This window comes from Bufo gargarizans, chromosome 4 (genome assembly GCF_014858855.1).
Source record: "Bufo gargarizans isolate SCDJY-AF-19 chromosome 4, ASM1485885v1, whole genome shotgun sequence".
Taxonomy (NCBI): domain Eukaryota; kingdom Metazoa; phylum Chordata; class Amphibia; order Anura; family Bufonidae; genus Bufo; species Bufo gargarizans.
In genome coordinates, this window is record NC_058083.1 from 97,393,883 (window position 1) to 97,538,061 (window position 144,179).

The 144,179-nt window shown below is 45.2% G+C and overlaps 2 protein-coding genes across 3 annotated transcripts; one reads left to right on the plus strand and one right to left on the minus strand.

Moving 5' to 3' along the window:
• Positions 1 to 13,489: 13,489 nt before the first annotated feature.
• RNF168 (ring finger protein 168) lies at positions 13,490 to 32,468 on the minus strand. Of its 2 annotated transcripts, none has more exons than XM_044288636.1 (7): positions 32,350 to 32,468; positions 23,317 to 23,654; positions 23,136 to 23,212; positions 22,573 to 22,752; positions 22,184 to 22,308; positions 19,626 to 19,698; positions 13,490 to 15,949 (listed from the first exon to the last, which is right to left on the minus strand). In XM_044288636.1, exons 2-7 carry the CDS (start codon positions 23,627 to 23,629, stop codon positions 15,068 to 15,070), a joined length of 1,650 nt encoding a protein of 549 aa, XP_044144571.1. In that variant the 5' UTR covers positions 23,630 to 23,654; positions 32,350 to 32,468; the 3' UTR covers positions 13,490 to 15,067. The 2 variants fall into 2 exon arrangements, with proteins under 2 accessions (XP_044144571.1, XP_044144570.1); XM_044288635.1 differs by lacking the exon at positions 32,350 to 32,468 and adding an exon at positions 31,800 to 31,957.
• On the plus strand, positions 32,380 to 109,852 carry GK5 (glycerol kinase 5). The gene is made up of 16 exons (XM_044288637.1): positions 32,380 to 32,626; positions 53,415 to 53,508; positions 53,628 to 53,703; positions 78,570 to 78,663; positions 84,030 to 84,161; positions 86,106 to 86,181; positions 87,729 to 87,790; positions 90,342 to 90,415; positions 91,931 to 91,991; positions 92,092 to 92,218; positions 92,308 to 92,412; positions 92,850 to 92,944; positions 94,904 to 95,007; positions 106,528 to 106,587; positions 106,659 to 106,792; positions 107,257 to 109,852. Exons 1-16 carry the CDS (start codon positions 32,504 to 32,506, stop codon positions 107,403 to 107,405), a joined length of 1,566 nt encoding a protein of 521 aa, XP_044144572.1. The 5' UTR covers positions 32,380 to 32,503; the 3' UTR covers positions 107,406 to 109,852.
• The last annotated feature ends 34,327 nt before the right edge of the window (positions 109,853 to 144,179 follow it).

A 144,179-nucleotide genomic window follows, 5' to 3' on the forward strand; every position in this document is an offset into this window, starting at 1 on the left:
TAGCCAGGGGTATGAATAATTTTGGGCAGCACAGTTATATTATTTTATTTTTTTTGCCTATGAGAGGAAAGAAGTAGAAAACCCAGGGAGGGAATAAGGAAGGGTGCTGTTGTGGGGTCTGGAAAATCAGATTAATGGTAAGTGTTATCATCATTTTTCCCTTCCCCCACGACAGCACCACACAGAGAGAATTACAGAGAAGAGCATCCTTCCTTAGGGAGGGACCACCACTTGCAAGACCTTTCTACCAAAAGACAGATCAGAGGAAGAGTTGAGGTCTAAACGATAGTGACAGAAAAAGGTACAGGGAGATTACCATGTGGCAGCATTACAGATTTGTTCAATAGTTGCACCAGATCTTTCTGCCCAAGAGGTGGATACAGAACGAGTGGAATGAGCCTTCACCGAGATTGGAGGAGAAAGACCAGCCTCCAAGTAAGCCTGAGACATACCAAGTCTGATCCATCTAGATAAGGTACCTTTGGTAGCCTTCTTACCCTTATTTGGCCCAGAGAAGAGGACAAACAAGGCTTAAGACTTTCGCCACCCCTCCATGGATCTGAGATAATGTAACAAACAGTCTCACATCCAATGTATGACATTCTTCTCCCTTTGGGGGTTTTAGGATTAGCACAAAAAGAGGGAAGCACAATTTCCTGTAATCTAGGAAATTTTGAGGAAACTTTAGGTATGAGAGGCCGGGTCAGGTTGTATAATGACTCTATCCTCTAGAATAATAGTGAAGGGAGGATTTTTAGAAATAGCATGCAACTCGCTTACTCTCCTGGCCATGATAAGTGCTACTAGTAAAATAATTTTATAGGTAAGATGCTTGATATTGGATGATTCAAGGGGCTCAAAAGGAGGCTGCGTCAGAACCTCTAGGACTATATTCAGATCCCATGAGGGACCTGTCGGGGAAGAAACCAGGGGCCATCCTATTTACTGCTCTAAAGAATCTAATTACCCAAGGATTAGAGGCAGAATTTTCTTCAAAAAGTACCGAAAGGGCAGAAACCTGTACCTTTAATGTATTTTTAGCTAACCCCAAAGTCAGCCCTTTTTCAAGAAATTCCAAAAAATAGGAACTGAATCAGGGAGATTATCAGGATTGATTTTACAAAATCCTATAAATTTCCTCCATGTCCTGCCATATATAGAGATCGTCACTGGTTTTCTACCATTAAGAAGTAGAACCGACAATAAATTCTCAACCAGTGAGAAAACCATATGTGAGAATTAACTCATGAATCCGAAAGACAAGAACACATATGCAAAAATAGTATATTTTATTAAATCATCACATAAGGACAACAATAAAGACAGTAATGGATAAAATTGATGAACAAAATTGCAGTAATAAAATGGCACTGTGGGCCGGCGCAACACCAAGGTTCCAGATGGTGGATTTATCCCCCAAGCATATATCCACTCTTGGTCTAATTAAGCCTAATGGCTAAAATAACTGAGATAAACCATCTCATAAACCAGACCATAGAGTGGCATCAGCTTGAAATATAAGTAACACCATGTTAGTCTAGTTCTCAGCATAAATGGGTGCAATGTGCAGCAGAGTACTCAACACCAGTGGTATAATAAATCACAAGTAACACCTAGCACCCAGATACGCTACCAGCATGAGAACATACATACATGTATAATAACATTCACAGGGGAACCAACCTGGAGACCTGAGTGAGCGCACCCCTGACGCGCGTTTCGCACAGCTTCCTCAAAAGGGGCGTGTCCATTCGGTCAATGCAGATACACTTAAATACTATCGCAGCTGAGAGAAGTGTGCCCCGAACCTATCACAACATCCCTGGCTAATTCTCGGCATTCAATCACCTGTGCCCTGGCTGGACTACCTCAGATCCGAGCTCTGACGTTTCCACTCCGCTTGATCACATAGCGCTACGTCACTTCCGCCCAAACTCTAGGTATTGAGCAGTGCGTCACTACCGCCCATACTCCAGCAGCACTTCCGCACCTATTCATCAGCTATATCAACGTCATCGTCAGGGATGAGCTCAACTCAAGGTCCGTCACTCCAATAGAGATATCGCACATAGATTAAATACATAATAACGATTGGGAATATTGGACAGGCACAAAATTAATTTCACTACAATACGCAGTGTAATATCACTACAATATCAATATATACCATATGACATGATTGAATATAAAGGATAATGGTTAAAAAAGGGGTTTAATTATGAATATAAAAAGTGGAATTATATATAATTTGTGACGGTAGTATGTGGTTCGGATAGCAGAAAAATCTGTCACCTCCGCAATTCCTCAACCAAATGAAAAAATGATAAAAAAGTATTTTTATATTTTTTAAAAAATATATATTTTTAAAAAATTACTATAATTAATAATGTGAATTAATTCATCATACACCTAAAAGATTTTAACAGGGTATTCGTAATATATCGGCAGCATCAATAACATGATAAATAGGTACATACAATTATTAAGATAACAACTAGTATATATATATACCAATAAATGCAATACATCAATATCCAAATGTATGTCATCCATACTATTAAATAATTTATAAGTTATTATCATAAGATATATACAAATCCCTAAATAAAAAGTGCTAAAAGTGATAAAGTGCTCAGTGCGCATGCAGTGCAAAGTGAAAACCTATAGGGCTTATATTAATGCCCTGCCTAATTTCAGACGTATTAAACCAAAATTGAACAAGTGACAAAAGAATATATGACAAAAGAATATAAATAGTGACAATTACCCCTATATACCAAAAAACCTTAATTGTCAATCAATAATAATAAGAGAAAAATAGGAAAAAGGAGAAGATATAAGATATAAATTTCGCCACATGTTTCCAAGGTCTCGACCACCCCATATGGTATATCCAGCATCTCCACATGGATCCTTCCAAGCGAGACCTCACTGTTAGCAGACATAGGGCGCACATCTCCCAGCTCGTAACACACACAGTCACATCATGCATCCCGAATATGACACAAAACAAATCACGACCTGTTAAAATACAAAGAATATATCAAAATTAAAATAATGACAGTTAAAACCAAACAAGTCCTGGGCCTTGGACCCGGACCAGGAGCAGATGAAACACAAGAGCACCTATAGGTCTGAACCAAGGGCACAAAGGAGCACACCAACAGAGCATGATTAATCAGACTAAAAGAGGAGAGGATTTCTAGGGGATGGTCAATGGAAGTTGCACCCTCTACAAAAATGGCGCAAAACTGTTCCCCTCGTTCAGCCCAAACGGTACAACTGTGTTTAGCAGGAATATCCACTTAGTCTCTTTTTGGGCTAAGGTTTTCTTCCAATCTCCTCCTCTTGGGGAGATCAGCACCCGATCCACACCCCTAATTCTCAATAAAGTACTGTCCGAATTATGTTTTTCTTTAAAATGTCGTGGCAGGGTCTTTAATTGTGTGACATCTTTTTCTTCTCTTGAAGCTTCAATGGCCAGTACATGTTCCCTAACCCTTCTTTTCAATTGCCGTGATGTAAGTCCAACATAAATGAGGTTGCATGGGCATATAGCCCAATATACAACCCCAATTGTTGAACATGTGATGGTATGTGTAATTTTATACACTTTATCACCTGCCGCGTTGTGAAAATGAGTTGCCCTGTCCATGTTAGTACAGGCAACGCATTTCCCACATTCCTTACTCCCCCATGGTGGTCCTTTGCTACCAAACAGCCTCTCTTCCTTTCGGACATAAAAACTGCGGACTAATTGGTCACGCAAATTCTTAGCCCTCCGGAACGTAGTTGAGGCACGCGGGGGTATCACTTCCTGTAACTGGGGATCAGAGGTCAGTATATTCCAGTATTTACTTAATGCTGTATTCACCTCTTTCCACTTACTGGTATATCCCGTGATGAACCTAATCTGTTGTGAATCTTGTCGGATGTATTTTCTATGTAGTAGATCGCTTCTCCTTGACAGTCGTGCACGCTTGTAAGCCGTCTCCATACATCGGTTTCCATATCCTCTCTCTTCGAACCTTCTTCTTAGGTCCTCTGCCTGTACTTCAAACAAACTGTCAGATGAGCAAATCCTACGCGCACGCAGGAATTGTCCCACCGGGATGCTCTTAATCAAATTACCTGGGTGTGACGAGTCTGCGTGTAATAAGGCATTCACTGAGGTACCCTTGCGATATAGGTTGGTACCCAACTGTCCATTAGCATCCACCTGAAACATCACGTCCAGGAACTCAATATCCGTGCGGGCCACCTTAAATGTAAGTTTGATGTTTTTGGAGTTATTATTCAGCACCCGGATATAGTTCTTAAATTCCTCCTCCGTCCCCTGCCAGATAATCAATATATCATCGATATATCTACCCCAGTATTGAACTTTACTGGACTCCGGCAGGGGACTGGATTGGAGGATGTCCCTCTCCCACAGCCCCAGGAACAAATTTGCATATGAGGGAGCACATGCCGCCCCCATTGCAGTGCCCTGGAGCTGTAGGTAGAAGGACCCCCCAAAAAGGAAGAAATTATGGGTAAGGACATAATTGAGAAGGATTAGAATAAAATCACACTTCTCCTTACCCATAGCTGTGGTCCTCAGAAAGAATTGCGTTGCTTCCAACCCATCGTGATGTTTAATTGAAGTATAGAGGGACTCCACGTCGCACGTAGCGATCAACATATCAGGTTCCAAGTGTATACCCTCCATTTTCCTTAGGATGTCTGTCGTGTCCTTTAAGTGAGTAGGTAACCCCTCCACCAGTGGCTGTAAAAAATGGTCAATATATTTACAAACGGCATCATTTAGGCCATTCACCCCCGATACGATGGGCCTGCCAGGGGGTTTCATCGCATCCTTGTGTATCTTAGGCAAAAGATATAGGGTTGGGATCACAGGGTGATCAGGCAACAAGTGGGAAATCTGTTTCCTGGAAATGACCCCTTGTTCAAACCCGGACTGCAGAATAACCTCCAAGTCCTGCTTGAACTTTATTAGGGGATTAAATGTTAATTTCTTATAGCAGTCGGCATTTTGTAGCTGTCTCTGCACCTCTCTCTCATACATGCGTGTGGGCCATATCACGATGTTACCGCCTTTGTCAGCCTGTTTTAGGACCACATCATCCCACTTCCCAATCTGTTTTAGTGCTTCTCTTTCACCAAATGTACAATTATCTCTCCCTTTTTGGTCAGAGATGTGTGAAAGTTCGTTTTCAACTAGTTTCACAAAATAATTCACATTGGAGTATAACGACAGTGCTGGGAAGTTTTTTGACTTTGGAATCAGGGATTTGGGGAACTCACCAGATTTTTCAGCAGATTCTTGTTCCTCCAAAAGTGCAATTAAATTATTTAGTGCTTCCTGTTCCATTTGTGTAGCAAACTTGGGATCCTGTCTCTGAAAATAAATCTTTTTGAAAATCAGGCGTCTGGCAAACAGATGTAAATCCTTCACTGTGGAGAAGTAGTCAAATATACAGGTAGGTGAGTACGATAATCCTTTCGCCAAAAGTGACATTTGATCATTAGTCAACACATGATCAGATAAATTGATTACCTGTAATTGGCGTCCGCCATCTTGACCCCTCCTCCCGGCAGGCTGCTTTACTGACCCGGGCTTACGTTTATTATCCCTCCTCGGGTATCTACGTGTGTCCTGACCAGATGTACTGCCGTCCTCACTTCTTGATGTTCGTGAAGACAGTGAGACAGACCGTGATCTACCCTCATGCGTCTTATACTTCCATTTGTAAATTCTATTGCTTGCCATGTCTTGTTGATCGCGCTGAAATTTTCTAGTTTTCACAGCTTTAATTTGTTTTTCCCAAACAAGGAAGGCCTCATCCATTTCTTTCTTGAAGCTTTCCAGTTCAACGCCATTTATTTTCTGGGAAAGCTCTTCCTCAAGTCTAGTGATCTCACCATCCAAAATTAGCATATTCTTACCATTAGATTCTGTAATCAGACGCATCAGTGTAACTGAACATGTACCGCATGCCGACTCCCACTTTGTGCAAAATTCCTCATCTTCTTGTCCGTAGGACGGAAACATTTGTACCCTTAAACCTCTAGGGATAAGTCCTCTTTCAATATATTTATCTAAAGTGGCTTTGTTCCACCACAATTTCATGCGTCTGTGTAGTGCATTCCTTAATTAGAAGTGTAGCAACCAGTTCCTGTGAAAACCCAATTTTTACGAATAGACCTCCGGAAGTATCAGAGGATCCGATTGTGACATTATCCTGAGAGGAGTGAACCATGCTCTCTTCGGCCAGAATGGAGCAATCAGAATTACTCTCACCCTGTCCTTTCTGATTTTCTTCAGAAATAATGGAAGTAACTGGAAGGGGGGGGGGGGGGGGAAGAGACTGTACTTTCTGATTTTCTTCAGAAATAATGGAAGTAACTGGAGGGGGGGGGGGGGGGGGGAGAGAGAGAGGAGGCATAGGCTAGTGTGAAGTCCCATTTCAGGAGAAGAGCATCCACCCTATAAGGGGATTCCCTTGGATCCAAGGAAAAGAAGAGATCCACTTTTTTGTTCTGACGTGAGGCAAACAGGTCTATCACTGGCATGCCCCATAACTTTGTGATCATGGAGAAGATCGAATTGTTCAAGGACCATTCTCCCTGTTTTAAAGGATACCTGCTCAGGAAGTCCGCTTGAATATTTTATTTTCCTTTTATATGTAGGGCTGAAATGTAATAGACCTGCCCCTCTAGTTTTTCAACAACTGACTTTGGAACTGCTGGAGCTGGCCTTCCATAAAAACTGCCACTCTGAGAAACTTCTGGAACGCTAGGTGCATTGGAATGTGGAAATAGGCATCTTTCAGATCTATCACTGCCATGAAACAATGTGGAAGCAAAAGCTGTATCGTAGTTTCCATTTTGAACTTTTTGACCACTAGATACTTGTTTAAATCCCTTAAATTGTTGATGGTTATGAAAGAGCAGTCTGGCTTTGGGACTAGAAAAAGAGAGGGACGCAACATCCTGCCTCCAAACCTGGAAGCCTGTAACAGCTGCTTTAAACACGATGAGCCGTTCCTCTGTCACGGTAAGCCGCCTGTCAGAGCCTCGGCATCCCAGCGGTAAGACACCTCCATTTGAATATCGCGGGCCGGACGTACCTCCCCACATACTTCCAGAAGTGCATCACCACTCCGGCTAGTGGAAGTAGCCATGCTATTCCATAGCCTCTCGTCTATTCTGAAGCAGCGTAGCATTACCTGATCAAAGGAGCCACTTCCTGATCCAGCGTGGCAATGCTTCACCCAAGCGGATGCTCACGCACCTGCTGCTCAGTTACCGGGAGCAATGTCTTGACACTGCGTGGCAATACTTCTTTCAAAAATATTCCCACGCGCCTGCCGCAAGAGCCAGAGAAGCCCCCCCGGAGCCTAGAGTCCTGTCAGCCTGCAACCGCAGCGCGATGGACCCTGGCAGGATACCGCTAGTCCTCTAGGGACCCCCTAGAATAAACAAGTCAGCAGTAAGTACCTGGAAAAAACCTAAAGAAAAACTGTAGGTCTACTACTCGGGGGACTGAAAACCACTGAAGGGGTAGAGAGGCCCCACCTCTTCATTCTGTAGGTTTCCTGTCCTTAGGGGCGGATACTCTCTCTGTGTGGTGCCGTCATGGGGGAAGGGAAAATAAATAAATATATATGCGTGTTTTTATTTTAAGCTTTTTAAAAGTTCCCATAGGGAACCAACAAGCAGTCATTAGCTTGCTTCTCTCATAGACACCAATGCAATTACTCTATGTTCCTCTGGAGCTCTGTGTCCAATGGAACCAAATTGGTAAAAATATAAAAAGTTTGCCCCACAAAACAATTAGCAGCCAGTAAAAAAATATTTGCCGGTGTTTTGTGTTGATTAGCCGATTAGACCATAAGTCTACTATATTGAACTTTTACACAATATTCTAATTTTCTGGATATATAAACTTTTGGGTTTCCATTAGCTATAAGCCATAATCATCTAAATTATAAGCAACACACACTTGAAATAGATCACTCTGTGTGTAATGAATGTATAGAATATATGGGTTTTAATTTTGAAATTGAATTACTGAAAAAACGGAATTAGACTTACCGCCGGTAATTCAGTTTCCATGAAATCACCATGACGGCCACAAGGAGATTGACCCATGACCTCTGTGGGGTCAGGAACAGAGAAGAGGTTAAATTGCCCCCTCCCACCACCACACCTCAGTGTTCCAAAGACAAAGTGCCAGAAGTGTATTAGTATTTCCCAGTATTAACATCATACCAGAAAATACCGGTGAAAAAACTTCAACAAAAGAAGGGGAGGGAATATATGGGCCGTCATGGTGATTTCATGGAAACTGAATTACCGGTAAGTCTAATTCCGGTTTTCCCATATCATCACCATGACGGCCACAAGGAGAGTTATAAAATTATTTTTTATGGGTGGGGGCAACCGCCTGAAGAACTTTCCGACCGAAGGAGAGGCCAGAGGTTCCAGATAAGTCTAAGCGGTAGTGTTTCACAAACGTGTGAATACTAGACCAGGAGGCGGCCCTGCATATATCCTCCAGGGAGGCCCCTGCTCTTTCAGCAAAAGTAGTGGAGACAGCTCTGGTAGAATGTGCTCTAATATTGGAAGGAGGATTCAGATTTTGATTCTTATAGCATAGGGCAATGGTGTCTTTTATCCATCTTGCAATGGAGGATTTTGAGACTCTGGATCTCTTATTTCTTCCAGCAAATTGGACAAGCAGGCTGTCAGACTACCTGAAGTCCCCAGTGGCTTCTAAGAACTTTACGCCTAACATCAAGGGAATGAAAATTCTCTTCCTCCTGATCCTTGGGATTGTTGAAAAAGGATGGAAGGAGGATCTCCTGGCCTCTGTTGCGGTCTGAGGCTACCTTTGGCAGGAAACCTGGGTCTAATTTAAGCACAATCTTATTGTCAGTGATGGTAAGGTATGGTTCCCTAATAGAGAGGGCATGAATCTCTCCTAGTCTCTTGGCAGAGGCAATTGCTATAAGAAAGACAGTTTTGAATGAAAGCAATTTAATTGAACAGCTCTCCAATGGCTCAAATGGGGAACACATAAGGTTCTTGAGTACTAAATTTAAGTCCCAGGTTGAGGTGCGGGATCTTAGTATGGATCTTAGTCTACGGGCAGCTCTTATGAATCGTTTGATCCATCTATGGTCTGCCAGGTCGGCATCAAAGAAGGCGCTTAATGCCGAAATTTGAACCTTTAAGGTGGATGGAGAGAGGCCTATCCAGACCTTTATGTAGAAATTCCAGAATTTTCTGAATGTTAGGCCCTTCAAGATTTGGATTCTTTTCACCTGACCATGAACAGAACCTTTTCCAGATCTTCAGGTATATCGCAGATGTTACTTTTTTCCTAGAACATCTCAAGGTGGCTATAACCTTGTCCGACAGACCCTGAGACTTTAGGAGGGAGACCTCAGGATCCAAGCCGTGAGTTTCAGGAACTCCGGATGAGGATGTAGCAAAGGACCCTGGTATAGGATGTCCCCTCTGAGTGGGAGTCTCACTGGTTCGTCTATTGCCAGTTTCAAGAGAGGAGCAAACCAACTTCTCTTCGGCCAGAACGGGGCGATCAATATTACTGTGGTTCTTCCCTCCTGAATCTTCTGAATGACCCTCGGGATGAGAGGCAATGGAGGGAATGCGTACCCTAGATTCCAGCACCATTTTAGGGAGAAGGCATCTATTCTCCAGGGATGATCTCCGGCATTTAGGGAGCAGAATGTTTGTACTTTTGTGTTTTTCCTTGATGCGAACAGGTCTATTGTAGGAAGCCCCCATTTCTGGGTTAGCATATTGAAGACCGATTCCGTGCCCCCTCTGTATGATCTACTACTTGTCTGCTCAAAAAGTCCGCTTCTAGATTCTGGGATCCCTTCAGGTGCATTGCTGAGATGGATTTTAGTTCTTTCTCTGCAAAGGAGAACATTTCCTAAGATACTCTGGAGTCTCCTTGATAGAGTACCTCCCTGATGTTTCAATAGGAGACCACGGTCATGTTGTCCAATAGGACTTTCATGTGCTGATCACTTATCAGCTGTCTGGCGGAAAGTAGCGCTTCTCTTACCGCATACAGCTCCCTGAAATTTGAAGATTGGACAGATGTTTCCACGTTCCCTGGAAATAAGCTCTGTCGATTTTCGCTTGCCCAACCAGATTGGCTGGCATCCATGAAGATGGTAATTGAAGGTGATTTGATCCATGGAACTCCCTGGGAAAGATTCCTCTCCTTCATCCACCATGAGAGAGATCTCTTTACTGATCCTGGGATCGGAAGCTTGGAGTCCAGAGAACCCATCTTCTTGCTCCAGTGGGACAATAGCCAATTCTGTATTACTCGACAGTAGGCCTGCGCCCACTCAACAGAAGGTATACAGGAGGTTAGGAGGCCGAGCAGGCTCATTGCTTCCCTCAATGAGCATCTCTTCCGGTGTTGGAAGTGCCTCACCTTGTTTACCAGGGACTGGATCTTGCTCTGTGGTAGGAAGGTTGACTGAGTTACGGAGTCTAGTGTAACTCCCAGGAACCTCACCTTCCTGGATGGAACTAACATTGACTTGGGTTCGTTAACTATTCATCCCAGCTGAGACAGACGGGACAGAAATATTTCCAAGTCCGAAAGCAGTTCTTTGGAGTCTGCTATAATTAGAAAGTCGTCCAGATACAGCACTATATTTAACCCTTCCTGTCTGAGTGGGGCTATCATTTCTATCACCAATTTGGTGAAAAGCCTTGGAGCGGCTGAAATCCCGAAGGGTAGCGCTATGAATTGGAAATGGAGAATCCGATTGGAAGGGTCTAGGATCTCAAATCTTAGATACCTCTGGTGATCTGGGTGAATGGGGACATGCAGATAAGCGTCTTTTAGGTCGACCGAGCACATAAATGCTCCTAGCTTTATCAGAGGTACTATGGATTTGAGAGACTCCATCTTGAACTTCCTATAAAGAATAAACTTGTTCAGTTGTTTCAAGTTTATAATGGTCCGGAAGTCTCCTTCCTTCTTGCTTACTAAAAATAGGGTTGAATAGTACCCTCGACCTCTTTGAAACGCGGGAATTGGGATTACTGCTCCCTTCTTCACCAAGTACTGGACTCCCTGGAAAATATTCAGGTTGGAGGATCTGGCAGGAATCTTTGTGACAACGAATCTTGGAGGGGGGAGAGGTGAACTCGATCCTGTAACCTTGCTGAATGATATCCAAGCCCCAAGGATTTTTTGATGTTAGTGCCCATGGACCTAGGAAATCCTTCAGTCTCCCCCCTACAATGGCGTCACCGTTTATCTTCGAATTTAGATTGGGGCTTAAGAAGGAAGCCTCTTCCTTTACCCCCTTTGGGATAAGACCAGCGGCCTGACTTGCCTTTCCCCCTAACAGCCTTGTTTTGTCCACTGTAAGACCGAAAGGACTGGTTCCTTCTAAAGGAATCCCTTTTTCTGGTCGGCCGCTTTCTCGAGAATCTTGTCTAGGACCGGTCCGAATACATACTCTCCTGAAAAGGGGATAGATACTAACGTCGGTTTAGAAATTCTATCGCCCGACCAAGACATCATCCATAAAAGCCAGACGAGCTGCATTGGAAAGCCCCGCCTCCTTAGCACAGAATCTAATAGATTCACCCGATGCATCTGCCAGGAATCCCGTAGCTGATTTAAGTAGTAGGATGGACTGCAGGATTTCTTCCCTAGATGTCTTACTGCTTAGATGGTTCTCAAGCTCTCCTAACCATAAGTACATAGACCTAGCAACAGACATTGCTGCGATGTTGGTCTTAATGTTAAACATGGAGGCCTCCCAAGATTTTCTTAAAAGGGCGTCTGCCTTCCGCTCCATAGCATCTTTCAATTGAGTGGCAGGGCAGTTTTTTTTGTTAACTTTCGCCACCTGCACGTCTATTTTAGGGGTCTCGTTAAACAATTTAGACTGAGAGGGGGTCGAACAATAGTCGATTTTTGAATTCCTTGGAAATTCCAAGTAGTTTTTCTGGTTCCAACCACTCTTCCAAAATCATTTCTCTAATATGTTCATTTATGGGGAAGATCTTGGATCTCTTTACCCTGAGTCCCCCCCCCCCCCCCCCCCCCAAACAATTCAAGGACCTAGGGGTTTCTTCAATCCCCATTGTCGCTCTGACTGCCTTTAATAAGTCACCCATCTCTTCTGAGGAAAAATTAAATTTCCTATTACTTTCATAGATTTCTCCTTCAGAGAGAGAGAGAGATCATCCTCCCACTGCACGGAAGTTGAAGCTTTATCGTCAGCGTCCTCAGATCCAGAGGTAATGATCTTAGAATGGGGACGCTAGCGAGAGGGCTCGCCCTGGGAATCAGACGGAGCAACTCTAGCGGCCCTAAGTTCTTCCTGAACTACAGATCTGATATTCTCTATAAGAGACTATTGTTCCTGCTGGATCACATCAGAAATACACTCCTTACAAAGCTTCTTTCCATATTCGTCGGGCAGTCTTTTAGCACAACAGATGCAGCGAGGAGGTTTTTTAACCTTTTTTTGAGCCTCTTTAGCCTGAAAATAAATATGGAATAGAGGCATCAGAAAATATGCCTAGCAGAAAAATCTGTGCCATTAAAAAGGGGACCCCCAGAGGGATATTTACAGGAGGCAGAGAGGGAGCATCAAGCTCCATAACAGTTTGCAATTCAGGACCTGACATATTCTGAAAGTTAACGGCAATCACAGTACTCACAGACCTCAGATCAGCGTTCCATGGCCGTCCCGCCTTTTATTCAAACTGCTCTGTCCTCCTGCGCTTTACTTCCGGGTTGCATCACATGACCGAACCCAGAAGTGACGTCACCGACGTCGGCGTGCGCACACGCAGGCCGCTACCAGCCTGACCCACAGGGGAGGAGGAAGATTGCGGCCCGGGAGCAGGCTCCCAACCAGCCGGAGCGAGTCCTCCCGATACCCCCCCCAGCCAAGCATAAGCACACAGCCGCCGGCAGACTGGGGGAGCTCCAATGAGCTTCAGGTAACCAGGAGACCGTCCTCGAGAAGGAAAAAATAAAAAAGACGATTTCCCAGGGACGACCGCAGGGAGACTCTTCTGACCCTGGCCACAGTGGGGACAGGAACACTGAGGTGTGGTGGTGGGAGGGGCAATTTAACCTCTTTTCAGGAGGTCATGGGTCAATCTCCTTGTGGCCGTTATGGTGATGATATGGGAAATTTCACTTTTTTGATGATATTCAAATTTTTAAGATGCACTAGTCTATGTGCATTACATAGCGCAGGTCAGCTTCACAACATATGATCCGAAGCAGTCACATCAGCAGGAAGACCCCCCCCCCCGTTCATGTCTGCTGGACAGAGGTTGATCAGTGACCAACTCCATGCTGTACAGCCCTGTTCAAGTTTACAGCCAACTACAAATAAATTAAGCAAAAAAAAAAAAAAAATCCTTTAATAATATTCCACTTTAAGACTGAGAATTATTGCTTGCAAATATCCAAAATGAACCACGTGGAACGGTTTAATGAAGCTACCGAGATACATCCATTACATCATGTCTTATAACCGGTACAATTAATAAACAGTAATGAAATATGGAAATTGAACAGAATAGATTAAATAAAAATCCTGAAGGCAACATGCATTACAAGGTCATGAACAGAACTTGTCGTCAAGAATGCAGTACAATCTGTAGGCAGCATGTTATAGAACAGGAGGATACCATTCTTTGTGTAAGGCCAGTTTCACACCAGAGCGTTCAGTCTGGGAAACCAGCCCCGTGTGATGGCTGCATTTCCCGGCATCTTCTGTTAGAAGCTGTTGCAGTTACAGGGAAAGAGCTGCAGCAGAAAGGACACACCCCAGAGCTGTCAGCGTGAAATAAATCTAGCAATCTAACAATTGGAGCAATGAATGGGGAAATCTCTGGATCCATGTGAGATGGTGACAGTTGAAGATTTAAACTGAGAACGTGCGACCACCCCAGTGGACACGAAATAAAGAAAAGAACAAATAGATGACATTGTACAGATATCTTTTATAATATTTTTTAACTTACACTGAATCTTTTTCCCATAAAACTATATATAAATCTTCCCAGCTTCTCCTGCTCCGCCTGTTTATCACACAGCATTTTGTGGTGACGGATTTGCTTTTAATAGGTCATCTCAGCAAAACAACCCCTATTTATATGGTCTATTGGACATTATAGAGGAGGGGTTCCTCTTCCGAACCCAAAGACAAACTGTAGGAGAAACTCCTAAACTCGAGCTGTCCTTGTATTACATGGGGATGGACATTTATCTGAATAGCCACCCTGTAATCCCACATTTGCCTACAGCATCAGTGTCTTTCTACAGGACCTGGGGTGATCATCTGATGGGACAACCTCTTTAAACAGTGAGAACGTTAAGGTCTCGGAGTTCAACCTATTTCTACTCTTCTCACATACAAAACCACTCTGATCCCCACAGGTGATAACATTATGGCTCTGGTTGGTGCCAAGAATCACAAGGGCATCAGTTGCCATATATGTGAATTAAAACCCAATACAAAAACAGGAACAGAAAGTAATTTCAATGCTATGAAATCCTTAAAGGAATATTCCCATCACATACAATGGGGGCATATCTCCATGATATGCCCCTCATTGTCCCAGAGGAGGGACCCGCACCTACAAAGAGAAAAGAGTAGGGGGAGCTGTGGTTGGAGGACTCCATCCACCACCAAGCGCTGCTCCCATACAAGTGAATGGTAGCGCACCCCGCACGTGCTGCCCCTGCTACCAGTCATTTCTATGGGGCAGACAAATAGCTGAGCCAGTGCAGTGCACCCTCCATTAATTTCCCCGCTCAGTTCTCGTTGCAGGTGCGGGTCCCAGAGGTGGGGCCCAGACCTGCACCTATCAGACCATGGGGGCATATCCTAGCAATTTGCCCCCATTGTATGTGATGGCAAAATCCCTTTAACGTTATAACCAGAGGCAACAATCTGAATGCAGCAACCTGAGAGAGAAATCAGCAGTATCCATAAAACGAATATAACAGGCACTTATGGCTTCACTTTCCAGCCGACTTTTGAAACATGTCCAGTATTGTTTGCTGCTTATTACTTGGCCTCAAGACTTTGAGGCCTTCAGATAGTTGTGTTCTTGACGAGTGTCCTACTCTATTCCGCTGCACAGATTTTTTTGGGGGTTTTTTATTTTCATCTGAGGTGTCCTCACTTCCAGGGCTCTCCGCTTTGCCGTCATTAAATTGTGACTTTTTCTGAGGCGTAGTGTCTGATGTTTCTTGTTGCTGGCTTGTTCTCTTTGGCCGCAGCTTGTACTCATCCGGGGATCCTTTGTGCCTGCTCACCCTGCTTTCTTCTTTGTCTAACAGCTTCTGCAGCTTCAGTGCCATCATCCTGTCCTGTTCTTCCTGAAGCTTCCTTTGAATAAGCGCCTCTTCCTGTTCCTTTATTCTCTCTGTATATAACTCTGCAACAGAGTTGTTCTCCAAGCAAGAAACCTTCTGTCGCTTTTCGGTTACATGGCTGTCGCCATCTACAGGGGACTCTAGGGTTCGTTTAGCTGTTTTAATCCACTGGTCAGGAGTACTGGTAACATTGCTGGATTCTGAAGAGCTCCACCACCCACCGTCACCTTGATCACTGGAAGACATTGGTGGAGAGATGTTTACAGCAGCCATGTCTGATGGGGTCTTATTTCTTGAACTGAGTTTAGCAGTCAAACCCTCAGAGGAACTTGCCAAATGCAGGTCGCTTTGGGCTGCATCAATAGGTGAGTATTTCGATAGACAAGGTATAGGCAGCTCTGTGTCAGAAGCGTGCATTTTTCTGCCATTTACAGAAAAACTGAATTGAGGAGATAGAGATGGCATGGAGTCTTCATCCGAGTCCAACACACTTCCATTACTTCGCAAGGTGGAATTAAGATGCTGAAAAGACAGGAACAGATGAGTGAAAATTGCAAACACAAACCTGACGATCACACAACACATCAGGATCTTCATTCTGTACTAGCCAGATTAAAAAACTACTTCCTGGTCCAGTCTTCACACACAGGAAAACTTGAGCTAACATGGGCCCCTGCTACAACCAGTGACAGGTTGAGTGGACATTAAAGGGGTATTTCCCCCTCCCCCCGAGCTGTGATGGGGAGAGCTGAGACACGCCCCCCCCCCCCCCCCCGAGCTGTGATGGGGAGAGCTGAGACACGCCCCCCCCCCAGCTGTGATGGGGAGAGCTGAGACACGCCCCCCCCCCCCCCCCCCGAGTTGTGATGGGGAGAGCTGAGACACGCCCCCCGAGCTGTCAGCTTGATATAAATCTAGCAGAGCAATGAATGAGGAGATCTCTGGATCCATGTGAGGTACAGGGCTGGTTCTAGCTTTGTTATAAAGAGATTGTCATCTCCTATATAATGTCCGATTTCATTTATTACATTAATCATGGGATAACCCCTTTAACCCCTTAGAGACCGGACTCATTTTCACCTTAAGGACCAGGCCATTTTTTGCAAATCTGACCAGTGTCACTTTATGTGGTGATAACTTTAAAACACTTTGACTTATCCAGACCATTCTGAAATTGTTTTTTCGTCACATATTGTGCTTCATGACACTGGCAAAATAGAGTAAAAAAATAAATTATTTATAAAAAAAATACCAGATTTACCAATTTTTTTAAAAACTTGCACATTTTTAAGTATTAATTTCTCTACTTTTATAATAGATAGTAATACCTCAAAAAATAGTTATTACTTTACATTCCCCATATGTCTACTTCATGTTTGGATAATTTGGGGAATTACATTTAATTTTTTGGGGATGTTACAAGGCTTAGAAGCAAATCTTGAAATTTTTCTGACATTTTCAAAAACTCACTTTTCAAGGACCAGTTCAGGTCTGAAGTCACTTTGTGAGGCTTACATAAAAGAAACCACCCAAATGACCCCATTCTAGAAACTACACCCCTCAAGGTTCTCAAAACGGATTTTACAAACGTTGTTAACCCTTTAGGTGTTCCACAAGAATTAATGGAAAATAGAGATCCAATTTCAAAATTTCACTTTTTTGTCCCATTTTAATATTTTTTTTTCCAGTTACAAAGCAAGGGTTAACAGCCAAACAAAACTCAATATTTATGGCCCTGATACTGTAGTTTACAGAAACACACCATATGTGGTCGTAAACCGCTGTACGGGCACATGGCAGGGCGCAGAACGAAAGGAATGCCATACGGTTTTTGGAAGGCAGATTTTGCTGGACTGGTTTTTTGACACCATGTCCCATTTAATTATTTATGATGAATTAGTCTAAAACATAAGTTATATTTATAGTAACCGGAATACCCCTTTAACCTTTGTTCGGAGCTCAAATATTGTTTCATAAAGACTGAAAATAATTGAAACATTCTATCACGGTAAAAATAGAAGCCAGGCAGACTATAAGCCCATCACTGTCTAGCCCACTATTGCACCAGAAAGAACTAAATACGTACGCCTCTAACTTTTAACGCAGGACAATGTGTTAGTTTTGGTAAACACGTTCAGGACATTAACAATTAGAATGAGAAAAACAGAAACACTTGTTTTATTCGCAGTCATTGAAACCATTACTCCTAAAAGGCCCAATTACACCTGCAAATTATTGTTAAGATGATCGCTAATGAGCGTTCGTAAGAACACTCATTAGCGATCATCTTGTAGTGTAATACTGCAGCCGAACGAGCTCATTCATCGGGTAATCGGGATCTCTTAACATGTAAAATAATCCTGGTTTGCCAGCGGCTGATTAGGCTGTGTAATAGGCACTGTGCTGCAGGCAAACAGTGAGACAGTATAGGGATGAGAGATAGTCAGGTCCATAAATATTGGGAAATCGACACAATCCTAACATTTTGGGCTCTATACACCACCACAATGGATTTTAAATGAAACAAACAAGATGTGCTTTACCTGCAGACTGTCAGCTTTAATTTGATGGTATTTACATCAAAATCAGGTGAGCGGTGTAGGAATTACAACAGTTTGCATATGTCCCTCCCACTTGTTAAGTGACCAAAAGTAATGGGACAGAATAATAATCATAAATCAAACTTTCACTTTTTAATACTTGGTTGCAAATCCTTTGCAGTCAATTACAGTCTGAAGTCTGGAACGCATAGACATCTCCAGGCGCTGGGTTTCATCCCTGGTGATGCTCTGCCAGGCCTCTACTGCAACTGTCTTCTGTTCCTGCTTGTTCTTGGGGCATTTTCCCTTCAGTTTTGTCTTCAGCAAGTGAAATGCTCAATCAGATTCAGGGCAGGTGGTTGACTTGGCCATTGCATAACATTCCACTTCTTTCCCTTAAAAAAAACTCTTTGGTTTCTTTTGGGTCATTGTCCATCTGCACTGTGAAGCGCCGCCCAATGAGTTCTGAAGCATTTGGCTGAATATGAGCAGATAATATTGCCTGAAACACTTCAGAATTCATCCTGCTGCTTTTGTCAGCAGTCACATCATCAATAAATACAAGAGAACCAGTTCCATTGGCAGCCATACATGCCCATGCCATGACACTACCACAACCATGCTTCACTGATGAGGTGGTATGCTTAGGATCATGAGAAGTTCCTTTCCTTCTCCATACTCTTCTCATCACTCTGGTACAAGTTGATCTTGGTCTCATCTGTCTATAGGATGTTGTTCCAGAACTGTGAAGGCTTTTTTAGATGTCGTTTGGCAAACTCTAATCTGACCTTCCTGTTTTTGAGGCTCACCAATGGTTTACATCTTGTGGTGAACCCTCTGTATTCACTGGTGAAGTCTTCTCTTGATTGTTGACTTTGACACACATGCACCTACCTCCTGGAGAGTGTTCTTGATCTGGCCAACTGTTGTGAAGGGTGTTTTGTTCACCAGGGAAAGAATTCTTCGGTCATCCACCACAGTTGTTTTCCGTGGTCTTCTGGGTCTTTTGGTGTTGCTGAGCTCACCGGTGCATTCCTTCTTTACAAGAATGTTCAAAACAGTTGTTTCGGTCACGTCTAATGTTTTTGCTATATCTATGATGGGTTTGTTTAGTTTTTCAGCCTAATGATGGCTTGCTTCACTGATAGTGACAGCTCTTTGGATCTCTTCTTGAGAGTTGACAGCAACAGATTCCAAATGCAAATAGCACACTTGAAATTAACTCTGGACCTTTTATCTGCTCATTGTAATTGGGATAATGAGGGAATAACACACACCTGGCCATGGAACAGCTGAGAAGCCGATTGTCCTATTACTTTTGGTCCCTTAACAAGTGGGAGGCACATATGCAAACTGTTGTAATTCCTACACCGTTCACCTGGTTTGGATGTAAATACCCTCAAATTAAAGCTGACAGTCAAAGCACATCTTGTTTGTTTCAAATCCATTGTGGTGGTAAATAGAGCCAAAAATGTTAGAATTGTGTCAATGTCCGAATATTTATGGACCTGACTGTACATTAGCAATTGCTCATCCCTATACTGGGGAGTACGCTGCATGTAATCACAGCAGTCTCCTCCTCCAGCAAGCAGGGCCGCTTCCCTCCTGACAATTGTCTGCTCTGCCTGTGTAATAGGGCCCTACCAAAATGTGTTTACCTTTAAATCTTCGCTCCTGATTTGAGCAGAGCTTCTAATATGAATGCTTTCATTAACTTTAGGGGATAGAAATCTGTAGAGGCAAGGCAACGCAACAAGGTTATAAACAGGTCACTGTAGAATACAAAGTTAATTAATTAACCTTAAAGGCTACGAACACCTTTGGGGCCATTTTTTAATGAATTTTAGCAGTTTTTGTGATATAGGGGTAAAATTTTAATCTTTTTGCAGACTGTCACTTTCTGCTTAGTCCCATCAGGTGCCGGCTCCTTTAGAGCTCTTATCACTGATCTCATGACTTCAAACACTCATTAGGCTACTTTCACATTAGTGTTGTTGCAGGATCAGTCATGGATCAGTAAAAACGCTTCCGTTCTGATAATACAACCCCCTGCATCCGTTATGAATGGATCCGGTTGTATTAGGTCTTATACAGCCAAGACTGATATAAACTGAACTCCACTGAAAGTCAATGGGGAATGGATCAGTTTTCTATTGTACCAGAGAAAACTGATCTGTCCACATTGACTTACGTTGTGTGTTAGGACGGATCCGTTTTGCTCTGCACCACTTCAGACAAAAAAACGCTGCTTGCAGCAGTATTCTGTCAGCGATGGGGACGCAACTAAACGGGAGGCATTCTGTTTTGTTTAGTTTTGTCCCTATTGACAATGAATGGGGACAAAGCAGAAGCGTTTTTCCCCGCTATTTAGATCTTATGATGGATCTCAATAGCAGAAAGGCAAAGCATAAGTGTGAAAGTAGCCGTAAACGGTTATCAAACTGGTAAGAATATGGCTTAAACTAGTGTTTATGAGGTCAGGAGATTAGAGATAATAGCCATACATGAGCCTTCAATCTGACTGAACTCAGACTAAACAGAAATCAACATTCTGCAAATAGACCGAAGTTCAGCACACCAACTGCTGAAATTATTTTAAAAAAAGACTAATTGAAAAAAAGATTTTCTAATATGAGTAGAATGTAATAAACTAAAAACAATTGCCAAAGATGTTCATAGCCTTTAAATAAATGACACCATACATCTGCTTAGGATGGAGTCATAAGTAGTGCGATTTTATGACAAGTACAGGTCCACCCTGAATTGTAAAGGGTGAAATGATTTTGCAGTGGATTGGTCCATGGTATAAAAATATATCCCACTTAAATGGGGGCTGATCTGCAGTCATTTGGCACAGTCACTACACTATGAATGGAGCAGTGCTTCCGGATCAGTAAAGCTAGTTCCGAAGGCTGCAGGGAACAGCCGATCCTAGATTCTGAGGATAGGTCATAGCCACAGACAGTACATGGATGGATGGGACCTCATGCAGTCTGCATCTTCAACGTGTATCGAATGCTGATCGAAAATACAGTCAAGTGAATGAGACCTGAATAACAAAGTTAATGGTTATCTGTAAGCAGCCGAAATGTTGCACGGACACTCGTGTGGAATAACTCAGTTTTAGGCCTCATGCACACGACCGTTGTCCGGGTCCGCATCCGAGCCGCAGTTTTTGCGTCTCAGGTGTGGACCCATTCACTTCAATGGGGCCGCAAAAGATGCGGACAGCACACCGGAGTGCACACCGGACCTGTTGCTCCGTTCCGTTACCCCGCAAAAAAAATATAGACCATGTCCTATTCTTGTCCGTTTTGCGGACAAGAATAGGCATTTCTACAATGGGCCGCCCGTTCCGTCTTTTGCGGGTCCGCGGACCACAAAAATAGGCACGGTCGTGTGCATGAGGCCTTAGGTTGCTGCCACACATCTTTTTCTGGGCTTTTTGGCTTGTTAAAAAAATGCCATGAAATTCTGACTTCTTTGAAAGGATATTTTGAGGTGGGATTTTAGTAAAACTTTTTTCTTCACACTCACCAGTTTTTTGTTAGTTTGTTTTTTACAAAAAAATAAATAAAGTGAAAACACCCTTATTTTATGAAGATTGTGCTGCTGTCTTCAAAACTAACTAGCTCAAAAAAAGGTACAGAAAGGGTGACAACCAATAGTCAATTCATTCATAAATATTGAGGAGGAATTACAGGGAAACTGCAAGTAGCAAAGAAAGTTCTATGCCTGGGGTCAGCAACATTCGGCACTCCAGCTGCTGTGAAACTACAATATCCAGCATGCTCCATTCATTTTTATAGGAGTTTAGAAATTAGCAGAGTAAGTATGCATGCTGGGAGTTGTAGTTCTACAACATCTGGAGTGCCAGAGGTTGCCTACCCCTGTTCTATGCTCTAGAATTGTTATTTTGTGGGGATTTAAGTACTTAATAAAACAGACATGTCAGGAGAGCTTCTAAAGGAATCACTACTTTCTACGTATACTGTTGTAGTGATCACAACACCATTCCTTTAAATGTAGAACTGCACATCCCCTGCTCAATATCTATAGCGTGTTCCACTAAAAAGAGAATCAGGCGGGGCGTGGGTGGATTTTAACCACTGCGGAGTGCCTAATGGGAGATATGGAAACATTCACCTGTTTATCAGGTTTTTTTTCTCCACATTTTGAGGTTAGCCAAGTGTCATTAGTAACTAGCAGTCCTCACCTTTCAATGTCTCCAGATGGTTTTGGTTTGGCCTTCACATTTTTGGATGACTTTGAGCTAGGAGTCTGCTTGGAAGCTACGGGTACCTCAATAATGGATGACTGGTCAGATGTAAAGGACTCATTCTAGAAGATGAAAAAAAAATGCAAAACTTGTATTATTGCATCGTTACCCATTTCCTTCCAACAGCTCACGTTCCCTTCCGCTTTACATTCTAATTAGAAACTCAACTTTTCAAGTTGGACTACACTCTCATCATGAGCTCCACTATATCAGAGGGCATTGTTAGTCTGGTGCTACAGTTCCTGATGCTGATTGCATATTTTGGTAGAGATTTGGCCACTAGATCATAAACGTCACCAAGTCAAAAGGCGGAACATTTAACTTACCATATTAGTGTTTAGCATCCGAGCCAACTCTTCATCTCGCTTTAGCTGATCTTCCAACTGCCTCTGCGCACGTTCCTGATGTAACCGTTGTTCCTCCTCTTCCTCAGCTAACAGTCTACGAATATACTCTTCACTTTTCTTACGTTCTTCCTCTTCTCTGCTAAGTCGCTCAGCTTCAATCTAAGAAGATATGTGCAAATGAAAAAGATTACATTGAAAAGGGTGTTCCTTCAAATACACTTATGGCATACCTATGATGATGCACTATATGGAGAAAACTATTGTGAGACACCTCTAAATCACTGGATTCAGGTTTCATTCAGTCCTATTACCACAGGTGTATAAAATCCAGCCTCTAGCCATGCAGTCTGCCTTACACATTATCCTGAGGATAGGTCATGAATACATATGGCAGGACAACCCATTTAAACACATATAACATTTAGGACAGCTGCAGTATAAGTTACTGAACTCATATGACTGAATAATTGCTTCAAGTACAGAATACAACAGGTTGGTGACGGGCTCCCTTTAAACCAGCTCCCTTGTTAGGAAATCCTTACCTTTGTAATTTCAGCCTCATATTCCTGTCGGATTTCTCCAGGTTTGCATATAAGAGGTGCTGGATAGGAGATAAAACCTAAAGTGGGGAAACAAGTTTGATAAAAATGGGATCCGGCTTCACAGTGAAGAGCCAGCAGACATTAGACACATATACATACATAAATGTTCTACTGGTCTTACCATCTTCAAAGTCATCTTCTACAGAGTCCAGTCCACGGGCGCGGCGCTCACACTCCTCTGGGTACTGACGCTGGATGATTTCCCACAGCTCCTTATCCACCAGAGTCCCGGAGCGGGCATTTTTACGTGCCCAGTTGGAAACTCTATGCCGACAATAAGGACAACACAAGCTAGCTTTTTCTACAGTTTGCCGGAAGCATGGGTGGCACAAGGTGTGATCGCATGGCAGCGTCACTGGCTCCAGAAGTATCTCCCGACAGATGCCACAGATGCATTCAGGGCGTGACAGGGGATATTTTCTTTTCTTCGACATGCTGGCCTTAAAGAGTGATCATCATCTGCGGATAGATGGCATGAATCAGGAAACGCACCTACAAGCCGAACACGAAGGCTACTGTAATTTTGTGCAGAAAATCTGCAGTGTAATACTGTCCTAGCGCAGTGAGCGAGATTTGCCAGATGTCATGTACACAGTGCGTATTGTGCAAATGCTGACGTTGACCTGCGGTGCAGTTTTTAAAATCTGAAGAATGTTTTTTTGTGTGGATCTGTGGCTAATATAATGTAGATTACCCGTTTTGTGTGCAGACAGCCTAAAAACTATGACCACAGGTCTCTGAAAATACAGCGAAAAGCTCTCCACTGCACAGGGTTAAATTTGGAGCAGAAATGGACATGTTACAGATCTGAAATCCACACTGCGGGTCAACACACACTCGTTTAGTATGCAGCACGTGGATGACATTTCTTAAAATCCTCATCCACTTTGCTGGTACCGTACAAATGAAAATCCCAAATGGGAAATTCATAGCATTTCAGTCACTCCTGGACGTAGCCTTTGGCTGGAAAAAAAACTCTTCCTCCAGGTCTAGCAGCAATTTGGTCCTAGCAACTCAGTCCTCTGTTCCTGTGTTAGGGCTCATGCACATCAGCGCGTGTGCCCTCTGCCAGTTTTGCAGACCGCAAATAGCGGTCCACAATGTACAGGTACCATCTGAGCGCACGCCGTTTTCGGACCCATTCACTTAAACGGGTCAGTGATCAGCAAGATACGTCTGCACCACATCTTGAGGATTGCATACGCAGTACAGCCTGCATATAGCAGGTGGCCCTATATTGCAGACTGCAGTACGGGCACGGGGCACACACACTTACGTGCATGGGCCCTTACAAGCATCTGACAGCTGGCTGCTTTCACCAGTGGCCAAATGCACAAAGCTGTATTCTGCGACAGCAGACCCGACCCAAACTCATAGATCCCTATAATGCTGACTGTTTGGGTCAATTAAACACTCAGTCAGACTGTAACACACAGGAGTAATACAGGAGGAAAACAGGACCATCTTATGCTTGTGTGAACCCAGCCTTATACTAGTTGAACGATTAGAGCCTGAAGAGCCAGATCACCCACCTATACTGTCAGGCCGCACACTTCACAGCTAAGGCTACTTTCACACTAGCGTTATTCTTTTCCGGCATTGAGTTCCGTCATAGGGGCTCAATACCGGAAAATAACTGATCAGTTTTATCCTAATGCATTCTGAATGGAGAGCAATCCGTTCAGGATTCATCAGTTCAGTCCCTCTTACGTTTTTTGGCTGGAGAAAATACCACACCATGCTGCAGTTTTACCTCCGGACAAAAATCCTGAACACTTGCCGGAATGCCGGATCCGGCATTAATTTCCATTGAAATGTATTAGTGCCGGCATTAAGTGTTCCGGCAAAACGGATCCGGTTTTCTGGTCTGCGCATGCACAGACCTTTAAAAATGCAAAAAATAAAAATACCAGATCCGTTTTTTTCTGGATGACACTGGAGAGAGACAGATCTGGTATTTCCATGCATTAGTCAGACGGATCTGCCATCAGTTTGCGTCCAGATTGCCGGCTCCGGCGGGCCTTTCCGGTGACGGAACTGCCTGTCAGAATCCTCTGACGCAAGTGTGAGAGTACCCTAACGCTGAGCAGCAAGAATAATGAACAACAGGCATTAAGGGCGAGCTCTGCGCCCAGCACCCGGCAGAGGGGGGGGGGGCTCTGACATGTTCCATAATAAAATAATAAGAGGATGTTGTAATACAATGCCGGAGAAGCCCCCCTGGACCAGTATAATAAATAATAGAACCCATTTAATGTGACCACTGTCACTGTATATTGATGTATAATGGAAAGTGAAACCCTGTGAAGGCCCACTGCGTACCCCAGCATTTCTGTAGAAGCCCCCCGTGTGCAGGATGTAAACAGATCAACAGGTCCAAGGTGGCAGTGCTCACATGATGTACCCACGTCATCGCCTTCCCAGTTGTGCCCCTACTGCGCAGGCGCAGATAAGGCAGCAGAATCTCAGGTATCTTAGTGACACACAGGGACCGGGGTTGGTTGGGTACATCATGTGGCCGCCGCCACCACCACCTTGCTGACGGTGCTCTGTTAATATGCCCCCCGTAGGTTCTCCAGGCCACTACACATCCGCACACAGCCTTTCTAAAATCTCTTTAGGCCATAACCGCACAGTGTTTGCTCAGTGATTTCCGTCAGTGACTGTCGGCCAAAACCAGGTGCTGGTCAAAACCCAGGACAGGAGCAGATCTTTCCAGCACATCTGATCTCTGTTTAGGTTCCACTAAGGCCACATTCACACCACTGCAGATTTTTGCATATGCGCAAAACACGGATACCACCTGTGTGCGTCCCGCAATTTGCGGACTGCACATGGCTGCAACTATAAGGCCCCTTTCACACGGGCGAGTTTTCCGCGCGGGTGCGATGCGTGCGGTGAACGTATTGCACTTGCACTGAATCCTGACCCATTCATTTCTATGGGGCTGTGCACATGAGCAGTGATTTTCACGCATCACTTGTGCGTTGAGTGAAAATCGCAGCATGCGCTATATTGTGCGATTTTCACGCGACGCAGGCCCCATAGAAGTGAATGGGGTGCGTGAAAATCGCATAGCATCCGCCAGCAAGTGCGGATGCTATGCAATTTTCACGCATGGTTGCTAGGTGACAGTCTATTCACTGTATTATTTTCCCTTATAACATGGTTATAAGGGAAAATAATAGCATTCTGAATACAGAATGCATAGTACAATAGTGCTGGAAGGGTAAAAAAAAAAAAAAAAAAAAAAAAAAAGTTAACTCACCTTCTCCTCTTGATCGCGTAGTTCCCGGTCAGTCTCTTCTTTAGCTGTGGGCTAAAGGACCTGTGGTGACGTCAGATCACATGCTCCATCTGACAGCACCACAGGTCCTTTAGCCCACAGCTAAAGAAGAGACCGACCGGGAACTACGCGATCAAGAGGAGAAGGTGAGTTAACTTTTTTTTATTTATTTTTAACCCCTCCAGCACTATTATACTATGCATTCTGTATTCAGAATGCTATTATTTTCCCTCATAACCATGTTATAAGGGAAAATAATAGCAATCTTCAGAACATCAATCCCAAGCGAAGTTCGGGTTTGGGTACCAAACATGCGAGATTTCTCTCACGCGAGTGCAAAACGCATGACAATGTTTTGCACTCGCGTGGAAAAATCGCGCATTTTCCCGCCTCTTATCCGGGCAAAAAAACTGACGCCCGTGTGAAAGAGGCCTAATAGAAAGCGTCAGGGTCTCTTCCCTTATCTGCAGATACTGACATACTTACATCAACTTGAAAGGAAAATATCCAGCACCTCGATTATTCGTGCTTAGCGATGTTTATTCCACAAACCAAGTGTACAGCAGTAAAAAATTCTCAAAGTACAACCAGTTTCGAACCAGGTGGTTCTTAATCATGACCTTCACAATAAATTTCTAAGGAAGTATATATATATATATATATATATATATATATATATATATATATATATATATATATATATATATATATGTGTGTGTGTGAACATAAAAAATCCCCCCCCCCCTTGAACTAGCTGGGCGGTGCAAACCATCCCAGGTGTTGTAATCAAAAAGTGCTAGCAGAAATTTTAATGCACCAAACAAGTTTAAAATCTGACATGAGCCGCTATGAACAGACATTTTATGACATTAGACCCAGCAAAAATGAGCAGTAACATAGCATTGATAATAAATATATAAATAAGTGAATAAACATAATTGTAAGTGAGCAGCAGAAAAAACGCTCCATCTGAACACTCCTCAATACTTGCTGACTGCAATCTAGTTCTGTTCATTCAGGCTATACAATACATTTTTTTGTTTTCTTAAAGTTGCAACATGGTGTAATTATTATTATTATTTCTCTATTAAGAAATATACATGAGTTATTTTCTCAAGTTTAGGGCTCTTTCACACCTGCGTTCTTGTCTTCTGGCATAGAGTTCCGTCGTCGGGGCTCTATGCCGGAAGAATCCTGATCAGGATTATCCTAATGCATTCTGAATGGAGAGAAATCCGTTCAGGATGCATCAGGATGTCTTCAGTTCCGGACCGGAACGTTTTTGGGCCGGAGAAAATACCGCAGCATGCTGCGCTTTTTGCTCCGGCCAAAAATCATGAACACTTGCCGCAAGGCCGGATCCGGAATTAATGCCCATTGAAAGGCATTGATCCGGATCCGGCCTTTAGCTAAACGTCGGTCGGCGCATTGCCGGATCCAACGTTTAGCTTTTTCTGAATGGTTACCATGGCTGCCAGGATGCTAAAGTCCTGGCAGCCATGGTAAAGTGTAGCGGGGAGCAGCATACTTACCGTCTGTGCGGCTCCCGGGGCGCTTCAGAGTGACGTCAGGGCGCCCCACGCACATGGATGACGTGATTGCATGGCACGTCATCCATGCGCATGGGGCGCTCTGACGTCATTCTGGAGCGCCCCGGGAGCCGCGCGGACGGTAAGTATACCGCTCCCCACTACTACTATGGCAACCAGGACTTTAATAGCGTCCTGGCTGCCATAGTAACACTGAACGCATTTTGAAGACGGATCTGTGTTCAAATGCTTTCAGTTCACTTGCGTTTTTCCGGATCCGGCGTGTAATTCCGGCAAGTGGAGTACACACTGGATCTGGACAACGCAAGTGTGAAAGAGGCCTAAATCCTGCAGGGCTTCTGGACTTCAGTTTTAGAATCCAGAAGGCTTCTCTTTGGTTTACAAGTTTTTTGAAGTCTCCACCTCTTGTGGGCAGAAACACTCGTTCTATGGCATAAGCTGTGAATGATGACAAGCTTCTATTATGGACCGTGATAAAGTGTTTTGCTGCACTTGAGATGTTTACATATGCAGGATTTATTATATAATTGATATGTTCCAGGATTCTTACTTTGAACTTTCTAGTTGAACATCCTACATATATTAACTGGCAATCTTTGCATTCAATGATGTAGACAATTCCTGATGTGTTGCAATTTATGTAAGTTTTGATCGGATATTTATTAGTACTATCAGAATCTTGAAAATATTTTTTGGGGGTTACATAACTGCAAGCTTTAGGCCTCTTTCACACTTGCGTTGTCCGGATCCGGCGTGTACTCCACTTGCCGGAATTACACGCCGGATCCGGAAAAACGCAAGTGTACTGAAAGCATTTGAAGACGGATCCGTCTTCAAAGTGCTTTCAGTGTTACTATGGCACCCAAGACGCTATTAAAGTCCTGGTTGCCATAGTAGGAGCGGGGAGCGGTATACTTACAGTCCGTGCGGCTCCCGGGGCGCTCCAGAATGACGTCAGAGCGCCCCATGCGCATGGATCATGTGATCCATGCGATCACGTCATCCATGCGCCTGGGGCGCCCTGACGTCACTCTGGAGCGCACCGGGAGCCGCACGGATGGTAAGTATGCTGCTCCCCGCTACACTTTACCATGGCTGCCAGGACTTTAGCGTCCCGGCAGCCATGGTAACCATTGAGAAAAAGCTAAACGTCACATCCGGCAATGCGCCGAAACAACGTTTAGCTTAAGGCCGGATCCGGATCAATGCCTTTCAATGGGCATTCATTCCGGATCCGGCCTTGCGGCGCTATTTGCTGCGGCCAAAAAACGTTCCGCTCCGGAACGGAAGACATCCTGATGCATCCTGAAGGACGGACTGTCCATTCAGAATGCATTAGGATAATCCTGATCAGTATTCTTCCGGCATAGAGCCCCGACGACGGAACTCTATGCCGGAAGACAATAACGCAGATGTGAAAGAGCCCTTACATGGGGAATTGCCACATCGTGTGAAGCCTATGTATCGCAACCAACATGTTCCCAATTGTCCCTCCGATTTTTGACTGAAAAGAGATGGAGATGGAGAGGCAGCCAGTGACATAGGTCTTTTGGATACCACTATGTCCTCCCCTCAGTATTTTGTATAGCTGCGGATCCTCATACAGGATGGGGATACATCTGGAAACCGCTTTCTCTATCAAAGGAAATTGATTGCTAAAAGTAAGCACAAGTGTTGGAATATTGGAGGATTGATCTTTATAACATGGTTTGATCTCATTTTCTTTTTCCTCCCCGTTTTCACTATATTTTTTCTTATCCATTTCTTTTCTATTAGATTTTTTATGAGTCAAGGGGGTTCCAAACAATAAATCATGCCTTTTTTTCTCTTTCTGCTATATTTTTTGCCCTTTGGGTCATCCATAGTGGGTATCTTCTCTCCTTTAATCTATCAATGATTATTCGTGTATCTTCGCTACAGTTACGCCTGGTTCTGATCATCTCACCCACTGGAATGGCCTTTATTGTATGGAGTGGATGATGACTGTTGGCTCTTAGTACCGTATTTCCAGATATGGGTTTGCGATAAGTCCGAGTGCATATTACCTGGCCTGGAGTACCAATCAAAGTCACATCCAAGAAGTTCATTTTGTGAGCATCATGAACTCCAACAAATCGCAATCCATATGGGTTAGGGCTCTTTCACACTTGCGTTGTCCGGATCCGGCGTGTACTCCACTTGCCGGAATTACACGCCGGATCCGGAAAAACGCAAGTGTACTGAAAGCATTTGAAGACGGATCCGTCTTCAAAATGCGTTCAGTGTTACTATGGCAGCCAGGACGCTATTAAAATCCTGGTTGCCATAGTAGTAGTGGGGAGCGGCATACTTACAGTCCGTGCGGCTCCCGGGGCGCTCCAGAATGACGTCAGAGCGCCCCATGCGATCACGTCATCCATGCGCGTGGGGCGCCCTGACGTCACTCTGGAGCGCCCCGGGAGCCGCACGGATGGTAAGTATACTGCTCCCCGCTACACTTTACCATGGCAAACAGGACTTTAGCGTCCCGGCAGCCATGGTAACCATTCAAAAAAAGCCAAACGTCGGATCCGGTAATGCGCCAAAACGACGTTTAGCTTAAGGCCGGATACGGATTAATGCCTTTCAATGGGCATTCATTCCGGATCCGGCCTTGCGGCAAGTGTTCAGGATTTTTGGCCGGAGCAAAAAGCGCAGCATGCTGTGGTATTTTCTCCGGCCAAAAAACGTTCCGGTCCGGAACTGAAGACATCCTGATGCATCCTGAACGAATTTCTCTCCATTCAGAATGCATTAGGATAAAACTGATCAGGATTCTTCCGGCATAGAGCCCCGACGACGGAACTCTATGCTGGAACAGAACAACGCAAGTGTGAAAGAGCCCTCAACCTGGACGGTATATTTTGTGGTGAAAAGCATTCATGTGGACTGGCGTTTTACGCCAATCTTTGGTTCCCTCCCCCGTGCTGGAGGATAAGGCACCGTATTTAGGCTACTTTCACACATCTGCGTTTTCCTTTCCGGTATTGAGATCTGGAAGAGGATCTCAAAACTGGAGGAAAACGCTTCAGTTTTGTCCCCATTGATTCTCAATGGGGACAAAACGGAACAAACGTTCTGCAAGCAGCGTTTTTGTGTCCGGCTTGGGAAACAAACAGGATCCGGCATGTTCATTTTTAGATAATACAACCGGATCCGTTCTGATCGGATGCAGCCGGTTGTATCATTTAAACAGATCCGTTTTGCTGTTGTCGGATCTCAATACAGACAGCAATAACGCCGATGTGAAAGTATCCTTACGATGAGGCTCAGGCCATGGCATAAATTAGGTGTACCACCAGCAGTCTGTGCCCCTCAAGGAAAAACTACCGCAACCCTGACTGGCGTGGTCTTCGCTCCGCTGCCAGGCTGTTTCCAGGTTAGTAAGTCGTGCCCAGTGTCCCATCCCAGTCACTCCTAAGGGACGAGTACGGTACAAAAACACCCGTGAGACAAAACGGGGTCTTGCAACTTTTTTTTAATGCCAAAAACTGGCGTAACACTGTAAGTAAATACCCCCTGACCACCGCGTTCCAGTGAGTGGCGCAGTGTAACATCTCCAGTATGATACTGGTGCAGGTACATAGGATCACACACTGGGGCCACATCCTCACCATCAGCCCCAAACCCCTCATATACTGAGGTGACTGATCCATCCATGTGTCAGTATACTGTCAGGATGGAGACGTGTCTATACATGCCCGGTGCTGCCAGTAACCAGCTCCCCCTGATGTCCTCGGCTATACTGACCGTCAGCTGACACCCGCTGGGGGCGCCCAGTACAGCCGCCTCACGATCACCAATCTGGCGCCAAACAAACCACCAGCCAAATCTCCTCACCACACACCCGCCAAATCCACGACAGGTAATGCTTCCGCTAGAGGACAAACTGCAGACCAAGGCGCCATTTTCCCGTAGACCATGGAAAGTACTCGACAATACCAGAGGCCGGTGTAGCGTTACATTACCCTACCTCGTGAGATTTCCCTACCTCCTGACTTCTACACCGGGTGTTCTGTCAGAAAACCTTACCTCGTCGTCACATTCCCTTACCCCACGTGACTTGAACTTGAATTCCTGGCTTGAAGCTAACACAGACAGGGACACGAGCGTGTCTCCTATTGCTGAGGAAACATGGTGGGCAACCAGTTAGGTTTCTGGTTTTATTTTCCATCCGTAACCTTATTGGCCAGAATAGGGAATGTATTCGGCATTATCGCTACGTATAATATCGTTTATTAATTCTTTATGACATGCACGCCCTGTCATATAATATACTTATTAGTGAAGCCTCCCGTACCTGCCAGTAGTAAAAATGGCCGACGTCTCCAGTAATCACCGCCTTCCTTCTTGTGTCAGCAAGCCCCGCCCACTGTAGACATGGTAACGCCTATGGCCGCTCCGCCCAGGAGATCTCTGCTGCCTCCGCTGAATGAGCGGCGGTGCGCCTGATCATGGGGTCTGTCAGGAACGGATGCCGGGAGCGGCTGGTGCTGGCCGTGGACGTCGGGAGCACGATTTTACGTTGTCACGTGTACAACGCGTCCGCAGAGACTTGTGGGAGCGCGGAGGACAAGGTATGCAGGGGAAGCAATGACCGAGCGGGGATCGGCAGTGCCCTACTGTCACAGATGACGTGCAGTGGTTGTGGTGCCCCATAAGTGAAGTGTAATGTATAGAGAATTGGCATTATCATGGCAGCTTGTTGGCTAATATAAGAAGACCGAGGGCTGGGCTCACAGGTACAGAGGGTATGTGATGCCACACAGACATGGGCTCACAGGTACAGAGGGTACGTGATGCCACACAGACATAGGCTCACAGGTACAGAGGGTACGCGATGCCACACAGACATGGGCTCACAGGTACAGAGGGTACACGATGCCACACAGACATAGGCTCACAGGTACAGAGGGTACGCGATGCCACACAGACATGGGCTCACAGGTACAGAGGGTACGCGATGCCGCACAGACATGGGCTCATAGGTACAGAGGGTACGCGATGCCGCACAGACATGGGCTCACAGGTACAGAGGGTACACGATGCCACACAGACATAGGCTCACAGGTACAGAGGGTACGCGATGCCGCACAGACATGGGCTCATAGGTACAGAGGGTACGCGATGCCGCACAGACATGGGCTCATAGGTACAGAGGGTACGCGATGCCGCACAGACATGGGCTCACAGGTACAGAGGGTACGCGATGCCGCACAGACATGGGCTCACAGGTACAGAGGGTACACGATGCCGCACAGACGTGGGCTCACAGGTACAGAGGGTACACGATGCCACACAGACGTGGGCTCACAGGTACAGAGGGTACACGATGCCACACAGACGTGGGCTCACAGGTACAGAGGGTACACGATGCCACACAGACGTGGGCTCACAGGTACAGAGGGTACACGATGCCACACAGACGTGGGCTCACAGGTACAGAGGGTACACGATGCCACACAGACATGGGCTCACAGGTACAGAGGGTACACGATGCCGCACAGACGTGGGCTCATAGGTACAGAGGGTACACGATGCCACACAGACGTGGGCTCACAGGTACAGAGGGTACACGATGCCACACAGACGTGGGCTCACAGGTACAGAGGGTACACGATGCCACACAGACGTGGGCTCACAGGTACAGAGGGTACACGATGCCACACAGACGTGGGCTCACAGGTACAGAGGGTACACGATGCCACACAGACATGGGCTCACAGGTACAGAGGGTACACGATGCCGCACAGACGTGGGCTCATAGGTACAGAGGGTACACGATGCCACACAGACGTGGGCTCACAGGTACAGAGGGTACACGATGCCACACAGACGTGGGCTCACAGGTACAGAGGGTACACGATGCCACACAGACGTGGGCTCACAGGTACAGAGGGTACACGATGCCACACAGACGTGGGCTCACAGGTACAGAGGGTACACGATGCCACACAGACGTGGGCTCACAGGTACAGAGGGTACACGATGCCACACAGACATGGGCTCACAGGTACAGAGGGTACGCGATGCTGCACAGACATGGGCTCACCGGTACAGAGGGTACGCGATGCCACACAGACATGGGCTCACCGGTACAGAGGGTACACGATGCCACACAGACGTGGGCTCACAGGTACAGAGGGTACGCGATGCCGCACAGACACGGGCTCACAGGTACAGAGGGTACACGATGCCACACACGTTTCTTTCCCAGCAGTTGAGTTTACTGAACAATGTAGCTGAGAATATATAAAACAGACTGGTAACAGAGAATAAACCAACAGTAAATGTAACACAGTCTAACAATAAACCAGTAACGGTGATGTTTTCCCCAAAGTCCATTAAGCAGTCTAGCTTTATTTCATGCATCAGTTCTACGTTGTGTGAAAATCGCAGCATGTTCTATATTCTGAGTTTTTCACGCAGCCCTGGCCCCATAGAAGTGAACGGGGCTTCAGTGAAAAACGCATTGCATCCGGAAGCAAGTGCGGGTGCGATGCGTTTTTCACAGATTGTTGCTAGGAGATGTTGTTTGTAAACCTTCAGTTTTTTTATCACGCGCGTGAAAAACGCATCAAAACGCATTGCACCCGCGCGAAAAAAACTGAACGTCTGAATGCAATCGCAGACAAAACTGACTATTTGGCAAACAAGTTATGTGAGTTTCACTGAACGCATCCGGACCTAATCCGTCACGCTGAAAGAGGCCTAAGTATGGCGCAATGCTATTTGTAATCCACAGAGAAATGATGTCTGTCTCTTGTAACTTTAATCCTTACTCCAGCTCCTAGCATTTAACACCCTACGAGCAGCCAGTGAGATAGGAAGGTGCCAGCGTAGGAGTCCCTTAGGGCTATGCATTAGTTTGCAGCCCGTACACCACAATGTAACTGTACTTGGAGCATTGTATGTCCAAATGCCACTTCAACAGTGTAGTGCAATGCCGCACTTAAAGTTCCTCGAGCAGGTTCTTGGTGCTTTATCTTATTTCCTGGTCCACTCCAGAACTGGATCCTACAGACATGACACTCCTGGGGTCATCGCTGCAAACCTCCCCTTCGTGCTGTCACCAGTCTCCACCTTGAGCCGTTCCATTCCCTTCCAGATTTTGCAGAGAAGATCTCTTCTGGTCTCCAGCAGCACCAAGCACAGCCTCCCTCTGCTCACTTCCTGCTTCTAGAGGAACCTCCTACACTTACACAGGGAGAATGTGATGCAATAAGTCATTTGCTAAGTGCAGTGTCAAACCTGCAGATTCAGTTTGGTATCACACTTGTAAGGGTCCAAAACAGCCCATAAATTAGCTATTTTCCAACTTTGCAAACTAAATAGGTTATAGTATTCTTCTAATAGGCAGCTCCAATGTAGACTTTTATCATCTCTGCTGCCATCTACTGACCAAAGTGAGATGTTGCAGTAATTATACAGTTTACAACATAGCAGAGTAATACATTTAGGGGTACTTTCACACAGGCAGGCCGGATCCGTTAAAATGCATGCAAACGGATGGCATTTGTCAGACTGATCAGGATCCTGATCCGTTTGACAAATGCATTGAAATGCCAGATCCGTCTCTCCGGTGTCATCCAGGAAAAATGGATCCGGCATTTATTTTTTTTCACATTTTTTGCAATGCTGGATCCGGCACTGATGCATGTCAATGGGAAAAAATGTGTTCCAGAATTTTGGACGGAGATAAAACCGCAGCATGCTGCGATATTATCTCCGTCCCTAAAAGTGAAAAAGACTGAACTGAAGACATCCTGATGCCTCCTGAACGGATTACTCTCCATTCAGAATGCATTAGGATAAAACTGATCAGTTCTTTTCTGGTATTGAGCCCCTAGGACGGAACTCAGTGCTGGAAAAGTATAATGCTAGTGTGAACGTACCCTAAGGTCCCTTGTAGAGATTTGTGAATTTCATATTTTGAAATTTTGTTCACACTTCGTTTGGTGGTAAAAGGTGAATTGCGTTATGGATTCCGTTTCCACAGACCACAACGCAATTCTATTGCCTTTAGAGGCATTCCCTTATTCATACCGTCATAATAGAAGTCTATGGCCTGCATAACGGATCCGTCCGGTTTACGTTATGCTGGAGTCCTCTCCGTTTTGCAGTCCATAGACTTCTATAATGACGAAATGCCTCTAAAGGCAATAGAATTGCGTTATGGTCTGTGGTAACGGAATCCATAACGCAATTCACCTTTTACCACCAAACGAAGTATAAATGAATTTCATAAGCGGAAATTCGCTCATCTCTAGTCCCTTGCCCCACATACTTACACAGGGGCAGTGTACCCAGGGAGCTGGCAGTGATATTTAATCCAGGGGTATAACTTGTAAGGAAAATTCTGTTTAATAATCTAGAAATTAGTTAGTTTTTTTTTAAAAGTTGTCCCTTTACAACAACTTATTTCCTGCCCACAGGATAGGGGATGTGCCTAATCAGAGGGGGTGCAGGGGCCCTGCCAGTTTTAAGAATGGGGGCCCACGTTTGAATGGAGCAGTAGACTTGTGTGTGTGTGTGTGTGTGTGTGGAACTGCAGGAGATAGCGCAGTACAAGAGCTGGACTGTCACCGGCAGCTCTACAGAGATCTATGGAGCAGCAGTGCATCCAAACAGAAGAGTTCTTGTGGGTGGCAGGGGCACCACCAGTCAGACCAGTGCTGATCAGACACTTAGAAGTGGATGTAAGGGGACAGTCCCTCTAGATTTTGTTTAGATAGTCCTTGTTATTTAGGCAGGGTTCCTACCTATCCAGCCGTACGTTGTGTTTTTTCCTCCTTTTTTGACTCTGCATGGCTCCTAGAACCAGACAGCAGAATGTAGCATGCAGCATTTGTCTGGCCAGTGGTTCAGGCTATGGGCACCGCACCATACATCATTTGTATCCAACTCCGGTATAAATTAGGTGCCTCCCGTAACTGTGCCATCCACGGTATGTTTGCTTTTGTATTAAGATTATTTTTAGGGGGGAATATATAGGGAATAGAGAGCTCAATCCTGGTCTAAAACATTCTAAATAACCTGATTTACCCTTTGTGGCAAATTTGGTGTAGCTTGGTCTAGTTGTTTGGCAACACAAAGACATACACATATATAAAAATATATATACACACACACACAGCCTGTTCCCCCCCCCCCCCCCCCCCCCCAAAAAATCCTGAATGATCGTGATCGGCGATCACTTAAACGTTTGGTGGAATCAAATCGAAGAAAAACAGTAGAACTCGGGGCTATGTTTAATAGTGAAAGAGCATTTCCACACACACAATGCTCAAGAGATTGGGACTGAACAGCTGTGTAGCTGTAAGAAAACCACTAATCATTGAGGAAAACCAGAAAAAAAGGCTTCAATTTGCTAGGGAGCTGTCACGGATGGTGTTGCAGAAATCTGGAACTTATAAATAAATATCAATTTGGGATGAAGCCAGTCGAAGGAGCATATGGGTGAGCCCTATAAAACCCCTAGAGCTCTCCCTGACTGCTATGCCCATGCAAAGGTCTTAATGGTAGACGATTGCATGCCCTCGTACCTTTTACTATGTGACACCTGAAAACCCTATAATAGTGAGGGGACACGACCACCGGCTCCCTGCACTTAATACGGACGGAGTCAGGGTCACCTACAATCAAGCCAGGAAGGAAACACAAATAAAGGAAACAGACTTATTTGAGGAATCAGGAGAAGCAGCATCCAGCAGTGAACACAGTCCAGGAAGAAGTATAAACCGCAAAGTGAGGCAGTATGAGAGGGAATATAAAGGGAGACAGTTTAAATAGGTGACAGCTGGGAGAAGGAAAAGAGATGAGAAAGTGAAACCAAAACAAAGAATATCATGCAACAGGTAGAGAAGAACGTCTGCCAGATCTTCTCACAGAGCTGGTGGTGACAGGAGCATAAAGATTGGACTCTGGAGCAATGGAAGAAGGTCATGTGGTCTGATAAGTCCAGATTTACCCTGTTCCAGAGTGATGGGCGCATCAGGGTAAGAAGAGAGGCAGATGAAGTGATGCCGCCTCATGCCCAGTGCCTACTGTACAAGCCTGTGGGGGCAGTGCTATGATCTGGGGTTGCTGCAATTGGTCAGGTCTAGGTTCAGCAACAGTATGTGCTCTAAGAATGAGGTCAGCTGACTACCTGAACATACTGAATGACCAGGTTATTCCATAATTGTGTTTTTATTCCCTGATGGCATGGGCATATTCCAAGATGACAATGCCAGGATTAATTGGGCTCAAATTGTGAAAGAGTGGTTCAAGGAGCATGAGACATCATTTTCACACATGGATTGGCCACCACAGAGTCCAGACCTTAAAGGGGTTGTCCGGGATTGGGGACATGGGTCTACATGTACAATGGTCCCCTAAATATTACATTCATGCCTGTCCTTCCCTTACCAGACATTTCTGATGGCCCTTTTTCACTTGACAAATTTTCAGCCGGAAGTGCAGTTTCTATCACAGTCAGTGACGTACCGGGTCCCTTTCTGCATAGTGAAGCCTCTCCTTCCGCTTCACAAGGAGCCCGGTGATGTCACCGTCAGCCTCTAATTATTCCAAGCGCATGGAGGGGCAGTAACTATGCGGCAACAGAAGCGCTAAGCCACGCCCCCTCACGCCGCGAAGCCACGCCCATCGCAGCGCTAAGCCACGCCCCTTGCCGAGCAGGGCGCATTCTTAGTAAGGAAGGAGGCGTTTAGCTGCGATGGGACCCAGAAAGCATTGAGGCAGGAAGTTGCTGCACATAAACAGAAAGGTAAACAATCAGTGGGGGACTGTAGGATCCCTGCTGAAGTGTAAAAATACCTAAAAACATCTGGGGGGACCTTCAAACCGCTATTAATAGTGATTTAACTGGTTTTTAAAAAAAATCTTGATCCCGGACAACCCCTTTAACCCCATTGAGAATTTGTATTTTTTGGGACAGGCAGTGTGTGTGCTTAGATAGATAGATAGATAGATAGATAGATATTCTAAACACACACAGAGCCAGGTTCATAAATATTGGGACATCAACACAATTCTAACATTTTTGGCTCTATACACCACCACAATGGATTAGAAATGAAACAAACAAGATGTGCTTTACCTGCAGACTGTCAGCTCTAATTTTGAGGGTATTTACATCCAAATCAGGTGAACGGTGTAGGAATTACAATAGTTTGCATATGTGCCTCCCACTTGTTAAGGGACCGAAAGTAATGGGACAGAATAATAATCATAAATCAAACTTTCACTTTTTAATACTTGGTTGCAAATCCTTTGCAGTCAATTACAGCCTGAAGTCTGGAACGCTTATACATCACCAGACGCTGGGTTTCATCCCTGGTGATGCTCTGCCAGGCCTCTACTGCAACTGTCTTCAGTTCCTGCTTGTTCTTGAGGCATTTTCCCTTCAGTTTTGTCTTCAGCAAGTGAAATGCATGCTCAATCGGATTCAGGTCAGGTGATTGACTTTGGCCATTGCATAACATTCCACTTCTTTCCCTTAAAAAACTCTTTGGTTGCTTTTGCAGTATGCTTTGGGTCATTGTCCATCTTCTCTGTGAAGCGCCGTCCAATTAGTTCTGAAGCATTTGGCTGAATATGAGCAGATAATATTGCCCGAAACACTTTCATTCATTCTGCTGCTTTTGTCAGCAGTCACATCATCAATAAATACAAGAGAACCAGTTCCATTGGCAGCCATACATGCACACACCGTGACACTACCACCATCATGCTTCACTGATGAGGTGGTATGCTTAGGATCATGAGCAGTTTCTTTCTTTCTCCATACTCTTCTCTTCCCATCACTCTGGTACAAGTTGATCTTGGTCTCATCTGTCCATAGGATGTTGTTCCAGAACTGTGAAGGCTTTTTTAGATGTCGTTTGGCAAACTCTATTCTGGCCCTCCTGTTTTTGAGGCTCACCAATGGTTTACATCTTGTGGTGAACCCTCTGTATTCACTCTGGTGAGGTCTTCTCTTGATTGTTGACTTTGACACACATACACCTACCTCCTGGAGAGTGTTCTTGATCTGGCCAACTGTTGTGAAGGGTGTTTTCTTCACCAGGGAAAGAATTCGTCATCCACCACAGTGGTTTCCGTGGTCTTCCAGGTCTTTTGGTGTTGCTGAGCTCACCGGTGCATTCCTTCTTTTTAAGAATGTTCCAAACAGTTGTTTTGGCCACGCCTAATGTTTCTGCTATCTCTCTGATGGGTTTGTTTTGTTTTTTTCAGCCTAATGATGGCTTGCTTTACTGATAGTGACAGCTCTTTGGATCTCATCTTGAGAGTTGACAGCAACAGATTCTAAATACAAATAGCCCACTTGACCTGGACCTTTTATCTGCTCATTGTAATTGGGATAATGAGGGACTAATACACACCTGGCCATTGAACAGCTAAGAAGCCAACTGTCCCATTACTTTTGGTCCCTTAACCTGTTCTGGACACATGACATACTGGTACGGCATGATGTCCCGATACTTAAGGACACATGACGTACCGGTACGTCATGTGTAGTTCCAATCGCCGCCGCAAATCATTGAGCAGGCACTCTGGGATAATGCGCGGGGGGGGGGGGGGGTCCTGTGACCCCCTCCCCCCATGTCAGCGATCGCCACAAACCGCAGCACAATTCAGACCTGTAGTTTGCGTCTTTCACATGTTGCGGCAGTGCCATCGGGGACCCGATAACATGGAAGGCAGCGCAGTGCCTTTCTTTAGGCATTGGCGCTGCCTTCCGGTGACGAGCCTGTGAGATCCAGCCCCCTGGATCTCACAGGCCAGAAGCTGTATGAGTAATACACACTGTATTACTCATACAGCCAATGCTTTTTTTTTTTTTTTTTTTTAAATCAAATCATTTTTATTGATCAAATAAAGTCAGCTTATTTTATGGCTGTACAATGCCTCTTTGTCATCACAAAAGCATAGTCAATAAGCAGCAGTGTCATATGGCATCATCACAAAAGAATCGCCGTGCAACGGCGTACAATGTACACAAACATAAGACAAAATTTAGATAGAAGATACCCGCAACATAGCACCCCCCCATGTACCCCCTCCCCCCTAGAACTAAGCGCGAACCCCTCCAAAATATCTTAGATGACCAAATGCGTATGAGATAACCACTCACTCCATAATTTCTCAAACTTCTGAGGACAGCCTCTCCTCACAAACACACCTCTTTCCATTGTCAACATGTCATGTACCTTTCACACAAACTCATCTAATGTGGGCGGACTCCCCTAGATCCACCGCTGCGCCACCAACTTCCTGGCTACATATAGCAGCCTACCCACCGCTACCTTTACCGATTCACTCCCGCCGATATCAGACACATACCCCAACACACATACCTTAGGGTCCTTTTGAAGCCTCAACGTCAGGTTACAATTAATCATACTCAACACTCCATCCCAGAAGTTACCTATCACTGGACAAGACCATAGCATATGCAACAGGTCCGCACCATCCTCCATACACTTTGGACATTTATCATCCATTCTAACCCCCACTTTCTTTAAAAACACCGGAGTTTTATACACTCTGATGAATAACTGTGACAACTTGCCCTGTTCACTTAGGGACACTCTGGGACCTGCCTCCAGGATATCTTCCCACTGATCATTAGAAATAACCCCCAGATCATCCTCCCACTTCTTCATCCTTGTAAGCAGGAACCCTTCTAAAAATTTGTCCAGTAAAAGGGTATATACCTGTGATATCAGTCCTCTCTCCCCCCCCCCCCCCCTCCCCCCTGTTGGAAGGTCCAGTTTATGAACCACCTCCATTTGAGCTATAACACAGCCTTTCCTCATCGTGACTTCAAAGGCATGCCTCAACTGAAGATACTTATAAAACCAGATCCTGGGAATGCTAAACTCCTGCTGCAAACTCTCTGAAACGATTTGAATATATTACCCTCAGTCAGTTGACCTATCCTCATCACCCCATGGGATTCCCAATTCCGCAACCCTGACAAAAATAAGAATTCTGGCAACAAGTTATTATTCCTAAACGGAGAAAGCTCACAGACACCACCCACACCTCGAAGCTGCTTCACCTTCGCCCAGACTTTCTTCATAAGGTCAATAAGCAAGACCTTTCCTCTCCCCACATGCATTCCCGATCCCTCCAAAATACCCATAAGGTCCCGACTGCCCAACCAGTGTTGCAATATCTGTCCCGTCACATCCGGCAACCGGAAGTCAAGCCATCCCTTAAAGTGCTGACACTGGGAAGCTAAAAAAATAGATCCATGTGTTAGGAACAGCCAAACCTCCTTCAGACTTAGGGTATTGCAACGTCTCAAGCTTAATCCTAGCTTGACCATACTTCCAAATCAGATCCCTAAACATAGAATGTATTCTCCTAAATCTATCCAGAGGAATCCACACGGGAGCATTATTCAATACATAAAGCAGCTGGGGCATCATTACCATTTTTAAAAGGTTTACTCTACCCACTACCGATAGGAAGAGTCTACACCATGGGTGTCAAACATGCGGCCCGCAATGAATATCTTTGCGGCCCGGCAAAGATGCAGCATCGCAGACTGCTATGTATGAGCCGGGAGAGAGGAGGGGCTGGAGTCCGTAACTAGGGGCGGGGCCCGGTGCAGTCACTGTACTCTTACACCGGGCCCCGCCGCTCACCAAAGTATTTATAAATGTGAATCCTTATCCTGTCATTAAGTTGAACTAACGCTGCCCTCTCCCATGTTCCCATGTCCCCCTTACTTAAGCTTTAATAGCAGGCAGAGAGGACAGCAGCAGTAACGTCACTCACTGACGTCGAGCGCCTGCTCCGCCCACTTTATGAATGAAGCAGGAGGAGCAGACGCGCGACGTCAGTGAGTGACGTTACTGGTGCCGTCCGCTCTGCCTGCTATGGAAGTGTGTTCGTAAGTGCTGTGGGGATACAGGGGAACATGGGAACATGGGAGAGGGCAGCGTTAGTTCAACTTAATAACAGGATAAGGATTCACGTTTATAAATACTTCGGTGAGCAGAGGGCCAGTGTATTGGGGGACACTGTTATGAGGGGGATCTGTGGATGACATATAGCAGTGTCATCCACAGATCCCCCCATAACAGTTCCATCCACAGATCCCCCCCACCTCCATAACAATGCCATCCACAGATATCCCACCCCATAGCAGTACCATCCACAGATATCCCACCCCATAACAGTTCCATCCACAGATCCCCCACCTCATAACAATGACATCCACAGATCCCCCATAACAGCACCATCCACAGATCCCCCACCCCATAACAATGCCATCCACAGATCCCCCCCCACCCCATAACAATGCCATCCACAGATATCCCACCCCATAGCAGTGCCATCCACAGATTCCCATAACAGTGCCATCCACAGATCCCCCATAACAGTGCCATCCACAGATCCCCCATAACAGTGCCATCCACAGATCCCCCATAACAGTGCCATCCACAGATCCCCCATAACAGTGCCATCCACAGATCCCCCATAACAGTGCCATCCACAGATCCCCCATAACAGTGCCATCCACAGATCCCCCATAACAGTGCCATCCACAGATCCCCCATAACAGTGCCATCCACAGATCCCCCATAACAGCGCCATCCACAGGTCCCCCATAACAGCGCCATCCACAGGTCCCCCATAACAGCGCCATCCACAGGTCCCCCATAACAGCGCCATCCACAGGTCCCCCATAACAGCGCCATCCACAGATCCCCCATAACAGCGCCATCCACAGATCCCCCATAACAGCGCCATCCACAGATCCCCCATAACAGCGCCATCCACAGATCCCCCATAACAGCGCCATCCACAGATCCCCCATAACAGCGCCATCCACAGATCCCCCATAACAGCGCCATCCACAGATCCCCCATAACAGCGCCATCCACAGATCCCCCATAACAGCGCCATCCACAGATCCCCCATAACAGCGCCATCCACAGATCCCCCATAACAGCGCCATCCACAGATCCCCCATAACAGCGCCATCCACAGATCCCCCATAACAGCGCCATCCACAGATCCCCCATAACAGCGCCATCCACAGATCCCCCATAACAGCGCCATCCACAGATCCCCCATAACAGCGCCATCCACAGATCCCCCATAACAGCGCCATCCACAGATCCCCCATAACAGCGCCATCCACAGATCCCCCATAACAGCGCCATCCACAGATCCCCCATAACAGCGCCATCCACAGATCCCCCATAACAGCGCCATCCACAGATCCCCCATAACAGCGCCATCCACAGATCCCCCATAACAGCGCCATCCACAGATCCCCCATAACAGCGCCATCCACAGATCCCCCATAACAGCGCCATCCACAGATCCCCCATAACAGCGCCATCCACAGATCCCCCATAACAGCGCCATCCACAGATCCCCCATAACAGCGCCATCCACAGATCCCCCATAACAGCGCCATCCACAGATCCCCCATAACAGCGCCATCCACAGATCCCCCATAACAGCGCCATCCACAGATCCCCCATAACAGCGCCATCCACAGATCCCCCATAACAGCGCCATCCACAGATCCCCCATAACAGCGCCATCCACAGATCCCCCATAACAGCGCCATCCACAGATCCCCCATAACAGCGCCATCCACAGCCATCCACAGATCCCCATAACAGCGCCATCCACAGATCCCCCATAACAGCGCCATCCACAGATCCCCCATAACAGCGCCATCCACAGATCCCCCATAACAGCGCCATCCACAGATCCCCCATAACAGCGCCATCCACAGATCCCCCATAACAGCGCCATCCACAGATCCCCCATAACAGCGCCATCCACAGATCCCCCATAACAGCGCCATCCACAGATCCCCCATAACAGCGCCATCCACAGATCCCCCATAACAGCGCCATCCACAGATCCCCCATAACAGCGCCATCCACAGATCCCCCATAACAGCGCCATCCACAGATCCCCCATAACAGCGCCATCCACAGATCCCCCATAACAGCGCCATCCACAGATCCCCCATAACAGCGCCATCCACAGATCCCCCATAACAGCGCCATCCACAGATCCCCCATAACAGCGCCATCCACAGATCCCCCATAACAGCGCCATCCACAGATCCCCCATAACAGCGCCATCCACAGATCCCCCATAACAGCGCCATCCACAGATCCCCCATAACAGCGCCATCCACAGATCCCCCATAACAGCGCCATCCACAGATCCCCCATAACAGCGCCATCCACAGATCCCCCATAATAGTGTCACGCACAGACCACCATTAATTCAAAGCCCACCAAAAGCACAACTTTTGGTTAAAAAATTTTTTTTCTTATTTTCCTCCTCAAAAACCTAGGCGCGTCTTATAGTGAAGTTTAATATTTGTGTATATATATATGTATATATATGTATATATATATATATATATATATATATATTAATAATCATTCCTCCTTGGTGGTTTTATCGTGAATACATTTTCACTTTTTGATATTTGTTGATTTATTACCTAGTTGCCACGTCGGCTTGGTCTTGCGGTTTAGCTGGTTTCCTAGTAACCACAATATTTTTGCGAGCATCATTACGTCATAACGACACCTGCGGCTTCCCGTTCCCGTTTTTTTTTTTTTTTGATGCGGCCCACATAAACTTAAATTTTGTTTTTTTGGCCCATGTTAGCCTTTGAGTTTGACGTGCTTGGTCTACACCATGTCCTCACCTTCAGTCTAAATGTGGCTAGCAGCGGAGTCAAATTGAGGTCTTCAAAATCTGACAGTCTAGGCGTTATATACAACCCTAAATATTTGAACTTATCTAACCAAGGGACTAAACTATCTACGCGCCCACCAGAGAGGGCCTGCCCATCAACCGGCATCAAAGCAGACTTCTGCCAATTTATCCGAAGCCCAGAAAAGCACCCAAATCTGTCTATTAACGCCATGGCCGCATCCAGGGATGTCCCAGTGTGGCCCAAGAATAACAGAGTATCATCAGCGTACATAGCCACTTTGTTATGCACCCCACCATACCGAAACCCAGCAATATTCGGTGACAGGCGAATAAAGGCCGCGAGCGGCTCTATTGCTAGAGCAAACAACAAGGGCGACAGTGGGCACCCCTGTCTGGTGCCTCTGGCCAAGGCAAAGCTATCTGACAGCCCCCCATTAGCTCTAATTCTTGCCCTGGGACTCGAGTACAGCACCCTCACCCACTGAATGAACCGCGTACCAAAACCCATGACTCTCAAGACGTCCCACAGGTAGTTCCACTCCACACTATCGAACGCCTTGGCGGCTTCCAGAGCAAGCAAGGCCCTGTCTCCATCATTATCTGCCGGAATGTTCAGGCTAGCATATAATCTGCGGATATTTATAGCAGTCGATTTCCCAGGCATAAAGCCCGTCTGATCCGGATGCACAATGGTCAAAATCACTCTGGCCAGCCTGTTCGCCAACACCTTTGCTAGGAGCTTTACATCCACTGTTAAAAGCAAAATTGGTCTATAAGAATCTGGTAGCTTGGGATCCTTCCCAGGCTTAGGAATAACTACAATGATGGCTTCCTGCATAGAATGTGGTAGCGAACCCGCCTCCAGTGAATGTTCAAGCACCTTGAGCAACTCGGGGAGGAGCACCCCCTGCAACTTCTTATATACCTCCACTGGTAAGCCATCTGCCCCCGGAGCCTTACCATTTGCCATACCCCCAAGTGCGGCCTCCAGTTCCTCGAGTGAAATCGGCTCCTCTAACCTTTCTCTATCCTCGTCTGACAGCTGCACCTCCGTCAGGAAGGCGGTCAAAGCCTCCTCCGAGCTAGAGACAGTAGAAGCATATAGGGACACATAAAAACTATTTAAAATATCCAATATTCCTTTCGTATCCTGTCTACTATTCCCCATTCCATCTCTCAGTTCCTGAATGCAAGAGGAACCTCTCTGGGCCTGGGAAACAACCGACAGCAGATGACCTACCTTCTCACCCTCCTCAAAAGATCTTTGCCGATAAAAACTACGCTTCCTCTCTGCGGCCTATACTAAATGGCACCTCAACTGTTCCTGAGCTACCGCCAGAGTCTCTCTATTAATCAGAGTAGGGGAACGACCAAACTCCCTTTCAGCCTCGGCCACCAGGACATGTGCTTTAACATCAGCCTCTCTAGACTTAGATTTATGCTTACTAATTTCCTTTATCAAGACTCCCCTCAAGAACGCCTTCATGGCATCCCAGACTCCCATGTATTGAAGCCGTCCTTCCATTGATAGCAAAAAATTCCCTGACCTCCAGAGAAACCCCGGATAGATCATCCAGCACATTCAGCCAGTACGAGTTATATTTCCACAGCCTCGGTCGCTGTCTAAGCACCCCCAGGCACAAGTCAATCTGCACCAGAGAGTGGTCAGACAACGACCGAGGATGATAGACAACGTCCCTAACCAATGGCAGCATAACATCATTAACGAGAGCCAAATCTATACACGATAGTGAATGATGCGTAGCAGATCTGTACGAGTATCCGCGCCTATCAGGATTACGCAATCTCCATACATCATACACACCAGTTTCACTCATAATATTCTTTAGAGCCACACTCCCCGGCGATCCACCTGATCCTTCCACCCGACATCTATCCAAGGAGTCATTCGGCGTGCAATTTAAAGTCCCCCACTAGTAGCCATGGTAACCCAGGGAAGTCCGCCACAAAATCCATAATCTCCCGTAGCAAAGGAGAAGCAAACGGTGGAGGCACATATACCGATACCAACACCACCTGAATCCCATCAATCTTACACACGACACATCCATACCTGCCCTCAGCATCCACACATTGCTGCATATGTTCATATCTAATACTTCTATGCAGCCAATGCTTTCTAATACAGAAGTATAGGAATGCATTGTAAAGGGGATTAGACCCCGAAAAGTGGAAGTCACAAAGTGGGACAAAAAATAAAGTGAAAAAAAAGTTGAAAAAAATAAAGTTTTCCCCCCCAAAAAAGTTTCAAGTAAAAATAAACAAAAACATAATTTTCTCCAAATAAAGTAAAAATAAATTGGTAAAATTTAGGGAGAAAAAAAATCTCTATAAACATATCACATGACCTAACCCCTTTAGATGAACACCGTAAAAAATTGAAACTGTGCTAAATAAACCATTTTTTTGTCACCTTACATCACAAAAAGTACAACAGCAAGCGATCAAAAAGGCGTATGCCCGCCAATCTAACCTTCACCTCATACCGCAAAAATGAGCCCCTACCTAAAATAATCTCCCAAAAAATAAAAAAAAATTATTGGAGACACTAAAAAATCTTTTTTTTTTGTTTTAAAAAAGCTGTTATTGTGTAAAACTTAAGTAAATAAAAAAAAAAGTATACATATAATGTATCGCCGCATCCGTAATAACCTGCTCTATAAAAATATCACATGACCTAACCCCTCAGGTGAACATCGTAAAAAAATAAAAACTGTAGGGCTGCAGCTAACAATTATTTGAATAATTGATTAGTTGTCGATAATTTAATCGGGAAAAACACCAAAATTACAAAACAGAGGTTTATATGATTTTACATGAAAAATTATGTTCAAAGGCCATATTAAAACAAATTGTGGATGGCAATGTTATGGGGGGGATCTGTGGACGGCATCTGTTATGGAGACACTAAAACATGTTTGTTTCAGAAATTAAATAATTGTGTAAAACTTATGTATACTTTTTTTTTTTTTTTTTTTTCTTTAACACAATTATTTCATTTTTCATAGTGGTATCAGCATGCCTCGCCGACATGGGTGTAGCTGTTCTACACATTGCATTAAGCCGCTTATATTTCTCATTGTTACACAATGAGAAACAAGATCCTCCAGAACAGCCCTCTCGCAGGTGTGCGGACCCTCATGAGGACATAGTAATGTGTGAGATGGGATGTCCAGAACAGGAGATTAGTCCCAGCAACCTCATCATCTTAAAGGGGTGTTCAATAAAAAAAATAATCATAATCTACTCTTGGGAAAGACCATTCATGTGAAGGGACCGCAGACCTCCATTGAATAGACCTCCATTCTGCAGATAAATCAGCCTAGTTACAATGCAGCACGTTCTGTGAAAGTCCACGCCGCAGGTCAGTTTACATGGGCTTTTTGTTTTTCCTGTATCGTAAAAATTTGATTTGTTAACGGGAATACAATGTTGATGGCCTGTCCTTAGGATAGGCCATCAATATCTGATCAGTGGGGGTCCGACTCCTGGCACTCCCGCAGATTGGTTGAATGCCGAGGCTGCAGCCCCTTCCTAGGCCCGTGGTCATGGGTCACTCACATGACCTGTGTTCGCTTAGTCCCATTCCAGTAAATATGGTTGGGCCGCAATGCCAAGCATAGCCACTATACAATGTACGGCGCTATGCTGTGAGGAGGCTGCGGCACTCAGCGGGTCACTGCAGGCTGTTCGAAGAGCTGAATAGTGGGGGTTCCGGGAGTCGGACCACCACAGATCTTATAATGATGATCTATCCTGAGGATAGGCCATCAATATGGTACTCCTGGAAGCCCCCTTTATAATCTCATCACTTTACTGCTACTATAATCCATTGCGGATTATCCACCCACAAATCCCCATGGAAAATCTGCAACACATTTGGTACGTGTGAGCATACCGTCATAATGACCTCCTTTCCAGCCCCTCACCGCATGGATTGTCATTTGTAGTGACTGTAGTAATGCAGCTCTGCATGTTGTCACCGGCTGATATCTTGCAGTGTAATACTGCCGCCAACTCTGGTTTTTAAACATGCTTAAAAATCAGCGCCTGCCGGCGGCAGATCGTGCTGTCTAGCGTTCTGCCGCCATTAAACCACTAGACAACGTGGGGACAAGTGATGGCACAGCGATCGCTCTTCCCCATGCTGCGGAGGAGATCACTGCATGTAATAGCAGCGGTCTCCTCCACTAGGAGCACTTCGCTCCTGACAATCGCTTGCTGATCTGCCTTTAGAACATGTGCTTATTGCTTCCGCCCTGCTTTTTGTCACCCCATAGTCCAAGGAATTCTTAGTCCTAAGGAGTGAGAGGGTAGGGTGGTAGAGGAAGATAAGATACAGAGTGGACTATGCTCATGTCTGGCTATAGGACATAGTGCTATGACCTAGTACAGATAATTACGAGTTTACTCTGATTTGATGTCTGTCAACGTGCGCAAAGACAGAACACGTTTCATTAAAACGGATCAATGATTCAGATTCAGTCACAAAATCCCTGCTCACTGGGGGTACACTGAAATTGCATTGTGCACATGTATGTATCATCATCATCATCATCATCATCATCATCATGCCCAAATGTAATATTTCCCATTTTAGCAGAATCATGAGATACGTGTAGTAAAGATTGCACCATGCATTGCCTGCCTAGGGCCTCATTCACATTCTTTGTGTGCCTGGACCCATTGTGGATTTTTGTGCAGCAAAAACGCAGTGTAATACAGTCCCAGCAAACTGAATGACATTTGACAAACCTCATGTACATTTCTTCTTCTTTTTTTTTTTTTTTTTTTTTCTTCGGCGGAAATAGACCTACCGTGCGAATTTTGAAATGTACAGCATGTCATATGTTTTGTCACATTTTTAGTGTGGATTTCACCCCTGGCAATGCAGGAGGTGAGATCGGGGCAAATCCACAACGAAATCTGTAACACATGCGGAACTAGTGTATTACTGTCCAGCAGCGGCTGCATGAAGCGCACGGCGTCATAGCAACCCATGACGCCGTGCGCTCCAGCAGTCAGCAGGAATCCCGGCAGGGTTTTCACGGCCCGCTCTCGGCCGCGGGCTACTTTCACACTTGCGTTCAGAGCGGATCCGTCTGGGGTCTGCCCAGACGGATCGTGAGATTCAGCGGTCACTAGGACCAAAGTGTGGCTTTTTATCACCTCACTGACTAATTATTTTAGTAAAACATACATTTTAATGATTCCCTTTAAAATATTTATTTCCACTCTAAATACCTAAGATTTAAAATTCCTCAGAACTTGGAGAGATGGGAATTATGTCTATTACTGACGCATGAACTTGTTCCCTGCTGGGGTGCCTGATAACTCCTCAGGACTATCCCCCTTCTTCTCATGTGTCCCGCTCCTTTCTGTCAAACTATTTTCTATGCCAGCTGCTATTTCGCTGTATATACTGTCTCCCTTGTTGCCCAGACGGATCCGCTCCTATAATGCAGACGATTGGATCCGTTCAGAACGGATCCGTCTGCATTATATTGTAGAAAAAATTCTAAGTGTGAAAGTAGCTGCAGATGGATCCGTCCAGACTTTACATTGAAAGTCAATGGAGGACGGATCCGTTTGAAAATTGAGCCATATAGTGTCAAATTCAAACGGATCCGTTCCCATTGACTTACATTGTAAGTCTGGACGGATCCTTTTGCCTCCGCACGGCCAGGCGGACACCTGCTGAGTGGAGCGGGGGACAAACGCTGCCAGACTGATGCATTCTGAGCGGATCCGCATCCACTCAGAATGCATTAGGGCTGGACGGATCCATTCGGGGCCGCTTGTGAGAGCCTTCAAACGGAACTCACAAGCGGAGCCCCGAACGCTAATGTGAAAGTGGCCTAATCTGCATGAAGATTGGCACAGGAATTATGTTTGAAAACCAGCACCCATGTACAGGCGCCTTTGCACACGTTGCGGATTACACAGTGTTTCTGTGCAGAAAAGCCACAGCACAATACCGTACCAGCAAAGGGTATGAGGCTAGACAAATCTCATGGACACTTTGCTTTTTTTTTTCTTTTCTGGTGTGCGGATTTTGAAATCTGCAGCATGTCAATTGTTTTTCAATATAAGGGTGAGATCTGCGACAAAACCGCATAAAATCCACACCAAAATCCACAAGTAACGTGTATTTTGATGGAAATTTGGTGTAGAAATGCACAGAAATCAGCATGGAAATTTTTACGGAAATCTGCAAGATCGGTGTGCAGGTAGCTTTAGGGCGTCTTCAAACATTGCAGATATTGTGCCTAAAATTCCTGTGACTGGTGTACAATGGCACATATATGGTGGGATTGCCCTGGAGTGGCTCCTCTGTGGAAAGATGTTTCCTCTCTATATAACCATCTTTACCGGACTACTATATCGCGGTCTCCTCTGATAGCATTGCTCTCCGTTTTCCCAGGGCGAATAAAACATGTTAAGAAGGGTATCCTAAGATTTTTTATTTTTTTTTATGCTTGCCGTGGGTGGAAGTCAACAGAGAACCTGCAGAGGACTACCTGGGCAACTGCTCTGGATGCCCTGGCACGCCTAGAGGAGTTAAGTGCTGACTCAAGTTTATCTGGCCCGGTCTATGCTGTAGTAGTATGGGAGTCTTGGCTCCAATTCGTACCTCCCCGCGCTTCTCGGCTTGGTTGAGAGACGGCTCTCTTTCCTGATCCTTTAGGCCATGGATGTCAAACTCATGGCCCTCCAGATGTTGCAAAACTACAACTCCCATCATTCCCTGATAGCTGTAGTATGCCCAGGCATGATGGGAGTTGTAGTTTTGCAACAGCTGGAGGGCCACGAGTTTGACATCCCTGCTTTAGGCTCTCTAGACGTTATCATCTTGGATATGGTGTATCTTACCTCCACGTATTCTCCCGGTACCCTTGTTTCTTACCTAGTGTCTCTGTCCTGTCTCCCCATCTGTTCTCCCTGTTTTCTTAATCCTATTTTATTTATTTTTTTAGTTCTCCTTATTATAACTATATTCTCAAATGGTTCATCGGCGGAAACTAACTGACATTACACGTGTTTTGTATCTTTTGTTATATTGCATGTGTTTTTCACAATTACCTCTTACAATACTCTATATTATTATTGTTAATCTGCTTGGATAAACCAATAAAAACTGATTGAACCACAAAATTCCTGTGACTGAAAATCGGTTTTGTTCATTTAGAAGGGGTTGCTTTGGTGGCAAGCGCACAGATTTCTGCACACATAGAACAGTCACAAACATTAGTCTGCTAGGTGAAGGCTACCCAAGTGTGAAGGCTTTCCCAAAACCTGCAAGACCATCCCGTGGTTGCATTGGATGGCAGAACGTCAGTTGACAGGATGCACATCTGTCTTATCACACATCAGAAAATGAGGCACACAAGGGAAAGACTCCTCAATCTGCGGCACATGTGGGCCAACCATGCACCAGAACTGGATTCTGCTCCAGCCAGGAGCCCCAAAAACTTTTTTGGGCCACAAAACTGTTGTAGAAGTTTGCTCTCCCCATAAAGCTTTTGATTATACTTGTAGTCCATTTAGACCTCACTCCTCCTTTGGGTCTGAAATCAATCCAAGATTCTCGCTGCATGTTTTCACCTCTTCTCTCGGCAGTTAAAAGTTTTGTACCCTCACCGTGGACACGTGGAGCTCGACCCTGAAGAACTATGGAAGCAGTTTGTGACTGTGGTGAAAGAGGCAGCGAAAGGTGATATCTTCTGGAAAGTGGAGGCCATACCTGCTCAGCCACTAATTCTGTTCCACTGCATTACTGCGGTTTTTCTGTTAACTCTTTCTTGACACAAGACGATTCGTATGTCTCCACAGATGCAGGTGTCCATTTAAGTCAAATCGCTGGTCTTGGCATCTCCACACAAAGGGCAACTTTCATTACCTGGAACAAGTAAGCAGTTAAGGAAGAGGGTTAGTTATGAAGTGTCATATTAAATGTAATGTCCAAGAATAAGATCTTCCAGAACTAGATAAAATTACAATCTCACACCAATAAAAACATTACAAAAAAAAAAGTCTCAGTCAAAAGATGGTTACTGAACAGATTAATACATGTTCTTAATCAGGAGTAGGAGTGATAGATCGCATTACTGTGCCCTCTATGCCTTACGTCAACCATGAGCAAGATTTAATTGGTTCCATGCAGTTTGCACCATTTTCCTATTGATTGCTTCTAACCAGTTTTTGGCCAAAGTTGTCCACGGCTAAGTTTACCCTTAGACTAAGCAGCGGCTTGTTTCTGTTACCACACTGACTGGCCCAGCCCGTCTACTTCTGCTTTAATGAATTCGTCATTCTGTCATGACATGTGCTGGATTCTTCTTAAAGGGAATGTGTCATCAGAAAATGACCTATTGTTTTAGGCTACTTTCACACTGGCGTTTGGTGCAGATCCGTCTTGTATCTGCACAGACGGATCCGCACCAATAATGCAAACGCTTGCATCCGTTCATAACTGATCTGTTTGCATTATTCATTCAAAAAAAAAAGTCTAAGTCAAAACGGATCCGTCTTGACTTACATTGAAAGTCAATGGGGGACGGATCCGTTTTCAATTGCTCCATATTGTGACAGTGAAAAACAGATCCGTCTTCATTAACTTGCATTGTAAGTCAGGACAGATCCATTAGGCTCCGCATCGTCAGGCGGACACCAAAACGCTGCAAGCTGCGTTTTAGTGACTGTCTAAAAAACGCAACGGAGCAAACGCAGCCAAATTTATGCATTCTGAACGGATCCTTATCCATTCAGAATGCATTGGGGCTGAACTGATCCGTTTTGGGCCGCCGGTGAGAGCCCTGAAACGGATCTCACAAGCGGACCCAGAAACGCCAGTGTGAAAGTAGCCTTAATCAAATTTTTGTGTTAAACGTTTTCATGTTATTTTTTTGTAATTTGGTGAGCTGTTTTGTAATCTTTGCATGGCACTTTCTATATTTACCAAAATGTGTATAATCCTGCAATTTTTGCACTGACCACTAGGCCTAATAGGTCACAAATTCCTGTTCTGTACAGGTAATATTTCATTATCACCACAGGCAGGATTACAGTGACAGGTAGCACCTCTCTATAGATAAAACGGGATCCATCATATGACAGCTTATCTGCTCCCTCCTGACCTCCGCACAGGTCACAGAGAACTCTCCCATAGAAGTCAATAAGTGACATTTATCAATAATGGTGTAATTTGTGCCAAAAACAATACTCGCATTACAAGTCAAAAAGTGAAACAAAATCACCTCTTATATAAAAAGGCACACGCCACTTTTAAAATGTGACTTTTTAAAAATATAAACTTGATTATCTGAATATTAAATGAGGGTCAATAACATCAATATAACATAACCTTTATTGGAAATCACGTAAAGAGTAGCCCCTACAAGCACTGACAAACAAAAAAATATACAAAAACGCATACTGCGCCCTTGGGACCTAACCTAGGTCACCGGGCGCTAGACATGGAGCCCAACAAAAGGCCACAACCGGAAACGATTAGCCAAAATTCACACCTGTCGTTACAGATGTCCTACAAATAAATAGAGAAGATTAGCCAAATTACACCGTAAGGGTGACCGGCTGGTAATGCCTACAAACACAGACGATATGGATGGATCTTACTAGTCAAGCTTGTATACTCTCACGTGGAAATGTAGAGGCAACTTGATTGTACTCGTTGGTCTCAGTGTAGGTCACAAACCGGGGCCGGGCAGCTGGAAAGATTACTATCACTGATGTGCCCTACTTGGACTATTCTGTCCCTAGTTTCCTCCTTCTGTCCGGAACCTACCCCTGAGCGAACGGTCCTAGAGTACCCTAAAAAAAGGGCGTGCAGAGGATGATTACCGCAAAACTCGGCCGGTTAGCACCAGAGTATCTCCTGAGATTACTTTGTAATCTCGTTAACATTTTGAGAAGTTCCCACAGTAAAAGTGCAGTTACAATAACCTTCCAACGCGTTTCATCAATTAGAATAAGCCCCACGACTCATCAGGGGACACGGGGCTGGGAGAACCGGTGAGGAACGATGCAGGTGACAATGTTAACCCGGTTTATGTATTGATCTGGAGGCAAGCGTATTGCTGGGCTCCAGTCCGCAGAGACACCCAAAAGAAGTTGTCCCTGCGGGGCTTAGTGGTATGACATTAATGTAACTGCACTTTTACTGTGGGAACTTCTCAAATGTTAACGAGATTTCAAAGTCATCTCAAGAGATACTCTGGTGCTAACCGGACGTGTTTTGCGGTAATCATCCTCTGCACGCCCTTTTTTAGGGTACTCTAGGGCCGTTGGCTCAGGAGTAGGTTCCGGACGGGCCGCCCTTTTCAGGGCGATGACTCTGTGTTAGGAGGAAACTAGGGACAGCATAGTCCAAGTAGGGCACCTCAGGGATAGTAATCTTTTCCGACCCGGTTCGTGACCTACACTGAGACCAACGAGTACAATCAAGTTGCCTCTACATTTCCACATGAGAGCATTCAGCTTGACCGCTAAGATCCATATATATATATATATATATATATATATATATATATATATATATATATATATATATATATATATATAATTTCCATAACGTCTGTGTTTATAGGTATTAGCAATCGGTCACCCTTACAGTGTAATTTGGCTAATCTTCTCTCTCTATTTGTAGGACCTCTGTATTGGTAGGTGTTACCAGCCAGTCACCCGTACGGTGAATTTTGGGTAATCATTTCCGGTTGTGGCCTTTTGTTGGGCTCCATGTCTAGCGCCCAGTGACCTAGGTCCCAAGGGCGCAGTATGTGTTTTTGTCTTTTTTTTTTTGTTTGTTTGTTTGTCAGTGCTTGTAGGGGCTACTCTTTTACGTGATTTCCATTAAAGGTTATGTTTTATTGATGTTACTGCCCCTCTCTTTTAATATTCTGATTCGTCACTGGTGCAGTTCTCTGAGAGTGTTGCACACGTCTCTCAGACAGGCGGCCCTTTTTTATTGTGTTGAACTTGATTATCTACCCATTTTTGTGACATTTTAACACCAATAGCACTAAAATGCAACTTTTGTATACCGAAATGCGCCATTTCAGACCACACGTGCGACTTTGCCCCGGGTGCCGGCTTTCAGGGGGTGCCAGACCCTAGAAGCAATGCGCGCTTCCATCAATATAGATGGAAGCGTTCATTGCTGGAGCGCAGGGAGCTGTGGTCCTGTCACTCAGCTCCTTGCGCTCTGTCTCTCCCGCACTGAATGGTGAAGCAGGAAGACTTCTCCCCGCTCCACCATTCAGCCTGCAGGCACAGATCGCGCTGCCGGCCTATGTGGGCGGAGCCGGCAGCCTGGAAATCTGTATAAGCTCCTCCCACACAGTGATGTAGAGCGATCTGTGTCTGTAGGGAAGAGAGGACTGTGATCTTCAGGAACGGGAAAAAGGTGCGTAAGTACAGTGTTTTTTTTATTTTATTTTATTTTTTGTTTTTTTTTATTTAACAGGGCATTATTACTACGGAGGGGGCACGGAGGGCATTATTACTACGGAGGGGGCACGGAGGGCATTATTACTACAAAGGGGGCACGGAGGGCATTATTACTACAAAGGGGGCACGGAGGGCATTATTACTACAAAGGGGGCAAGGAGGGCATTATTACTACAAAGGGGGCATGGAGGACATTATTACTACAAAGGGGGCACGGAGGGCAATACTACTACAAAGGGAATATAAATAAAAGAAACACTCCAGTACGTTGCCTGTATTATCAGCGTCGCTGGTCCAAAATGTGAAGTGGGCAATGTTCACACAAACAGTCAATGTGTTTTTCAGGGCAGGACCGCGCTGCCATTGTAGCAATGCAGGATTCTTCACTCTAGCACAGAACCATCCGCATATTTGGACACAGAGAACCAAATCGCCCTCCACAGATGCACTCCTCTCCTCCAGCACACTCCTGTGGGATATCGAGAGATTGCACCAATAGTAAAGCACTGATAGTTCCAGTCAGATAAAAAGGTTTATTATACTCACAAAGCCAATTTTGATTAAAAGCTTATCAAAATTGTAAAACACTTAAGCGCAAAAGCAAAATCCGGTTCGGGCAGGAGTAGGCGATGGTGTTTTATGACTTTGATCAGCTTTTAATCAAAATTGGCTTTGTGAGTATAATAAACCTTTTTATAGGACTGGAACTATCAGTGCTATACTATTGGTGCAACCTCTCGATATCCCACGGAAGTGTGCTGGAGGAGAGGAGTGCATCTGTGGAGGGCGATTTGGTTCCCTGTGTCCAAATATGCGGATGGTTCTGTTCTAGAGTGAAGAATCCTGCATTGCTACAATAGCAGCGCGGTCCTACCCTGAAAACACTACTACAAAGGGCATTACTACTATTAAGGGGGCACAATGGGCATTACTACTGTGAAGGAGGCACAGAGAGCATTACTCTTGTAAAGTGGGTGGGCATAACTGTTATGGGGCACTGAGTGCACATTATTACGATGAAAGGGCACAGAGGGCATTATTACTGTTATGGGGGCACAGTGAGGGCATAACTGCTCTGAAGGGGGCACAGTGAGGGCATAACTGCTCTGAAGGGGGCACAGTGAGGGCATAACTGCTCTGAAGGGGGCACAGTGAGGGCATAACTGCTCTGAAGGGGGCACAGTGAGGGCATAACTGCTCTGAAGGGGGCACAGTGAGGGCATAACTGCTCTGAAGGGGGCACAGTGAGGGCATAACTGCTCTGAAGGGGGCACAGTGAGGGCATAACTGCTCTGAAGGGGGCACAGTGAGGGCATAACTGCTCTGAAGGGGGCACAGTGAGGGCATAACTGCTCTGAAGGGGGCACGGTGAGGGCATAACTGCTCTGAAGGGGGCACATATCGGGACAAAACTACTGTGAGGGGGTAAAAAAAAATTTTTAAGTATTGGTGGGGGGTGCCAGAGAAAGGACCCATCCCGGGTGCCAAACACCCTAGGCACGCCACTAGGCAGACCTTCCTGCATTGCAGGCCTGCTGATTTTTATTCATTTATTTATTTATTTTTTAAAAAAATTCTAGCGGGAGTCACAGGCAGTCATTTAAACTGTGCACTTGCCCCATAGACTTTGTGGGGAAGACATTCAGGGAATTCCGCCGACATGTTCTAGAACATATAAATGACATCAAGAAAACACCCCGGTAGCTAACCATATCTGGAAGTGTCATGGTGGGGATTTGAACTCGCTGACATTCTCAGGACTGGAATTGGTGAAACCTTCTCCCAGAAATGGTGACAGTGATCGTAGAATCCTCCAAAAAGAAACAGAATGGATATATATATATAGATTCCGATCCCAGTCACCCAGGGGACTTAATGAGAGACTTACATTCTCGTTTTGAGTCCACTGTTGTATCCCATACCCATGGCCAGTCTCCTTTCTGAGTGTATAGTTCTTCACCTTCCATTGGAGATGGAATTATTTATCGACACAGAAGTGTTGTGTGATTATCTGATAAACCTCCTTGTATTTGGGTGTTTTTTTGAAATATTTGGCAATATATTTTATAGTAGTAATGGCTGTGTGTCACTGGAGTACTCAATATGTATTCACTCCATTGGATGTTGATGATTTTTCCTCTTTGACTGTATGTCATCAACACAGGATTAATACACAGCAAAATCTGTGATCTCTCCCCACGTCTAGTATGCTGTAATATTACACGTGTACTAGTTTTATGCCCTGTGATCTGATGTGTTTTTTATAGTCAGTTCTATCTGTCACACTGTCCCCTGTGGATATGTCTTGAGGGCTGACATTATTAATTTTCTTTTTTATGCTGCCCCTGTTTATGTAATCTAGGGATATACAGTCAGGTCCATAAATATTGGGACACTGACACAATTCTAACATTTTTGGCGCTATACACCACCACAATGAATTTGAAATGTAATGAACAAGATGTGCTTTACCTGCAGACTGTCAGCTTTAATTTAAGGGTATTCACATCCAAATCAGGTGAACGGTGCAGGAATTACAACAGTTTGCATATGTGCCTCCCACTTGTTAAGGGACAAAAAGTAATGGGACAATTGGCTTCCCAGCTGTTCCATGGCCAGGTGTGTGTTATTCCCTCATTATCCCAATTACAATGAGCAGATAAAAGGTCCAGAGTTCATTCCGAGTGTGCTATTTGCATTTGGAATCTGTTGCGGTCAACTCTCAAGATGAGATCCAAAGAGCTGTCACCATCAGTGAAGCAAGCCATCATTAGGCTGAAAAAAACACAACAAACCCATCAGAGAGATAGCAAAAGCATTAGGCGTGGCCAAAACAACTGTTTGGAACATTCTTAAAAAGAAGGAATGCACCGGTGAGCTCAGCAACCCTAAAAGACCCGGAAGACCACGGAAAACTGTGGTGGATGACTGAATAATTATTTCCCTGGTGAAGAAAACACCCTTCACAACAGTTCAAGAACACTCTCCAGGAGGTAGGTGTATGCGTGTCAAAGTCAACAATCAAGAGAAGACTTCACCAGAGTGAATACAGAGGGTTCACCACAAGATGTAAACCATTGGTGAGCCTCAAAAACAGGAAGGCCAGATTACAGTTTGCCAAACGACATCTAAAAAAGCCTTCACAGTTCTGGAACAACATCCTATGGACAGATGAGACCAAGAGCAACTTGTACCAGAGTGATGGGAAGAGAAGAGTATGGAGAAGGAAAGGAACCACCTCATCAGTGAAGCATGGTGGTGGTAGTGTCATGGCGTGGGCATGTACGGCTGCCAATGGAACTGGTTCTCTTGTATTTATTGATGATGTGACTGCTGACAAAAGCAGCAGGATGAATTCTGAAGTGTTTCGGGCAATATTATCTGCTCATTCAGCCAAATGCTTCCGAATTCATTGGACGGCGCTTCACAGTGCAGATGGACAATGACCCAAAGCATACTGCAAAAGCAACCAGAGTTTTTTAAGGGAAAGTGAAATGTCATGCAATGGCCAAGTCAATCACCGGACCTGAATCCGATTGAGCATGCATTTCACTGCTGAAGACTAAACTGAAGGGAAAATGTCCCAAGAACAAGCAGGAACTGAAGACAGTTGCAGTAGAGGCCTGGCAGAGCATCACCAGGGATGAAACCCAGCGTCTGGTGATGTCTATGCGTTCCAGACTTCAGACTGTAATTCACTGCAAAGGATTTGCAACCAAGTATTAAAAGGTAAAAGTTTGATTTATGATTATTATTCTGTCCCATTACTTTTGGTCCCTTAACAAGTGGGAGGCACATATGCAAACTGTTGTAATTCCTGCACCGTTCACCTGATTTGGATGTAAATACCCTCAAATTAAAGCTGACAGTCTGCAGGTAAAGCACTTCTTGTTCATTTCATTTCAAATCCATTGTGGTGGTGTATAGAGCCAAAAATGTTAGAATTGTGTTGATGTCCCAATATTTATGGACCTGAATGTATATGGGTTTATTCTGTATATTTACCCCCATTCACAGTATTCCCTGTCTTCAAGAACCTTGCGTCCCACACTTGATATTGGTGGAACGCACGGCCATCCTTGATGTGAATACACCATGTGATCGCAATACGTCCGCGCCTCCTGTACGCCCATCCAGCGAGATATTACGGGATCTCACCATGTAGTATGCGATCCCGCGCTTCACTCATGCAATGGGCTACTCAGTTTGCCGCATATTTGTTGGCGCTCCACGGGTATATGACATGGAGCGCATCTGTATATCACTCTACCTTCCCAATGAATAAAAATAGGGGTGAGAACGTATGGAGGAGAAGTCTGGATCCACCTATGGGGCTTTAACCTGCCCAAGGTCTAACATTTAAAAGTGAGTATTTCCTTAGATCTAATGGAGCTGCATCTTTTGCTCCCTGGAGCCCTTCAACTGTGCACCCTGGTCTGTGTGAGGATGACGTCCACTTCCATCTTTGTCAGATAAGTTAAAGGGGTGGGCCACTCTTTAAATACTCTCCACTACAGTGTGGCAGGCAGGGAAAAAATGAAGTCCCTAATATACTTCATTAAACACACCTGCCTGCTTCTCTGTCAGTTATAAGCCACGCCCCCTTAGTCCTGCTCTACCTTGCAGCTGAGTTCGTCCATGGCTGCAGGCGACATGGAGGAGCTTGAGAGGAAGCTCGTCCATGCGCATGTGCAGTCTGCTCCTGTCAGTGGTCGGCTCCCTGCTGCCCGCTCCAACTGTGACAGGAATCCGCTGCTTGTTCCCTCTCTACAAACAGCTGATTCCTGTCAGAAGCTGGCTGTGATAAAAACCTTCCGAGTCCCTACTGCAGTAGCTACTTAGTGAATCCCCATCCCCCCTCTGCACTACCACCAAACAGCCAACCCACTAAGCCACGCCCATTGGGCCTGTTAGGCCACGCCCCCTGCAGCCAACTGGGAAAGCAGGCCATCTAGCCAGGAACTATGATATTTATAGAGAGAGAGAGAGAGAGATTTATAGATATAGCAAAACAACAGCACTCTCATTAGATGAAAATAGAAAAAAAATTATTTACCCATGTGGACGCGATGTGTTATTTATATATATATTTACCCAGTCGTCTCCATGACAGCACACACTGATAACTGAGATTGACTTCCTCTGATAGGACAGGGGAAAAAAACTGAGGGGTTTAAAAACCCCACCCCTTCCCCTTTATCGGCAGTGTTTTTTCCTGTCCTGTCAAAGGAGGGGACCAGAGAGGGTCTGGGAGCTCTGCTGGGTTCCGAGCCTATTTCTTATTTTTACCTGGATAATTTTTTTCTGAACTCTGCAGACTGGAGGTCTGTCCCAACGGCCAGGCTCTTCCCTCCTCCTATGTGGTCTGCGCCCGGGCCCCTTTATGTTACGGTGGCCCCGGCGAAGCTCCCTCCTGCGGCGGTCCATGTGGCTTTTATGTGGAGTGGAAAGGCGACGCTAGAACGCGCTTCCCTCCAGCTGCCGGGTGATGACGTCAGATGCCGAGGGGGCGTGGCTTAGCGTCTTGACGTCACGGTGCCGGCACTTGCCCAGCGACTAAAAGAGGCAATGCCGGTCCTGACATGGCGCCCAGCGTTCTCAACCTGCCTGCAGTGTCTGGCATTTCTGTGGATGGGAACTGGAAACATGAGTGCCCTTACCACCACTGGCTCCGGATCTCAGCCTCCCACTACTTTGGGTTCTGTGAGTAGCCTGTGTCAGGCACCCTCTTTATGTTATACTTACCCTGTAGTGGTTGACCCTTCTCTCCCTTGTATGTTGCAGGGAGAAAAGGAGTCTTCCTCTTCTGCCAAGGTTAAAGGGAGTCCGTCACCTCCATATGGCCATATACAGTGCTTACATGGCTCTGTAGCACACCTATACAGGATTATACCGGTGTCTTTGTCTTTAGACTTGCACCAGCAGGAAAAACTAAGTTTCATTCATATGCAAATGAGCACTCGCAAGTGCCCAGGGGCGGCATTCAGTGTGTAAGTGCCCAGGCTGCTCTGCCTTCATTTCACTTTACTCCTCCCCAGCCTCTGCCTTTGCCCTCCAAGTCTCTTGCCTCATCGATATGGCAGAGGCTGGGGAGGAGTAAAGTGAAATGAAGGCAGAGCAGCCTGGGCACTTACACACTGAACGCCGCCCCTGGGCACTTGCGAGTGCTCATTTGCATATGAATGAAACTTAGTTTTTTCTGCTGGTGCAAGTCCAAAGACAAAGGTACTGTTACAATCCTGTATAGGTGTGCTGCAGAGCCATATGGCCATATGGAGGTGACAGACTCCCTTTAAACCCAGGAAGTGTCTGTGTTCCAAACGTCTACCTTCCTACCTTAGTCTAAACCTTTATGCAAGGAATGTACCGCATCTGTTATCAAGTCTGAATCATCTAGTCTGCTGGAGGATATCAAGTCCATAGTTAGAGTGGAAGTTCAGTCTGCCCTGGCTGCCTGCGATCCATCACCCTCCCCATAGACCGGGTTCTTCTAGAGATCTTATGTATATGGCAAGTGATTCCAATTCTGTGAATCCTGAGCTATCTGATCCAGAGATCTTGGAAAGATCTCAAGAATCCTATGAAGATAACAAATATAAGGGATTCCTTTTTAATTCTGAGGATATTGAGGAACTAATCAAAGCTATTAGAGCTACAATCAGAATGGAGATTCCCAGGAAGCCCAAATCTGTTCAGGAGGAAATATTTGGGGGTTTGGGGGAGAGGCAGAGATCTGTATTCCCTGTTCTGGATAACATACAGAAAATTATAAGAGCGGAATGGGACAAACCTGAAAAAGGCTCCTTTATTCCCCGTGGTATAGAGGACCCTGCACCTTCATCTGCCAGCTCAGGTTTTTCCTTTTAGAATGTCCCATCGCTCGCTCAAGTGTTTCCCCAACCACCAGGAGTTTGATTCCTCTCTCTCCAAGGAGTGGAATTTCCCTGATAGACGTTTTACGTTGCCAAAACGTTTGAACGTCCTTTATTCTTTTCTGAAGGATTTGACTAAGAAATGGACGTCTTCACTTGTAGTGGACTTGCCAGTTTCCCGCTTGGCTAAACATAATACCTTGCCAATGGCGGATGGGGCTTCTTTCTCTGATATCAGAAAGATAAGAAGCTGGAAGCATTTGCAAAATCTGCTTTTGAAGTAGTGGGCATAACGCTGCAGCCGATATTTGCCCCTACTTGGGTGAGCAAGGCTATGGGGGAGTGGTCAAGTAATTTACGTCAGGGTCTTGAATCCTTAGTCTCCTCGGGGGGAACTTGCAGATGTGGCCCTGCAGCTCTGCCAGTGCATATATTTGTAAAGCATCTTTGTACGCGGCCAGGCTGTTGGTGGCTATTCGCCGTACCCTATGGCTCTCTTGCTGGGCGGCAGATAATGCTTCAAAGCGGACCCCGATGGCGCTCCACTTTTCCGGCAGTAGGCTGTTTGGTAAGTGCCTGGGTGAGATCATTTTGGACGCTACAGGTGGTAGGAGCACCCATTTACCACAGAACAGGGGGCGCTCTAATAGGTAAAAAAAGCGAAAGCCTTTTTATCTTCCCTGTTAGTTTTTCCAGCCCCAAGAGGGCATCCGACAAGTTGGCCCCGGATCAGAAGTGCAAACCTTCCTTCAAGCCGCGCCCTTCCTGGCGTTTCCTTTAACCCTAAGAGCTCAGCTGCATGATGGCTGGCTCCCGGCGCCCTCCGTTTGGGTGGACGGCCGGCTTCATTTGTTTCAGCATGTTTGGCTGGCTCAGGTCTCGGAAGCGTGGGTGAGGGAGGTCATTGCAGAGGGCTACAAGTTGGATTTCAAGTCCTCCCCTCCGTCCCGTTTTTTTTTTTCAGTTGTCTCCTCCGGCCTCTCCCTCAGCCACAGATTCTTTTTTTCTGGCAATTCGCACGCTGCTGCAGCAAGGTGTGATTGTTCTGGATCCTGCACAAGACCGTTTTCAGGGGATGAAGTCCCTGAGGTCAGTCATTGTGTCCATGGAACCAGTGAAGTACCTGTCCTCGATGGACATCAAGGATGCTTATCTTCAGGTGTCCATATGCGTCAGTCTGATTCGCAATGGGTCAATTTCACTACCAGTTTGTAGCCCTCCCATTCGGCCTGGCCATGGCTCCCAGGGTCTTTATGAAAGTTCTGGCGGCAGTCATGGCTCTGCTGCTCCATGCCAGGCGGATCGTAGCGATCCCTTACTTAGACGACATCCTGGTGAAGGGTCCGTCATTCCGGGTGACGGCGGACAGCCTGAGCATTGTTCTGGACACCCTGGAGCTCTTCAGATGGATCCTGAACAGGCAGAAGTCTTGTCTTTATCGCATGTATTTATTTTTAGATTTATGCTGTACAAATAATTGAATTTTTTTTCCTGATGGGACATGGCCTATTATTAACAATTTCAGTGCTCACTCATTTGCCAAGTAATTTAACCACTTGCCTACCACCACGTGACTTTATACATCGCGGCAGGCTCTTATCTGTAACCCCACGTATAAAAGCGTCTGGCTACACCGCGATTGATTGCTGGCTTTAAAATGAAATGTCAGCCTGCAGGCTGGGAATTAAAGGGTTTCTGTCATCAGAAATTACGTTATGTAGCTGACTGACATTAGCGATGGGTTAATGTCAGCAGTACATAATAGTGTGCTTTATAAGGCGCCTTGCAGACAAGTGTCCCCGGATGCATCCCGGTGCATTGCGGCAAACCCGCGTGAGTAGGTACGCAATTGCAGTCAGTTTTGACTGCGATTGCGTTCTGATAAGTTTTTATCGCCTGGGTGCAATGCGTTTTGCACGCGCGTGATAAAAAAAACCCACTGTGGTACCCAGACCCGAACTTCTTCACAGAAGTTCAGGTTTGGGTTCAAGGTTGTGTAGATTGTATTATTTCCCCTTATAACATGGTTATAAGGGAAAATAATAGCATTCTGAATACAGAATGCATAGTACAATAGGGCTGGAGGGGTTAATAATAATAATAATTTAACTCGCCTTAATCCACTTGTTCGCATGGATCATGTGATGGACCATGTGATGAACGTAGTGACGTCATCAAAGGTTCTATTCCTCACAAAAGAAGACAGAAGAGATGCCGGCTGCGCGAACAAGTGGATTAAGGTGAGTTAAATTTTAAAAAAATGGGTTTTTTTATTTATTTTTTATATAACCCCTCTAGCCCTATTGTACTATGCATTCTGTATTCAGATTGCTATTATTTTCCCTTATAACCATGTTATAAGGGAAAATGATAATGATCGGGTCCCCATCCCGATCGTCACCTAGCAACCGTGCGTGAAAATCGCACCGCATCCGCATTTGCTTGCGATTTTAATGCAACCCCATTCATTTCTATGGGGCCTGCGTTACGTAAAAAACGCACAAAGAGGAGCATGCTGTGATTTTTACGCAACGCACAAGTGATGCGTGAAAATCACCGCTCATGTACACAGCCCCATAGGAATGAATGGGTCCGGATTCAGTGCGGGTGCACTGCGTTCATCTCACTCATTGCACCCGCGCGGAAATCTCGCCCGTGTGAAAGGGGCCTAAGTCTCTGCCTGCTAATGAGCCTCTAGGTGCTATGAGGCGTTGCTTCAGCACCTAGAGGCTCGGTCTACTCACCCTTTGGCACGGCCAGGTCCACTTGATTGACTGGCGAGTTCCCCTCTTCGCCCAGTAAATCCCACGCCTGCGCCGTCCCCTTTAGTATTCGGCTCAGTGAGTGAAGGACGCGCTCCAGGAGCGGGACTTACGGCAAAAACACTTAGGAGAACTCGCCAGTCAATCAACTGGACCTGGGCGTGCCAAAGGGTGAGTAGACCGAGCCTCTAGGTGCTGCAGCAACGCCCTCATAGCACCTAGAGGCTCATTAGCATATTTTAAAAGTCTTTATTTTAAGAGAACGGCGGCAGGCAGGGAGTTATAAAGCATACTGCTGACATCAGCACATCGCTATTATGTCAGTCAGCTACATAACGTTATTTCTCATGACAGAAACCCTTTAATCTCTTCCTACCTTGACTATGGCAGAAAGGGGTTAATTCACACAAAAAAAAAAGTTAATAAAAATGAATTACAATTTTTATTTTTTTAAAGATATAGCAATAGTAGTTACTAGTATTACCAATAGTAATTAGACTACGTAAACATCCCGCCCCTTTTTCGTTCATAAAAAAAAAAAATATATATATATACAGTCATGTGAAAAAATTAGGACACCCTTTGAAAGCATGTGGTTTTTTGTAACATTTTTAATAAAAGGTTATTTCATCTCCGTTTCAACAATACAGAGAGATTAAAGTAATCCAACTAAACAAAGAAAACTGAAGAAAAGTCTTTTCAAGATCTTCTGTAAATGTCATTCTACAAAAATGCCTATTCTAACTGAGGAAAAAGATAGGACACCCTCACATGTATTCCCTCTTAAATTGGCTCAGATCTCACACAGGTATATCACACCAGGTGCACATAATTAGTAGATCGTTACTCTGCATGTTGAATGAGGCTTGCCCTATTTAAACCTCAGACATTTAGTTTGGTGTGCTCCTGACTGTTGAAGTGAGAGTGAGCACCATGGTGAGAGCAAAAGAGCTGTCAGAGGACTTCAGAAAAAAGATTGTAGCAGCCTATGAGTCTGGGAAGGGATTTAAAAAGATCTCAAAAGATTTTGAAATCAGCCATTCCACTGTCCGGAAGATAGTCTACAAGTGGAGGGCTTTCAAAACAACTGCCAACATGCCCAGGACTGGTCGCCCCAGCAAGTTCACCCCAAGAGCAGACCGCAAGATGCTAAAAGAGGTCTCCAAAAACCCTAAAGTGTCATCTCGAGAACTACAGCAGGCTCTGGCTACTGTTGATGTAGAAGTACATGCCTCTACAATCAGAAAGAGACTGTACAAGTTTAACTTGCATGGGAGGTGTGCAAGGAGGAAACCTTTGCTTTCCAAGAGAAACATCGAGGCCAGACTGACATTTGCCAGAGATAAAGTTGACAAAGACCAGGACTTCTGGAATAATGTTCTTTGGACAGATGAGTCCAAAATTGAATTATTTGGACACAACAGCAGAGGACATGTTTGGCGTAAACCAAACACAGCATTCCAAGAAAAGAACCTCATACCAACTGTGAAGCATGGAGGTGGAAGTGTCATGGTTTGGGGCTGCTTTGCTGCAGCAGGACCTGGTCAGCTCACCATCATAGAATCCACGATGAATTCTACTGTGTATCAGAAGGTGCTTGAAGAACATGTGAGACCATCAGTTAGAAAATTAAAGCTGAAGCGGAACTGGACCATGCAACATGACAATGACCCAAAACATACTAGTAAATCAACCAAAGATTGGCTGAAAAAGAAGAAATGGAGAGTCCTGGAATGGCCAAGTCAAAGTCCAGATTTGAATCCCATTGAGATGCTGTGGGGTGACTTGAAAAGGGCTGTACGTGCAAGAAACCCCTCAAACATCTCACAGCTGAAAAAGTTCTGCATTGAGGAGTGGGGTAAAATTTCCTCAGACCGATGTCGAAGACTGGTAGATGGCTACAAGAACCGTCTCACTGCAGTTATTTCAGCCAAAGGAGGTAACACTCGCTATTAGGGGCAAGGGTGTCCTATCTTTTTCCTCAGTTAGAATAGGCATTTTTGTAGAATGACATTTACAGAAGATCTTGAAAAGACTTTTCTTCAGTTTTCTTTGTTTAGTCGGATTACTTTAATCTCTCTGTATTGTTGAAACGGAGATGAAATAACCTTTTATTAAAAATGTTACAAAAAACCACATGCTTTCAAAGGGTGTCCTAATTTTTTCACATGACTGTATATATGTAATATAAATTTAAAAATGGGCAGCACTCCAGAAGGTAAAAATGCAAAAAAAAGACCTTATTTACCCAAAAAGGACATGCAACATTTCGGCTCTGTACAGGAGCCTTCCTCAAGCAGTGTGTACAGACAAAGTGCTAAATATATATATATATATATATATATATATATATATATATATATATATATATATATATATATATATATATATATATATATAGCATTGTGCTAAATCGTATCAATTTACAAAGCATATGTGTTTAATTCATAACAATTAAAAAACAATTTGATAAAAAAATACAATACATATACATGATGATAAAGTGTAACACAGACAATCAATAATTCATGATCATATTATAAATATCCAAATAACAAAGTGCACTCATAATTCTATAGTGTATAGAAACTCATACATGAACATATAATTACTGTTCATATCATTAGCGGTGCCAGCTGCTTACTAGATGGTATTGCAGACGGAGGGTGAAGGAGGAGACAGAGCGTGAATGGCTGCCAATCATGGTAACTCGTGCGGTCCGGCGTGCCTGATGCGCAACTGCGCATGTCTGAATGACGTATACTACATACTTCCGGGTTTTGACACAATCATAATGTTGCGGCTGCGTACTTCAGCCCTGATGTCCGATCTGCCATTCCTAGTGTGGGAATGGTACCTTTACTGGCAAGCGCATGCGTAGCTAGCAGCATAGTCCAGTGCGCACAGGATCAAGGTGGTAATTGCACCTGTGTGAAGTTGGCACCCCATGTTCTTAAATTTTAAAAATAAATACACCATTCGTTTGTGCTGGTTTGTGCCGCAAAAATAAACGTTTGTGCCGGTTCGGTTCCTGAGATATTGCGCGTTAGATTTTTATGAAGCCCCGCCCATTTTCCACCCCATGTTCTTAAATTTCAAAAAAAAATACACCATTCGTTTGTGCTGCGTTTGTGCTGGTTTGTGCTGCAAAAATGAACGTTTGCGCCGCTTTGGTTTCCGAGATATTGCGCACTTGATTTGCTGAAACCCCGCCCACTTTCCACCCCATGTTTTTAAATTTCAAAAAGAAATACACCATTCGTTTGTGCTGCGTTTGTGCTGGTTTGTGCCACAAAAATAAACGTTTGTGCCGGTTCGGTTCCTGAGATATTGCGCGTTAGATTTTTATGAAGCCCCGCCCATTTTCCACCCCATGTTCTTAAATTTCAAAAAAAAATACACCATTCGTTTGTGCTGCGTTTGTGCTGGTTTGTGCTGCAAAAATGAACGTTTGCGCCGCTTTGGTTTCCGAGATATTGCGCTTGATTTGCTGAAACCCCTCCCACTTTCCACCCCATGTTCTTAAATTTCAAAAAGAAATACACCGTTCGTTTGTGCTGCGTTTGTGCTGGTTTGTGCAGCAAAAATTAGCGTTTGCGCCGCTTTGGTTTCCGAGATATTGCGCTCGATTTGCTGAAACCCCGCCCACTTTCCACCCCATGTTCTTAAATTTCAAAAAGAAATACACCGTTCGTTTGTGCTGCAAAAATTAACGTTTGCACCGCTTTGGTTTCCGAGATATTGCGTGCTTGATTTGATAAAACCCCTCCCACTTTCCACCCCATGTTTTTAACCCTGACTCTAGACCCCCCAGGTGTGCTGCAGCTTGCCCCCCTCCCGCCCCCTTTCACAACTTTTTTTGGGGCACAAGCATATTATATATTTTTTTCTGCATACGCTGACTGTGGCCGGGACTCTTAGCGTCACTGTTAGCGCATCGCACGCCCCACCGCTGATCAACTTCGGATGGTTGATCAGCGAGCTTGAATTAAAAAAAAAAATCAAATTTTTGGGCCTTTTTTATTTTTTTGTCTGTAAGGTTTAGGGTAAGTTCCCGAACACCCGTCCCCACACACACCAAATAAAGTTTATCACACACACACACTCCCCTATGGCCTGCCGGATGTTCTAGGCGGCATATGCCCAGCTTGCCTCCGAGTCCGAGAGCCCCAGTGAGGACGATGATAACCCCACTTTCCTTTTGTCATCCGCGTCCTCCTCATCATCTAGCAATGATGATGAGACCCCAAGGCGGCGGAGACGCCGCCAGGTGGAGCAAGGAGACCGCCATGCTAGGGACCCTGTGGCCCACACTAGTACGAGAAGGTCTGGGGCTCGTACTAGTTTTCCGGCCCACCAGTTAAGACCACCGGAGCCCCCTACCGGTGAACTTGTCTGGTATACCCCAGAGCGTTTTGAGCCCGTGATTCCTGATTTTGTAGGCCAACCAGGAATCCAGATTTCCACAGTGGGCTTCACTGAATGCGACTACTTTAGTCTTTTTTTCAGTGACCCCTTTGTGAATCTGATGTTGGAGCAGACGAACCTGTACGCCCAACAGTTCATTGCTCAACATCCGGGCTCCTTTTTGGCTAGGCCTGGTGGCTGGACTCTGGTCTGTGTAGCCAAGATGAGGACGTTTTGGGGCCTCGTGCTGCATATGGGCCTAGTCAAGAAACCTAGTGTCAGGCATTACTGGAGTGGGGACATCCTCTACCAGACCCCACTTTACAATTATGCAGATAATGCAGCATGTCCCCCCCAAGGTGATCCTGCCTATGACCGCCTGTACCAAATCAGGTCGGTCATCGATCACTTTGGGGCCAAATTTGTGCAGGTTTATGTACCTGGAAGGGAAGTCGCGGTTGATGAGTCTCTCATTGCTTTCAAGGGGAGACTCATTATCCGCCAGTATGTTCCCTCTAAGCGGGCGAGGTATGGCGTGAAGCTGTACAAACTTTGCGAGAGTACCTCAGGGTGCACTTACAAGTTTCGTGTGTACGAGGGGCGAGATTCCCGTATTTAACCCCCAGAAGGTTCCCCCAATCTGGGTGTTAGCGGGAAACTTGTGTGGGACCTTATGCACCCACTGCTAGATAAGGGTTACCACCTTTGTGTGGATAACTTTTATACTAGTATCCCCTTGTTCCAGTCTCTCGCCGCCAGATCCACGTTCGCTGAAAAATCAACGCGGCCTCCCTGCCCACCCCCTCCAGGTACCTATCCCTAGGGGTGCGACCCGTGCACTTACCAGTGGAAACCTGTTGCTGGTCAGGTATAAGGACAAGAGGAATGTCCTTGTACTGTCCACAATTCACGGTAACGGCATCACCCCAGTCCCTGTGCGAGGTACCGCAGCAACGGTCCTCAAGCCTGATTGCATCGTCGACTACAATCGATATATGGGAGGAGTTGATCTCCCTGATCAAGTCCTCGAGCCATATAACGCCATGCGCAAAACCCGGGCATGGTATAAAAAAGTTGCGGTCTACTTGGTACAGGTTGCCTTGTACAACTCTTTTGTGCTGTCCCGGAGCGCTGGCAACACAGGGACATTCCTTCAGTTCTATGAGGCAGTCCTCAAGGACCGGATCTTTTCTGACCGGGAAAGAGCAGGCCAGAGTACCTCGGGAACTGGAGGCGCCCAGATCGTCCCTGGCCAACACTTTCCAGGTGTGGTCCCCCATACTGGAAAGAAGGGCGGACCCAAAAAAGGTGCAGAGTGTGTCACAAGAGGGGGATACGGAAGGACACCACTACTCAATGTGACACGTGACCCGATCATCCGGGCCTCTGCGTTATTGGTTGCTTCAAGGAGTACCACACTTCCATGGAGTACTAAATTTATGTTCCCCTTCCCCATTTTAGCCACTGACAATCGGATATAAAACTATGGGGATACTAGTATAAAAGTTATCCACGTACAGGTGGTAACCCTTATCTAGCAGTGGGTGCATAAGGTTCCACACAGGTTTCCCGCTAACACCCAGATTGGGGGAACCTTCTGGGGGTTAAATACGGGAATCTCGCCCCTCGTACACACGAAACTTGTAAGTGCACCCTGAGGTACTCTCACAAAGTTTGTACAGCTTCACGCCATACCTCGCCCGCTTAGAGGGAACATACTGGCGGATAATGAGTCTCCCCTTGAAAGCAATGAGAGACTCATCAACCGCGACTTCCCTTCCAGGTACATAAACCTGCACAAATTTGGCCCCAAAGTGATCGATGACCGACCTGATTTGGTACAGGCGGTCATAGGCAGGATCACCTTGGGGGGGACATGCTGCATTATCTGCATAATTGTAAAGTGGGGTCTGGTAGAGGATGTCCCCACTCCAGTAATGCCTGACACTAGGTTTCTTGACTAGGCCCATATGCAGCACGAGGCCCCAAAACGTCCTCATCTTGGCTACACAGACCGGAGTTCAGCCACCGGGCCTAGCCAAAAAGGAGCCCGGATGTTGAGCAATGAACTGTGGGGCGTGCAGGTTCGTCTGCTCCAACATCAGATTCACAAAGGGGTCACTGAAAAAAAGACTAAAGTAGTCATATTCAGTGAAGCCCACTGTGGAAATCTGGATTCCTGGTTGGCCTACAAAATCAGGAATCACAGGCTCAAAACGCTCTGGGGTATACCAGACAAGTTCACCGGTAGGGGGCTCCGGTGGTCTTAACTGGTGGGCCGGAAAACTAGTACGAGCCCCAGACCTTCTCGTACTAGTGTGGGCCACAGGGTCCCTAGCATGGCGGTCTCCTTGCTCCACCTGGCGGCGTCTCCGCCGCCTTGGGGTCTCATCATCAAAAGGAAAGACGCGGATGACAAAAGGAAAGTGGGGTTATCCTCGTCCTCACTGGGGCTCTCGGACTCGGAGGCAAGCTGGGCATATGCCGCCTAGAACATCCGGCAGGCCATAGGGGAGTGTGTGTGTGTGATAAACTTTATTTGGTGTGTGTGGGGACGGGTGTTCGGGAACTTACCCTAAACCTTACAGACAAAAAAATAAAAAAGGCCCAAAAATTAGATTTTTTTTTAAATTCAAACTCGCTGATCAACCATCCGAAGTTGATCAGCGGTGGGGCGTGCGATGCGCTAAGGGGGCGGGAGGGGGGCAAGCTGCAGCACACCTGGGGGGTCTAGAGTCAGGGTTAAAAACATGGGGTGGAAAGTGGGAGGGGTTTTATCAAATCAAGCACGCAATATCTCGGAAACCAAAGCGGTGCAAACGTTAATTTTTGCAGCACAAACCAGCACAAATGCAGCACAAAAGAATGGTGTATTTCTTTTTGAAATTTTAAAACATGGGGTGGAAAGTGGGCGGGGTTTCAGCAAATCAAGCGCGCAATATCTCGGAAACCAAAGCGGCGCAAACGTTCATTTTTGCAGCACAAACGCAGCACAAACGAATGGTGTATTTATTTTAGAAATTTTAAAACATGGGGTGGAAAGTGGGCGGGGTTTCAGCAAATCAAGCGCGCAATATCTCGGAAACGAAAGCGGCGCAAACGTTAATTTTTGCAGCACAAACCAGCACAAATGCAGCACAAACGAACGGTGTATTTATTTTTGAAATTTAAAAATATGGGGTGGAAAGTGGGCGGGGCTTCAGCAAATCGAGCGCAATATCTCGGAAACCAAAACGGCGCAAACGTTCATTTTTGTGGCACAAACCAGCACAAACGCAGCACAAACGAATGGTGTATTTATTTTTGAAATTTAAGAACATGGGGTGGAAAATGGGCGGGGCTTCATAAAAATCTAACGCGCAATATCTCAGGAACCGAACCGGCACAAACGTTCATTTTTGCGGCACAAACCAGCACAAACGCAGCACAAACGAATGGTGTATTTCTTTTGGAAATTTTAAAAACATGGGGTGGAAAGTGGGCGGGGTTTCAGCAAATCAAGCGCGCAATATCTCGGAAACCAAAGTGGCGCAAACGTTCATTTTTGCAGCACAAACCAGCACAAACGCAGCACAAACGAATGGTGTATTTCTTTTTGAAATTTAAGAACATGGGGTGGAAAATGGGCGGGGTTTCAGAAAATCAAGCGCGCAATATCTCGGAAACGAAAGCGGCGCAAACGTTCATTTTTGCAGCACAAACCAGCACAAACGCAGCACAAACGAATGGTGTATTTTTTTTAGAAATTTAAGAACATGGGGTGGAAAATGGGCGGGGCTTCATAAAAATCTAACGCGCAATATCTCAGGAACCGAACCGGCACAAACGTTCATTTTTGCGGCACAAACCAGCACAAACGCAGCACAAACGAATGGTGTATTTCTTTTGGAAATTTAAAAACATGGGGTGGAAAGTGGGCGGGGTTTCAGCAAATCAAGCGCGCAATATCTCGGAAACCAAAGTGGCGCAAACGTTCATTTTTGCAGCACAAACCAGCACAAACGCAGCACAAACGAATGGTGTATTTCTTTTTGAAATTTAAGAACATGGGGTGGAAAATGGGCGGGGTTTCAGAAAATCAAGCGCGCAATATCTCGGAAACGAAAGCGGCGCAAACGTTCATTTTTGCAGCACAAACCAGCACAAACGCAGCACAAACGAATGGTGTATTTTTTTTAGAAATTTAACCCCTTAAGGACATAGGACGTACCGGTACGCCCTATTTCCCGAGTCCTTAAGGACCAAGGACGTACCGGTACGTCCTGACTTTAAAATCGGCATTCCGGCGCCGCAGGGGTTAATTTGAACAGGATGCCGGCTGAAATCATTCAGCCGGCATCCTGTTAAAACGCCAGGGGGGGTCATGTGACCCCCCCCGTGTCGGCGATCGCAGCAAACCGCAGGTCAATTCAGACCTGCGGTTTGCTGCGCTTTTTGCAGTTTCTGATCCCCGCGGTCCCTGACCGCGGGGATCAGAAACTTTAGAGTGCCTAAAATCAATATAGTACACCCCCCCCTGCACCCCTGCATGAGTTGATGGCGGCGGGTGGTGCAGGGGGGGTGTCGCAGGCGGTGGGGGGCGTTGCGGGAGGCGGGCGGTGCGGCAGGCGGGATCGCGATCCCCCGCCCGCCTCCTATTGCGTAATCGTTGGTGTACAGTGGGTATACCAGGGTGCCAGCACATTGCTGGCACCCTGGTATAAACGGCTGACATCGTTGATGCGATGTCAGCCGTTTAACCCTTTCCATACAGCGGTCCGTACGGACCGCTGTATGGAAAAGGTTAACAGTAAGAGGGAGCTCCCTCCCTCTCCCATCGGCGGGCTGCTGTGCCTTTGCAGCCCCCCGATGGAGAGGGAGAGAGCCCCCCGAAGCCCCGTCCTCACCCTTCCCCGTCTGCGAAGTTCTGACCATAACTGAGCAGACGGGGAAGGTTCCCATGGCAACAGGACGCCTGCTCAGGCGTCCTGCTGTCCATGGTGCTGAACAGATCTGTGCTGAAAGCACTTATCTTCATTTTTGGGCGGTTTCTATTATGTAAGCCTCGCAAAGTGACTTCAGAGCTGTAGTGGTCCCTAAAAATTGGGTTTTTGTAAATTTCTGAAAAATTTCAAGATTTGCTTCTAAACTTCTAAGCCTTGTAACATCCCCAAAAAATAAAATATCATTCCCAAAATAATTCAAACATGAAGTAGACATATGGGGAATGTTAAGTCATCACAATTTTTGGGGGTATTACTATGTATTACAGAAGTAGAGAAACTGAAACTTTGAAATTTGCAAATTTTTCCAAATTTTTGGTAAATTAGGTATTTTATTATGCAAAAAAATTAATTTTTTTGACTTTATTTTACCAGTGTCATGAAGTACAATATGTGACGAAAAAACAATCTCAGAATGGCCTGTATAAGTAAAAGCGTTTTAAAGTTATCAGCACTTAAAGTGACACTGGTCAGATTTGCAAAAAATGGCCTGGTCCTTAAGGTGAAAATGAGCCTGGTCCTTAAGGGGTTAAGAACATGGGGTGGAAAATGGGCGGGGCTTCATAAAAATCTAACGCGCAATATCTCAGGAACCGAACCGGCACAAACGTTCATTTTTGCGGCACAAACCAGCACAAACGCAGCACAAACGAATGGTGTATTTATTTTTAAAATTTAAGAACATGGGGTGGAAAGTGGGCGGGGCTTCAGCAAATCGAGCGCAATATCTCGGAAACCAAAGCGGCGCAAACGTTCATTTTTGCAGCACAAACCAGCACAAACGCAGCACAAACGAATGGTGTATTTATTTTTGAAATTTAAGAACATGGGGTGGAAAATGGGCGGGGTTTCAGAAAATCAAGCGCGCAATATCTCGGAAACGAAAGCGGCGCAAACGTTCATTTTTGCAGCACAAACCAGCACAAACGCAGCACAAACGAATGGTGTATTTTTTTTAGAAATTTAAGAACATGGGGTGGAAAATGGGCGGGGCTTCATAAAAATCTAACGCGCAATATCTCAGGAACCGAACCGGCACAAACGTTCATTTTTGCGGCACAAACCAGCACAAACGCAGCACAAACGAATGGTGTATTTATTTTTAAAATTTAAGAACATGGGGTGCCAACTTCACACAGGTGGTAATTGCACATATTCGTACCATATAACTGCATGAGTGGCTAAGCAGGGTCGGATGAGGGCTACCGCAACCTAAGAAGTGGAGACTCCATCCGTGACCTCAGACCAACCACGCATCTGCACGTTAGTGCAGGGTTGCATTGTGTCCGTGATCAAAGCCCACCTATCACCACCCTTTTAAGAGGGTTCTCCTCACAACCACCTGCCATGTAAATATCGGACTGTAACTGCAAAAATAATAAATATAAACACAGATGAAATAAATCAAACATCATCTGCACATTATAACAGCGCGCCGTTAACGAATGCAGCCTCAGATTTCCTCGCTCCATACTCCGTGGCATACCATCTATAGTAAAATGGTGAAAAATAGAAACATCCCGCCCCTTTTTCGTTCATAAAAAAATAAAATATATATATATTTTAGCAATAGTATAGTGGAATTTGTATGTGTAAAATATACAAACACACACACATTTGTTTATTTTAAAAATCTAGGTATTTGTTTTAGCATTTTTTTGTATAGCAGAGGGTTTTTTCTGCGTAAAATATACAAATGCACGCAAAAATGTAACAAAAAAAAACTTTAAATGTCAAAATTTCCCCAAGATGAATAACTTAGCCGAATAACATAAAAAAATGTCACTTTGAAGGGGCTTGTAACATTTTGCCAAGATGTGCTCCAGTCTTTTGAAGTCTTGCGGTGGGCTCAGCCAGTAGATAAATTACATAAATGGCACTTATTTTCAGAGTACAATAGTACAGTAATGGTTTTAGAAATGTTTTCTCTTGAAATCTTTTGTAATAGAAAACAAAATTTGATAAGAAAGGGGGAAAAAAAATATTTTCTTCATCAAAATGTTCAGTTTTTTTAATATTATATCAATCTAATGGCACAAAAAAAAGTCTAAGGTGTCCCGAGAACAATAATATCAAATACATGTAGGTTGGCTCAGAGATTAATCAGTTATTTTCAGTTAGATAGACGCATTGCTACAATGGAAACACTGGCCTGGTAAGGAAGGGGGATCAACACTTGGGTAGTGAAGTGGTTAATAAGTGGTGTCATCAATTTAGTTACATTATTGCTGTTTGTAATATAGCAATGTGTGAGTTATTTAATCTTTTAATGTCTCATGTTTTTAGGAAGACCGGAGAGCCTTTTCATAATTTTATCAGCTGGCAGGACCTGCGGGCGGCAGATCTGGTCAGTTCCTGGAACAGCTCTTTTACGTTGAAGGTAATAAATACATCCTTCTGTTCACAAAGGATTATATATGCTGGCAGGGAATGGAAGGTTTACAGTGAAGGTAACAATGGAGGATTACGCAATAGCGCGGTACATCGGTCAGGGTCATATATAGGATGTTTCATTACCTCAATAGCCCCAATCCTACATTTATGTGCCAGATCCTGGCAGTCAGCCGACATCCAGGTGTCGCTTCTATTCAAAGTCCCGTCTCTTGGCTGATGGGCCGGTCATTTGCATCAATGTCATTCCCTGATCCTTTAGAGAACTGAAATGGTTACTATAACTTGCACCAGAAACGGGCTGGCGTAGATTTCAGTTTCTGGTGCACAACAGGGCAGAGGTGCACCTAATTTAATAAGAGGCATCTGCCCCTTAATAAATTAAGTGCATCTTACTCGAGCGCAGGGGGAATAAAGTCCGGCATGTAGGAATGTCCCCCAATGTCTGCAAACCTCTGTAATTAACTTCTAGTTTTATGTAAAGAGCCCATTAATAAATTGCCATTAAAGTAGTTTAAAAGGTTATTCCCATCTTAGAAACTGCAAAATACTAGGATATTCCAACTAGGGATCGACCGATATAGATTTTTTTAGAACTGATACCGATAATCTGGGAACTTTCAGGCCGATAGCCGATAATTTATACCGATATTCTGTGAATTTTTATTTAAAAAAAATATATAAATCCTACACAAATCTGCTGAAAATGAATGTTTATTGTTAATGTGTAGGTTTCTTTTTTCTTTTTTTTTTTGTAAATCTTTCTTTTTCATTTATTAATAATAATATATATATATATTTTTAATACTGGGGACTTGGGTCCGGGGGGGGGGGGGGGGGGAAGGCACACTGCACCACCAATGAAGATAACTCTCTCATTAATTGATATACAGGAAGCGGTAGCTGGCTGCAGAATCGCATTGCTGGCTTCCGACCGCTATAAGCGGTAGCTGCGACCCGCGGCAGTTAACCCCTCAGGTGCGGCACCTGATGGGTTAACTACCGCAGATCGCAGCTACTTGTCATAGAGGTCGGGAGCCGGCTATGTGATTCTGCAGCCAGCTACCGCTTCCTGTATATGAATTAATGAGGGACTTATCTTCATTAGTGGCGCAGTGGCCACAGCCCCTCCCGTCCTCTTGTCCGCTGTCCTCTCATTGGTGGCAGCGGCACAGGGGGGGGGGGGCACTGCTTCCTTCTCCCCTGTGCTGCTGAGGGAGCACGGATCGCGCTGAGAGCAGCGTGATCCGTGTTCCCGATTTCATTATCGGAATATCGACAAAATACATGCCGATAACTTTCAAAATCCTGAATATTGGCCGATTTAATATCGGTAAAAACGATAACCGGTCGATCCCTAATTCCAACACTATGGTCTGATCTCTGGGACCCCTTACCGATCTTGAGAATGAAGGGGCTGAACACTAGCTTAGCACCGCGTCTGTTTTTCGGCACCCCGGCCACCCTGCTGTACATGAAATAGCACTGTGGCTCCTTTTTCTGGAATGCTACAGAGTGGCATTTCCCTACACAAACGGACTGTGGAACTACCACTGTGCAGATAAAACCAGTGAAGAGGACAAAGCTCTAAACTAGCTCTGCAGTGTCCCCATACTCAAAGTAGGTGGGGGGTCCTAGAGGTCTGACCCCTACCATTATAAAGTGATGACATATCCTGGAGCGGAGATGGAGAACCTTTTAGAGACCGAGTGCCCAAACTGCAACCCAAAACCCACTTATCGCAAAGTACCAACAAGGCAATGTAACCTTAACACTACAGTCCAGTATAGTATATCTTCTATGTTCTTTATCATTTAGCTATAATATCCTGCCTACATTCAGTGCGCTGCCAGCGCTGTTCATAGTGCGCCCTGCGCTGATGAATGGCAGGAAAAGTCTAAGGCATATTAGTACACCATAGACTTTCTCCAGGGTGCAGGTGCCCACAGAGGGTTCTGAGTGCCGCCTCTGGCACCCTTACATTTACTGTTTACTGCTGGAAGATGAAAACCTGTCCAGGTGACATGATGATCACACAGGTACACCGCTTGTTAGGGCTCGTTCACACATAGCTGGATTGCAGGGGGTTTTCAGTCTGAAATTTGCGGACAGAAAATCCCCAGCAGATTTATATTGCTAGCGGCACAATATGCCGCTAACAGCAAAGTAATAAGCAATATTAAACTATGAGCACTACATCAGGTCTGGAATGCGGCAAAGTTTAGACAATATGGGGATTTAGCGGATGTTATTCCACTGTGGGATAATCCAATGTTTCCCCATTTAGTATCACTTGAGGGGACCTCCTTCTGGATGCAAAATTGGATACTCATTCTAAAAGATATATATGACAATGGGGCGCTATACTCTTTCACTCAGTTGCAGGATAAATATGGTATTACTCATCCACATTTTTTTTAGATATCTACAGATGAGACATGCCCTTCAGGCACAACTTCATAGCATGAAGTGCGCTATCTCTAAATACCCATTGATAGGTGTACTCAATACTCAGGGACCGAGGGGTGTTATATCCGCCATCTACACTTATCTTCTGAGTAATCGAGTGGCTCTGAACCCTCTGAACTTGGAGGCTAGATGGAGGGAGCATATCCCACAACTAACTTCAGAGCAGTGGGGTGAGGCACTGGAAGCGCCTTCAGAAGAATCACCTTCACTCAATAACAGACTGATACAGCTGTTCATATTACATAGGAGCTATTTAACCCCCACTAGACTGCATACAATGGGTAGGTTATCTCATAGTAGATGCCACAGATGTGCAAAAGTTGGTGCTAGTTTTTGGGATAGTATATGGAACGGTAGTTATATTAAACAGTTTTGGACGGAGGTTATAAATGGTCTTTCTACCATGGTCACAGGCCCTTTAATGGTATGCCCTAAAATGTGCCTTTTGGGAATAATAGAGGATGAAATATGGACACACCGTACTTGTATTTTCCTCAGAGAAACTTTTTCTCGCTAGAAAAGCGATAGCGCTGAGGTGGATGGCAGCTAGGACACCCACAGTCGGCCAGTGGAAATCCCTTTAGAGAACATACTATTCCAAAATAGGAAATGCCCTGAAAAATTTCAGAAGGTGTGGGGTAATTAGTGCCCCTCGCCACTGACCGTTACTAATCATCATATGTATACTAGCGACTAACTTACATGATAAATGTAGGATGGAGTAAAAGAACACTGGAATGGAAGTCATGTTCATTTTATTGGATGGAAATCATAAAATATATATGTTTATACGTGCATAAATAATACAATGTAACTGATATGTATAATGGACCTCCTCTAATGTATGGAAAATACTTACTTACCATGATGATGCTTGATTTGTTCATGTAACATGTCTTGTTATTTTTCAATAAAACGAGTAAAAAAAACAAAAAAAAACTTTGAGCACGGATATCTGATCGTTTAATAAGAATAATTCAGGTCTACACATGGGTCCGCTGGACTGCGTGCCAGCACCGCACTGGGAACATGGCGGCTGATGGAGGATCCCGTTCATCAGCAGCCTCCATTCCCTTAGGCTACATTTACACGACCGTAGTGTTTTGCAGATCTGCAAAACACGAATACCGGTCCGTGTGTGTTCTGCAATTTGCGGATCGCACGTTGCATCCGCTATCATAGAAAATGCCTTTTCTTGTCCGCAATTGCGGACAAGATTAGGACATGCTCTATATTTTTTTCCTGGTCCCCGGAACTATGGATGTGTACAGCACACGATGAAATGAATGGGTCCACACCTGTTTGACTCCTTCTAAATTGCGTGTGAATGAACCCTTATACTGGAGACGGACAGGGGAACTCGGGCATGCGCAGTCCGACCCCAGTATAGGTGAATGGAACCCTCCACCAGCAGCCATGTTCTGAGCGCAGTGCTCGCACCCAGGTGACCCGCATGTACACATGCCAATAGTTTAATAATGCTTATTACTAGCTACATGCATGCGCTCTTACCAGCACGATATCATAATGTAATGTAAATATAAACTGGCCGACCCTTTAAGTACCAGCAAAGTGAATACGATTTGCAAGAATCCCATCCTCACGCTGCATAAATAATCTGTGCAGGATGCGACCGGCTGTGCAGATGTTAAAATTTTCTGATGCCAAATCGTCATTTGTTTCAGATTTTCTCATTGAGTAGTTCATGGCCAAGTAAAAATCTGCAACAAACTGGAATTGTTGTGGATTTTCCTGTAGATTACTGATGGATCTGCAGCAAAATCATCAACACTAAAGAAAACACTACTCCTTAGTGCTTCTGCGGCTTCCTTTCCTGGTCTTATGCTAGTCCCTATTCTCATTGTAACCCGGCCTTCTGCAATGACAATGTCGTCATGTGACTGCTACAGTGGTGACATGGCACAAGACGTCGTCGCAGGGACCAGAGGTAAGAAAAACAGTTTTCTGCAGGTGAAATGTGAAAGCAAATCTGTATCAAAATCCACACAATTTGGCAGAGATTTGCCGCTGCAGATTCTTGTATGTGGACGTATCCTTACAGTACAGTCATCAGAGACGTATCCTGTACTGAGCTGTGCCCCTGTGGGATCATCACTTACTCTCGCCGTTACTAAGGGTCCATTTACACGTCCCCATTTTCAATGGGGCCGGAATGTGCTGTCCACATCTGCATTTGCGGATACGCACTTGTGTCCCGCAAAAAAAAATTGAACTTGTCCTATTCTTGTCCACAATTGTGGACGAGAAAGGTATTTTCTATGCGAGTGCCGGTTATGTGCGGTCCGCAAAATGCGGACCGCACATTGCCAGTGTCCGTTTTTTGCGAATCCGCAAAACACATACGGACGTGTGAATGGACCCTAAAGCAAGATAAGATGCAGTTCTGACCACCTCCAGGCCGGGAAACAGCAGGCCGCTCTGCTGCTTCAGTAGCTCTTTGCCGTGCATGAGAGCTCCGGAAACGGTGTAGCGCAACCAGCTCTGCTGTCTCCCCGAGCTTGCTGTGCTACGCTGCGTCCGGAGCTCTCATGCACGGCAATGGAAGCTACTGAAACAGCAGAGCGCTGGAGCACACCGATGTTTCCTGGCCAGGAGGTGGTCAGGACTGTAAGATGAGACAGATGGATTTTCACCCCATGGAAGTAAACAATGTAAGTTGCTATTCATCGACTACCAGCAGAGATCTTCAAAACCATGAGGAATTGTTAGAGAAAGTTATTAGATAATTGTATAACTTTTCCTTATACAAAGAATAACATTTACTTACTCTTTTGGTTATTGTGTTAAAGACTTCAGTTTTAATAAAAAGAACCTGAGTGGATCTCCTGCGTCCTGTAGGCTCAGACCCTTCGTTTTTGTCTTTAGGCTGTTCATGGTTCCTGTAAATTCCTCCACTTCTTCACACGAAGAAAGCGTTTTCTAGCAGCGAGCCTGATCAATTTCACCACTCAGCACGTGTCCCTGCGGCTGGCGTGGGTCTTGCAAAACATCCCTGAGGTAAAGATGAGCGCCATCGTACATGTAATGATATCCTGAGGATACGCGATCAGTGTTATGAAACCAGACAAGCCTTTTGAAACACAAGACAAGATGTGATTTTGGGCTATGTTCACAGGTAGCAGCCGAGGTGCGGTCAGAACTGTACCGGAACTACATCTGGAAAAAAACATGCATTTGGTTCTGGTTTTTACAGGTGAATCCCGGACAGGTTTGATATGACTTTAACCGCACCTCGTGCCCCAATATGAGAGATTTCACACAGGTGCAAACCCTCAGAACATCCCCTTACATCTTTCCATCCATGAGGAGGGGGGTGTTTAGTATATCACATGGTATGTGTGGTACACCTTACTGTCCAAGAGCCCGTTGCTCATACCCATTCTATTAGCACAGACTGCTACCCAGCCCCTTCTAAGCACACGACACCGCGTCCTCCCCCCAATATCATAAGGAGGCCTGGTTCCATGCTGCAGAAATACAAAACCCATGTCAAGGGTCCTCATTGCCTTGCGAGCCGCTGGACTAGCAAGTGCAGTTTACAGCAATCACTGGCTCACTACTTTCACACTGGCGGTTTGGCTTTCCGTTTGTGAGATCCGTTCAGGGCTCTCACAAGAGGTCCAAAACGTCTTGGCTATGTTACAGATAATACAAACGGATCCGTTCTGACGGATCCACGCCAAACGCGAGTGTGAAAGTAGCCTAAGGCTACTTTCACACTGGCGTTTCTGGGTCAGCTTGTGAGATCCGTTCAGAATGCACCAATTTGGCAGCGTTTGGTCTCTTGCGTTTTTTAGACGGTCACTAAAACGCAGCTTGCGGCGTTTTGGTGACAGTCTGACTATGCGGAGACAATGCAAGTCAATGGGGACGGATTCGTTTTTCACTGACACAATATGGTGCAATTGAAAACGGATCCGTCCCCCATTGACTTTCAATGTAAGTCAAGACTGATCCATTTTGACTTAGACTTTTTTTTTTGTTTATGAATAATTCTAACGGATCCGTTATGAACGGATACAAGCGTTTGCATTATTCGTGCGGCTCCATCTGTGCAGATACAAGACGGATCCGCACCAAATGCGAGTGTGAAAGTAGCCTAAGTATGAGCTTTTCTTAAAGAAAAGTTTAGAAAAATCGGGTATAGCCTCATAAAGCCAACTGCTGAGGAACCGCAAAGAACCCAAATTCCCAAGCCTCCTGGATTCACATGCAATATACTGCAGTCACCATATTCATGACTGAGAGCCTACAATAGCCACAGGCCACAAAGCTGCTTCTCCACACAATTGCATCAGAATACCAGATGTTGAAAACTGCAATTTCATGCATTTTTTCCTCTTGGGTCAGACACACGAGCAAGTGCAATGCAATAAACTTGCGGCGTGTCAGCGAGAGGTCCCGCCTTGACCTCCGCTTCTTGACAGGATCGCACATCATTAAATTAACTTAGAATGCTGTGTAACCTTTAGAGTTCTGGAATCTTTGGTATTACACTGACAGTATTCTGGCAGTGTAATACAATCGATTTCAGGACTCTTAAGGGATGCACGACATTACAAATCGGTATAATGCTGTGCAATCCTGTCGAGGAGCGGAGGTCAGGACAGAACACGTTGCGAGTCTTAGGATACACTGCAGATTTTCTTTGGAATTACAGTTGGAAGATCTGCAGAATTTTACAAACCAGCAAATCGGCACAGCTGCATTTCAGTGGTTTGTTGCATGCTGCCTCCACCTAGAAGATCGCTGAATGGGAGCTGTATAAATCTCTGTGCAATGAGCTCCCCCTAGTGGTGGCTGCTGTTATATCTAGTCGGTGGTGAGAAAACACCACTAAGAGGCAATAAATACAACATGTTGCAGTTTTAAATACGCATATTCTGTTGGCTCTGTGTGGCATTATCTCAATTGATTTGCGTCGTCTTTCAACATTTTCAGGTGCGTCAAGCGGCAGAAGAGGGCAATTGCTGTTTTGGTACCATTGACACATGGCTGCTGTATAAACTCACAAATGGTAAATGCTGTCTATTTCTGAAGGATGCAGGGTTTCACCTGTGGTGATCATAGCATCGCCTCTTCACAATAGACTTTTTATTTATTTTTTTTGTATAGAATTTTCTTTTATTTTTTGTAGATGCAGTACGTATGTATGTATGATAGGAATGATCCAGGCATGCTGTACAGGACCTGTATCTTCTGTTGTCCAATGCAGTGCACTCACTGCCCTTAGTGTGCGGACAGTCCTGAGTCCATTCATGGCCCCTGGTTGTTAGGGCATGCGGGGTAAGGCTAGTTTCACACTCGCACTACAGCCAGAGTTCTTCAGACCCCACAGGACCCCAAAGACTATAATGGGAACCAGTGGGGATCTGGCCACTTTCCTGCATAAATGCTGAGCTTCAGCAGGACAGAAATTTCTACATGCAACAGTTTTTGTCCAGTCTAATCCCAGAATTTATGCCGGGGAGCGGTCAGCTCCCATTGAAGTCATGGGCTCCGGTGGCAAACAGTTGTATCCAGCTAGGACGTCAATATCTGATCGTGGAGGTCTGACTCCTGGCACCCCCACCACAGAGCTCTGGTGAGGGGTAAAGCTAGTTTCACACTCTCACTACAGCCAGAGTTCTTCAGACCCCACAGGACCCCAAAGACTATAATGGGAACCAGTGGGGATCTGGCCACTTTCCTGCATAAATGCTGAGCTTCAGCAGGACAGAAATTTCTACATGCAACAGTTTTTGTCCAGTCTAATCCCAGAATTTATGCCGGGGAGCGGCCAGCTCCCATTGAAGTCATTGGGCTCCGGTGGCAAACGGTTGTATCCGGCTAGGACGTCAATATCTGATCGTGGAGGTCTGACTCCTGGCACCCCCACCACAGAGCTCTGGTGAGGGGTAAGGCTAGTTTCACACTCTCACTACAGCCAGAGTTCTTCAGACCCCACAGGACCCCAAAGACTATAATGGGAACCAGTGGGGATCTGGCCACTTTCCTGCATAAATGCTGAGCTTCAGCAGGACAGAAATTTCCACACGCAACAGTTTTTGTCCAGTCTAATCCCAGAATTTATGCCGGGGAGCGGCCAGCTCCCATTGAAGTCATTGGGCTCCGGTGGCAAACGGTTGTATCCGGCTAGGCAGTCAATATCTGATGACAAACCTGCACATAGACTGTGTGACCGATGAACGTGACTTCACTTTCCTAGGAAGAGGCTGTGACGGTCATTTGAGAGACCCAGCCTCCTCAAATAGCTGGTCATGGTGCGTGACAGGATTCAGACCCTCATCGGATATTTTTGAATGATCCTGAGGTTAGGCCATCTAATATTGAATGCTCAATGCATGCAATAATAAAGAATATTCAGTAAATTCTAATGTATACGTACCCTAAAATAAGGAAAGTACAACAAAGCCCCATATAACTATACTGGAGTAAAAAAAAAAAAAAAAAATTGAAAGTTGTATATGTCAGGAAATAAAAAGATTTGGAAGGTGGAGGCAGGAACTGTATGTGGTTGAATGCAGTGCTGGGTTATTAAAAGCTTTTTTTTCTGCTTTTCAGGCTCTGTACACGCAACGGACTATTCTAATGCAAGTAGCACCGCCATTTTTGACCCTTACTTGGTAAGTGGCCCCAACACATGGATGGTCAGTGAACAGTGCGTTTTTTATGAAACAGTACAGGGAAGATATGTCCGTCTGGGCCTGGGATAAATGAGTGGGTATCTACCTGCCTTGGGGAACTGTTTCACTTTTCCTTTACATGACTTTGATTTCCCCCAGCATATGCAAAAATAAACTGCTAATTTATATGCTGGTAATTTATATGCTCTCTATGTGCTTTCTGCACTAAAACAGAATGGGCCCCATTTCACAAGTCACAGAAACCGCATAGCTTGCTGATCTACGTTTCCGTAACTTGCGTTCACTTGTATGGCAGTTGGTTGGCTGTTTCTGCAGTTGTCACCACCTCTGGCTGCCATATCCAGGCAGGGGCAGGTCACAGAGGTGGACCGGCAGCTATCGGGCATTTATGGTATATTCTGTGGATGTAGCAAACATGTTTGAGATGGTAATACTCCTTTGATGGATATTTACTTCACTTAGAAAATAGGCAGAATATAAAAAATCTAAAGTTAGAGCAACAGCCATGTTAGATTATTTAAAGAGGTTATCCTAGACTAATAAAGACCTCCCAGAGAGGGGGCGACTTGCAGTGGTGATCATACTTACCTGGACTCTCACCACTGGATTTGGTGTCTATTGCTCCTAGACCAACTTTTTCTCCCTGCAGCGCTGAAATCAAAATGCGTGACCACTGCAGCCAATGACAGGCCACTGCGGTGACCAGCTCCCTTTGCATCACGACAACTGGTCACGTTATGTAAGCGAGGCAGGTCATGGATGTTGTTTACGTCGCTGCGGGGAGAGGAAGAGCCGGCCAAGGAGCAACAGACCCCAAACCCAGCTGCGGGGACAAGGTAAGTATGATCACCACCACAAGCCATCCGCTCTGTGAGGTCTTTATTAGTCTTGGATAACACCTTTAAAGGGGTTGTGCAAGTATAATGGGGGGGGTTTTGTCTGGACCTGTAAGGGATAGATGACTTGCTGCTTCCCGGCGCTGGCTCCCTCTCCTGCAGGCCTGCGATGCTCCGCTGGGCTCCCTCAACAATGTCAACATTTGGTTTGGCATCGCCGCAGTTAGTGTTGAGCGAAGCGCGCTTTGTATGGCGAAAGTCGCATACGAAGTCGCTTTGTTCAAAACTTCGGAATAATACTAACTTTTGGCTCATCGGAGCCGATACATTCTAATACTGTACAGAGATGGATATTCCGAAGTTTTGAACAAAACGACTCGGCTGAAGCATCCGACGCTCGCTTCACTTAATACTAGCTGTAGCCAATCACCGGCCGCAGTGCTGATCAGCCCCCTTTACATCATGACAAATTGGCACACGCCCATTCATGCACAACCCCTTTAATACCGACCAGAACATTTTTGGCGGAGGAAGCCACCTATGCACAGTGTGCTGAGGAGCGACATTGTGCGGTCAGACCTCCATTTGTAATAGGCAAGCCACTGTGCCTTGTATGCATTGTATGTTGCCTGTAATGTACTGTACAGAGCTGTGGAAATTGTTGGCACTTTGTCAAATTATTAACGGACTAGTATTCCGTTTCGAGAGACTAGTATTCCGTTTCGAGAAAAATAAATAAATAAAATACCTCTTATCAAACCTGCTTAACAAAAAAATTGCCTTGTTGGTCACAGCAGCCAATCGCAGAGAATCTTTCATTATTCCATAACAGTTTGAGAAATGAAAGCTGAGCTCTCATTGGCTGTTACAAATCCAGATACAGTAAGCTCCCCCTGGTGGTGGCTGCAGTCAGCCAGAAATTTCTTAGCAATAGGAAAGACTTGGATTTCTGTATGACAATAATGGAGTTCCAACCCTTGTAGAGAAATCTGTTGACCTTATTTATCAAAGCTGCTGAACAGTAAAAGAGGCTTTGTTAGAAAATATTCAAAGTACACTTTCTTTCTTTCCCAGAACTATTCAGGAAATAACAGCCGAGCTTTGTTAGATTTGATCAATGAAGGCACTGTATTTTTAATTTTTATTTTTTTGTCTTAAAGTCCATGAAGCGCAAAGGGACTAGTGAAGTTCTCAAACCCCCCTAAATAATTTTCTTTTAAAAATTATTTTAGATTTGTGTTTTAAATGTAACTTTGCTAGTGAGCTGTGGCCGTCGCCCCCCCCTCCCCGGTTGTCACTGCTACCTATTTCTAGGTCGCTATATCTTCTCAGTCGGAGGTGTGACCACCTTATTTTTGTTGTTTTGATTGTTTTCTTTTAAACGTGTTGTGCAGCAGTATAATCCCCTACAGTCCAACATGGGACGTGGAGGGACACAAGTCCCGCTGGAATGAAGACATGTGCTTCCGTCTCAGTGAGCAGGACGGAGAAATTAAAAAAAGGGCAAACGGCAGGTGGCGCTATACAGATGGATTTCAGTGAATAATACATTTTTAATTACATGCAGTTACAGAAATATTCAGATCCAGGTGCTGGTTGGAAAACTGTAGAATATTTTGTGGGACAACCCCTTTAAGCTTTATTAGGTGATGCTGTAGTATTTCACATAAATGATCCTTTACCTGTTTTTCTAGATGAGCTGGAGCTCCTTCCTCTGCTCGCTGCTGTCCATCCCTCTCTCTATATTTCCTCCCGTGGAGGACACCAGGTGGGGTTACTCAGGATTTTTTGGTCTGTCAACCTCTTAGGCCCCTTTCACACGGGCGAGTATTCCGCGCGGGTGCGATGCGTGAGTTGAACGCATTGCACCCGCACTGAATCCGGACCCATTCATTTCTATCGGGCTGTTCACATGAGCAGTGATTTTCACACATCACTTATGCGTTGCGTGAAAATCGCAGCATGTTCTATATTCTGCGTTTTTCACGTAACGCAGGCCCCATAGAAATGAATGGGGTTGCGTGAAAATCGCAAGCAAGTGTGGATTCGGTGCGATTTTCACGCATGGTTTCTAGGTGACTGTCTATTCACTGTATTATTTTCCCTTATAACATGGTTATAAGGGAAAATAATAGCATTCTGAATACAGAATGCATAGTACAATAGGGCTGGAGGGGTTAAAAAAATAAAAAATTAATTAACTCACTTTCTCCTCTTGATCGCGTAGTTCCCGGTCTCTTCTTTAATGATGAGCTGTGGGCTAAAGGACCTGTGGTGACGTCAGATCACATGCTCCATCACCACGGTGATGGACCATGTGATTGGAGCATGTGATCTGACATCACCACAGGTCATTTAGCCCACAGCTAGTAAAGAAGAGACCGGGAACTACGCGATCAAGAGGAGAAGGTGAGTTAATTTATTTATTTATTTTTTAACCCCTCCAGCACTATTATACTATGCATTCTGTATTCGGAATGCTATTATTTTCCCTTATAACCATGTTATAAGGGAAAATAATTCAATCTACAGAACATCAATCCCAAGCCCGAACTTCTGTGAAGAAGTTCGGGTTTGGGTACCAAACATGCGTGATTTTTCTCACGCGAGTGCAAAACGCATTACAATGTTTTGCACTCACGCAGAAAAATTGCGTGTGTTCCCGCAACGCACCCGCCTCTTATCCGGGCTAAAAATATGACGCCCGTGTGAAAGAGGCCTTAGGGTCTATTCACACGTCGGTAGTGTATTGCGGATCCGCAATATGCCCGGCCGGCACCCCCATAGAAATGCCTATTCTTGTCTGCAATTGCGGACAAGAATAGGACATATTCTATTTTTTCTCCGGAGCCGCAGACCGGAAAATCGATGGCGCGCTTCGGAAATGTGGATGCCGACAGCACACTTAGTGCTGTCCGCATCCATTCAGTCCCCATAGAGAATAAATGGGTTATTGCACTATACATTTTCGGCAAGCTGTTCCAGCAGGGGAGCAGCCTGCCGGACCTGACTGGACCCAGCACTGCCGGATGCTAACATGCCGAGAGGCGGCCGGACAAAAAACACTATGCGCAGCTGTATTTTGCCGGCCGCTTCTCGGTTGCGGCCAGATAAATAGCGATCCCCGCTATAGTGAATGGGGCCAGACGGCAAAGCATCTGCTTCTGGTAATGGCCAGAATGCAAAGATATGCCAGATCTCTTTAACACAAATGTGAAACAGGTCTTGTGTGTTATCAGTCTGACATGTTTTTTGTTTTTATTTTATTTTTTCACATTTTTAGTCATAACTTTGGAGAAGTGGATCCCAGTATTTTTGGAGCTCCAATCCCGATCCGGGCGTTGGTGAGTGAAACCACTGATATAAAAGAAGCAGGTGATATAATCAGAGTCCTGTGGAGGACAGCTACGTCTCACGTCTATCATGACTTGCTCATTTCCATAGGTTGCAGACCAGCAGGCTGCCATGTTTGGCCAGTGCTGTTTTGATGTGGGGGATGTTAAATTGACAATGGGAACTGGAACATTTATGACCATCAATACTGGGACTAATCTCCACACTTCTATAGCCGGTAGGGGCAGATATGACTCGCATTCTACAACCTACCATAGCAAGCACCCGAAAACTTACAAGGTTGATAATTGTATGTTTTTCTATAAGGTCTATACCCGCTAGTTGGCTGGAAGATTGGCAATGAGTTGGCGTGTTTAGCGGAGGGTAATTCCTCCGATACAGGGACTGCTATCAAGTGGGCACAAGAGCTGAGTAAGTCCTCAGAGTAGTTCTAGGCCCATCATGTATAGTAGTCTGAAGTCATTGTGTTAGTGGGTTCACATCATGTTTTTCCCATTTGGTTTACTGTATACAAAAAACATGCGTATAAACGGATGCCTCAGACAGATGCCATACAGTGGCATCCTTCACCATAGAGTTCCATTGTAAAATAACAAACAAAACAAAAAAGTATACTTTTCTTTTTTACCGGACTCTGCAGGATACAAGAACGTTGTGCGCAGTGTTTTTGTATCCTTTTTAATTTTCTTATAAATAAGTCAAACAGACGCATAAAATGCGATGTGAACCCACCCTTTACAGATGGAGGATGCATCTGAAAATACATTATGAATTCCCAGTGAATTATACAATTCTGGTAGATTTTGCTATATCTTCCTGATCATTGAATAACCGTCTTCATTTCTAAGATCTTTTCACAGATTTTGCAGACACCGAGATAATGGTCAGAAATGTCCCGGACTGTGAGGGGATTTACTTCGTACCATCCTTTTCAGGCCTGCAGGTAAGTACAGGCAATGGAAGGACCACTATTAAAGCACAGCCTTCGGGAATTTAAAGGAGTTGTTCAGCTTTTTAGACTCTTATAACTCTCAGTTCCAGCCCTGCTGTACCTTTTTTTGGGGGAAAAATCATTTCTCCCCGACACACAAGTCCAGGGATGGCCAACCTACGGCTCTCCAACTGTTGCAAAACTACAACTCCCAGCATGCCGAGACTGCCTACAGCTATCAGCCTACAGCAGGGTATGGTGGGAATTGTAGTTTTGAAACAGCTGGAGAGCCGCAGGTTGGCCATTCCTGCACAAGTCCATCTCAATGGGTGACTTCAATGGTCTTCTAGTCCCCGTTCTGTAGACTCCTGGAGCAACAGCATCATATGTGCAGCTGCAGCCAATGACTGGTGTCAGCAGTTTCTCTGCTGGGTCACGTGCTGCTTGGGGACACATTGCCACGTTGCAGGGAGATGGGACATCTGTCCTTATGCATCTGTTTATTAAAGAGCTGAGGTGCTGATTCATAACATTTGTGAAAGCTGCGTCTGTTAGTTACTTTTTTCTATGCGATTTTCAGCTGCTTTTATTATTTTCATTCTTATTTTATTTTTTTATTGTACTCTATGTATTGTAGTTTCAGAACTATGCGATGCTTTAAAAGTGATCTGTCATGGCGACAAAAGAAGTAATGTGGACGCCACACTTTTATTGTTTGTTGCCCACAGGTTATATTTTATTTTATTTTTAGTTTTTTTTTTTTTTATCTAGGTCCTCCGTTCTCCCAAAGATTGTAGCATTACTTTTATGTTCCATATATGTTAATTCTTGAATAAATTGACAACTCGGTGGTCTCCAACACCCACTATCAAAGGAGTGTGTCAGAGCGGCTCCAGCAGTGTGACGCCATGAGACTTGCGCCTCATCCAGAGGGGATTGTGGAGCTAGAGCTTCTTCTTCCCCTTGGTGGCATTGATCCTCCGCTTCCCCTGCTGTGGGCTGGCTGCCTGACGCTCAGGGGTGCAATCTCCTTTGTGTGGGCTGCCGTCAAAAGGCTGCATTCTCTAATTAGATGGTGTAAGTCTCAGTAGATCCTGCTGCGAGAACCTCTCTGATACTGTCCATGCTGAGTGGGCAGCGACCAAGTGGCTATGGTTCACACCCCTTTAACACTGTGCGGTGTAGACCCCTTAGTTGTCAATTTGTCTGTTAATTAGCCGAGGGAAGTAAAGGCAAAGGTTGTAGGGGGAACCTAGAGAAAAAGAAAGACCCGTAGTGCAGCGCAGGGGGGTATTGTAGGCCAGCGTAAAACACCAGCTATGATGACGCCCGCCATGGTGTCTAGTTTTTGGCCACATGACAGTTCCTCTTTACGGGAGTAGATGTGTCCAACTAAATACAATGGGGGTCAATTATTAACCTTAAATATGCCTATATTACCCAGATTGCGGTTCGCTTTTTTTTGCACCGCAATCTGCAACTTTGCCACGGCAGGTCTAAAACTTGCAGGGGAAGTGGACCAGTCTCATTCACCATTTTCTACACCTGTTTTAGGCGCAGAAAATGGCCTCTTCATAACTTTGGCGATCCACCGCCAGAGCAGGAGCTTTATTTAGATCTGTGTCTAAAACGCCGGTCTTAATAAATGACGTTTTGAAATGAAGCTTCCTTATACTGCTCCCAGGAGGTCGTATCCAATCTTTGGAGGTTCAGGTCAATGTCTAGAAACTTTCGCCGTGGTGTTCTGCATTGCCACTCTGTGTACATCATACATGGGCATTTGTATTATATGCATAGACATCTCTACAGCCAGAGATAATGCATATAGAGTCTGTATCGTCTGCTTGTAACGTGTCTGTTTTCTCCCTCCCTGCTGCCGGTACATGTATGTAAGTGTTACTCTATTACTATATTATGGAAGGCAGTGGCAGGGAGCATGTTCTTTTTGCTCATTGCTTTCTGTGTATTTAGGCTCCAGTGAATGATCCCTATGCATGTGCCTCCTTCATGGGACTGAAGCCTTCCACCACAAAGTGCCACCTTCTACGAGCCATAATGGAGTCAGTGGCTTTTAGGTAAAGATTCATTTTTTTTAAATACTTTATAATGTATATGCAGCCAAGAAATGAAGCGGGTAATTACCTTGATTAACCACTTCAGCCCCCCTAGCTTAAACCCCCTTAATGACCAGACCACTTTTTACAATTCTGCACTACACTACTTTCACCGTTTATTGCTCGGTCATACAACTTACCACTCAAATGAATTTTACCTCCTTTTCATCTCACTAATAGAGCTTTCATTTGGTGGTATTTCATTGCTGCTAACATTTTTACTTTTTTTGATATTAATCGAAATTTACCGAAATGTTTGCAAAAAAAACATAATTTTTCACTTTCGGTTGTAAAATTTTTCAATTAAAATTACATTTCTATATAAATTTCTCGCTAGTATCATTGGGGGACACAGACCGTGGGTATAGCTGCTTGCTGCCACTAGGAGGCGACACTAGGCTAAGAAGTGATAACTCCTCCCCTGCAGGCTATACCCCCTCCAGCCTGGAGAGAGTATATCAGTTTTTAGCTTAGTGTCGTAGGAGGCAGACCTCCCTGCTTTTGCAGGGCGGCTTACTTTTATTATTTTATCTTTTTCCTTTTTTAGGTTTGGGGAAACAGAGTCGCCTAGCCACTCTGTCTACCCCGGGAGCAAGGCCGGTGTCGGAATCCCTCACCGCTCGCCCTCCCCAAGAAACGAAAGTGGACCAGGGCAGCCCAGCTCCCCTGCTTCCCGCCAGCCAAGGGGTCATCTGAATCCGGCGAGACCCTCCGCCATTCCAGTCTCCTGCCACTTCGGTGCCAGTGGCTGAAGAGGTGACCCTGCTGGTACTCTGAGAAAGGGTGAAGAGAAGAGGATGAAGATGGGGTGAGTAGTCCGCATTGGGTAAGTACCCCCCCCTCCCCTTCCCCTTTCCCTTGGTCACCTCATCATAAGATGGAGGACCTTTTTTCTTCAAGTGGGCCATTCCCTGGTGAGGGCCCCACATTACCTCAGGCCCCAATGTAGGTTTTGGGCTTCTGTCCATACTGGGGGCCTGGGTTCTCCTCATATTCCGCCAGCAGCCGGCACTGGTCCAGTTATACGGCCTGCGGGGTGAGCTCCCGCGGCCGGTGTTCAGCCAGGGCGCTTGAGAGCGCCTCTCCGGTCACTCCACTTCCCGGCCGGCTATTCGTTCGGCCGGCGCCAAAATTTAGGCCCCGGCTTCTCTTCGGGCCTACCGGAACTCAGCCCGTGCAGTTTTTTGCGGCCACGGGATGGGTTCCCGCAGCGAGCGGACACATCTGCCCACTGATCTGGAGGGGGTATCGGCCGTTGTTTTTCAAGTCCTGCTGTGATAGCCGGCCGGCGGTACCGCCCGGTCGGCTGTGCGCCGAACTTTATGTCCCGGCTTTGCGGCCTACTAGGCCGCAACTTTCATTCCGGTTATGGAGGGGGCGGGTTCGTCCTTTAGGCGCGGATTCTCCCCGACTAGCTGTCCCTCCTCCCCCAGGTGCCCGCTGAGCTCCGCCTCCGGTCCTCTGAGCTGGGTTAACCCTTTATGGCAAGTCGTTTTTTTGGCAGCCTGCACTGGATTATCCGGTGTCCCCTTTCTGCAGGCCAAATACCTTAAATTAGGAGTTTGACCCTAACCCCTTCCTGCCGGCATGTCCACCCTGGTGGTGGGGTATGGGACTGGGCCTATGTCCTATCCGGACAGGGGAGGATTGTTCACAGTTCCCAATCCGCCCTCCGGGGCTGTTTGGTTGAGAATGCACACATGAAGAATTCCCAGACCACCCTTCTGGGTCATCTGAGGTAATGCTCCACCTGCACAAATCCAGGGGAGCACATCTGGAGGATTCCCAATCCGCCCGCTAGGCTGTTGGTTGATAATACTCCACCCGCACAAATACAGGGGAGCACATCTGAAGGATTCCCAATCCGCCCGCTGAGGCCGTTTGGTTGATAATGCTCCACCTGCACAAATACAGGGGAACACATCTGAAGAATTCCCAATCCGCCCGCGGAGGCCGTTTGGTTGATAACACTCCACCTGCACAAATACAGGGGAGCACATCTGAAGGATTGCCAATCCGCCCGCGGAGGCCGTTTGGTTGCTAATACTCCACCTGCACAAATACAGGGGAGCACATCTGAAGGATTCCCAATCCGCCCGCTGGGGCCGTTTGGTTGATATTACTCCACCTGCAAAAATACAGGGGAGCACATCTGAAGGATTCCCATTCCGCCCTACGGGGCCGTTTGGTTGATAATGCTCCACCTGCACAAATCGGGGAAGCACATCAGAAGGATTCCCAATCCGCCCTACGGGGCCGTTTGGTTGCTCGGGGCCGTTTGGTTGATAATGCTCCACCTGCACAAATCCAGGGGAGCACATCTGAAGGATTCCCAATCCGCCTGCTGAGGCCATTTGGTTGATTGTACTCCACCTGCACAAAGCCAGGGGAGCACAGCTGATGGATTCCCAATCCACCCTCTTGGGTCATTTGGTTGTTAATCCACATCCGCAAGCCAACGGAGGACCTCTGGCAGTTCCCAATCCACCCTCCTGGGTCGTGGGTTGATTGAGTGCCGCCCACACAAGCCAGGAGCGGTCATGTAGGGATGCCGATTCCACCTCCTGGGTGGTTTGATGGTGATATCACCGCCGACACAGCCTGCAACTGCCATGGCTAGATGCTGAGAGGTAGAGCTGCGCACAAGCAGGACACTTTCCTCCTCGGTCTCCACCGCACCTCCACCCTTCCTCTTTAGGGTGACATTCAGAACCCTCACTTCTGACGGTGGTTGGTTCTGAGGGAACAGGGGACAGTTCTGCGGACTCGAATATGACTCTTCTAGACTGCATCTATACTACCAGCAGTACTGATTATATGCATTGCCCCCTTCCTTAGGCGGCATTTGCATTACTACTGGAGACAGTACTTACCCTTTGTATTTCCTCCTTCCACAGGTGGACTGACTGCACTTGCACTGATCAGTGCCAGGCATTCGCGTCCCCCCTTTCGGTTGTTGACGGATTTGCTGTTCCACTGGGTACAGTACTGGCGTTATGCATTAGCCTCTCTCATAGGAGGCGTTATGGCTTTATAGCGGGTGGCAATGTTTACTGTAGGTATTACCACCTTACATAGGTGGAGGACTTTCTCTACCCACCGGGTACGGGACTATTCATATGCATATTGGGGTCAATTCCTGCTGGGTGCATTACCCCCTGCCATAGGTTAGGTGCTTGCGCTAACTCAGGAAGTACTTCCTATATATTTTTCTCCCCTTCATAGGTGGAGTAGTTGCACTTCCATTTAGTGCAGTGCTTACAGTACGTGTTACCCCCTCCATGGAGGGGGTTATTACACTACCGTTGGATACGGTTCTGATTATCTCCCTACCTCCCTTCCTTGACGGAGGATTGCGCTACCACTGAATAATATTCAACAGCCGTGGCATTACCCCTTTCTACATCTAACAGGAAATCACTGGGCATCTATGCATGCTTTCATTCAACTAAGCCATGACACTAGATACCTTGGCTTCCTTCACAGGTGGGCCGTGGCAACAGTCGTTCCCATTGGTGCCTGGTACTCTTCATCTAGTGGTACATGGATACTGGGGCTGCTCCCATATTGTATCCTCCCGTCTCTTCTGGTACTGGTCGTTGGCGCGGATATGTCGTCCTTTGTTCTCTTAGTGGGGTCGCTCAGCAACACTTCAGGTGCCCTAGAGATTCCCATCCCCATGGGCCTCCACCGTTCAGGTCGGTCAGAAATTGGTCCTCTACAACGTGTGGTGTGCACGCCATTATACAAATGTTGGGATTACGATCCAGCGAGCCCAGGGTTGCACTGACTCTGTATGCTGGGCCATCACTCTTCCTTATTAGGTGAGGGTGTTTTGCTGGCATTCTGCATTGGCTACTACGGCGTGTTCTCTAAGTCAGGATGGGCGAGTGGTCTAAGGTGCCAGACTCAAGAGTTAATCTCTTCCGTATATGGGGTGTTCAGGTCTCCAAATGGAGGCGTGGGTTCAGATCTCACTTCTGACAAAAAGCAGGGGTAATTTTCACAAGGGCCGGAGATCGAACTCGCGGCAGTGGGTCAGGCCCCTCAGATAGGGGTTCTACCCTGGCACTGCTTCGGCGATTGCTCTTGTGTTGCTCCCTTTTTAGACGGCATGCCTCAGGATGGCTCTGGTTGACTGAGATAGCGTGGTTCCATGCTACTTCTGGGTGTCCTTAGGCCTCTCCCTCAGTTTTACGCTGGGAGGAGCAGGCTGTAGCTCTTACTGTACAAGGGGTATTGCATCTCCACTACGTGCTAGGGTTCCTACTGCACATTCCTATTGCACAGTTCCTTCGTCAGACGGCGGTTTCTTCTGACTCTGGGATTGGTATCCTGTACGGTGTGGCCTCCTCCTCAGCTGGAGTGTGGCCTTTTGCGTTACTCTGGTGGCTTCCTTTGTATGGGCTCCTCCTCAGGGGTGTATTACATTACCAAGAGATTCTGTAAAGTGCCAGTCTCTGATGGCAATGGGCTTTTGCCCTGACCTCTTCATGGTCGTCATTACTGTTAATTGTCCGTTGCTCTGACACCTATTGTTCTTGTGTCGTCAACTCGGGTTTTGCATTGGCGTAAATGCCATAGCTATCAGCACCTTACTTGGGTGCGCTCGACTGGGTAGCTTAGTCCCTGTGGCACTCGTCTACCACTACAGCGATACCTTCCTTCAGATATGATTACTTAGTCCCTGTGGCACTCGTCTACCACTACAGTGATACCTTCCTTCAGATATGATTACTTCTGTGTCACATCAAGCGATGGTGGTCATTCCTTTCACTGCTCCTTCCGGGGGTGGACTACGGTCCCCCCACGCCAGGCTGAGCGGGTGTCTGTCACACTTTGCCACCACTGGTAGGGATTTCGTTCCTGGAACGGAACGCCCCTTTTTTCTTTCCTGTCCTTCCTCTAGGTGGATGGCTGACCAACCATCTTTCCCTTCGGTCGACTCGACCGGTGGCAATGGGTTGTATAGCTATGGAATCCGGGATCTATTTTGTTCCACGGAGAGTATTCTCTTATTTTGGTCTCTGCCCAGAGGTCAATATATGTCACTTATGGGGTTTTCCATTACCGGTTTCTTTTACCCAGAGGAGGATCCTGCGAACCTGGATTTTGGTTCCGCTTCCACAGTTGTGGTCAACAACCGGCTTTGCCCCGACGATCGGTGGATCGCTGGAGGCGTTTCGGGAACAAACAAGCCCCCCTCTGGGGCTTCTTCTTCTTCTTGTATGTCAATTTGTCCTTTGTCATTTGCATCAGGCAGTGCTCCGCCCAGAATTTTCTTTCTGGCGGAAGGTCGCCGCTTTCCGGGTCATCTCAGAAATGGTTTTCTCTTCTTTCTCCCTCGTATTTTAAGGGCGGGCTCTCCATCAGCCATCTATTTTGGCCTCGGAGATTTGCTGGTCCATATCTGGCGCGTTGGCGTGTGCCTCTGTATGGGTTTTCTGCCTGATTTTCTTGGAGGTCCTTGTCATAGCTGGGGTCTTCCAAAGGGATGTTTTTTTCCTGGGATGTCTGCCTGATGGTTGCTTCCTAGCGGAGTGATGGCCTGGCTGACCAGCGGTCGTCACTTCTCGGGTTCATCTACTCCAGGCATCGCTTCTAGAGGGCAGCGTCTTGGTCTTCCGGCAAGTTCACTGAGTTTTTCAGGGGGCTTTTCTAGACATCAACTGTTGCTGCTCCAGGCAGCAAGATCTTGCAGGCGGCAGCGGATGACGCATCCTCGAGGGCGTTTTTTTCTCCATGGCGTGTGATTTGTTTCCCTCCCCGTGGACTGCTTTAGGACGTCCCACGGTCTGTGTCCCCCAATGATACTAGCGAGAAAACGAGATTTTTGTGAACTCACCTGTAAAATCTCTTTCTCGCGTAGTTCATTGGGGGACACAGCTCCCACCCAGTGTTCTGTTTGCCGCACATATTGGCGGTTGGTGGGCCATTATGGTCCTCAGTTCTGGTTCATTCCGACTGATGTTTGTCAGTTATTGGTTGTTTACTGTATTTTCCTTATTGATTTTTTTCTCCTACTCCTATTGCTTGGGCACAAACTGATATACTCTCTCCAGGCTGGAGGGGGTATAGCCTGCAGGGGAGGAGTTATCACTTCTTAGCCTAGTGTCGCCTCCTAGTGGCAGCAAGCAGCTATACCCACGGTCTGTGTCCCCCAATGAACTACGCGAGAAAGAGATTTTACAGGTGAGTTCACAAAAATCTCGTTTTTTCTCTAAATGTATTGTTCTACATGTCTTTGATAAAAAAAAAATGCAATAAGTGTATATTTATTGGTTTGGGTAAAAGTTATAGCGTTTACAAACTATGGTGCAAAAATGTGAATTTCCGCATTTTGAAGCAGCTCTGACTTTCTGAGCACCTGTCATGTTTCCTGAGGTTCTACAATGCCCAGACAGTAGAAACACCCCACAAATGACCCCATTTCGGAAAGTAGACACCCTAAGGTATTCGCTGATGGGCACAGTGAGTTCATAGAAGTTTTAATTTTTTGTCACAAGTTAGCGGAAAATGATTTTTTTTTTTTTTTTTACAAAGTCTCATATTCCACTAACTTGTGACAAAAAATACTATGAACTTACTATGCCCATCACGGAATACCTTGGGGTGTCTTCTTTCTAAAATGGGGTCACATGTGGGGTATTTATACTGCCCTGGCATTCTAGGGGCCCTAAAGCGTGAGAAGTACTTTGAAATCCAAATTCGTAAAAATGCCCAGTGAAATCCTAAAAGTACTCATTGGAAATTGGGCCCCTTTGCGCATCTTGGCTGCAAAAAAGTGTCACACATGTGGTATCGCCGTACTCAGAAGAAGTAGGGCAACGTGTTTTGGGGTGTCTTTTTACATATACCCATGCTGGGTGAGAGAAATATCTCTCTAAAAGTCAACTTTTCCCATTTTTTTATACAAAGTTGTCATTATAGAGAGATATTTCTCTCACCCAGCATGATTATATGTAAAATGACACCCCAAAACACATTGCCCAACTTCTCCTGAGTACGGCGATACCACATGTGTGACACTTTTTTGCAGCCAAGATGCGCAAAGGGGCCCAATTTCCTTTTAGGAGGGCATTTTTTAGACATTTGGATTCCAGACTTCTTCTCACCCTTTAGGGCCCCTAAAATGCCAGGGCAGTATAAATACCCCACATGTGACCCAATTTTGGAAAGAAGACACCCCAAGGTATTCAATAAGGGGCATGGCGAGTTAATAGAAGATTTTTTTATTTTTTTTTGGCACAAGTTATTTTATTTATTTATTTTTCTCACAAAGTCTCCCTTTCCGCTAACTTGTGACAAAAAATTCAATCTTTCATGGACTCACTATGCCCCTCAGCGAATACCTTGGGGTGTCTTCTTTCCGAAATTGAGTCATTTGTGGGGTATTTATACTGCCCTGGCATTTTTTGGGGCCCTAAAGCGTGAGAAGAAGTCTGGAATATAAATGTCTAAAAATGTTTACGCATTTGGATTCCATGAGGGGTATGGTGAGTTCATGTGAGATTTTATTTTTTGTCACAACTTAATGGAATACGAGACTTTGCAAGAAAAAAAATTCCGCTAACCTGTGCCAAAAAAATAAATAAATCTTCTATGAACTCGCCATGCCCCTCGAAAAAATCTTTTTATAGCGCCGCAGCGATTTTACGGTGTTTTTGCAATGATCAGAAAAAAAAAATATTCTGTCACTGCGGTGGGGCAGACTAAGGCCTCTTTCACACGGGCGTCATGTTTTTTGCCCGGATAAGAGGCGGGTGCGTTGCGGGAAAATGCGCTATTTTTCCGCGCGAGTGCAAAACATTGTCATGCGTTTTGCACTCGCGTGAGAAAAATCGCGCATGTTTGGTACCCAAACCCGAACTTCTTCACAGAAGTTCGGGCTTGGGATTGATGTTCTGAAGATTGTATTATTTTCCCTTATAACATGGTTATAAGGGAAAATAATAGCATTCTGAATACAGAATGCTTAGTATAATAGTGCTGGAAGGGTTAAAAATAATAAAAAAGTTAACTCACCTTCTCCTCTTGTTCGGGTAGATGCCGGACTTTTCTTTAGCTGTGGGCTGAATGACCTGAGGTGATGAGGTGACGTCAGATCACATGCTCCAATCACATGGTCCATCACCATGGTGATGGAGCATGTGATCTGACATCACCACAGGTCCTTCAGCCCACAGCTAAAGAACAGACCGGGATCTACCCGAACAAGAGGTGAGTTAACTTTTTTTATTATTTTTAACCCTTCCAGCACTATTATACTAAGCATTCTGTATTCAGAATGCTATTATTTTCCCTTATAACCATGTTATAAGGGAAAATAATGCAGTGAATAGACTGTCACCTAGAACCCATGCGTGAAAATCGCACCGCATCCGCACTTGCTTGCGGATGCATGCGATTTTCACGCAACCCCATTCATTTCTATAGGGCCTGCGTTACGTGAAAAACGCACAAAGAGGAGCATGCTGCGATTTTCACGCAACGCACAAGTGATGCGTGAAAATCACCGCTCGTGTGCACAGCCCCATAGAAATGAATGGGTCAGGATTCAGTGCGGGTGCAATGCGTTCACCGCACGCATCGCACCCGCACGGAAAACTCGCCTGTGTGAAAGGGGCCTAAAAGGAAGTGTGCGCACAAGATCAGGCCTGATCGGGCGAACACTGCGTTTTTTTGGGGAGCCTATAGAACGTGTCCTATTCTTGTCCGCAATTGCGGACAAGAAAAGGCATTTTCTATATAGTTCTGGCAATGTGCGGATCCACAAAACACATACGGACGTCTGAATGGAGCCTTACAGGGGGTGATCAATTACAGGGGGATGATCAGTGAGTCTATTATGGGGTGATCAGGGGTTAATAAGAGGTTAAAAAGTGACAGGATGGGGGGGGGGTGTAGTGTAGTGATACTTGGTGCTACTTTACAGAGCTGCCTGTGTCCTCTGGTGGTCGATCCAAGCAAAAGGGACCACCAGAAGACCAGGTAGCAGGTATATTAGACGCTGTTATGAAAACAGGGTCTAATATACCTTTTTAGGGGTTAAAAAAATCGCATCTACAGCCTGCCAGCGAACGATTGCCGCTGGCAGCCTGTAGATGCACTTGTTTACCTGCTGATCCTGTGAACGTGCGCGCCTGTGTGTGTGCTTTCACAGGAAATCTCGCGTCTCGCAAGAGGACGCGCCGGCGCGTCCAGGAGGAATTACAGGGCCGTCGCCAGGACGCAATCCTGCGTGCGGCGGTCCTGTACTGGTTAAAGAGGCGCTTTAAAATCTCACTAAATACATTGATCTCATATGACTCTGTGTTGTGTCATTCCTTTGTTACGCCTGCTAGAAGTTTATGAATGATTTGCAAGCAGTTTGCAATGAAGGTCCAGATGGGTGTTACCAGTTGTGGGTGTATTCTTGCAAAGTCTGACACTATCCGATCATTGCTGCCAGTGTCAGACTGCAGGGACAAAACACCAACTGGTAACCCCCATCTGGACCTTCTTTGCAGACTGTCAGTAATTCATTCCTAACAGCTGATCTAACTCTGGGCGTCCTTGGCAATCCAAAGGACAGGTCATCAATATTGCAGTCACTGCTCTTTTATCCTTTCAGGACTGGGCCATTTTTCCATTTTTTTGCATCTTTGCAGTTTTTTTACTCCCAACTTTTCCAGAGCCATAACTTTTTTTATTTTCTAGGTCACATAGCCGTATCAGGGCTTGTTTTTTGTCGGACAATTTGGACTTTCTAGTGGCGCCATTTAATTAATGGATACAATTACAGAGATACCACAATTGTATAGTTTTTCTTTTAATATTGAAAAAAATGAGACTTTTTTTTTGGGGGGGGGGGGGGGGAGGAGGAATTATTTTTATTGCCATATTCTGACCCCCATAACTTTTTTTTATAGTTATGTTTACAGAGTTGTGTGGGGTCTTTTTTTGCAGGGTGATCTGTAGTTTTTATTGATACAATTTTTGAGTGTTTGACTTTTTGATCACTTGTTTTGTTTTTTGAAAGGGGGGGGGTGAATCAACAATTTTTTTTTTTTTTTTTTTTTTTCATTACGGCATTTTCCATAAGGGGTAAATAAGTTTATATCTTAACCTGTTTCTGTCATGAGAAATAAGGTTATGTAGCTGACTGAGATTAGTGATGTGCTGATGTCAGCAGTACATAACAGAATGCTTTATAACTCCCTGCCTGCCGCCGTTCCCTTAAAATAAAGACTTTTAAAATATGCTGATGAGCCTTTTAGTATTCGGCGCAGTGAGTAAAAGACGCGCTCCTGCTGCCAGCTTCCTCACAGCACCTGCGCCGAAGGAAGGAAGCCGGCAGCAAGAGCTCATCCTTCACTCACTGCGCCTGCGACAAATAGTAAACGGGACGGCGCAGGATTTACGGGACACTGAAGAGAACTCGAAAGTCAATCATCTGGACCTGGGCGTGCCAAATGGTGCATAGACGGAGCCTCTCGCAGTGATGGCGAACCTATGGCACTGGTGCCAGAGGCGGCACTCAGAGCCCTCTCTGTGGGCACCCGCACCCTGGAGAAGTCTATGGTGTACCAATATACCTTAGACGTTTCCTGCCACTCATCAGCGCAGGGCGCACTATGAACAGCGCTGCAGCGCACTGAATGTAGGCAGGATATTATAGCTAAGTGATGAAGTACATGGAAGATATACTATACTGGACTGTAGTGTTCAAGGTAAGTTGCTGTGTTGGCACTTTGCGATAAATAAGTGGGTTTATGTTGCCGTTTGGGCACTCGGTCTGTAAAAGGTTCGCCATCACTGCGTCTAGGGGCTGAAGCAACGCCCTCATAGCACCTAGAGGTTCATTAGAATATTTTAAGAGAATGGCGGCAGACAGGGAGTTATAAAGCATACTGTTATATACTGCTGACATTAGCACATCGCTAATCTCAGTCGGCTACATAACGTTATTTCTCATGACAGAAACCCTTTAAATAGTTCGGGCGTTTTGGGACACACTGATGCCTTTGATAAAAAAAACAAAAAAATTATTGTTTATTTTGATGAGTAAAGGGGGGTTATTTTTTTTTTTTTTGTCACCCTAGGTGACTTTAACAAGCAATTGTTAGATCACTTGTGGGAGTTTCATTACTATGGCGCACTGCCATCTGCAGGTCTCCAAATGAACTACCGATGGGGATGCTGTTCAGCCCCTCAGATGCTGTGGTCACAATTGATCGCAGACATGAGCCCCGGCTGTGTGCTGTTTGAGTGGGCACCATTTTTACATGTATGGTGGAAGTCCAGAAGGGGTTAAACAAAACTACTACAGCTTTTGATGTATTCTTATGATACTACTACAGCTTTTTGATGAATTCTTATGATAATTATTGCTGTATTGCGTCTATTATTATTATGTGTATTGAGTAGTATTTTTATGCTTATGCATTTATTGTTTTCACATTTGATTTTTACATTTTATTTTTTGCTATATTTTCTAAGGAATAGGCAGCTTTATGACACCATGCAGAGAGAGACCTCTATTAAAATCTCAAAAATAAGGTATGTATTTATTCTCTGCAGAAATATGTCCTGATTGGTAGAATGAGATGTTCTAACGTGAATGTTTACAGGGCTGACGGAGGAGTCAGTAACAACAGCTTTGTGATGCAGATGACCGCAGATCTATTTGGCCAAACCATTGATAAACCAAAGCACACAGACATGTCTTCCCTGGGAGCTGCCTTTCTAGCTGGCTTAGCTGTAGGTAAGTCTGTGCATAGGGGAAATGCCTGTGGTATAAGGAGCATGTGCCGTATCACTGAAGTGTGGATATATTCACCACGGGTACGTGCAAGTAAATGTTCTACTATTGCAGTGTTTCCCAACCAGTGTTCCTCCAGCTGTTGCAAAACTACAACTCCCAGCATGCCTGGACAGCCTTTGGCCATAAGCGGCATTAGTCTGAAGAAGCCCATTGGGCCGAAACGTTACATAATTTACATACTGTATAGCCGCAGTAACCTGGAAACAATAAAATAATCATCTAACCACAATTTATGCTGGAGTTTGTTGCATCACTTACGATTGGGGTGGGAACCCTACTTCAAGCAAGAACCACAGAGTGCGACAAGGTTCAAATAGGATATAACTATTTGTGACCATTTCTGTATGCATTGTATATATAACTATTGGTCAGAACAAGATCTCATGTTTCCATTTCTTATATAGGAGTCTGGTCCACCAAAGAAGAATTGAAGAAGCTTCGGCATCCAGAAGTCTTGTATGAACCACAGCGCAAACTCAAAGATTATGAGGCCTCCATGTCTGGCTGGGAACTGGCCCTTCAGCGCTGCTCCAACTGGTATAATGACTCGTAGCTAATGCTATAACCATTATGGCCGGAGGACACAGGGGCAATGATGCAACACTATGGACACCAGGTGGATGTCAGCAGTTCCCTTTGAAGGAGACTATAGTATGATGAGGGATCTGGCTGACACATCGGGTTAAAACTACCTAAAAATGGAATGAGAAGTGCACTTTTGTATATTTGTGCTGCTGTTTCTTGTATGTTATGTCCATATATCAGGGTATTTTATTCCCATATCTAGGCTTTCAGAGCTGCTGGTATGGTGACTGATGTGCCTTGATGCTGTAGGCAATGTCTTAAGAAGACACGGCCTTTCTAGCTGCATTATTGGGCTCTTTAGTTCCTGTGGTATCGTCACAGTCTGCACACAGGCGGTACTGGTCCAGATGGTAGTTATTGTACATGTGATGGATCAGTCTGAACCGCACCAAAGTGTTCATGCCACAAAAGTTGTGCTTGTGATATCTTTTCATTGCCGAAATGTTCTTATTTTATGCTGCTTTTAATTGTACCTTAAATATCAGGGAATTGTCTTATGAGCAATTTCCTGACGTTATGTCAGTTGCTAAATCTAAATGAATCTGAAGGATGGCAGTCATATAGCTTATGTTATCATTATATTATGTGAAGGTCAGTGCAGTAGATCTTCATGTCCGTGGGACTTGGCGCACTTCATGGGGTTATTCCTCACATGGATCCAGAGATCTCCACATTCACTGCTCCAATTTCTCTGCTAGATTTTTCAGATCAGTGAGAGCTTTTTTTTTCAACTGGGGTTTATGATACCTGCTGAGGTGAGTAGTTCTGTACTGCAGTCGAAGGTCACATTCATGAAGCTGTAACATGGCTCCATCAGTAGACATATTTAGTGCCCAGAGTGGGATCGAACCTCATAAGGACAAAGGAGAAAAAGCTTTGAGGTTCTGCTTGGAAAAGGAAAATCTGCTTTCTCCAGATGGTTTCCGGTCCTGTTCTTCATACTAAATCCACCTCGGCATTACAGCTATCTGAACACTGCCTAAGCACCACACTAAGGCTACTTTCACAGCCCCGTGTATAACTCCGGCATGGCTGTTCCGACAGACAAGTGGAGAATCGGCTGGACACAAACCTATGGATCTCCGCCGGACGCCATTATGCATAGTTACATAGTTGTTAAGGTTGGAAAAAGACAAAAGTCCATCAAGTCCAACCTGTAATCCTTCTTTACCAATCCACAGAAAAAAATCCTGGATCAATGTCCATCTTCCTTTTAAAATGGGCTTGGGCCAAAGGGAAAGGGTGCGTAGAACAAGATTTCTATACATTGTCATAAGGCCTCATGCACCCGGCCATGGCTGTATTGTGGCATGTAAACAGCAGGTCTGCAATATGCGGGCACCGTCCATGTGGTCCCATTCACTTGAGCAGACTTCTATTTGCAATGTCTTTTTTAAATCTTTTTTGAGAAGTATTTTGGCACTCCTGTCTAGCAGCTGTTTGAAGAGGCCACGGCACATCGATGAGCACTGCAGCTTCTGCCTAGTGACGTCATGTTCTTCAGTCACGTAGCCTAAGTACAGCTCAGTCCCACGTGAATGGGCCTGGACTGCAATACCAAGCACAGCCACTATACAATGTACAGCGCTGTGCTTGGTATACTGCGAGGAGGCCGCGGTGTTCACAGGAGCGCCAAGGCCTCTTCAACAGCTGAGTGACGGGATCCCGGGAATCTGACCCCCACCAATCCAATATTGATATTCTATCCTGAGGATAGGTCTCCAATATTCTACTCCCAGAAGACCCCTTAAGTGGATTGGCACCATCCTAAAAGTGCCTGTTTTGGTGGGATGTTCTCTTTTAATGATGTATAGGCTATTATGTAATATATTCATTGTTCTTCTAGATTATGATAAATCTTTATAACCTGTAGTGATGCTATAAAGATGTATTCATGTCCACTCCTCAACCTAAAGCAAACAGACTGCAGCATCCAGTATGAAAGGGTTTCCGGTTTTTGCTCACCTATGTGAGACGTTCCTGGTATACATCAGCTACATACCATCGAACTTTTGCACATGGTTGACCAATAAAAAGAGCCGTTTTTGGACAGTGTCAGACTTTGTAAAGTTAAGGGAAAGGTTAACGCCCAGTTGTCAAAAAGAATTCATACATTTCCATGAGGAATAACAGAGGAACCGCACAGGGCAGAGTTCTAAGGAAAGTAGTCATAGCTGGAGGCTTTGAGCCTTTACCTCAATCTTCTGCCGATGTTATAAATCCTATTTTGTGCCTCCATTACTTGACTGTGTCTGTTGTCATAAATCTGTAAGAAATAGAATGAAGGCAAAATTACTTTTGACTGTAAGAAATTAGAAACGGTTTTGTAAAATGACCTCCGTGTTTGTAGCTCCACCAGAACGATGTACGCTGTGAATAACTACATGTAATAAAGGAGAAATGCGATAAGTTTTATTCCTTTTGTTTCCTGCACTTTTTGAGTTGGAGAACGGGGAGCAGTTGGGAGGTGATGCCGTTAGGGTGGGCATGGGGGTCGTTAGGGTGGGCACAGTTATACCAACATGCACTGAAGAATATTCCACCACGCATGATGTTTTTTCCTAAAAATCTAAACGTTGCACGGTTCCATTTGGAGCTATCCTGTTTTGTGTTTACATAGGATCTCAATACCAGAGAAAAATGCTTCCATTTTGTCCCCATTCATTGTCAATGGGGACTAAACGGAACGTAGTGCTCCAAAATGCATTCAGTTCAGTTTGGTTGCGTTCCCAGACCGGAGAGCAAACCGCAGCAAGCTGCAGTTTTCTTTCCGTCATGGGATGCGGAGCAAAACAGGTCCGGCATGACCCTCAATGCAAGTCAATGGGGACAGACCCGTTTTCTGACGCAATAGAAAACGGATCCATCCCCTATTGACTCAATGGTGTTCATGACGGATCAGTCTTGGCAACGTTAAAGGTAATACCAACATATCCGTTCATAACGGATGCAGATGGTTTGTATTATCAGTAATGGAAGCTTTTTTGTTGAACCCTGCCGGATCCGGTAAAAACGCTAGTGTGAAAGTAGCCTAAGCCGTAATCAGTGCCTGTCCTTGATGACCTGTATAATAATGTATACCTCATTTATGATGATCGCTGTACGGCTAATCCACATGTACCATAAAATGACACCTACATAAAATAGAACTCGTCCTGCCAATAGAGAGGCCTTATACAGCTATGATATAAATGAAAGTAACAACTCAGTTTGCCGCATAGGAAACGCTGTCAAAACAAAACCCAAAAAACTGTCTATTATTATTTTTTATAATTCTACCCCATTTGGAACTTTTTTTCCCCCGTTTCCCACTACATCATACGCATTCGTAAATGGTGCCATTTAAAACAACTTGTCCCACAAAAAAGCAAGCCCTCATATGGCTACGTGAACGGAAACATTTAAAAGTTATTGCTTTGGGAAGGGAATGTAATCCATTTTCTGGATTTGAGATATACATGATCCCTGCGTGTAGGACTATCGTTTGTGTGGTGTATAGATTATAATGTTATCTCTTTAATATTCCCATATGCTTGTGAGCAATGGTTTTGCCCAAGACAGAATACACTGAATATGCCTTTACTCCCTGGCTATTGAGTGACATGCATCTGTTGTGCGTAGAGCTCCCTCTGGTGGCCTTTATAGTTAAGGCACAAGAGCCATTATCGAAGCGATTCCTATATACCGTACTGTAAATCTGGTAATCCAGGCTTTACCAGTGCGCTTATACTTATTCATGTGCAAAGCTATATAATTACTGAAACCTGACATGCCTGGTTGGACAGGTTTACTGAACCGCATCCATGAAATGGAGGAAATAATCTCATGGGTCCACTGCCGCCCACTCCTCCAGGCTTGTTAATAATGGAGATCGCACGTCCCGGGCTGTACCTCTGCTTGCTTTTCTGCTGCTGTGCTTTGTCTTGATGAAACAATTAGTTGGTTAATTATGAAGGCTAAAATCCCTAATGGGCTTCTCTCGAGGGCTCTCAACAGGTCGTGTTACAGGATCTCCACCGTGAATCAGGCTCATAATTACTGCACTCTAGAAAGATCAGTTTACATGACGGGGCAAGTCATCAAAATCGGAATATTTGGGCTTTTCTCACTTTCTGTTTTCTCACTAGGATAGTTTTATATGGAGGGAAAACTCATGTTTGGTTGCATTTAAGATTAGGACATTCTGGCAAGTAATGAGTTACTAATGAATCAGTTTTGGGCAAAGACCAAGGGGATAATCTCTTTTTGTGAGGGTCTTCTGGGAGGGGCAGGGAGGAGGAATCCCGCATTCAGAGCTACTACAGAAGGGGCTCCAGGAGAAGACATAAGGCTGATTATCCTCTCCGTTGCTGGCTTCTGAAAGTTGAGATGTACAGACGGCATATGGCTGACAGGTGGCCTAATCCAGTTAGTCAGGGAGCCTGAACTGGGGGGACGTTTAAAATGCAGCCTGTTCTTTCTGGTATTAATACTGCTAAACTCCGCAGGCGTTCTCATCAGGCTGCCGTGGGGGGCCTTTCAGATGGATTTTATCTGGATATTGACATTTGTAACAATATAATCGTTTTATTTATTATTAGACTTTTATACGTTTTATAAGTTTCTGAAATGATGGGGTGGGCCCCCAGTAAAGGGTGTCAGACATGGACGTGCCGCCCCTTTGTTTCAGGACAGAATACTCGCTGATAATGCGGCAGTCCCATCTGGGACATGGTCGCTGACTGAGGAGCCAGTCCCTCTGCAGCCTCCAGTGAATAAGGGCTTATTCACACATCAGTGATTCACGTCTGTGTGCTGTCCATGTTCTTCAGCATACTGTTGGTCCTCAGGGGAAAAACACAGGACTGTGTCCTATTTTGGTCTGTTTTATGGACAGATAGAATAAGAATTGCAGTACAAAAGAAACACCAGTCCTTGGGCTCATTCAGACGGCCGCATGGTGTCCGCAAAAATGCGGATCAGTTTTTTTGCGGATTAGATGCTGTCCCATTCACTTCTATGGGGCTCTTTTCTTCCATTGCACGGATTAGCAAAAAAATGAGACATGTCCTATACTTGTCAGGGAAAAGCAGGACATGGTGCTATTTAAGTCTATGGATCAGCAAAAAAACTGAATGCAATCCGTTCTTTTTTTTTTTGCAGACATGCTGAACTGATTCGCGTTTTAGCAGACAGCATACGGCCGTCTGAATGAGACCTTAGTATAAGGGCACCTTCATACACAGATTTTGTGGCAGAAAATGCAGCAAAATCAGTTCCATTCATTTAAATAGCGCAGCAAGAGCATGAATTTCTGCAAGCCCCATTAAACTGAATGGAACTGATTTTCAGTCTGCAGAATTTTCTGCCGCTCGTGAAGGCACCCTAACTTCCATTGGTGCAGAATTTGTAAAATTTATAAGAGGCTCAGGAGAAATGAGCGAATCAATTCATAGCCAGACTTCTTCACCTGTGAGGGGCTACCCCCTGCCAAATGATTGACAGGGCCGCATCTGCTTTCGCCACTGCCGTAGCTCACATTCAGCTTCGGGAGCAACTACTGCGCACATGTTACTACCAAGAAGTGTAGCAGCGCTTGTGCAGTAGCTGCCCCCAAAGCTGAATTTGAGCTTCACCAGCAGCACAGGCAGGAGATTGACAGGGCCAGGAGGGATGCTTGGCCCATCAATCATGCGGCTGGTGGGTGCTTCTTCACCTGTGACGGGCTGTGCCTACAGGTGGAGAAGTCTGGCGTCTGAAAACACATTGATTTTCAATAGATGTTCCGCAAAAACGGAACAGATACGGATGCATTGCATTTTTTTGCTGAACCATTGACTTGAATGGAGCCACGGAACGTGCTTTGCAGGCAATAATAGGACATGTTCTATCTTTGAACAGAACTGGAATACGGAAACGAAATGCATACGGAGTACCTTCTGTTGTTTTTGCAGACCCATTGTAGTGAATGGTTCCGCCTACGGACCACAAACGGAACACAACAAAACTGAAACGAAAAAAAAATACGGATGACTTCCATGTGCATTCCGTATTTTTCGGAACGGATCTGCTGGCCCCTAATAGAACAGTCCTATCCTTGTCTGTAATGCGGACAATAATAGGACATGTTCTATTATTTTTGCGGAATGGACATACGGAAAAGGAATGCACACTTTGTTTTTTTTTTTTTTGTTTTTTTGTTTTTTTGCGGAACCATTGAAATAAATGGTTCCACATGTGGTCCGCAAAAAAAAAAAAGGAACAGACATGGAAAGAAAATAAGTTTGTGTGCATGAGCCCTTACTCGCCTATCTGGAGAGCTTTCTTTCCTTTCTGTGAGTGGGCAGCAGCTCATCAAGCATCTGCATTTCCTCTGCTCTTCCTTAGGGCCCATTCACACAACCGTATGCCCTCCGAAACATTCAGTCCGTGAGCGGCATTGATCGTGCACACGGGAGCTCACAGATCACAGTAACCTATGATGCTGTGTGCACGATTAATGCCGCTCCGGGACATATGGCCCGCCTACGGACCGTATATCGTGGAGGGCATACGGTCGCATGAAAGGGCCCTAACTCCTTCCTCTCCTGCATACAAAATAGTCCTTCCCCGGGACCCAGGGATAAATGTGGTATGTAACGCCCCCTCCATTTTCTTCCCCATTGTCTAGAGCGAGACACAGCTATATATTTCTACTAATTTAGAAGTAGGGACAAATGATTGAAAGGTGTCCGTGCGGCTTCACTATGAGATCATTACACCTGCACTTAGAGGAATGGGACAGGTTAGTCCTCCATTAAATGCAGCAGATGGTGGACCAGAATGATAAACAGCAGGGGGCGCTACCAGAGAGGAACATTTATTGGACATGAAAACTAAGCAATATTTTGATTGCATGTATCAGCACTAATGCTTCACTTGAAATGCTCTGTTCATTGCTAATATTTTGCATGGGATAACCCCTTTAATTTCATATATCCCATCTGGACTATCCCCCATGCAGGGGCGGATTGGCCATAGACCCTACAGGGAAATTTCCCGGTTGGCCGATGCTCAGGGGGTTGCTCAAGCCCATCCTGATGGCTGCAGGCCAGGTACATTATGTTCTGATGCTCAACGGCCGCAGTTGCCCTCCTGAACTCAACTGTATTACCGTCCTTATGATGGTGATACAGTTGAATACTGTGGAGAGGACAGCAGTATTTTGTGCTGCAATGTGACATTTGATGCTGCAGGGGTGGTATTTTTTGCTTCAATGTGGTATTGCAGACCCTGTCTACTTCTGTTGTCTTCTATCAATTTAGTCCCACCTACAACATGGGGCAACTTTTCGTTTTTTTTTTCCAGGGCCACTTTAAGTTCCCACTCACAGGAGGCTTCCTGGAAACTGAAATATAGATGTTCAATGGCAGGGTCCTCACACTGGATGAGTTGCCATATTAGACCTACAGATCAATTTTTCGGATAGGGTATTTGTAACTAGGTATAACACAGCAGACCTGTGTTGCCCAGGGTGTTCCTTTAACTGCCTTACACCTAACTCATTACATTCTTAGGGCCCCTTGCAGACGAGCGTGTCCGGATGCGTTGCGTCTGCGTTCAGTGAAAACTGAGCGAGTTCGCAGGGAAAGTCATTCAGTTTTGCCTGCGTTCACGTTCAGTTTTTATCGCCCGGGTGCAATGCGTTTTGCACGCGCGTGATAAAAAACTGAATGTGGTACCCAGAACTGAACCCGGATTACTTCACTGAAGTTTGGTTGGTGTTCTGTAGATTTTATTATTTTCCATCATAACATGGTTATAATGGAAAATAATAGCATTCCTAATACAGAATGCTAAGTAAAATGTCCTTTGAGGATTAAAGATTAAAAATAAAATTACTCACCTCATCTACTTGATCGCAGCCAGGATCCTCTTTGTTCTTGCTGCAGGACCTGCAAAAGGACCTTCGATGATGTCAGCGAAGGCCCTTTTGCAGGTCCTTCAAGCAGAAGAAAGAAGACAATGCCAGCTGCGCAATCAAGTAGATGAGGTGAGTAATTTATTTATTTTTTTAACCCACATTTGACATTATACTTAGCATTCTGTATTAAAGGGATTCTGTCACCTCCCCTAAGCCAAAAAACGATTTTAAAGCAGCCATGAAGCACAGCTTACCTGGATTAGGCTGTGCTCTTTTATCTTGAAATCCGTCCAGCAGTTACTGCAAAAAACGACTTTGATTGATATGTAAATGTGTCCTGAAGGTGCCCAGAGGGGCGTTTTGTTCTTCTTAGAGAGCCCAGTACCGCCCCTCTTTCAGTGCCCAGCCCGCCTTCCTTGTACTGTCTAACCGCCGCCTCCAGCCTGCCACAGCCTCCCCTCCCTCTCCTCCCCCTCCCTCACGCCGAACGAACTCTCGCACAGGCGCAGTACCCACTGAGGGCTGCGCCTGTGCGATCATCAGGAGACTGAGGGCGGCAGCTTCATCTTCGTCACTGAGCATGCGCCGAGCCCAGTGACGTCCGATGTTCGCTCTTTCCCTCAGTCAGCCTGGTAGGAAGCGCAGAGGATTGCCGATCGGCTGCTGCACCCTGCGCTTTCTCCAGTCTGCCTGCCACAGTGAAGACGGCCAGCGATTTCTTTCCCCACCCTCCCTTCAGGAAAGAAATCAGTATTTGTTGGGGCAAATTAGGTATTATTATATTAAGTAAAGCTGTATTGTATTTAGCCGATCGGCAATCCTCTGCGCTTCCTACCAGGCTGACTGAGGGAAGAGCGAGCATCGGACGTCACTGGGCTCGGCGCATGCCCAGTGACGAAGATGAAGCTCCTGCCCTCAGTCTCCTGCTGATCGCACAGGCGCAGCCCTCAGTGGGTACTGCGCCTGTGCGAGAGTTCGTTCGGCGTGAGGGAGGGGGAGGAGAGGGAGGAGAGGCTGTGGCAGGCTGGAGGCGGCGGTTAGACAGTACAAGGAAGGCGGGCTGGGCACTGAAAGAGGGGCGGTACTGGGCTCACTAGGAAGAACAAAACGCCCCTCTGGGCACCTTCAGGACACATTTACATATCAATCAAAGTCGTTTTTTGCAGTAACTGCTGGACGGATTTCAAGATAAAAGAGCACAGCCTAATCCAGGTAAGCTGTGCTTCATGGCTGCTTTAAAATCGTTTTTTGGCTTAGGGGAGGTGACAGAATCCCTTTAAAGAATGCTATTATTTTCCATTATAACAATGTTATAATGGAAAATAATAAAGTGACTGGACCTCATCCCTTGTTATTATCATCTCCTTAGCAACCATCTGTGAAAACCGCATTGCATCCGCACTTGCTTGTGGATGCAATGCGATTTTCACGCAGCCCCATTCATTTGTATGGGGCCTGCATTGCGTGGAAAAAAACGCAGAATATAGAACATGCTGCGATTTTCATGCAACGCAGAAGTGATGCGTGAAAAACATTGCTCATGTACATAGCCCTATTGAAATGAATGGGTCCGGATTCAGTGCGGGTGCTATGTGTTCGCCTAACGCATTGCATCCGCTCGGAAAACTCGCTCGTGTGAAAGGGGCCTCAGTGTTCAAAAACAGCTTCACGTTTCCTATGTGGTATCAATTTTCCATAGGAGAATTATAGCAGGGTAATGCATGCATGGCAGGATTAGATGACGCACTGCATTGTCTCCTAGGCTCTGTGCACACTGGGGCACATTTGCTAATGCCGGCTTTTTGCGCCAGTCTAAGTCCCCGTCCCCCCCCTGTGCTGCCGCTAGATACGTCTAATTTATTATAAATTAGGCACATCTGTGGCAGTGTACATGTCTGGAGTAAAAACTACGCAGGCCCGTGGCTGTCTGGAGTGATTAGCTTCCATTTGCGCCTAAGTGTAGGTAAACTTGCCACTTCCCCGCCCTGCCATTGTCAGGCCCAACTGGCGAACAAGGCTCAAACCCGGCCGTGCGCCAAAATTGTGTCGCACAGCCAGACAGAAAAGGAGACTTCCAGCACTTTTTAGTAAATGTGCCCCACTGCCTTTGACCCTGACATTGGAGGTATACATTGGGAAATCGTTCTGATATATATCCAACGTAAACCATTTGCCTAGGTGTGTGTTACCCATTGGCTCCAGTTTGCCTTTTATTTGCAGTGGTGCTGTGTTTTACTTTACAAAAATAGGTATAATGACCGTACACTGGCCTGACTAAGGGTAAAAAGAGACACTTCCTGCCTCCAGCGGATGAGAGGAGCCCCATGGATTCATGGTGTATACATCAAATGTAGTGCTTGGAAACAGTGAGGCACATTTACTAATGCACACTTATAGATGTAAAAAAGTGTCGCAGGCCTCCTTTTCTGAATAGCCATGCTACACAATTTTGACTCGCAGGCAATTTTAAGCCTTGTACGCCAGTTGGGTGTGACAAGGGCAGGGGCTTGTCGGGGGCCGTGCTGGGACTGAGACCCCAGCCCCGGCAAATTTACTTACATTTACACCTGGAAACAGGCGCAAAAGGTCAGCTAAAAACTGAAATGAAAAATGAACTGGCGCCCCACTTCCCCCTCCCTCAGTGCTTTGTGACCAGGGGCAGGGGAACACATAGCCTTTCTGCTGCCTGAAAAATTGAAACGTCACCCACACAAACGACCCCCCTCCAATAAGCTATTTGAGATGACAGCGCTCATATGAGAGCTGCTTTCTCTGCTCTGTTCACCTGCTCGCTGCAGCATTCGTAGTGAGGAGCAGGTGAACAGAGCAGAGAAGGCAGCGCTCGTACGAAAGATACAGCACTACAGAACATACAGGGTTATACAGCGCCACATATGTACCTCTTCATCCAGTGACGTCTCCTCTCTGATGTAGATATTCTCTTTCCTCATCTCCTGTCAGACCAGACCGCCATGATGATTTATTTTAGCCATCTCTTCTCTTTGCAGAGTTTGACAAACCGATATATTAGTTTCCTACTTTTCTATCAACCTCCCACCTTCTGAACACCCTATCCTGCCCTTTCCCCCTCCAATACTGTGTCCTATGTGCTCCCCAATACTATACTGCAGGATCCTTCTTTAGACCTCTGTCAGACCCCATATCAGACCTCCATGTCAGCAACCTCCCCATCTCAGACCAAATCCCCCATGTATCAGACCTCAGACCAGACCCCAACAAACCCCCATTAGACCTCAGACCAGACCTCCAGACCCCCATTAGACCCACAGACCCCCATCTCAGACCCCCCCTCCCTTTCCCGATATAAGACCTCCAGACCCCCAATCAGACTTCCAGACCCCCATATCAGGCCTCAGATTAGACTTAAAAATAAATAAATGAACTTACCACTCCTGCTCCGCCGCTCCTCTCTAGGTCTGGTGGTCTCCCGTTCTCGTCTCGGGGCTTGCGCTGCAGTTACTTGACCTCCTGCAGCGTCACGTCAGAGTGTGCTCAAGTATGTCCTGACGCTGCAGGCAGCCAGGACAAACGGTGCAGGAGGAGGGGGTAAGTACAGAGCTTTACTCCCCCACCTCCTGCATACTGGTGAGCGCTTCCATAATGGAAGCGCTCACCAGTATTCCCTTTATAAAATGCACTGCATCTTAAAAAGGGAAAAGTAAAGCGCTACTGGCAAGGGGGGCATCGTCCACAGGCAGCACCTCATGGCAAAAGCAGGCCTGCTTTACATACATATTTCTATTTACTATCAGCTGTTTTAAAAATACTTTTATATGAACATTGGGTCTATTGCTCTTCTAAGAATATATCCAAACAGGTTAAAACCGCGTCAGAAAAACCACCTATAAACATACCATAAAGGGACACACCTACTTACTGTACACTGACCTATATGTTGCAGATCTGGTGGAGTTATTGCCTCTCTTAATTGATCACTAAACTAAGCTTTCATTGCACAGAACGTACGTGACCAGTCCTCATCCTCCCTTCTCACGGAAAGGCCACAAAGCTCTAGTTCAGCATACAGTGACTAAGCACTAGTTATTACTTTAGGCATTAATGGATTTTTTTCCTGGTAAATATGAGCGGTTTAAACAAGTTCTCCTGCACATATAAACTCACAATTTCAAACACCTAGCTACAATGTGGGCATGGGGATCGACATGCCAGTTATCGCCACTTGTCGCAAACTGAGAATCCTTGAAGTGAGAGACCTTGGCCGAGATGTCAGCGCTGTTTAATGTTGTGTGTCCCTATGATTGGTAGAGCAAGAGACTAGAATGACAGCAAGAGGTGCACAGAGGGGAACCTCTCCACGGACCGATCATCTGATTAGAAGAATGGCGCATAGTGATCCATTCTGTACTGCACATCCCAAGCCTAGGGTGGCAAACAGTGTCTACACAAACCATCAGAAGACGTTTGCACGACAGAAGACGTCCAGCTACAGGTGTTCCTCATGTCACTGCTGCAAATGTTATCATGGTGCATGGAGACAACATGGGCAACACCATGAAGAAACCGTCACAAGGGAACGTCACATCAGTCCTACTCCTGGGATTATGTTGTGGGGTGTCATAATGTATGGTAGCAGGACTCTTCTAGTCTAACAGCTCAATGTTACATTGATTTGGTCATGGAACCAGTGGTACGGTCATTTCTCCAAAGTCTCCCAGGAGCCTTTTTTTCAACAGGACAGTGTCATGCCATATGTTGCTCGTGATACTGTGAGCAGCCTTGGTGGCCTATACTTGCTATTGTGAAATGCAGCATCTCCGGACTTGTCTCCCATTAAGCACACCTGGAACGTCATTGGTCACCAATTGTAAAGAGAACTGCCAGCAGCCAATCTTGATGATTTGCATGCCCAAGTGCATTCAGCATGGCAGGACATTCCTCAGACAACTCACAACTTTTTCTTCTTGGTGTTGCAATTTTAATGTTGAGGAATCTGTGTATATTTATATGTAACAACTCGGAGTAACTTAGCTCCTCAGGATCGCTGTCTTCTCAGCTTAGATGGTTGGCACACTTCAAGAAGCCACACCAACACTGCAGATTTGGGTGCAAACTGGCCACAACCAGCTTTATTGTCACTTTTACAGGCATCAAAACATAAGCCATAAACATAAATCCTTGACCGTCTGGCCACTATCTACACAGTAGTTTTCCCTCTTTATCAGGATCTGGGTCTACCACCCAGCTCTCCAAAACACAACTCAGTGCCTACCTATCACATCTGATATGGCAGGTAACAGATGTGCGGCGCAGAGGGGAGGGAAGAGAAGTACCTTGGCCAGGGCTGGTGCAAGGATTTTTGCCACCCTAGGCAAGAGGTAATTTTGCCGCCCCTTGACTCCGCCCATTGACCACACCCCTTTACCCGCCCCCCAGTGCCCCCACTAAGTAATATTGCCCCCACATACAGTGCACAGTGCCCTCCATTATGTGATTTGCCCCCCAGTGCCCCTCCAAGTAATACTGCCCCCACATACAGTAATACTGCCCCCACATACAGTGCCCTCCATTATGTAATTTGCCCCCCAGTGCCCCCACATACAGTAATACTGCCCCCACATACAGTAATACTGCCCCCCAGTGCCCCCACATACAGTAATACTGCCCTCACATACAATACTGCCCCCCAGTGCCCCCACATACAGTAATACTGCCCCCACATACAGTAATACTGCCCCCCAGTGCCCCCATATACAGTAATACTGCCCCCACATACAGCAATACTGCCCCCCAGTGCCCCCACATACAGTAATACTGCCCCCCAGTGCCCCCACATACAGTAATACTGCCCCGACATACAGTAATACTGCCATCACATACAGTAATACTGCCCCCCAGTGCCCCCACATACAGTAATACTGCCCCCACATACAGTAATACTGCCCCCCAGTGCCCCCACATACAGTAATATTGCCCCCACATACAGTAATATTGCCACCACATACAGTAATATTGCCCCTAATACTGAACTGACCCCACAGTTGGTGCGAGATCCCGCGAGACCCGTGACCTCCTCCGGTCTCGCGGGATCTCGCGCTGAAGCGACTGAACAGGGGCAGCACATCCACCATGAAGATCCGGCCGGCGGCGGCAACTAAGGAACAGCCGAACAGGACGGAGGAGGAGTCAAGAAGCCGGCGCAGATCATTAATGCAGAGCAGGCGCAGCAGTGAGATGATGTCAGACATGGATCACAGGTAGGGGGCGTGGCGCGGGCGGCGGCTAGTAGGAAATTAGATGGATGGATCTCACAAGTAGGGGGCGTGGCACGGCGGCGGCTAATAGTACTCGGGATTCGGACTCCAGAGCACCGGCGCCCCCAGGCAGAGTGCGCTCTACGCGGTGGCCTACTCTGCTTATGGGTGGCGCCGGCCCTGACCTTGGCTGCCCTGATGTCCCTAGACTGGCTGCTAACCTGTACACCAATCAGGTGCCTCGTCCCTGGCTTACCCTGAAAGAAGCCCTAGGTAGTAAATAGGGCAGTGGGAGCACTAGTCCTCATCACTGACACCTAGGGTAACAACAGGGAAAGGACAAACAACATAAAACACCACAACATATAAATAATCAACATAAAATCAAACAAGAAAAGGTAAAAACAGCAAAAATACACAATATTAAAATAATTAAAAACAAAGTTCCTATATATCCTATAATTGGAAATTTGGAAGTGAGTAAATTATACCAGATTCCAAAATATCCACTTGGTTCACTCAATTTTTAGAATCTATATTGCACTCAATTTCCACTGTGAATATTGCACAATAGCGATTTACACCACCAGCATTGTCTCAGTGGGTGTACATTATGTCTCAAATGTCTCTGCAGTTATGCAATCATAGGTGGCACTTATTGTATTACAATTTTGCTGCAGGTCTATATTTCCGAATGCCTCCCGTTGCATTCCAATATTGCTTTGTATCTAGTTTTTATGCAGATGTAGTCTATCCCCCCATTTGAGCATCGGGTGGGCTGAATCTATAGTTCCCAATGAATCACCATTAGGACATATGATATATTTGTCCAGGTAGTGTCCAATGTACATGCTGAGATCTTTTATCACAACCTGAGAGCTGACCCCTTATACTCAGACACTTAGAACTCTCAGAAATATCCGTGCAAGAGTTAAAGTCCCAGTATCCCTCATAGATATCTATGCAGGGGTTGAAACGTCTATATTAAGTATCTTCCCATAATATGTACACAAGTTCAGGTGTTATTCTTACTCACGGTTTGCAGCTGAGGGATCGGGGTCTAGTGCCTGCCGTGGCATCCCACGTGGTCTCCGGCACAGAGTGATCTTACCTCCGAGTATTCCCTCCTGTCTGTGAGTCCATGTATATTAATAGAAACATAGAATGTGTCGGCAGATAAGAACCATTTGGCACATCTAGTCTGCCCAATATACTAAATACTATGAATAGCCCCTGGCCCTATCTCATATGAAGGATGGCCTTATGCCTATCCCATGCATGCTTAAACTCCTCCACTGTATTTGCAGCTACCACTTCTGCAGGAAGGCTATTCCATGCATCCACTACTCTCTCGGTAAAGTAATACTTCCTGATATTACTTTTATACCTTTGCCCCTCTAATTTAAAACAATGTCCTCTTGTAGCAGTTTTTCTTCTTTTAAATATTCTCTCCTTTTTTACCTTGTTGCTTCCCTTTATGTATTTAAAAGTTTCTATCATATCCCCTCTGTCTCGTCTTTCTTCCAAGCTATACATGTTAAGGTCCTTTAATCTTTCCTGGTAAGTTTTATCCTGCAATCCATGTACTAGTTTAGTAGCTCTTCTCTGAACTCTCTCCAAAGTATCAATATCCTTCTGGAGATATGGTCTCCAGTACTGAGCACAATACTCCAAATGAGGTCTCACTAGTGCTCTGTAGAGCGGCATGAGCACCTCCCTCTTTCTACTGGTAATGCCTCCCCTATACACCCAAGCATTCTGCTAGCATTTCCTGCTGCTCTATGACACTGTCTGTCTACCTTTAAGTCTTCTGAAATAATGACCCCTAAATCCCTTTCCCCAGATACTGAGGTTAGGACTGTATCACTGATGTTATATTCTGCTCCTGGGTTTTTACGCCCCAGGTGCATTATCTTCCTGGTTTGGCTCAGGCAGTTGCGACTCAACTGCCTGAGCCTAAACCAGGAAGTTAACAGGACATCTACTGCTGTATATGGGATGCTGATTCAATAAGGTCCTTAAATCATCCGCCTTTGGTTGGTTCCTTGCGCCGAGGGATGCTCCTTCTTTTCACTTCATTCAAATCCTCTGTGTGGGCCTAGGCACGCTTATCCGAGGACATCTGCATCCATGGCTGCATACCAACCTCTATATTGGGGATTGAACTTATCTCCGACATGTCTACAATAGCGTTGTGCCTCTAATTGCGCAACCCTATAAGGTGAGCCTCCTAAATTGGAATAAAATTTTAATTTCCAAACGTTTTTACCCTATGGTGCGCCCTGTTTTTCTGTCTATACAGTAAACAACTTGCCTTTACACGTACGTGGTGAATAGAGGCAGGTTGGTCCGTCTCTCCGCTTCAAATTGAAATAATCCTGGAGCGCTCCATATGGTGTTGGTTATATATAAGGGTCCATCTCAGGGCATCTGTACATAAGGGGTATTAGCATCAGACGCGTTTCGGAACATTCACCTTGTTCCTTCTTCAGTGGTCAAACCCCTATATTGTCAATAGCTGCTTTAAATACTCTATAATTTTATAAGTAGATAGATTGCATAGCAACAGATAAGTTTATAGGAACTTAACCGAAAACCGGATGCGATTCCGATGCGGTTTCTGTATATACACAAAATTATGCGACTAAAGGTGTTATATTCCTATCCTATAGTAGATTCCACAGATTATACTTGTTTATTTATTCATATTTATCTTTATTTTATTCTTATTATTTTTCTTTTCTCATCTAGGTATGAAAAACTTGATCTGAGTAAATAGATAAATTCCAAGGTGAAAATCATGGATGGGAGGCTCCCGCCAAGGGGGGACCATGGTACCAAGATTGGTTCAAAACACGGTTTTCCATCGGCGAAGGGCACCCACCCAGAGGCTACAGAAATCCAAACAATTCCAGCTCTGCATTCAAACCTTCAGGTAAAAGTGAGTTGAATTCAGAAATCCGTCTAGATTCTAATCTTGACATTCTACTTATGTGATCACCACCGCTCCAATGTCTTTCTACCATTTCTAGAGCTGCATATCTTATCCCAGTTGGATCTTTATTATGCTCTTGTTTAAAGTGGTTAGATAATGATGTTTATCATATCCATTTTTAATGTTTGTAATATGTTCAGAAATTCTCTTTTTAAGGGTCAGTTTGGTTCTCCCTACATACTGTCTATTGCATGGACATTGGATTATATATATGACGTTTGTGGAGTCGCATGTTGAGAAGTCTTTTATTACATGTATATGGAAGTTTGTTGTAGATTCTACTTTCATAGTTCTTTTCTGGAAAGAAGTAATTTTACAATTTGTGCACCTTCCACATCTGTGGAAGCCTGTGATACCAACCCACTTCTGAATAGATTTGTCCCTTTTATAATTTTTCTTAATGGAAGGGGCTACTTTAAGGCCCAAATTTGGGGCTTTAGTGAACGTTATTTGTGGGGTGTTGGAGATCAATGAGCCTATGGTTTTGTCTATGAGAATATAATGCCAATGCTTTTTAATGATTCTTTGGATCTCCTTATGTTGTGTATTGTACGGTAAGATCATTCGTATTGTCTCTCCTTCCAACTCTTTTGGGGAGATCCTGTCATCTTTAAAAAAGTCCTCCCTGTCCATATTTTGTACTTTGGTCAATGCATTTTCTATTACCAAGGGTGGGTATTTTTTAAATCAAAAACTGTTGATTCATTTTTTCTGCTTCTTTTTCAAAATTATCTTCTTTTGTGCAATTACGTTTAATGCGCCGGAATTGTCCTAGTGGAATGTTCAAAAGCCACCTTGGCATATGGCAGTTTCTACTAACAGACTTCTGATAAGTATTGCAAATTAAATGTTCATTTTCTACTGTAATTTGAAGGTCCAGAAATTCTATCAATAAATTACTTATATTTGACGTGAACTGTAGGTTATATGTATTGGTATTAATTTGTTTTAGGAAAGTTTGAAGTTCATCTTCACTCTTCTGCCATATAAATATTATGTCATCAATGTATCTTTGCCAGAGCAACAGGTCTGACCCCAGCTTGGGAATTATGGTCCCCATGGTGCCCATGGCAGTACCCGGTATTTGTAGATAAAAATCTGTCTCAAAATAAAAATAATTATGAGTTAAGATGAATTGTACACCTTCCACTAGATGTTGAAATTTGTTCTGGAGGTAATTGGTTTTCTTTTAATAGTTGTTTCCTCATGGCCTCCATTCCATGCTGGTGGTCAATTATAGTGTATAGTGAGTGTACATCTAGAGTTCCTATTATCCAGTGTGGTTCAATTTTCATATTTTCAACTCTTCGAATTATCTGTGTAGTGTCTTTGATATATGACATTGTCTTCTTAACTCTAGGCTGTAGTAACTTGTCAACATACTGAGATAAATTTGAGGCGAGGGAACTGATTCCAGAATTAATTGGATGCCTGGGTGGATTTAATGTATTTTTATGCAATTTAGGCAAACAATAAAATATGGGCAGTCTTTGCTGTGTGTGGAGTATGAATTTATATTCCATTAACTCTGAGTAATACTTTTGAGTGGGATCATTCTGTAACTTTGTATAGGTAGTTGTGTCCATTAGTTGTCTTATGCATTCCATATTATATTTCTCGGTTTTAGGGACAACAATAGCCCCTCCCTTATTGGCCGGACGAATAGTTATTCCTTCTTGTGTCTGCAGTTCTTTAATTGCTTCTATCTCTGCCTTTGTGAGATTATTACATTTATTATTCTTGGGTTTGTCACTCAGTTTACGGATATCGTGTTCAACGCATTGACGGAATGTGGCTAGTTCCTGACTAATCTCCTGTCTTGGATTTTTATTTTATTTATTTTTTAGTTCTGTTTGTTGAAACTTATCTAGCTTCATCATTTGTTCTCCTCTTGTTATTGGATTTAAAAATATATATTTTTTAAGACAGAGTTTCATTTTAAGTTTTTCCACACCTATATACATGTCAAATTTTTGGGTTTGTTTGTTAATGCAAATTTTATCCCCTTATTAAGTAGACTTTTTTGTGCCTCAGTAAGTGTTATAGAACTTAAATTCACTATTTGATTATCTTCATCTTTATCAATAATTATCTGTTGTGTCTTCTTCCTATTTCTCCCTCCCCTTCGTAATTTCTTCTTCCCCTCTCGTATGTGTGTGGTGTCTATTGGTGTCTCTGTGCACGATTGTCTGCCATTTGATGGGGTGTCCTCCGTGATTGTGTTAACTCGTGTTGTTGATGTGTTCTGAGGTTTTGTTCCTGGGAGGTGTGTCTGTGTCTCAGATTGTAGTGATGTATTGGTGGTGACCTTAGTCGATATGTCCATGCTGGTGATTGTGATAATCTCTGATGAGTACGTGCTTTGTGATACGTTGGAATTTTGTCTAAAAAATGTTGGTCAGCTAAAGTTTCCAATCTATTGGTGACCGGTATTGGATATTTGTTCTGTATGTTTATATTGGGTTCCTGTTCTTTCTTTTTATGATGATTTGGCTGCTGATTCAGATATTCCTCATCTCTCTGATTTTCTTTAGAGTTATTTTAAAATTTCTCCATTTTTTTTTATTGATAATCTCTTGTTCAACTCTATCTAAGCTTTTTCATATTCTTTGGTGCCAAACATCATAATCCTCATTTCTGGGTAATTTTTCTAGCATATCCCTCATTTGGTTTATTTGAGTGGTCACCCTCATTTGGGTCCTATTAATGCTATAGATTGTGTTTGTAGGAGAGCATCCCACTCTCTGTTAAATTCAGTGTTGCATAGATCTTGTGTCAGGGTTTTGTATAGGAGTAATCCCTATGGTATTTTTCCACATTCTATATGTTGCTTAAGTGATCGGATGTCCCATTGCTGTTTCAGCTGTTTGATCAGGAGGGATTCCAATCCTCTAAATGTGTCTGCCATAGAGCTTCTTCTAATTGGTCATCATGTATATCTGCTTCAAATACAAATGTTTCCACTTTAAGACGTTTGTTCTCAATGTGATTCCAGATATCCATGTTCAGTGGGCAGAGAGCTCTGCCTCAGTTGGGTGAACAAAGTAAATTCTCAGAATATAGAGATAAGGTGGCTCTCCTGTGCACTGTGAGGAAAGGGTGCACAAATCTCTGTGACTCACCCTGTCACTAAAAGTAAGTCAATTAAAAATGTTGGAAGAGATTGGTACTCCACCTCCGGGCTCACTCTGAGAAACAATTTATTTCATAGGCCATTCACAAATAAATAATAAATATAAAATCAAATAAGAAAAGGTAAAAACAGCAAAAATACACAATATAAAAAGAATTAAAAACAAAGTTCCTATATATCCTATAGTGGGAAATCTGGAAGTTCGTTCACTATTAGTGAGTCAATTATACCAGATTCCCAAATATCCACTTGGTTCACTCAATTTCCACAGTGAATATTGCACAATAGTGATTTACACCACCAGCATTGTCTCAGTGGGTGTACATTTCGTCTCAAATGTCTCTGCAGTTATGCAATCATAGGTGGCACTTATTGTATTACAATTTTGCTGCAGGTTTATATTTCCGAATGCCTCCCGTTGCGTTCCAATATTGCTTTGTATCTAGTTTTTATGCAGATGTAGTCTATCCCCCTATTTGAGCATCGGGTGGGCTATATCTATAGTTCACAATAAATCACCATTAGGGCATATGATATATTTGTCCAGGTACCGTATTTTTCGCTTTATAAGACGCACCTGATGATAAGACCCACCTAGGTTTTTGAGGAGGGAAATAAGAAAAAAAATATTTTGAACCAAAAGGTGTGCTTTTGGTAGGTTTTGAACTAATGGTGGTCTGTGGATGCCGCACTGTTATGAGGGATCTGTGGATGACGCACTGTTATGGGGGATCTGTGGATGACGCACTGTTATGGGGGATTTGTGGATGACGCACTGTTATGGGGGGATCTGTGGATGACGCACTGTTATGGGGGGATCTGTGGATGACTGTTTTGGGGGATCTGTGGATGACGCACTGTTATGGGGGATCTGTGGATGATGCACTGTTATAGGGGGATCTGTGGATGACACTGATGGAGGATCTGTGGATGACACTGATGGGGGATCTGTGGATGACACTTATGGGGCTCTGTGGATGACACTTATGTCATCCATAGATCCCCATAAGTGTCATCTACAGATCCCCCATCAGATGAATCAGTGTGGAGGGAGGAGGCGGAGACACTCATGGCGGGGCCCGGTGCAGTGACTCTACTCTAAAACACCGGGCCCCGCAACTGTTAAATACATTCAATCCAATCTATATCTAAATGTATACCGCACTGTTCGGTACTTACTGTAGTACCGTAAGTATAGCATTAAGACGGCGCAGATTGGCAGCTCCCTCGTCATGCGCCGCCTGCCTGCTTATCTCACTTTATGAATGAACAGGCAGCTGGGGCAGGCAGCACATGACGAGGAAGCTGCGGCAGGCGGCACATGACCGAGGGAGCTGCCAGTCTGCGCCGTCTTAATGCTATACTTACGGTACTACAGTAAGTACCGAACAGTGCAGTATACATTTAGATATAGATCGGATTGAATGTATTTAACAGTTGCATGGCCCGGTGTATTAGAGTAGAGTCACTGCACTGGGCCCCGGCGCAGCATAGCGGCCAGCGAAGTATCCGCTTTATAAGACCCACAGCCATTTTCCCCCCACTTTTGGGGGGAGTGCGTCTTATAAAGCGAAAAATACGGTAGTTGTCCGATGCTCAAATGGGGGGATAGATTACATCTGCATAAAAATTGGATACAAAGCAATATTGGAACGCAACGGGAGGCATTCGGAAATATAGACCTGGTGCCCGCTGCATGTAAAGTGCTGACAGAGGGAGTGGACTCCCTCTGTCTCCCATCGGCACCCCGCAAATGCGATCACGGGGTGCCGATATGTGTGAAGGCTTGCCCCAGACCAGCCTTGAGTAATTTCCAGCAGGCTGCGCTGTCAATGTCAATGTCAGAATAGCACTGACATTAAAATGCAATGCACTATAGCAGGGGTAGGCAACCCCTGGCACTCCAGCTGTTGTGAAATTATAACTCCCGGCATGTATACTTCCTCTGCTCTTCTCAGAACTCTAACAGAAATGAATGGAGCATGCTGGGACAGTAGGAGTTTGCTGATCCCAGCACTATAGGGATAGTGCATTGCATTTTAAAATCAATCAAAAAGCTGACTGTGATAGTCCCCTTGTCATGTGCATTATCCTTTACGGTGAACGCCGTTAAAAATAAATAAATAAATAAATAAAAAAGACAGAATTTATTGTTAGTTGCCACCGAAAAAACACAATAACATGCGATCAAAAAGCGTCATTTACTCCAAAATGATACTAATAAACAATACAAGTCGTCCCACAAAAATCAAGCCCTCACACAACTCCATAGAAAGAAAAAAAAAAGTTATGGGTCTTGGGAAGCGGCAATGCAAAAACATTTTTTCTTTAAAAAAGAAAGGGTTTTATTGCAAAAAAGTAGTAAAATGTCAAAAAACTATATATATTTGGTATCACTATAATCATACTGACCCAGAAAATAAAGATATTATGTTATTTATACCGAAAAATTAACTCCGTTAAATTTATAATGTAAAAACACAGTGGCAGTATTGCAGTTTTTCCTATCTCCCTCCCTGAAAGAGTTAATAAAAGTTAATCAGAAAGTTTTTTGCAGACCGTATGCGGAACCATTCACTTCAATAGGTCCACACAAAAACTGAAGTTACTCCGTGTGCATCCCGTTTCCGTATATCCGTTCCGCAACAAAATAGAACATGTCCTATTATTGTCCGCATTATGGACAAGGATCGTACTGTTCTATTAGGGGACAACTGTTCTGTTCCGCAAAATAAGGAATGCACACAAATGTCATCCGTACTTTTTGCGGATCCGTTATTTGCGGACCACAAAATAAATACGGTCGTGAGCAAGAGGCTTTAGGTCTCCTGCACACAATATTTTTTTTCCGTTTCCGTTCCGTTTACGGAACATTTATTTCAATGGATCTGCAAAAAAAAAAAAATGGAAGGTACTCCGTATGCCTTCCATTTCCGTATTTCCGTTCCGTTCAAACATAGAACATGTCCTATTATTGCCCGCAAATAACGATCCGTGGCTCCATTCAAGTCAATGGGTCCGCAAAAAAAAAAACTGAATGCATCCGTATGTCTTCCATATCCATTCCGTTTTTGCGGAAGCATCTATTGAAATAGTTTTTGCTTTGCCCAGCCCAATTTTTTTATGTACTTACTGTTTAAACGATATTGTATGCTACCTTTCCGTTTGCGATCTGTAAAAAACAGATCAAAAACGGAAACCAAATGGAAAAACGGAGTGGAAGCGGAAACACTACTGAAACAAAAAACAGAGCAACAGATCCGTGAAAAACGGACCGCAAAATACTGAAAAAGCCATACGTCGTGTGCAGGAGGCCTTAGCCAGATACTAACTTTCCCCACCAGAGCCTTTGACCTTTCCAGCATTAGTACTGGGATTCAGCCGGAAAAAAAATAATAATGCAAGCAGTGGTTTTTGTTTATCCGAATCCTGGCACTAATGCCGTAAACAAGGCAGCAGTCAATGGGGCCTGATGGTGTTCTGGCCCTTTCCAGCTATGCCTGATACAATGAACTCTGGCAGGCTGTCCCTCTGCCACAACAGCCTGCCAGAAGATTTTACTATCTCAAAGCTACAGTGCATTATTCTTTTTGGCTTGTTTCATAAAATTGTCTAAAATGAGATGGATCAGGGGGGCGGAGCTTGCCAATGGCGGAGTAGGTAGCACAGCGCCTGAGCTCCCGAACATCTCCAGCTCTTACCGGCAAAACAGAGCACGATCCCCAGCTTCACCCGCACTATGGGATGCAGGAAGGCTCCAGCATCAACCCCGGCACTGTCTGAGCGTGACCCGGGCTCCCTCGACCGCTATTTCAGCTCCCCCAGTCAGCAGGGAGCAGCTGTAGCAGGGAACGCTGGATCCAAGATGGCAGAGGAGGCGCGGGAACCCAGCGCGCTTCCAGACACCTGCAGTGACCGGACACCCTCCTCAGAACGCAGCGATCGGGGATATGGCAAGCACAAAGATGCCCCAGTCACATATGCAGCTGCGGTGAGTCCCAGGTCCGTGGACCCATCCTCCCCTGCCCCATCTAGAGCCACAGGGGCGTCCATCCACTCTTCACCGCGCCAAACCCCATCCCTCTCCATGTCTCCCCGGCTAGGAGGGTCTCCCCTCTCCCACCAGCAGGAAGAGGAGTGGGATTGGAAGTCCCATTTGAGGGCCCTACCTACTAGAAATTAGATAGATTCCCTCCTGAACAGAATAGAGGCCTCCCACAAGCAGGACTTAACAATGCTGCACCAGGATCTAAAGCATGTGGGTCATAGAGTGGAGAAGGTTGAGCTAACCCAAGAAAACATCTTTACAGCACTGGACGCACACCGAGCAGCTATAAATGATCAAGCAGCCTAATTGCAAGAAGTGCTGGCCCACTTAGAAGATATTGAAAACAGAAATAGGAGGAACAACCTCCGTATTAGAGGAATCCCTGAAACAATTGACCGGCCGGAACTGGAGTCGTGGGGCCAGAACTATTTTAGCAAACTACTAAACAGAGCGGATGACAGGCCTATAGAAATAGACCGCATTCATAGAGCTCTAGTCCCGAAACCGTCGGACCCTGCCCGACCGCGCGACATTATATGCCGTTCCACTTTTATAAAGAAAAAGAGGCCATCCTCAGAGCCGCCAGACTGGCAGAGAAAGTCTCCAATACGGCCCCAGACTGTATCATTCTGCCGGACCTTGCCCGGCGCACCCTTCTGCTGCGGAAAGCTATGAAACCTCTCCTGACCGTCCTACGAGACAACGCCGTCATCTATAGATGGGGTTTCCCATTCCAGCTTCTCGCCAAAAAAGAAGGAAAGTCAGCGGTCTTCAGATCTGCGGATCTTCCAAAGCTCCTGTCCACATTTAACCTTCCAAGGCTGGACTTGCCTGATTGGCCCCTCCCTTACACCAATTGAATCTTGGCAGGTAGCAAATCCGAAGCCACAGAGGTTGGCCCGGCGCCACCAGAAACCTGCGGCCTAAAGCAGCTGATTCTGGATCGGACTTGAAGTCCCTCGTTTGAATACCTCAGCACTCTACTTTTGTACTTTTGTTATTGTTGCTAACTTTTCTCTGTTCATTTTAGTCATTTTAGTGATACTCTATTGTTATGTAGCTGGAGACCAGTAGGGCCGCTTACTGATCCTTGGCCTCTTCACCTCACACATAGGGATTGCGACATTTTGTGCCGCCTGTGACCTTTGTCACCCTTTAGTTTATTGAGCCTCATCTGGCTCGCTTGGAGGGGTGTCTATCGCTTTCCATAAAACCTTTCGACCAGTGGTACTAGCTTCTAGTATTAACCACAAAGGGCGTTATGTTTTTTTCAAGCTGTCTGTGGATCATTCAGTTTATACGGTTGCTAACATTTATTTTCCCAACCAGGGGCAGGTAGCTTTTGGTACTGCGGTGCTGAGACGTCTCTCCCGCTTCGCAGATGGCTCGTCCATCATACTCGGGGGAGACTTTAACATGGCGATGGACCCCTCACTGGACTCGTCTACCGGTAGGTCTTCAATCTCCCCGGTATCCCACAGCCGGTTTAGAGCCGACTTGACCTCGCTTCGTCTGGTCGATTTATGGAGGGTGCTGCATCCGGGGGTTAGAAACTATAGTTTCCACTCTCAGGCACACAACAGTTACGGTAGACTAGACTACTTGTTTGTCTCCCAACAGCTGTTAGAGTCCAGACCTCGCTGCTCTATGGATGGCTTCCTGTGGTCTGACCACGCACCCATATATGGCCTCCTGGGCCCATCCCCACTGGGACGTCGCCCGTTTTCCTGGCGGCTGAATGACAATTTACTTAATGATCGGGTCTGTCTGACAGACGCTCGCTCCGCTATCACTAATTTCATTCAAATTCATCAATCGGATGCTACCTAATCACTGATACAATGGGAGGCTTTAAAATGCGTTCTTAGGGGCATGTTCATATCACACGGAGCCAGACTGAAAAGAGAGCGTGCACAACGGCTTACAACCCTTCTTGCGGAGCTGGATAGTGGAGAGGCCCTAAACAAAATCTCCCCCTCGGACCAGCTTGAAGCTGACATCTCTTCAACCCGTCAACAAATACTCCAAATTCTCGACCAGAAAATGCTCTGTATACGAGACCGGATTAAATATGGTTTCTTCGAGTATGGCGATAAATGTGGTAGGTGGCTGGCTAGAGCCTTACATCCTCGCATGCCCCTCACCCACGTGCCTTCACTAAACTCATCCATCGGAGGCCTGGTCCGCGTTCCGTCGGACATCACCTCTGAATTTAAAGCCTACTATGAAAAACTATATAATCTCCTTTTCAGGGGGGGACTGCGATCACGAGTCTGACCTGACCGACATACAGCAATACTTACTGCAGTTCGGTCCGGTGTGCATCCCTGATACTGAGATCCCAAGCGTAGAAGAAGATTTCTCGGCTTCTGAACTCTCATGTGTGATAAAGGATCTTAAAACAGGGAAGAGCCCAGGGCCAGATGGCCTAACCCCTAGTTTTTATAAGATACTTGGTGAGGCCCTTTCCCCTGTACTTTTACGGGCCTTTAACCACATCTCTGGATCTAACCCCTTTCCCCGCCAAGCCCTTAGTGCTCATATTACGGTGATCCCTAAACCAGGAAAGGACCCCACCCTCTGCGCCAATTACCGTCCGATCTCCTTGCTAAATGTAGATCTAAAGGTGTACGCAAAATTGATAGCCCTGAGGCTGCACCCATATATCTGTATACACAGGAAGCAGGTCGGATTTGTCCCCGGTAGGGAGGCACGGGACAAAACCTTGAAATCAATTGGTATCATTAGCAAGGCGAGACAGTCTAGAACCCCTCTGTGCCTTCTCTCAGTCGATGCCGAGAAGGCATTTGATAGGGTGAATTGGCAGTTTCTGTCCAGGAAGTTGGAACACATAGGACTGGGGTCTAAAATGATAAGCAGGATTATGGCGTTATATGCCTCCCACTCAGCCCAGGTACGGGTTAATGGATTGCTCTCTAGCCTGTTTGAGATACGAAACGGGACCCGCAAGGGATGTCCCCTCTCCCCCTTTCTGTACATCCTATGTATGGAATCCTTGGCTAACGCCCTCTGATATAACCAGTCCATCAAAGGCATACAAGTAGGACGAACTGAACATAAACTCTCTTTGTTTGCGGATGACCTCCTCCTGTACTTGTCCTCTCCGGGGTTGGCCTACCCTCGGTCCTTCGAGAATTTGGAACCTTCGGCCGCCTTAGCAACTTCAAGGTGAATGTGCAAAAGTCTGAAATCCTGAATATTACTCTTCCGCAGCGGGTGGTCATCCGCATCAAAGACGCGTTCTCATTTCGATGGGCTACTCTTTCCATCAAACACCTAGGAATTAGCCTTCCTGCCAACCCAGCTCACTTATACAAACTTAATTACAACCCCGTCATTAGCTCTCTCACAGCCAGTCTAAAGAAGTGGTCCCCTCTCCCTATCTCGTGGTTTGGACGGATCAATGCCCTTAAAATGGATATCCTTCCTAAACTCTTGTACTTGTTCCAGACGGTTCCATGTACCCTCCCACATACATTTTTGTGTCAGCTCCGCAGGCTGGCTTCACAATTTATATCGTCTGGGTCCCGAGCAAGGATTAGTTATGCTACCCTACCCCGTCCCAAAAATATGGGAGGAGCGGGCGTACCCAATTTTTATTCTTACTAAAGAGCAGCGCTGGCAAACTGCGTCCTGGATCTTTTCCATCATCGGGAGAGTAAGTTATGGGTGGAGATGGTCCATGATTTGGATCCCTCCCTGGCGACTGGGATCTTCTGGTTGCCACTAGCACACCAGAAACAAATGCTAGATTCCAATAATCCGTCCCTTATCCATATGCTAGCTAAGCCCTGGGGTAAATTTGCGTCCAAACTCAAATTAGTCATGGCTTATGGGCCTTTAACGGTCCTTAGCACTTGTCCCTCCCTTCCGGAGGCCGCCAGACGCCTCCCGCCCCTTCACACCACTTCTTTGCCTCAGATTAAGATACGAGACCTCCTCAACGACTCTGGTGTACGTCTTGTAGCTGACTTACCACACATTATACCACGGTCCCCAGGGCAGTGGTTTCTCTACTTCCAGCCCTGCAATTTCCTCCACACTCTGGCCCCCGGATCACAGTTGTCGGCCCCCCTGACTGACTTTGAGAAGCTCTGCCTTGCAGATTCTGGCCCGGGACACGCCATCTCTTTAGTCTAAGGCTCGTTGGGCATTGGGGAGATTGGGGACGGGCCTATCAAGGCTCAAATTGCAAATGCTAAGTTTGCACCGGAATGGGAGAAGGAATTAAACATTTCTCTATCCGATGATCAATGGCACAGGACACTCCTGTTCACACATAAATCCACAATGTCATGTCGATTACAGGAACTTAACTACAATATTCTTCTGAGATGGTATAGAACCCCAGTGAGGGTCCACCGCTATTATCCATCCGTCCCAGATACATGCTGGCGGTGTAACTCAGCAGTGGGCACTATGCTCCACATATGGTGGGAGTGCCCAAGAGTGTCTTCTTTGTGGGCAGATGTCTTTGCCCTACACAATGCTCTATACTACTCTAATGTGTCACCCTTGCCATTGATTGCCCTGCTATCTGTCTATCCAGGACGCCCCTGGATGGTAAAGAGGGGTGCCCTTAGAATTTTTATACAAGCCATGCGACAAATTATTCCATGCAGATGGAGGTCAACAGACGGCTTGCAGAGCATACACTGGATATCAGCCATGGACACCCTAATCCGTATGGAGGAACTCGGATCAGAATCCTATAATCGGGTGCAGGTTTTCTTACGCTCTTGGGAACCTTGGTTCCAATTTAGAAACTCGGCCTGTTTTGCTAGCTGGCTGAACACTGGCAAGATTGATGCCCTTAGCCCCTCTGGCTCCTGAACTGCAATTTTTGGGTAGCTGAGGAATAAAGGATTACCACTTGTCCCTTACCCTTGACCCCTAACCTACTCCCTTTCCTCTCACCCCCCCTCCTGTCCCTAGTCTTTGTGTGTCTGTCGTTCCAGATTCTTATTCATATAAGGCTAATGTACTCAGCATTTTGCTTGTTTTATCTTATCTGCAATTAACATGCTTGTCATTATATGCATTTTATCAATAAAAATTAATTGAACCATAAAATGAGATGGATCAAATTGCACCAAGAATGTACCACATATAAAATGTACCACAATAGTAGATGTGGGCCAAAGTATATAAAGGAGAGTTCACATCCCCGTTATTTTTCCTTTTTTCTGATCCATCAGAAAACCAGATAAAGAAAAAAAACAGATCCTGCCCATCAGTTATGCACATTTGGCATTTGGAGATAATTATTTTAGGACGAAATAAAGTCCTGCATTCGATACTTTCTACTTTTTTTCTGTCTAAAAAAAACGGATCTCAGATGGAAATAGCTCAAACAGATGCCAAATGCATTACTGATGCACAGGATCTCTACTTTTACAGGATCCTGTTGTTTTTTTTGTGTTCTGACGGATCAGAAGAACAGAAAAATAACAGTGATGTGAACTCTCCCTTAGAGAGCTGGAGAACTCTTCATTCATCGAGAGATAAAACTTTGCTTATACCAGAAAAACTCAGTACTGTTCATGTATTTGCATTGTGCAAACTCCCACATCCCTGCATGGTGCACCCCTTGGGTAATTACCCTATAGATTGTGAGAAAGGACAGTGATTATTCAAAACAGGAACATTCAATCTACTATTTTTTATTCACATTTTCACCTTTATAATGTTCTCTGTGACCTCTTTCCCATAAAGATTTGTAGTGGACATCACAGTCATTGTTTTCCCCTCACCCCCTTTATCCAAGGCCACTCCCCTGACCTAATTTCTTTAAAAGCTTGCATGCCAGTCCCCCCTTCCTTAATGAGGCATATAACAAATGTGTCTTGATGGCTCATATCTATGGAAACCCATATTCTCTCTACTGACCACCACAAGCTGTAACAGTACGTAGCTTGTGATTTTCTGTTTTGAATTTTTTTTTTCTTAAATCAGAACGCCCATCTGAAAGAGGGTATACACAAAAAGAAATTTCCCAAAAGGTGAATGTTTTATTTATTTTTTTCAGTGGAAAATCATTTATATCCTGTGAAGTAGTCTGCATTTGCTTTGACCCACAGGTATTTTTCTCAGGTAGGTTGAGCTTTACAAACTGAGCAGTTTTTGTACCGTAGACATAATGATTAATGTTAGCGACTGTAAAAATGTGTAGAATGATTCTGATAATTGTCATGTCTATGGCCCACTTTACTCATTAATACATGAATATTGGATTAGTCCATGTAACGTATGAATACTTAACATTTAATATTCATGTATCATTCAGCGCATGAGCTTATCTGACACCATACATTTCAGGATACCACTATATGTTGCAAGCACTTAACAGATATATACTATGAAAAATGAAAAGCTTTGGACAAAGGGAAAAAATATTTATGTTAGTAGCTATCAAAAAAGGAAATTAATGGGAAGGAGTGTTCCATTCCTTCCCAATAATTGCCCTGATCATTGGCCAGTGTAAAGGGGCCAACTTGGTGACACTTGTCACTTGCAACTCTAAGTTCCTGACCAGAAGCCTGACATCTATATACCGACTGACAAGGAACCAGCATCCAGGCAAACTCTTTGACTAAAGCCTGCAGAGGGTGCTACATAGGTAGTACCCCAGATCAGGGAGTACTACTATTGTAAATGGTTACTAATGCAATATAATGTAATGTCATGCTATACACTTTGTTCACCAGCAGATGGTATACGGTTGGCAGTGTTTGGCAACAGGAATGGGACTTACCATCCCATTTCTGTTTCTTTAGTAATATCAGGAAGTATTACTTTACTGAGAGAGTAGCGGAGCATGGAATAGCCTTCCTGCAGAAGTGATAGCTGCAAATACAGTGGAGGAGTTTAAGCATCCATGGGATAGGCATAAGGCCATCCTTCATATAAGATAGGGCCAGGGGCTATCCATAGTATTTAGTATATTGGGCAGACTAGATGGGCCAAATGGTTCTTATCTGCCGACACATTCTGTTTCTATGTTTCTCACTTCTTGGTAGGAGTGGGCTGGTCTGACTTCCTGCCAAGGGAAGGGCAGAGCTAGTTAGAAGTCAGAAAGTAAAGAGTGAGGAGCAAGGGAGCCTACGATCCAGAGTCGGCTCCTCCAAGCCATGAGGATCCCAGGGGCAGCTCATCTAGGAGTAACACATCCCTAGAGAGCCTGCAGGGTCCCAGGCTACAGATGATCTGTAAGCTATGGCGTATTTGTGTCAGCAGAGTGATCAAGCAGTCAAGCTATACAGATTCCACTTGAAGGTGAGGGGAAACACATCAAGACACCACCACTACACCTCAGGAAGACACAGCTGGAAGCCTGTATCATATAGTGGACACCTACAGCCACAGGTGCCAAAGTAAAGCCTTGGAGAAGGGAATCTGCAGAGATACATTGTCAGCTAGCAATTTTGTGAGTGTCATCTTCTGCCACATTGAAAGCCATCATACCCCATTATCTGGGAGGAGAAATTGCTCTTTGCACAAAGCGCTTCTGGATGTTCTGCTATTTGTTTTTTTGCACTCAATAAAGAAAGACGTTCTTAGTTCCATAATCTCTGCCTGGTTCTTTCGCATCACTTATTCACTGCACTGAACCCCAGGGAGCGACGACCTGAGAGAGCACATGTGACACACCACTTCATCAGGGTCACTACCACTCTCATCCTCTGCACCAGCTCCTCTGGACGTGTGTGTCTATATATTGGAGTTGGACCTCTATATTAGAATAATTGAGCTCTGTTTGCTGTAAAGACGAATTATCAAATTAATCAGTGCAACATTTGGATCTAACATGTTGTTAAAAGGTGGAAACTCACTTTAAGAGCATACAAGCCACTAGGGATATTACAAGTGAACAGTCAGTGGTGAAATCATTATTGGTATTATCAGGTATGATCATGACTAGTCTTCTTGGCCAAGGAATTTATTCTTACAAGATTTTAATCTAGCAGCCATATTATTGTACAATATGGTGTACACACTGGAATAGCAGCCCATTGTGGGGGTATAGTGGCTACATGCTCATATAGAGGCCTGAGACGCAGCACCTGTAATCTGTTGTCACCCCCAACATTATAACATCGTGCTGGCTCGCATCAGGACTTTGCCATGTGTTAAGTAAATCAACAATTGACAGTAGTTGTCACTTTTTACAGAACTTTTTTACTCAGGAGTTCACACATTAACGTGACACAGCTAATGGTCTGATCACATCAGATGTGTACTTCATCAGGGAATGTTTGTCTATAGAGCTGCTATACAGAAGCACCTCAGATATGTCTGCTCATTTCCTTTTGCATCTTAGATGTTCTTTTTACACCTTGGATATGTGTTTTTTTGCTGTATACCTCACCATAAAGACTTCATGCAGTCTCATGAAGAGTTCCAGATCTGCCCTGCAAAAAAAAGAAAATCAAAAATCAAAGATCTAGCGCTTCAACAACTACAAATGTTATCATTTCCTTGTAATCAGAGGAAGATTATTATGTACCAGTTATACATTTTTATATGCTTTGACATTAAAAGGGTTTCAGGCACTTAGATATTGATGGCCTATCCTTAAGATATGTAATCAATATCAGATTGGTGGGGATCTGACATCTGGAACCCACTACAATAACCGTTTCGGGCAACCGGACAGCACCACAAACCATACAGTGGACAGAAGGCTCCATCCACTGTATACTTTCTGGCACTGGTGTACTGCAGCTCAGCTTCCTTTGACTTGAATGTGGGCTAAGCTCCAGTACCCACACAAGGTCCCACACACAGTATACAAAGCCTTCTGCCTCCAACTCCCTCCACTGTATAGATTCTGGCGACCAGCGGTTGCCTGAAACACCGGATTGTGGGGGTGCTGGGTGTTAGACCAATGTCATATTGAAGGGAGTATATTTATAGTATGGTGGCTCACTCCGCATACAGTTGTGGAAATGGGTGCTACTAAGTCTAATATGACTCACCCAGTCATAGGTAGAATAATGTATGGAAAAGTGTAGGAAGACTGAGCACTCACCAGCTGGACCAATTGGAGAACAAACGAATATGTAGCAAAATATTTATTTAATATTTAAATAAAGCCCTGAATCTAAAAATGCAGCGGAATCAATAATATATAAAAAAAGAATTTGATGTTCACATATAATAAATACACCTATAATAAAATGCGGTCATATATATAACTTAAAGGGAACCTGTCACCGGGATTTTGTGTATAGAGCTGAGACCATGGGTTGCTAGATGGCTGCTAGCACATCCGCAATACCCAGTCCCCATAGCTCTGTGTGCTTTTATTGTGTACAAAAAAAGATTTGATACATATGCAAATTAACCTGAGATGAGTCCTGTGTGTGAGATGAGTCAGGGACAGGACTCATCTTAGGTTAATTTGCATATGTATCAAATCGGTTTTTTTACACAATAAAAGCACACAGAGCTATGGGGACTGGGTTTTGCGGATGTGCTAGCGGCCATCTACCAACCCATGTCCTCAGCTCTATACACAAAATCCCGGTGACAGGTTCCCTTTAAACAATATTAAAAGACATAATGAGCCTGGAAAAAAGGGCAATTATTCACAATGCATATGTAGAAGATTGGAATAAATATTTGGTAGACTGCTGATCAGTTCGGGGAATGTGCCAAATATAGTGTCCAAATCGGGATATTGTGATGAATATGCGATAAGTCACTGATTAATACAATAGATGCGCCAGATATGGTATCCAATAGTCGAAGGCAAATTAGTATCCCTGTGTTAGTTCACTTCATATAGAATACTTAGGTTCAATGTAGCTAGGTGGACATGTGTTTAAAAGGATATAATACACCTGTTATTCGCCGTCTAATGTGAGCGTAGCCGTGGCGTCCCACGAGGCTCACTAGATTAGATTCGGCGGTACCTTAGTCTGGTCGCTTGCTTGAGGTGGTTCAAATGAGCGTGTAGCTCTCGGCGTGGGGAATCTTCTGGTGATGTTCACCGATGCTGCAAGCCTGGACCTGGTTGGTAAGTAACAAGGTGTTTCCTCCACACTAGCAAACAAGGGTATACTTCCGGCAGAGTTAAAGTTCAATTGTCGGGATGTTGGGGTCTCGTGGTTTTTTTTTTTTTTCATCAGCTGATGTCCGAGTACAATAACCAGACGCGTTTCGGGGTCCTTTCCTGGCCCCTTCCTCAGTCCACTGAGGAAGGGGCCAGGAAAGGACCCCGAAACGCGTCTGCTATTGTACTCGGACATCAGCTGATGAAAAAAAAAAAACCCACGAGACCCCAACATCCCGACAATTGAACTTTAACTCTGCCGGAAGTATACCCTTGTTTGCTAGTGTGGAGGAAACACCTTGTTACTTACCAACCAGGTCCAGGCTTGCAGCATCGGTGAACATCACCAGAAGATTCCCCACGCCGAGAGCTACACGCTCATTTGAACCACCTCAAGCAAGCGACCAGACTAAGGTACCGCCGAATCTAATCTAGTGAGCCTCGTGGGACGCCACGGCTACGCTCACATTAGACGGCGAATAACAGGTGTATTATATCCTTTTAAACACATGTCCACCTAGCTACATTGAACCTAAGTATTCTATATGAAGTGAACTAACACAGGGATACTAATTTGCCTTCGACTATTGGATACCATATCTGGCGCATCTATTGTATTAATCAGTGACTTATCGCATATTCATCACAATATACCGATTTGGACACTATATTTGGCACATTCCCCGAACTGATCAGCAGTCTACCAAATATTTATTCCAATCTTCTACATATGCATTGTGAATAATTGCCCTTTTTTCCAGGCTCATTATGTCTTTTAATATTGTTTAAGTTATATATATGACCGCATTTTATTATAGGTGTATTTATTATATGTGAACATCAAATTCTTTTTTTATATATTATTAATTCCGCTGCATTTTTAGATTCAGGGCTTTATTTAAATATTAAATAAATATTTTGCTACATATTCGTTTGTTCCCCAATTGGTCCAGCTGGTGAGTGCTCAATGTTATATTGAAGACCTATTCTGAGGCCATTGGTATCTAGGTACCAGAAAACCCCTTTAAGTACTGTAATTACTGACCTTGGGAGAGGAGATCTTCTCTGGAGGGTAGTAGCCATGGGACGTCTGCTAGCAGAGCCACCAGATCAGCGTCCCACGAATGTCTGGGCCAATGAGGTACGAGGACGATTGCTAGGACTCCCTCTACTGACCTTTTTGAGGACCCTGGGGAGCAGCAGCAGGGGGAAAATATGTCCAGGAATATGAACCTGCGCCCGAGAACCACCAAGGCGTCGGTCGCTACCACGTGGAGGTCTGGTATTGGGCCATGAAGCGTGGTACTTTGTTGTTCAACCTGGATGCCATCAGGTCGAAGTCCAGCTTTCCCCATTTGTTGCACACTTTGTCAAAAACATCAGGATGGAGGGACAATTCTCTGGGGTCCACTTTAATCAGCAAATACCTGACTCCAGTGCTGTTTAAGAGGTCCACTATCCAGTTGTCCACTCCCGGTATGCGGACTGGTGACAGAGCTAGTATTGCCTTCTCCGCCCACTTGAAGAGCTTTGCCCTCACTTCCATTGTGGCTTGGCTGTGAGTTCCTCTTTGGTGATTTAGGTAAGCCACCATAGTTGGATTCAATCCTGACTACGTGACCAAGTACAGTGAGAACTAAAAGAATCCCCCGTAGCTCCAAGATGTTCATAGGGTGTTGCGCCCTAGCAACAAATAAACCATTAGTGGTAGCAACAAGAGACAGCACCACTGCTCCATCTGGTTCGGGGAAAAATGCAGATGATTCCCATATACGAACCCCGCATGCGATTACTCAATCGCCTAAAAGAAGCCAGCACAAACACAAAACCTGTGGTAGCCACAGCACCCACTGCTAGTAGAACATTAGCTAAAGTTCCACCTGTGGGAGAAGGAAATACAGAGACAAGTCCAATACCTAGGACCAGCGGAAAGGCTGCCCTACCGCACACAATGTCATGGCCGAAACTCCTATGGAGTAAAAGGTATTATGGTAGAAACTACATATCCATTACCCAGACATGTGAGAAGGAATGTTCTGTCCCCACATGAAGGCGAATGAAGGTGTAACTGATAATGACCTTGTGACTGTCCTACCTTCGTATCCAAGCAGTGGAGCAGACCGGACCGGCAGATGCTCAGGTTAGATGGATCCAGACGCAGACATGAGGATGCAATCAAACGTGGGTTTATTTGATCCGGAGCAGCAACATACAGTGATGCAGTACTGTAATGCGGTAGTAGAGTAGATGCCTTATTCTGAGGCTAACTGCTGAGGCAACTGCTGAAGCAACTGCTGGTCAAAAACTGATGCCTTACCAAGCCAAGATGTGTGTCTCCAGTCACAAGGAGTGCAGCACTGAAAATGGCTACAG

Coding starts and splice junctions, on each gene's coding strand:
- RNF168 (XM_044288636.1), bottom strand. CDS start 23,629: ATGTCGAAGAAAAGAAAATATCCCCTGTCACGCCCTGAATGCATCTGT. Junction 22,753..23,135: donor ATGAGGCTGAAATTACAAAG/GTAAGGATTTCC, acceptor ATATCTTCTTAG/ATTGAAGCTGAGCGACTTAG. Junction 19,699..22,183: donor CCATCTGGAGACATTGAAAG/GTGAGGACTGCT, acceptor TTGCCTCTACAG/ATTTCTATCCCCTAAAGTTA.
- GK5 (XM_044288637.1), top strand. CDS start 32,504: ATGGGGTCTGTCAGGAACGGATGCCGGGAGCGGCTGGTGCTGGCCGTG. Junction 78,664..84,029: donor ACAGCTCTTTTACGTTGAAG/GTAATAAATACA, acceptor TTTTGTCTTTAG/GCTGTTCATGGTTCCTGTAA. Junction 95,008..106,527: donor ATGGAGTCAGTGGCTTTTAG/GTAAAGATTCAT, acceptor ATATTTTCTAAG/GAATAGGCAGCTTTATGACA.